At 46.2% G+C, this 137884-nt stretch overlaps 1 protein-coding gene and 1 non-coding gene across 2 annotated transcripts; both read left to right on the forward strand.

The window, feature by feature from the left end:
* Positions 1-6486: 6486 nt before the first annotated feature.
* Positions 6487-95472, forward strand: SLCO2A1 (solute carrier organic anion transporter family member 2A1). Its single transcript, XM_003895093.5, has 14 exons — positions 6487-6623; positions 48314-48451; positions 54094-54256; positions 73016-73243; positions 74437-74535; positions 76552-76688; positions 78903-78981; positions 79527-79691; positions 80778-80967; positions 82952-83117; positions 85451-85614; positions 89709-89773; positions 92310-92433; positions 93339-95472. The coding sequence occupies exons 1-14, from the start codon at positions 6528-6530 to the stop codon at positions 93454-93456; spliced, it is 1932 nt and encodes a 643-aa protein (XP_003895142.1). The 5' UTR covers positions 6487-6527; the 3' UTR covers positions 93457-95472.
* Positions 95473-98831: 3359 nt separating this feature from the next.
* Positions 98832-99876, forward strand: LOC101001712. Its single transcript, XR_004181994.1, has 2 exons — positions 98832-98899; positions 99086-99876. It is a non-coding gene; the product is annotated as an uncharacterized protein C3orf36 (transcript).
* The last annotated feature ends 38008 nt before the right edge of the window (positions 99877-137884 follow it).

A 137884-nucleotide genomic window follows, 5' to 3' on the forward strand; every position in this document is an offset into this window, starting at 1 on the left:
GTGTGCAAGGCAATGCAGGCCACCCGCTCCCTTTCCCAGGTGAGAGAAAAACAGGGTTCAATACGTCTTCCTTGGGCTCTGTGGACAGGGGCTGAGGTGCAGGAAGGCAGGAAATAGGGAGCCTGGGGCCTTTCAATAAATGAGGAAGCCACAGACCTGGGCAAATAAAGAGAGAGGAGAGAAGGGGCCCAAGAAGCAAGACTGAGGAAAGAAGAGATCCCTCCCAGAAGTGAGGCCAGGGCAGGTGGGAGCGTGGGCCCAGACCAGGGGCTGGACCCCGGGCAGGGCACATGAGCCCCAGAGTGATTATACAAGTGATACAGGCATTGTGGAGAATCCAGAAAACAAATAAGGATGTGCAGGGAACCTCCTCATTGCAGCTTCCACGGGCTGCCCCTGCTACGAGCAAGGTGAGGACACAAGGAGAGCACTTCTAACCAGGAAATGCCAAGAGAGCATTAACGAAGCCTGCCTGCCAAGAGTGTGTATGTGTGTGTGTGTATGTGTGTGCATGTGCATGTGTGTGCCTGTGTGTGTGCTCATGTCTGTGTGTGCATGTGTGTGTGCATATGTGTGTGCATGTACATGTGTGTGCATATGTGTGTGCATGTACATGTGTGTGCCTGTGTGTATGTGTGCGTGTGTGTGTGCATGTGTGTGTGCCTGACCAAGTTATTTTACCTCTCTGTGCCTCAGTTTCTAATCTTAATCTTCTCAGTCCTACTAGTTCTTAGGGCCCAGCTTGACAGTCTTCTCCTCCAGGAAGTCTTCCTGCTGCCCAAGGTGAATTAGGGCCCCTCTTCCATGCTGTCATAGCAACTGTGCACAATAGCTTTCTTCCTACATCACAGCCACATTTTCTTTTTGTTTTTCACCCTGAGATCATAGATTTTTTGAGGTCAGGAGATGTTCTTGTGGCTAATTTTTTTTGTTTGTTTTTTGGGTTTTTTTTTTTTTTGTATTTTCTCAGTGCTAGGAAATATTTGCTGAAATTCATGTAAAATGGAACTAATGAAAATAACCTTCCTCATTTGGTGGTTTTGAGGATTAAAAGAATCAACCTTGGCAGGGTGCAGTGGCTCATGCCTGCAATCCCAGCATTTTGAGAGGTCGAGGAGAGCGGAACCCTTGAGGTCAGGAGTTTGAGACTAGCCTGGCCAACATGGTAAAACCCCATCTCTACTAAAAATACAAAAAAATTAGCCGGGTGTGGTGGTGTGCGCCTATAATCCCAGCTACTGGGAGGCTGAGGCAGGAGTATCATTTGAACCTGGTAGGCAGAGTTTCCAGAGAGCCAAGATGGCGCCACTGCACTCCAGCCTGGGCAACAGAGCGAAACTCCATCTCAAAAAAAAAAGAATCAACCTTGTATTAGAACCAGGCACAGCCTGTTGGCACTGTTAAATAAAAATATAAAATAGTGGTCAGGGTGACTTGCAGAGGAACAGCTGCCCCCAGTGACAGTGACAAAGCAGCAGTGAAGCCCTTGCTGCAAACATGGCCTCTGACTCAGGAGAGGCAGTCACTGTTGAGAGTTAACCCATGATCACACTTGGATATCTAAATTGCCAAGGAAGCTTCATCAGCTGCTGCAGGAGTGGGCAATGTGGCCCACCAAGTTCATGACCAGCCACCAGTGAGAAGAGACAAGGCTGAGACCCAGAGACAACCCAGAGGCCTCCAGGGGGCAGAAGGAACAGGGTTTGGGCAGAGAGAACAATGGCATGGAGGTCTAGGAGCAATGAGGCCTTTTCCAGTCACGAGGGCCCTTTTAGAATTCATTTCTGCTTAATAGCACTTAATAAACATTTTTGAGCAACAGGATATGTTAGGTCAAATGGGGGAGATAAAGAGAATTGACACAGAACCTTTGCCCTTGAAGAGCTCACAGCTGAGTTGGAGAAAGATACCTAGAGTGCAGTTTACTAACATCTATACCACCAACCCCCACAGCAACGCAGCTTCCCAGCATTGAGACCTTGCTATGCTCCAGGCACTCCATGCATCATCTCATATGCACTTCGCAACAGTTCATCATGAAGAGAAGGCACCGCAGATCCAATGGGTTAAGCAAGCTATCGAAGGTAGTCAGCGATTTTGTCTGACTACAAGGTCTGTGCGTGACAGGACTGTACCACTGCAAGACATGATTCTACTGTTGTTATGGGGCCCAGAACAGGCAATAATAACATGAACCACTCCTTGAAGAAAGAAGCCAACCATTGCGAGGCAGGCCATGCAGGCAGAGGAACAGCATGAGCAAAAGCCCAGAAGTGGGAATGAATTTAACTGCCCCAGCACCAGGCCAAGACAGCTGGAGACAATTCAGGCAGAGATGAGAGCCCGGAGCTGCTCAGCTGCTCCCTATCTTTCTCCTTCCCTCCGCAACCTTGAGAAAGTAGTTGATGGGTTCTATTTGCATTTTCTCCTTTCCAGTTCCTCCTGCCCACATCACCCGCTGCAGACACTCTTGCCAAGTTCCTCAGTGCCAGCGTTGCCAGCCTGGTGGCCACTCCTCAGGCCTTCTCTCGCCTCCTCAGCAGCCTGGCCATGTGCCTGCCCTCCTCCCTTTTGAAAGAGCACCCTTGCTCTGTCAACATCTCCTCCCCTGGTTTACTTTCCTCCACTCTGGCTCCATCCCTTGAGCCACCTTGACATTGCTGTGGCTCATCCTGAACCTATTTCTTATCAACACAGCCTCTCCAGGAGATTCATCCCTTCTTGAGGCTTAACCATCACCTCCACATGGGATTTCCAAGCCCGTATCAATAGCCCAGTGTCCACCCTGAGTGCTGGAGCCACATACCCATCTGCCTCCTGAAGATTCTTACCTGGGTGTAGTCTGGGAAATTTGAATTCAGAATGCGACCAGGATACTCACTGGCTTCCTTCAATAGCGGCTGCTCCTTCTGGGCCCCCTCTGTCAGGAGTGGGCATCACCAATGCTAGTTGCCCAAGCCAGATCCTGGCAGTCATCACTAACATCTCTCCTCTCACTGATATGTGGGTGCCACCTCCCTTTGACATTTCTTAAGCTTTTCTCTCCTTCTTACCACCATCCCACTGCTGCCATGCAGGCTTTTATCATAGCTCCTGGGGTTCCTTCCACAGACTGCCCAATTCCACTCTGGCTGCCAGAGAGGTCCATGTGAAATGCAAATTAGCGCAGGTCACCATTGGTCAGAAGCCTTTAACAGCTCCCCATTGTGCTGGGGAGACAGCCTAAACTCTCAGCCTCTTTGCTTCATACCCACATACCCACTGCACTTGGTCTTGAGCTCCAGCCAGACTGAAACCATGGAGTAGGTTTATCCTCTTTACCCTAACGCTGTCAATCCTACTAGTTCTTAGGGCTCAGCAAGACAGTCATCTCCTCCCAGAAGTCTTCCTGCTGTCCAAGGTGAATTAGGGCCCCACCTCCATGCTCCCATAGCAGCTGTGCACAATAGCTTTCTTCCTACATCAAAGCCATACTTTCTCTTCTTGTTTCCCACCCTGAGACCATAGAGTCTTTGAGGTCAGGAGATGTTCTTGTGGTTTAGCTTTTATTATTATTATTATTGTTTTATTTTTATTTATCTATCTATTTATTTATTTATTTATTGAGACAGAGTCTCGCTCTGTAGCCCAGGCTGGAGTGCAGTGGCACGACCTTGGCTCACTACAGCCCCTGCCTACCAGGTTCAAGCGATTCTCCTGCTTCAGCCTCCCAAGCAGCTGGGACTACAGACACCTGCCACCTCACCTGGCTAATCTTGTATTTTTAGTAGAGACGGCGTTTCACCATGTTGGCCAGGCTGGTCTCAAACTCCTGACCTCAAGTTATCTGCCCGCCTTGGACTCCTCAAGTGCTGGGATTAGAGGTATGAGCCACCGTGCCCAGCCTGATTTTGTATTTTTTCAGTGCTAGGAAACATTTACCGAAATTTAAGGACAGAAAGCCTGGGATGCATACTCCGGGAGTGCTCTTGAAAGCAAATGGGTTACTCCATGTGCAGGTGTTGAAAATGTAAAACACACTATTATTTTTTCCCTAATAAAACCCCAATTTTGTTCAGAGGACAGCAATAGTGTTAACTATACTTCTTAGCATCCTTTGCAGGGGGTAGCTATGTGACCCAGGTTTGGCCAAGAAGACTTAAGGAAAAGCAGCTGTGCATGCAAGGGAGCGATTTGCTCTCTTGATGTAAGCATGGCCCCTTCCTGTTTCCTGTCTTCCACGTCTTTCCTGGAATTAGGAGAGGAGGCTGGAGATGGAGCAGCCATCTTGTGACAATGAGCCAGCCATGGGGATGGGAACCACAGGCTAAGGAATCTTGAAGGGCCTAGGTTATGACCCCTGGACTACCTACTAGCAGACTTCTTATTATGAGAGACAAATAAATCTCATTTAAGTCATTTTGGTTGGCTCTCCATTACATTTAGCTGAACTCCACCCAGTAAAGGTCAATGAAGGAAGATAAGCATCTGTGAGCATTTCTGAATAGGCTTTTCCTTTGGAGATGATGCTGGCGCTGGCGGGAGGCAGAGGGCCAGATTAACAGAACGGGACTAGGTGAGGGCTGGAGAGGCTGATCCTCCAGGGGTTCTACCAGAGGATCATAGTGAGGTCTCAGGGTTTGAGAAAGAAGCTCCAGCCATGGTAGCCCTAAGGTGCCTGCGACCTTGGCCTGGGGGTTTTCTGGTCCCTGTTTAGTTCATCTTGCAAAATGGGGCTGCTGGACTAGACAACTGATCAGAAAACATAATGCTTCAAGTCTGGGCTTTAGAGTCAGACAAGGCTGAATTCAGGGTCCAGCTCCACCACTTGCTAGCTGTGGCTTTCAGACAGCTTTCTTATTGGACTGCTCTAGCATCCTTGTCTGTGGAGTCCAGACTCTAATAGTACCTATGCCTGTAGGGCTAACGTTGGGGCTTCATGAAATCCTGCATGTGGGTGCTCAGCAGAGGGCCTGGTATGCCCAGCACACACCAAGTGCTCCATGCTAGTATCTGTCCTTGCGTGCCATGTTCTCCCAGTGGATGGGAGCTGGAATTAATGCCTGCCCTGAGGCTGGGGCTGCTACAGAGCTGTGGGAAGCCTGTCTGGATGTACCTTGCTCTATGGCTGAGTGAAGTGGCCAGGGGCTGCCCACTGTTCAACAGCTCTGGAATGCTGCCATGTCCAGGGACCTTGGGTCGCAGGTGGACAGAAGCCCCCAGACCCAGGCCAGGCCAGACCAGGCCCAGAAAGGCATCAGATCTTGGGCAGAAATAAGAAGCCTATGTGGTCCATCTGTCCTGTGGCCTTTGTCTTAGCCAAAGCCTCCTGGATATTGACGGCATCTTTTCCTGGGTTTGGGGTGGGGTTGGAGAGGTTCCCTCTGTACGGGACTACAGGAATGAGGGAGCTGGAAAAATGCCTCCAGAGCTGGATTCCTCACTGCAGCTGCTTTTGGAAGAACCTTGTTATCCTTCCCTTGAGAAGCCTCACTGTCTCTTCTCCGCGCTTGGAATCCTGGTGGTAAAAAATCTTGGGGAAAAAATAAACTCACTATTCATGCCAGCACTGAGAAGGAGGTCAGTGGGGTGAGTCTCGTTTGTCCACACCCTCCCACCCCCTCTACCCCTTCCCCCAGCACCCCAGGCCAGACCCAGCCATGCCGACACTTGACAGCCCCTGCAGTTTACCTTGGCTCAGGTCCAGAGACTTCGGGCCCAGCCCCCACCTTTTCACCTTGTTACCCAGCCCCCTCTCCAGCGCAAAGAGCAGTTTAAATATAAATCAGTCCTCAACACAAACAGAGCTGCAGCGAGTCTCAGAGCCATCACCGGAACTGAGGGCCCAGGTTTTCTGCGAGTGCAAACAAGCAGAGACTGGCTCCGTAAATCTCCCCAAGAGCGTCGGGAGGGGTGCCGGGGCTCCCCTCCACCCCCTGGATCCCGTTGGCCCCTCCAGCGCCCGCCTCGGGCGTCCTCATACCCTAGCCTTCCTGCCCCCCAGCCCTGCCAACCTCTCTCCATCCCCTCCAGTCACCCACCTTCGCTTCACCCACCCTCTCTTCGCCAGTCCCCAGGAGCCTCCACCCCCTTGCAGCCTCCTGCCCCCGCACAGCCCTCACCTCCCCTCCCCGGGCCCGCCACCTCCTTCCCTCCCTCTCCGCCTCCCGGCAGGCGGGATCTTCTCCCGGGCAGTCAAGCCTAGCGGGTCGCTGCGGCGTCACACCTGTCTGAGGGGGCGGCGGCGGCGGAGGGGCGGGGGCTCGCAGCGCCTTTGACACCCGAGTAAAAGAGGGAGGAGGGTTTCAGACAGCTTTCTTATTGGAGCGCGTTTCATCATCGGCGGCTGCCACTTATAAAAACTTCTGGGCGCGCACTCCCTGGCTCAGTCTCTGCTCCGCGAATCTCCTCCGGCCGCCGCCGCCGCGCTCGCCTCTCACCCGCCCAGCCGCTCCAGCCCGAGGCGCCCCGGCCCCCGCGCGCCAGGTCCCTAGCCCCGGGGCCCGTTGCCCCCGCGCTGCTCCGCGCCCGGCCAACCGCCCTCAGCCATGGGGCTCCTGCCCAAGCTCGGCGCGCCCCAGGGCAGCGACGCCTCTTCCAGCCGAGCCGGCCGCTGTGCCCGCTCGGTCTTCGGCAACATTAAGGTGAGCGGAGTACGCGGGGTCGTCCGGGCCGGGGCCGCGCCGGGCGCACCTTCGGCTGGGCACCCGCGTCTGTCTGCCGGAGCCAGGAGGCGCTGCGAAGCCCCAAGCTCCCTCCCGTGCTGCGCTCGGATCTCATCCCCGGGCGACGCGTGCTGGGCGTGTGTGTGCGAGTGTGTGTGTCTGTGCGCACGCTTGTGTGCGTGTGTGTGTGTGTTCACACGCCTTTATCGGAGTAAGTAATGGGACAATGGAAGTACCTGCTTACTGCTTACTGGGACAACTTCAGGCAGAGTTTTAAGCGAGAGAATTGTCCTGCTCGGTGATTGAAAAAGATTATCTCGAGGAACCCTTTTTCGGCCTCCAGCGGGCGGTTACTTCGTCAGTGGGATGGGCTTGGAGGTGCCAGGGGGACACCCGCGCGTTGAGGGACAGACTGTGTCTCGTCCGAGCCCCCTCGTCCTGGGGTGGGTGGCCTAAGGGATGTTCTCCTTCCCCAGGCTTTCTTCTCCCGCCAACGGAGGTGGGGGGCTCTGCTACCTGGCTGTGCTGCTCGCGGTTATGTTGAGAATTCTCTCTCAGCGGGCAGCTTCCCCCAGGCTGGCAACAAACCCGCGTGCTCGGATTGGCTTCCCTGATCTGGAAATGACCCCAGGAAGGCCACGGCTCTCACGGTTCAGTAAGGTCTAAGCAGGTGCCACTCACCAGGCAAGTTATGCGGAGCGGGTGAGAAGATAGGGTGTTGGCAGCTCTTAGGATGAGAGCACCTTTCCCAGGGGTCGGAAATGGCTTTCCACTCCCTCACAGGTCCAGGAGGACCTGGAATGGTTCAATCCACACTCGGGCTCTTTTGCCCATTCTGGCTAGGCAGAAGTAACAATGGAAGATACCTCCTGAGAGGGCAGAGCTGCTGCCGTGAGGGTGTGGGAGACTGCAGAGACTGCATCAAGGCCTCTTCTGGTCAGGGTGGGATTCTGGTGTAGAGAGGTTGTTTCCCACAACCATACAGTCAGATGGGACTGGATAAAGCCTCCAGTGGTGCAATTAAGGGGAAGCCAGATTACACAAAGGGATGATGGTGTCATCCTTTTGTGGAAGGGGTATCGGTGCACTGGTTATATGTGTCCAACAGAAAGGGATCTGGAGGTCAGAGTGGATCTCACCTGCATACTTACTCAGCTGGGATCTCCACTCCTGCTTCTGCTCTTTCTGCACCACAATAAATACAGGCTGAATTGAGTTTGTAGTTGGATGTGGATAAGCAACAGAAATTTTGAGATAGTTTAAAATAATCTCCAAATCTCCTCGTTTTTGGCCAGAGCTGGATGGAAATGTTGTGTGCAGTTTTGGTTCCACCATTTTGGAGAAGTTTCATCAGGGAATTTTGGAACCTTTGGTATTTATAAATTAGGAATTGAGAGGAAAGGGTGGGGACTAGGATTAGATGGTCTAAAGAAAGGGGCCTCTACAGGAACTAGGGTGGAGCAAATACCCTTCATTTTCACCAAGAAGGGCAGGAGGGATGGGTGTCCAGGACAGATTCCTAACAGTGAGGGAAAGGCTGAATGAGATTGATCCATTTAGAACCCATCCTGGTTCCCTAAAATAACTGTTTATGCCAGCAATTTCTTTGGAGATCTATATAAATATGATGATTTCTCATGTGTCGATGATTTATCCACATGTACCTGAGGGCTGGGCTCAGGCCAATTGGCCTCCTAAAGGAGTTAAGTGCTCATGCCAGTTAAGAGTTTTTCTTGACTCTAAAAATGAGATTCTGTTAGTCATCACCTCCTTTGATCCACAGTAATTGTAAGACCAGAGTTTGGAGCGACTTCCACTTAACTCCACTCATCAGTCTGAAACCAGATACAAGGTTGGATAGCTTAGGGTGTCCAAGATAAATCTTGAATCTCAAATTCCACCAGTTAAAGTCACTTGCACCTTTCCTTCCTGGGGCAATAACTGGAAGCTCTGCTATTTGAAGGGATATTTCCTCTCAGTGAGAGTGCTTGTCGTAGCCCTGCCACCTCGCAGTGGGGGATTGGTTGCACATATCTTGGCACATGTATGACATAGTGGGAACAGGGGACACTCGACCAGAGGGTCTGTCATTTGTCTAGATTCCTTGTTGCTGGACAGACTAACCAATCGACTTTGGACATTCCTGCAAATACCCACAAACCATATAGTTTAGGGGAAGTGGATAAAGCCAGAAGACTCAGATCCAAGGTCCCATCCCAGCCACCTACTAATGGGATGATGCAGGGAAGCATTTCTTACCTTTCCAGGGCCTCAGGGTCCTTACCTGAAAAAGCTGGTAATTGACCAATAACCAGCTCATGGGACTCAGTGAGGATTATGTGGAATGAGGCATAGGAAAAGGGCTTTGTAAACCATGCTGTGCTCTCAGGATCAGTACCCATCTGAGATCAATTCTTGCTTCAACAAATAGGATTTGTTCATGTTCAAACATTTAGGAATGATTGTTCCACCAATTCCATGAGGCATAGTTATTAGTTAAGAAAAACTACATTTAATAATAATAATGATTAAAATAATAGTAATAGTGGCTAACAGTATTTGAGCTGTATGAGTGTACCGGGAACTATGGAAATACTTTATCTGTATTTAATCCTCATTACAACCCTGTCGAGTGGATACTATTATTGTCCTCATTAGTAATGAGGAAAACAAGGCATTGTGAAATTGTTCTCATAACCAGAAAGGGGTGAACTATAGAGGAACCAGGTATGTGAGACTTCAGAGTCAAAGACCCAAACCTTGTTAAAGTTGGCCCTCACCATCAACACTATGCTAGTTAACACTGGTTTAGCAGGGGTGTGCTTATTCCCAGTGGCCAGTGATTTATCTGGGCTCTGGTGACACACACATCCCAGCTGTGACCAAGGGGAGCGGCAGTGGCTGCAGGATGGATGCTCTCAATGGCTAACGGGCTGATACGCTTTCCCTCTTCATAACTGTCATCTCCAGAATGTGGCAGCTCTCAGGTGGGTTTTATGTGTCTCCTCTCCTGCGGTAGTAAACCAGATTTAATTTACAGTCTCTGTTGCCTCTGGCTTACAGGATTTTTTTTTTTTTTTTTTTTTTTTTGAGATTGAGTCTCGGTCTGTTGCCCAGGGGGAGTACACTGGCGCCATCTTGGCTCACTGCAACCTCTGTCTCTCAGGTTCCAGCAATTCTCCCACCTCAGCCTCCTGAGTAGCTGGGATTATAGGCGCCCACCACCACATCTGGCTAATTTTTGTATTTTTTTTTTAGTAGAGACGGGGTTTCGCCATTTTGGCCAGGCTGGTCTTGAACTCCTGACCTAAGGTGATCCACCCTCCTCGGCCTCCCAAAGTGCTGGGATTGCAGGAGTGAGCCACTGTGCCCAGTCAGGAATCTTAAGAAGCAAAGATCTGCTCCACAATCACTGTTCAGCATTCGGTGTCCGGAATGCTAAATTAAAAACAGGTTCATTTAGTAATCCTGAGGGTGGGGGTGGGAGGCAGCTTTTGCAGCTGACTTATCCTGGCGGCTTCAGGAAGCTCTGTTTCTCCTTAAAATAAAACTTGCCCTCGGGACCAAACTGAGGTTATCTTATAGAAGGAGTGGTTGGTGACTGCTACCAAATTTCAGGAAATCACACACCCAGAGCTCCAGTGTAGTGAAGTAATGTATATCCAATCAGTGAGGCAATATCCCAGTGGAGACTGAGGGCTGGAGAATAGTGGGAAGAAGGGAAAGGCAAACCTCACAGCTTGGCTTCAGTGGCCCTGGTGACTTCTGGCCTGGGAGGACCAAGAAGTGGGGGAGAATTACTTTGTCTTGGCCTATGTCCATCCCTTCCTGAGGCTTCTGACCCCCAGCGATGGGGAGCCATCTTGGGCTTGCTTAACTAATCAGTTTCCAGAGCAAAGTGCTCTATCCCAGCAACCAGATTCATGCTCAGGAAAACACTCTCAAGACAATCCCCTGAACCCAAGAATTCCTTCCAGTGTGTTAAGATATGCCCACTCCTCCCCAGGGGTGGTGTTCCTCTAACGTTGAGGACAGCATTGTTCTGTTCCTAGGCATCTGCCTCCTGAGAGGCCTGCTTCCCCTGCTTGTAGGGAGAAAGGAAGAACAACTGGAATGGGTAGTCACTCAACCTCCTCTTCCTGGATGATGCTCAAAGCCCTCCTTAGCTCTTTCAGTTTGTCTTCTGGTGGTACTCACACGGAACAAGTGGAACAGTGTTGTATGTTTCGCAATATACATAGCTGATTTCACCTCTTTCTGATCATTGTCTTTTGTTGTGACAGTGACTACCTGTTTTTTCCATTCTGAGAGGTCCAGAAGTGATGTTGGAACATTGAGATGGGCACATGGCTTCCCTTTGCCTTCTTTTGTCTTGCTTGTGTAATAGACCAGGGTGTATGCAGAGGAATGGAGGGAGTCCCCTGGCCTTGCCCCTCTTCATTCTCCCTCTTCTCAACCCCCACTTAGTTTTATCCTGCCCCATGTCTTTAACCAGCCCCAGCACTCACTTCAATCCCCTTTCTGCCTGTGGTGGCGCTGGCTTTCAGACCATTTATGGGCCAGAGCCTGAGAGTCAGTCATGGTGGAACTAAGCAGCCAGGGATGCTCCCAGGGCAAATGAGCCCATCAGGAAGCCTGCACAGGGCCAGGCTAGTTTGGGCCCTGTTCTGAAGTTAGGTTCACTAACACGTGCTTGGCCGTCCCATTCTGTTTCTGTTGAGGAAGGACAGCTGTGTGAATCTGCACCTGTCTGTATCCCAGAGGATCAACACAGATGGTTGTCACTGCAGAACCTGGGGCCTCATGAGCCACCATAGAGAAAGTCAGCTGGGTTCCTAGTGCCAAACAAAATGATTGATTTAGAATTTTTTTAAAAACTTTTTATTTTATAATAATTATAGATTCATAGGAAAAATAGTACTTAGAGGTCCTGTGTAGGCTTTACCTAGTTTCTGCCAGTGGTTGCATCTTATTTGATTTCAGTATAATATCAAAAGCAGAACATTGACATTGCTATCAAGTGTGTGTATAGTTCTGTGCCATTGCATCACATATGAAGATTTGTGTAACCACCACCCCACCACTTCAAGATACAGAACTATTCCATCACCACAAGGATTTCTCCTGTGCTGACCGTTAACAGTCATGTCCCCTCACTTCCGTGACTACCATCTCTAACCCCTGCTGACCACTAATCTGTCCCCTCCACCTGTATAATTTTACCACTTTGAGAATGTTATATAAATGGAGTCATACAATCTGTGACCTTTTGAGATTGACTTTTTTCATTCAGCATTATGCCCGTGAGATCCATCCAAGTTGTTTGGTGTATCAATAGTTTGTTTCTTTTTATTGCTGAGTAGTATTCCATGGTAGGACTGTACCATAATCTGTTTAAACGTTCACTTATTGAAGGACATTTGGATTATTTCCATCTGGGGGCTATTACAAATAAATCTGTTATGAACAATTGTGTAAAGGATTTTGTGTGGACATTTTCATTTCTCTAGCGTAAGTGCTCCAGTGTGTTTGCTGGGTCATATGTTAGTTGCATGGTGAGATACTTTTAAACTGCTGAACTGTTTTCTGGAGTGATCACACCAGTTACATTTTCACCAGCAATATGTGAGAGACCCAGTTGCTGTGACACCTCATCAGTATTTGGTATTGTCACAAATTTTTATTTTAGCAATTCTAACAGGTATGAATAGTGACACCTCATCATGGTCTTGTTTTGCATTTCCCTAATGGCTAGTAATATTGAACATCTTTTCATGTGCTTATTTACCATTTGTATTTCCTCTTCATTGAAATGTTTTTTTCCTATATTTTGCCCATCTTCTAATTGTAATCTTTTTTTTTAACAGTTGAATTTTGAGAGTTCTTTATATATGTTAGACACAAGTCCCTTGTTGGGTATGCAGTCTGAAATGATTTTCTTCTAGACTGTAGCTTATTTTTTCATCCTCTTAACAAGGTATTTTACGGAGAAAAATGTTTAATTTTGATGAATTTTAATTTATCAATTTTCAGTCTTCTGGATCCTGCTTTTGGTGTCATGTCTAAAAACTCTTCTCCAAACCTTAGTTTCCGAATGATTTCTTCTATATTTCATTCTAAAAGTTTTTTTCTCGTTTACATTTAAACTTATTTTCTATTTTGAGTTAATTTTTGAATGGGTGGAAGGTTTAGGTTAAGGTGTTTTGTTTGTTGTTTTACCTATTGCTATCCAGTTGTTTCTCCACCATTTTTTTTGAAAAGACTATCCTTTATTGAATTGCCATTGCACCTTTGTCAAAAATCAGTTGGTTGTACTTGTGTGATCTATTCCGGGTTTTTAATTTTGTTTTGTTGATCTATGTGTATATTTTTCTGCTGATAGCAGTCTGTCTTCATTCCTGAAGCTAAAGGAAGTCTTTTTTTTAGTTGATGAGCCCATCCATCTTTATTTTCTTTAAAAAATTATTATTTTTGATTGACAAGTTTTTGATTGGCATAATTGTATACATTACGGAGTACAATGTGATGTTTTAATATATGTGTGCAATGTGGCATGATTAAATCAAGCTAATTAATGTATCATGACCTTGCTTATCGTTTTTTATGTTGAGACACTGGAAATTTACTCTTTACTATTTTAAAATATATATTACATTATTGTTGACTGTAGTGACTCTGCTATGCAACAGATCTCAAAATCTATTCCTCCCATCTATCTGAAACTTTGTACCTTGAATCAATCACCCCCCATTCCCCCCTTCCCACCCTACCCCCAACCTCTGATAACCATCATTCTACTCTTTACTTCTATGAGTTCAGCTTTATTAGATTCTTCATTTAAGTCAGATCATGAGGTATTTGTCTTTCTGTGCCTGTCTTATTTCACTTAGCGTAATGTCCTCTAGATTTACCCATGTTGCAGTAACTGACAAGATTTTCCCCTTTTTAAAGGCTGAATAATACTCCATGTGTATACATGCCACATTTTTCCTTACCTATTCATCCACTGATGGATGCTGAGGTTGATTCCATATCTTGGCTGTTGTGAGTAATGTAGAGCAAGTCCTGAAGTTGGATAAAAGCTTGGTTTTACTTGGCAATGGTATGTGTTTATCTTCCAGATACCAAATTTTATTACCTGTTCAGTTTCCCTTCTATTCTGGCTTTTAGGAAGATTTAAGGGCAGGTTTAACGCTTGCTTTTGGTAAGTGAGTGGGATCTTATGTATTTATGTGCTCCAGCTTTTCTTCTGCCCTTAGCTGATTGGTATGTTTTTTTTCCCCTTGAAGCTGATTTTCAAGTCTATATTCCTAATTTTTTTCTAATCTTAATGACAGCCCTGCAAGAGAGGTATCAGCATCTCCATGTCACTGTTGAGGAAACCAAGGCTCATCCAAGGCCACATATCCAGTAACTGGCAAATCAGGAATTCCCACCTGGTCATCTCGCTCCTATTCTTCCCATGACTACAGAACGCCTCTCAGCTCTGGATTCTCTCGTCCACCAGCATTTGGGCCTGAGCTCAGTGATCTCTGAGGTCCTTTCAGACTCTTAGATTCTTATCTCATGATTTTAAGTTGCTGATTGAGATGAGACTAGGAGCAGGGCCAGTTAGGTCTGGACTCTTCTAGGAGACCTGTTATGAAACCTGGCAAAAGCACCCAGATTGTCTTTGAGCAATCCCCAGTCCTTTCAAGTTGAGAAGACCTTGATTCCCTGGGTGTGTCTTACTGTTTGGGATGGATTAAATTTGCCCAGGGGTGGAGATGAAGCTGAGGCAGGAAGTCTGAGACTGCACTGAGGGGTTGAAGGATGGGATGATACTCTGCAGCCAGCAGCTCTCTTCCTGAGCCTCTTTCCAGCCTCTTTGCCCCGCTGAAGGGAAAGGCTATGGAGGCTCACAGGGATACACTGGAGGCTCAGACACAGCCAGAGCATTAACCCCAGGACTTGTGACCTTCAGAAACTCAGTCTGGTCAGCATTTGGCACTGTCTCCCACCCCCAAACAGGGCTGACCCCTACCTTCAGAAATGTGGCAAACTACTGGAATCCTGTAGGAAGCTGAGAGTCCTGATGACAAGTTTCATTTTGTTTACCCAAACATCAGTCATACTTGTTTATGTCTAAAAACTGCTCCATCCAACACCCTTGAGAAATGCTGGCCTAGAGCACAGACAGCCTCAGTTAAAATACCTGTGTTATCAGAGAGAGGGCTACCTTGAGCTACTGTTTATCAAACTGCCCCACCAAGAGGCCCTGAATTCTAGAAGGGAATGAAGAAGTTTCCATGTAGGGGTAGGATAAGGTGGGTGAGGGGAGATGTCTGGGGATGTGGCCTGACTCCTGAGTATTACATTTCTTTGATATATTTTTATACTTTATCTTAAAATCAAATGAATGATATATTGTCCTCCACAATCTATGTGTTTCCAAATAATATGTCATATTTCTCTCCAAACCTTGGAGTAACATTGATGCTCTAGGAAGGTGTGTGTGTCTAACTCGGCTCTCCCAGATATGGACTCCCAGGTAGAGTGAATTGAGTTTCGAAAATACAACACAGGCAGACCTTACATTGGAACTAGTTTATGTGGTTGGCTTACCCAGCCAGCTTGTCAGGTGCAGAGGGAACGGTACCTAGACAGTTTAAGTGGGACAGGTGTGTGAGGCGTGGACATCAGAAAATTCCTGGTCCAGGCCCCATGGGACACCACCAGACAGAACCAGCTAGAGAGCACAGCGAGGCCCTGTTGGCCTGGGGCATAGGGACAGCAGTGGAAGGGAAGGGTGAAGTTTTGGAAAGCAGGCTTCTAGAGTCACACTTCTGCTGCTTGTTTGGCTGCCAAAGAGATTGCAGAATAGGATTAAACTGATCTCTTTCTCAGACTGTTTTACAAGTCATTCTTCCCTAGTGCCACAGGCCCTTTTGAAAACTTCCTCCTGTACCTTTGATTTACAGTGTATTTGGGATACGTGTCTGGGAGCTGAGACTGATGTGGAGCCAGGACCTCACTCACTCAGTGAGCATTTATTGAGTGTCTACTGTAAGCATCTATTGAGTGTCTATTTTGTAAGCATTTATTGAGTATCTACTGGGTGAAGCTCATTACTAGGTGTTGCTGTTTATACCTGGCTCCCTGAAAGTCTCCCAGGTTTCCAAGAAAAAATTGCCTGTAAGTTCCCTGCCTTCCAAGATGACCAAATGTCTTCATTTGCCGGGGACTGAGTGGGTTAAGACACGAGACTTTCAGTTTTGAAACTGGGAAAGTTGTGAGCAAATTAGAAGGAGTTGGTCACCTCACTGCCTCCCTTGCTATGACATTTTACAAGAACAAACTCGCACCTTCTAACTGTGGTGCAGGGGAGGTGCCGAGGAGAGTCAGGGATGGTGTCCAAGAATGGAAATGAACCTTAGGGACCTACGGGGAGAAGAAATGGGGAACTTCCAGAGAGCAGGCAAGTGAGAGCCAGGATGGCAGTTGCTGGGCTTCTGCACGGCGGTGGGGCTCAGTGCCCTCTCTGGTTTCTATGTAGAAGTCCTCCCACCTAGCTTCCCACCTTCATTGCTAGTCATGATTTTTATAGTGTTTTTAAACATCTTATTGTATAGAATCTGTATAAATGATGATAAAGCTGAGCTATTGAAAGATGGTGCTTCCTGGCTTATGGAATTATTGAATTTCAGACTAGACAGTGATGAGAAAGCTCATCGGCTCAAAGATGCAGGAATCCTTTTGCTGTCCTTGCCTCTGCTTGCAGAGTTCTGATGGGGAGCTCACTGTAGCACAAGGCAGACCCAGAACATTGTAACACATTTACCAGGTTTCTCTTGTGTGGAGTTAAAATCTTCACCTGCCCGTCCATGTGTGTTCCCCAGAGTGAAACTAGCAGAACTCATTACTCCCGAGTCACTTGATTCACTGTTTCTAGTAGAATACTGTCTCCCCTCTCCCAGAAGCCCCTCTAACTGTGGACTGCTCAGCAGGGTTGAAATAGAAAACCAAGTAGTTAGGGCCACCCTCCTCTGAAAGCCAGACTAAGCTCTGAAGGTGGGCATTGCTGGGACATGGGTGGCCCCCAACGCCTGATGTCCCAGATCACAAAGGTTTCATTGCTGGTTCTGGTCACTGCCAGGAGCCTGGTCACCACTCATGTGAGTGTCTCAGGCTTTGTGGCAGCAGCTGGAAAGTGGCCCGGGACCTGTGGAACCAACAAAGACCCTCCCATGATGCCCCCTGCACTAGACCTTGCAAGTTTGTGATGCTCTCATCAGCCCCCAGATCTGTGCCCACGTCATCTCTCACACTCCTCCTTCTTACCCCCGCCTCCCTCTGTTCTCATACCCCAGCTGTCACTGTTCCCCAACTTTGGGAGCTTTCATGGAGTATCCTAGACAGGTCATTGACTCCACCCTCCAGCCTCTAATGGACAACATCTCTCTGGAGGAAGGAGAAAAGGGGCTCACTGGAGACAACATTCCCTGGCTTCATTGCCAGAGGGCTAACAGACCCCGCACACAGGGCATCTCGCCCAGTGCTAGCAGGAACAGGGCTTCTGGGTCCCAGCCTGTGCTCCAGGGCTGTACCCCACATACACCAGGGTAGTATGTGGCAGGTCCAAGTTAATGAAGAACCAGCCTTGTATATGGCACCTACTTCACCTCTGTAACATGTCCCTGACTTGGAAAGTGAACTCACAGGGCTGTGGTTGTCAATTTCATTTTGAAATTGTGCTTGATATCTGGACGCTGCCTTCTGCACAGCTGAGATCTTCCTGACAGCAGCTCAAGCCTCCTTCTTCAGTCCTCAGAGTCCCAGGACTGCCACATCATGGGCCCACTGAATCCATGTGTAAATTTAATGTGTAGTCCGGGCACGGTGGCTCTCGCCTGTAATTTCAGCACTTTGGGAGACCAAGTGGGCGGATCACAAAGTCTGGAGTTCGAGACCAGCCTAGCCAATATGGTGAAACCCTGTCTCTACTAAAGATACAAAAATTATCCGGGTGTGGTGATGCACACCTGTAATCCCAGCTACTTGGGAGGCTGAGGCAGGAGAACTGCTTGAACCCAGGAGGCGGAGGTTGCAGTGAGCCAAGATCGTGCCATTGCACTCCAGCCTGGGCAATAGCAGAGGGAGACTCCATCTCAAAAAAAAAAAAAAAAAAAGAAGAAGACAAAATTTAATGTGTAAATGTGTAAAATTTATAAAGACTGGGGTTGGGCATTAGTCAAGCCTGTTTTGTTTGCCTTAAAATCACAAATATTTAGAATTCTCACCTGATAATGGTTTGACTCTGTGTCCCCACCCAAATCTCATCATGAATTGTAATCCCCACATATCCGAGGAGGGACCTGGTGGGAGGTGATTGGATCATAGGGGCAGTTTCCCCCATGCTGTTTTTGTGGTAGTGAGTGAGTTCGCAGGAGATCTGGTGCTTTTTATTTATTTATTTATTTGACAGAGTCTCACTCTGTCACCCAGGCTGGAGTGCAGTACAATCTCTGCTCATGGCAACCTCCACCTCCCAGGTTCAAGCAATTCTCCTGCCTCAGCCCCCTGAGTAGCTGGAATAACAGGCTCATGCCACCATGCCCAGCTAATTTTTGTATTTTTTTAGTAGAGACAGGGTTTCACCATGTTGGTCAGGCTGATCTTGAACTCCTGAGCTCGTGATCTGCCCACCTCGCCCTCCCGAAGTGTTGGGATTACAGGCGTGAGCCACCGCGCCCAGCCGAGATCTGATGCTTTTAAGGTGTTTGGCAGTTCCCCCTTTGCACTCTCGCTCTCACTCTCTCTGCCTCTCTCTCTTGCTGCCTTATAAAGATATGCCTTGCTTCCCCTTCACCATCCGCCATGATTGTAAGTTTCCTGAGGCCTCCCCAGTCATGTGGAACTGTGAGTCAATTAAACCCCTTTTGTTTATAAATTACCAAGTCTCAGGTAGTATCTTTATAGCAGTGTGAAGCGGACTAATACACCACCCTTAGCACCAACACATTTTTAGCAGCAATTATAATTTTCTGAGCTACTATCACAAATATGGGCACATTTCCTTAGGACACACATATGGTGAAACATAGGGCAGTGTATGGATATTTAGCTGTGAATGCAAATACACTTGAGGCCTCTTGCTGGGACACCCATTATGTACCAAATTTACAAGATAATATGGACAAGGGTAGGCCCTTTCAGAAGCACTACCTGACTAAACCCTCCCTGCCATACTGTGAGGTATGTATTGCCCACATTTTATAGTGGAGGACATTGGGAGGCAACCCATGGGAATTGCCACATTCCACAGTGACAGAGCTGGAATTGGGACTCTCTGGGAGTCCCCGTCTTAAGATTTTTTCCTCTATGTGCTTCACTGCAAACCACAAACTGTTGAGCCAGAATTTGCTATTTGATTACTTTATACCAGTAGACCCACCAGAACTGCCTATTTATATCTATTGCTGTATTTTTCCAAGCCAAGTTCGTCAATGGTGGTCCTGAAGGTCTTCATTCCTCAGTTTGTTCTTTTGTTGCACATTCCCTGACCCATGGTTGTGAGCCTAGACACACACTCCAGCTGTGTGGCACATGAGCATTTACACCCTGCATGGGTGTGGGGCAATCAAGTGGCTTAAACTCTTGATTTCTAAGTGAAAGAATAAATGGGAACCCAGTCAGCTGCACAGTGCTTTATCATATGACTCACCTTCTCAGAAACTTACAGTGAGGAGGTGACTTGTATATCTAGCAATCAGAGAGTCAATACATAAATCATGGGACATCCATCTATAAAATACATACAAATTGTTTTTTAAAAAGTCTTATGGAGGATAGTTGAAATTTGGGGGAAGAGTTCATTCTCTAATGTTAACTAAAGAAGGCAGGATAGAAAAGCATATGTACAGATGATCCAAATTTGTCAAAATCACAGTATACAGAGCAAGAAGACTTGAAGGGCATGTACCTATACTGTGTGTGAAACCTATACATGGTTTTGTTTTTGTCTTTGTGCATTTCAGTGTTTTCCATTTTCTACAGTAAACATGTCCTGTATTTATACTTAGAAAAATCTCTTAGTTAAAAAACCCTACAGTCTATGGTCACGCCCCAGCTTCCTTTGGCAGGTGTACTAAGACATCTCATTGTAGTATATAAAATATGACGTACGATGGAAGTGGCTCTTCTCCGATTACCTGAGGGTGGACCAAGGATGCAGCTGGGATTGCAGCCAAGAGGATGGGGTTGTCTAGAAGGATTGACCCCTGCAATGCCATCACTGTTCCCACTGCATTTTTCCATCTGTTGTCACATTTGAGTCATGGCTTTCCAGAAATTGAGGCAAAGTCAGATAACAATACTTTAAGTCTTAAAGGGAGGCAAGAATGTGGAGCTTTTTCTTTTCTGGGAAGATCAAGAAGTGATTCTGTCCAGGAATCCGTGATCTCTGCTCTTCTGGTGCCCACTCCCAGGGGCTGACTCAGAGTGTAGGAATTCGCCCTAAGGTTTGGCCAAACATCTTAGAGAAGCAAATGTATCTGATCAGCTCCTTGCCATGTAGGAAGAGTAGGCCTGATGGTGAGGTGGTGAGGACAGAAGCCGGATGGGATCTGCTAGGTGGTAACGAGGGGTCTGGTCCTGAGCCTGGGAGGATGTGGGGAACATTCCTGGGTGAGTTTTCACCCAGTCGTTGGAGAGAGTTTATTGACCATCCACTGTTTGAAAGATAAAACTATACTAGTGTAAACAGCAGGGGTTTCTGAATTCTGAGGCCAAGAGTGGTGTTGGGATGGATGCCAGAGACCTATTTATTCATCCATTTATTCTTATTGACCTTCTGTCATCAACCACTGGAGATCCAATAATGAATAAAACAGAGTGAACTATGCCCATATGAGTGAGATAGACAGTGGACAGATCACAAATAAATACAGTTACAAAGCATATCATATGAGAGAAAAAAGGGTTTGGTTTTGTGAGAGAGAATGGGGTTTGGTTTTTGTGGGAGACATAACTGGATTCTACTTAATGCATCTGGGGTCATGGACTCTGAATTTTAACAAGTCACCTTCATGGTTCTAATATAGAACCTCTGTATGGGGAACATGACTGAATCAGACAAGGTCCCTATCTTCCTTCCAAAGGCTGTGGTTAGGTGGGGTAAGATGACCCATAAGGAGCTATTGTGAATTATGGTTTCCATCAACGTGACAGGTTCATGTGGAATCCCTCCTCCTACAAACACCACATAAAATAGAACAGCCCCAGAGATTTAAATACATGGCAGAACTCGCAAGAAAGAAAGTGAAATCTTTAGGTGAAAGAAATGAAGAATGAATCGAACACAGGAAAAATGAAGACACCAGTTGACCTTGCAGCAAGGAATAAGGAGGAAATGTGTGTGGTGTGATTAGACCAGTAAGGATTCGCTAAAGGAACTCCTAATGGATGCTGGAATTTAGTACTCACACAGGTACCCAACAATGATATGGGGCGTTGAAACTCAGACCCATTCATAAAGCTAGGTGCCTTGGTGAAAAGGGAACTAATAAAACCCTGCCCACTACTCCAGGGTCAGCAGGGGTTTGTCTCTAACAACATTTCTGGGTAAAAAATTCCTCTGAGAAGCTAAAACCCCAAGGCTATATCACATAGAATCAGAAACAGAATTTATGCCATCCACACGGTATAGTGATGCTTACTTTACTCCCTATATAGAAATTAACTTAAAATGAATGAAAGATCTAAATGTAAGAACTAAAACTATAAAACTCTTAGAGGAAAACACAGGGAAAGCTTTATACCATTGGATTTGGCAAGGATTTCTTGGATATGATACTGAAAGTACAGGCAACAAAAGTTAAGATAAATAAATTGTATTACATCAAAATTTAAAAGTTCTGTGCATCAAGTGACACAATCAAGAGAATGAGAAGGCAATCTACAGAATGGGAGAAAATGTTTGCAAATCATATATGTAATGAAAGATGAATATCCAGAATATATAAAAGGTTCTTACATCTCAACAACAAAAACCCAATTAAAAAATTGGCAAAGGACTTGAAAAGACATTTCTCTAAAAATGATACACAAGTGGCCAAAAGGCACGTGAAAAGATGCTCAACCTTGCAAATCATTAGGGAAATACAAATCAAAACCACAATGTGACATCACACCCATTAAGATGGCTACTATAAAAAAACAAAACAAAACAACAGAATATAACAAGTGTTTTCGAGGATGGGGACAAATTGGAACCCTTGTGCACTAGTGGTGGGAATGTAAAATGATGCAGCTGCTGTGGAAAACAGTGTGGCAGTTCCCGAACAAATTAAAAGTAGAGTCATGATATGATCTAGCAGTTTTGCTTCTAGGTATACATCCAAAATAATTGAAAGCAGAGTCTCAAAGAGATATTTGTGCTGTTATGTTTCTAGTGGCATCATTCACAATAGCCAAAAGGTGCAAACAACCCAGATGTACATCATAGATAAATGGAAAAATAAAATGTGTATATACATACAGTGGAATATTATTCAGCCTTAAAAAGAAAGGAAATTCTGACACATGCTACAATACGGATGAAACTTGAGTACATTACTCTAAATGAAATAAGCCAGTCACAGAAAGACAAAATACTATATGTTCCATTTACATGAGACACCTAGAATAGTAAAATTCATAGAGACAGAAAGCAGAATGGTGGTTGCCAGGAGCTAGGGGGAAGTGGAAATGGGGAGTTATTGTTCAAGGGGTATAGAGTCTCAGTTTTGCAAGACGAAAAAAGTTCTAGAGATGGATGATGGTGATGGTCGCACAACATGTGAATGTACTTAATGCCACTGAACTTGAGATGGGCTGGGCACTGGTGGCTCATGCCTGTAATCCCAGCATTTTGGGAGGCTGAGGCAGGAAGATTGCTTAAGCCCAGAATTTGAGACCAGCCTGGGCAACAAAGTGAGACCTCATCTCCGCAAAAAATAAAAAAAAGAAATAAAAAAAATTAACCAGGCATGGTGGGATGTGTCAGCTGTGGTGGGAGGATTGCTTGAGCCTCGGAGGATGCTTTGAGCCATGATTGCACCACTGCACTCCAGCCTAGGCAAGACTCTGTCTCAAAAAATAATAATAAAAAGGTTAATATGGCAAGTTCTATGTTGCACACATTTTGTCACAATTTTTAAAATATATGGGTAATCATTAAGACAAAAGACACTGAATACACCTTCTAAAACAGAAGACAGTAAAGAATAAAGAAACCTAATTAAACAATAAAAGCCTAGGAAAGGAGGGGGGAAATGGTAAAAAATAAAAAAGCCAAAAATAAGCTTCATGGTAAATAGGAACACAATATAAATATAATCAGGTTGATGCAAATCTAGATTTATCAAAAATTATAATACATGAAAATGGACTACTCATTATTTCAAAGCTAGACAATCTCAGATTGGATTAAAATAGAGATAAAATCTAGTTACATGCTCTTTAAAAGAGACACCTAAAACAATATGACACAGAAAGATTGAAAATCAAGGGACAGAAGAAGATATAACAGAAGAATGCTAGCTAAAGAAAGATGATTTATCTACTTTAATAACAGATAAGAGTGTTTAAAGCAAAAAGAATGCCAGAATGTGAGATGTTTGCAGTGTCTAAAACTGACTAGGGATGAATATATAGAATGCACAAGGAAATCTTGATAATCTACAAGAAACCTAATAGGAAATGTGTGAAGGATTTGGACAGTTGGACTGGCATGCCAGTTGGGCTCGCCCTACCCTCTATACTTTTCTCTGAAAGTCATGGTCATTGTTTTCCACTGTAAACCTCTGTCTTCTCCATGGCTGAGTAATGCTTGGCAACTAGAAATTTCTGTTTTCCTTCACTGGAAAGCCCCCAGTTTGACAAATTTGCTGTTAGTCTCCTATTGCTGCTGTAATAAGTTATCATAAACTGAGTGGCTTAAAACAACACAAATTTATTGTCTAATGGTTCTGGAGGTCAGAAGTCCTTGATTTCTTAAGGTGTTTGTAGGGCTGTGTTCCTTCTGGAGGCTTTAGTGGAGGATCTCTGTTTCCTGGCCTTTTTCACTTTCTAGAGTCACCCACATTCCTTGGCTTGTGGCCCCTTCCTCCATCCTCAAAACTAGCATCTTACCATCTGAATTGCTCTCCTTTTCACCTTTTTTTTATTTTTTATTTTTTTGGACTCTTGCCTCCTTATTTTAAGAACCCTTATGGCTGGGCGCGGTAGCAGTGGCTCACATCTGTAATCCCAACATTTTGGGAGGCCGAGGTGGGTGGTTCACGTGAGGTCAGGAGTTCGAGACCAGCCTGGCCAACATGGCGAAACCCTGTCTCTACTAAAAATACAAAATTAGCCAGACATGGTGGTGCATGCCTGTAGTTCCATCTACTCAGGATGCTGAGGCAGGAGAATCACCTGAATCTGGGAGGCGGAGGTGGCAATGAGCTGAGATCATGCCATTGCACTCCAGCCTGGGTGATAAGAGCAAAACTCCGTCTAAAAAAACCAAAAAACAAAAAAACTCTTGTGATTAAATTGAGACCACCCAGCTAATCCAGGATAATTTCCCAATTTAAAATCCTTAATCACGTCTACAAGATCCCTTTTCTCATATAAGGCATTTATTTATAGGTTCTGGGGATTAGGATGTAGACATTTGAGGAGGCCATTATTTTGTCTGACACAAGGTTCAACCAAGCCAGAGACAGTAGAAGATACACACACACACACACACACACACACACACACACACACGAAGAGATTTATTATTTATTACAAAATTTGTCTTACATAATTTGAGGAGCTGGCTAAGCAGATTCAAAATTCACAGGGCAGGCAGTCAGGAAGGGATGATCCCAGGCAGGCTGGAACTTACGAGCGCCAAAGCTGCTGTCCACAGGGGGAATTTCTCTCTGTTTTTTTCCCTCTCTCACCTTCTGTTCGTCTCTCAACCTCTGCTTTAAAGGCCTTCCAACTGATTGAGTCTGGCCCACCCAGATTATCTAGGATAATCTCCGTTACCCAGTGTCAACTGATTATGTATTTTAATTACAGCTGCAAAGTCCCTTCACAGCAACACCCAGACTGGTATTTGAGTAACTGCAGACTGTGGCCTAGCCGAGTTGCCACATCAAAAAGACTGCCATGGGGACCAAGGGCAGTGACACTCAAGACAGGTATAGGACAGAATGTGGCAGCAGCAGGCCGAGGGCTCCAGGAATGGTGAGCATCATTGAGCAATAGGAAACCCCAAAAGGAGGGATGCGGGGAGCCAGAGGTATTTTACTGAAGTCACCGATGGGAGGAGGAAGGCATGCTTGGGGTAAGCTTCTGCAAGGAGACCTGGAACGGGGCATTCTGTCTATGCCTTCCCACAGTTTGAAAATCCCATGAGGGGTCTGCTTCTCTCCTATCCACAAATTCTGCCTAAGCCATAAAGATCAGATACCCAGCATATCACCAGTATGTAGATGTCCCTTCCTTATGTGGCTTACCAGTATGTGTTCTGTGACCCACTGCTAAGGTCACAGGCCCTGGGCTGCAGACATGAATCCACCCGTGTGCTGGAAAGGTAGGTGAGCTCATGTCTGCTGCTCTTAGGACTGCAACTGGTAGGTGTCAAGTATTTGCTTAGCTAATCTTTCCTCATCTAAAGATGCTTATTGATGATTTCATTCAGGACTCTTGAAACATACAGGTAGAAATCCCAGCCAAAACAAACCAGGTGTAGATGATGAAACCACATTCCCTTGCACTTGCCTTTGAGAACTCTAGGTGAGGGAAGCGGAATTTTCAAAGTAGTTGGGAAGTGGATCAGTCCTGGAATGCTCTCAGCCCACACCAACAGTGCTGCCAGACCCTCTGTGTGGAGTTCCCATGCCCAGATGGGCAGATGGCCAAGGGGAGTACAGAAAAATAAAGGAATTGAATCAATTTTACCCCAGAGAAAGGCTTTTTTTTTTTTTAGCTGCCCTGTTTTATACAATAGGTTTGCACAAGAGGTTTAGCCTTGTTTCCGAGAAAGAGTTATCAAGAAGGAAAGATTTAGGTTTCAGCTCAGGAAGACTTACTTGAGTCTAAGGTGGTGGTTCTTAAAGTACGGTGCCTGGACTAGCAGTGTTAGCATCACATGGGGGTTTATTATAAATGCAAATTCTTGGGCCCCATCCCAGACCTACTGAAGGAAAAACTGGAGATGGGGCCCAGAAAACTGTTCCAACAAGCCCTCTAGGTAATTCTAATATACCCTAAAGTTCAAGAACATCTGCTCTGAGGCAAACACATCTCAGGGCAGTGATTCCTACACAGCAGTCACTGAGGTGGCTGTGATATTCTGGTGGCCAAGGTATTCATTAAAGTGATTGGCGGGAAGTAACGGATATTCAACTCAAATGGCTGCCAGGGAACATGAGCTTCTAATGCAGGAGCTATAATTGATGGGAGGAACTTCAGGAGCATCCTAGGTTTGCCAGGGAAGGCCTCCCAGAGCTTTCTGCCGTGGCCTGGGGCAAAAGCTGAGGGCTGTGAACCTCAGTCCCTGAGAACCCCGGGCCAGAAGGCAGGAGGGTGCTGAGGGCGGAGCCTTCTTAGCAAGGAAAGACCACCACATATTGGAATTTGGAGAGTCTGTAGGAGTGCTCATAGGACACGCGCTTGCTGTGCTAGGCTGAGTTCCATTTCTGTCTCTTTTTGCCCCCAGATAGTTTGGAAAAAGCAAATGTTCTGGGAGGCTGAGGTCAGGAGTGTTCTCACTGATGATGTTTATAGGTTCAAGTTAAATACTGTAGGTAAGCAAGGAATTTGAGAAATTGGCTGATGCAGTCCCTTTTGTGGCTACTCTTGCCCTTATTTTCCATGCCTTAACTGAACATTTCATGGTGCAGAGAAGACCTTGATGTCCTGAGTGACTAACCCCTTTCACAAGGGTGGTGATCACTGTGGTCTACTCGCCTTGTTCCCTGGGGTCATGGTGGTGGGGTGGTGGGGTGGTGGGGTGGAAGAGAAGAGGTTCTGGTTGCTATCATCTAAACATGGTTTTCTGATGGGAGAGGAGCAAGCATGCCTTTCTTGACCTCCTGCCTTGACCTTTGCATGTAACAGTTTCCTTTCCTCTCTCACATCAGCGTGGAACCTGGGGGAGCTTTTCTGAGAAGGGATTTGGGTATTTTCTATGGCATTGACTGAAGCCCCCAACTCTCATCTTTCATTCACTTTCTCCCACCTTTCCTTACCCAGACCCTGCAGATGTTTCTCTCCCTCTTTGCCTGTATTTGTTGATCTGAGGAGTAGAGAGAGGGGGAAGGCAGAGGGGAAAGGGAGGAGAAAATGCCTTGGGAGACACAGGGAAAAGTCAAAGAGGTGAGTTCGCAGAAGGAGCAGCCAGCCCTCTATTGAGAAAAGTCCAGTCTTGGTGCAGCCTCCAGAGATAAAGCAGACTCCTCCCATCTAAAGACTAGACAAGGCTGGGTGTGGTGGCTCACATCTGTAATCTGAGCACGTTGGGAGGCTGAGGTGGGTGGATCACCTGAGGCCAGGAGTTTGAGACCAGCCTGGCCAACATGGTGAGACCCCATCTCTGCTAAAAATACAAAACTTAGCTGGGCACAGTGGCATGGGTCTGTAATCCCAGCTACTTGGGAGGCTGAGGCAGGAGAATCCCTTGAACCCGGGAGGCGGAGGTTGCAGTGAGCTGAGATCGTGCCATTGCACTCTAGCCCGGGCGACAGAGTGAGACTCCCTCTCAAAAAAAAAAAAAAAAAAAAAAAAAAACTAGACAAAAGACTCTGTGAACCCACCAACAGCCCCTATGGGGCTCCAGATGCTTGCTCTCTCAGAAGCCAAAGATCAGATGTATTAGAACATACGCCAAGTGATGAGGCCTTTGTCCTCCTGCTTTCTTGCTAATTTAACAAGTGAAGTTCTGTTAGGAACAGGTATCCTTGCAGCTGTGTTTCAGGCAAGCCCTCTGTCTTAGCAAGGGAATTGTGCAGATGTGCAGAGTTTGACAAGGCATGAAGCTCTGGTCTCAGGGAGCAGAAGCAAAAGGTAGCAGACGTAATAAGACAAGACATTTTCCTTAGCTGGCTAAGGAAAGCTCAGGCTCAGGGAGCTCCAACATTGTGTAAAGCCCAAGGGGGGTTTATTTCAAAATCCCAAATGTTGCTACTGGATTGCCATTTTAAATTGGGGATTGGTCTTGGATTCCAGGTGCACCAGACGGGACCTTATCTTTTCTTCCAGGATGTGAGGTTGAATAGTTGGCAGAAGTGAGGTTGCCTTTCCTTAGAGTTAAAGTTAAAGTTTCCCTGGAGTGGAGTTTCCCTAGGCTAAAACCCAGGGATCTATTCCTAATGCTCCTGCCAGTCAGCCCCCTGCACCCCCTTCCCCAGGTGTGTGACTCAAATTGTCACAATCTGTTTACAAGCCTGGAGAGAACTGGTCTTACTGTGCTAGGTGGTCAGAAAGTGCCTAGCCTCTCTCACAACACCTCCCATTGACCCTTTTCCCTTTGCTGTAGTCACCCCTATCCCTACCTCCCTGCCCCCTCTCCTCAGTGACCTCTCTGTGGAATTGAAGAGAGGACCACTCAGACCTGTGTCCCTGGCCTGACTGCATCTGGATCTGCTCCCACACTCCCAGTGCCTCCCTGGACATCTCTACTTGGTCTCCCAGCCCCACGGCCTCAAGCTGCCTCCCCGCACTCGCCCAGCTTCCCCTGGCTTCTTGAGCTCCTTGCTTCCCTGACGTCACCCTCCCTTCTCTTGGACTCAGGTATGCACTCATCATCCCCCACATCTCCTAGTCATCGGCCATTGCCTCCCCTCAGTGTCTCTCCCGCTGCCGTCCCCCTGGCCACTGCCACCGCCTGACTGGAGGGTTTTTTTTTTTTTTTTTTGCCTTGTCCCAAGACCTTACATGGCCTCTCCCCCTCTAGCCTGCTACAGATTTCTCTTTCTGAAATGTTTGATATTCATTATCTCTGCTCAGAAGTCTTTGGTGATGGCCAGATGGAGATAAAACTCGGTAGCTTCTCTCAGGCGCCAACCCTCTTTCTGACTTGGTTTTCTCTTCTCACCTCCCTGGAACTCTTTCAGACTAACTGGATCTTTTCCAGACCTCTCATCACCCTTAGGTTTTTCCCCTCCTCATCTTGTCTCCTAGGACTAGGATGACTCCTTTTTTCCTTTCCACTTTCTGAAATTCTCCTTGTCTTCAAAACCCCAGCTCCAGCCTCACTTCTCCAGGGACCTCTCCTCACCCTCCCGTGTTCTGAGCCCCTCTGGCACCACTACTTGTACCGCTCCTTGGCATCTGCCATATCACCCTGAGAGTAGCTGCCACTATTGTGTGCATGTGCCTCATCTTAGTAATAGTATGCCCCTGGGGGGCTGGGGGAGGCAGCCCTGCTCGGCCCTTGGTCTCCTGTGAATGTGCTTGGTCTAGAATAATAATCAATAAATATTTGCTTACTATATAATCTCAAATGTTCCTTCTGGGCAAAATTAGCAACAATACACCCACCCATACTCACACACAGCCCCTGATAAAATCTGTCCAAGCTGGCAGGCCAGGGGAATTGTAAACTGTCTGCACCATTGCCAGAGGGAAGCACCATTTCAGTCACCACAGGGAGACCCAGCATCCATTTCCTGATAAGTCTTGAACAGTGTGTGTTTTGAACTGCGATCTTCAGGAGTGTATTTCCATGTAAGCCACACCTGGCCTGGAATCGCAGGTGTGATGGTAGAGAGAGGCTCACAGGTCCCTGGGGGAGCCTGTAAGCTGAGGAGTAGCCTAGAGAAGGGATCAGGAAAGGCATCCTGGAGAGGCGATATTCCAACAGAGCTGCCGATGGAGTCAGAGCTAGGCAGGCAAGAAGGCCAGAGAGGGGGCAAGAGAGTGCTCTAGGCAGAGGGATAGAATACACAAGGAGTCAGGATCCAGATATAGAGGTATGGCACAACGTCAGTGTGACAGCTGCCACCACCTTCCTGAGCCGCCATGCGGGGGGAGGATGCCTCTTCCAGGGATTTGTGCTGGGAGGCACAGGTTTAGAGTGAGTCTGGAAAAGCAAATCAATCTGGAGCCTTGTCCTTTATAAGATCTGGAAGAATCGGTGAAGAGGCATTCACTGGTCGGTGGAGAAATGTCTGTAGACCCACTCCGGTGGTTGCAAGGATTTGCCATCAGCAGAGAAGGCAGCGCACCATTCTGTACGACAGCTTCGAGAGGAAGGAGAGGAAAAGGTTTGACTTACAGGGAAAAGGAAGGCCCCCTTCAGTGTGTGTGGGCTTCCTGTAGCTATGTGGCTCACACAGAGGAGAGGTCTGTGCATTTGAGGAAGATGCTCATGGGACATGAACAGCCAGAACCCTCCACGTGTGGACAAAAGGCGAGTGTGGACAGGAGAGCCTGGGAATGAGAAAAGAGGATGCCCAGGCAGGGGAGTGGAGCCCAAAGGCAAGACAGGTCAAGAGGTGGGAGCAGGGAAAGGAAGGACATGGGCGGCAGGCATAGGAGGCCTGACTGTCCCCGCATCTGTCCTCAGCAGACACTAACTGAGTAATAGATGGATTAAGGAAATAGCGGGCAAGTTTGGAGGGACTTGAAGAATATAAAAAAATAAAGTGACTGCTTCCTAAGTCACCTGAAAGCCAGAAAAGGATAAGCAGACTCTCCCCAGAGGTGGAGGAGGAAATGTGTGGTGGGCCTAGGTGAAACGGGAAGTCTGTGCTGGAAGGGACAGGATTCTGCCACGGAACAAGGGGATCCCATGGCGTGTCTCCTGCTGCAGCTGTGCACCTCCTGGAGCCGGCCCGTATAGAGCAGGGAGCAGCTCTTGCTGAAGGCAGGTTTTCTGATGAGCAATCCCTGGCATGAGACAGCCAGCGCCTCCCCGGCACTGTGAGCAAGGCTGTGAGCTAGGGCTTTACAATGTCTCCAAACACTGCTAGACAGCCGCTCATAGTCCCTACTGTTATCACCACCTCACAGGTGAGGATACTGAGGCTTAATATAAGTAGTGTAACTTGCCTGTCATTTTACTGTCTGTAATACTGAGCAAAGTCAAGAATCAAACTCAGGTCTCTCAACAAAGCCCATGCCCTTACCCTCGCCTTCAGGCCAGAGTTCTGGCCTGGATATTCATTTCTTAGAGCTGCCATTTAAAAAATACCACAAACTTGGTGGCTTAAAACAGCAGAGATGGAATCTCTCACAGTTCTAGAGACTAGAAGTGCAAAGGCAAGGTGTTGGTAGAGTTAGTTCCTTCTGATGGGGAACCTATTCCAGCACTCTCTCCTCGCTTCTAGCGGTTGTTTTAAACTCGTGGTGTTCCTTGGCTTGCAGACACCCCACTCCAACTTCTGCCTTGATTGTCAAATGGTATTCTTCCCTGTGTGTCTTTGTATCCAAATTTCCTCTTTTTGTAAGAATGCCAGGCAATGGATTAGAGCCCACTTGATTTCAGCATGGTCTCATGTGAACTTGATTACATCTGTGAAAACCCTATTATTTCCAAATAATGTCACTTTCATGAGTACTGGGGTTAAACCTGCCACATATCTTTATGGGAGGCATGATTTGGCCTGTGATACCCAGCAAGGAGACTAGGGGCAGAGAATGTCCTCAGCATTTTGCCTTGAGTTGCAGAGGCAGAGGGAGTAGGGTGGAGAGAGGTGTGAGACCAGTCGTGGGGATCATAGCAAAGAGTGCTGGGGGCTGCTTTCGGGACTGGAGGTGAGAGGCACTCTGGGGAGGGAAGTGGAGGACCCCAGGGCGTGGTGAGGATGGACATGGACATCTCCAGGAGATGTGGCCCTTCAGGTCTGTATCTTTGGTACTTTGTTCTTGATCATTGGTAAGCCAAGACGGTGGGTTATGTGACCCTCTTATGATCCACAGGAGGTCAAGTGGAATCTGGAATTGTGCTCAGAGCTTAGCACTTAGGGAGGACTTTCTCTGGAAGTATCCCATAGGACAGAGAGATTTGAATCTTGGACAAAGCCTTCTTCTGCTGCCATCCTTCTACCTGCCACCAGAAAAACTGGGAGGAGTGACCACAGAAGTGTGCGATTTTCCTGTGTGGAGGGAACCGACTGTGTTGCACACTGGGTTTTTCTTTTGCTTATTTGACCACTTTATCCTGGCTGCCAAAGACTTGCTGTATACGGGACCCAGTTTTCAGGGGGCTGCTCATCACTTTTGGAATGATGGGGTCTTGGAAGACAGCCTGTGGTCATGAATCCTAGATCTCTCGGCAGGCAGGGGAATGCCAGGGTGACCAGGTTGGGGTGTGGGAATGTTCCCATGCCAGAAGGCGTGTCTGCCAGCAGCAGGCTGGGAGCTGCCGCCTCTGCCAGTGTCCCAGTGTCATGAGGTTCAGCCAGAGGCTAATCTAGCCTGTCTGTAGCATGTGTGACTCTGGAATGCCGTAGCCTCAGGAGCAATTCCACTGTCAGAGCGGAGCACTGGGGAGAGCCGACAGGCGTCCATGCACGTCCGTCCTACCTTCTGCTCTCATGGGGGTGGGCAGCCTGCCCGCCCTGCTTCTAAGCATCTGTTATTTTGGGTCTGATTACAGACTCTCGAAGCTTTGTTCTTAGACCCCCACTGTGGCTTTGAACAGGCCGGGTGTGTTGTGGTTTGTCGGGAGTCTTCTTGGAGCAGCTGCTGCCCCAGGTGATGGGTGGGCCCAGGCCACCCCCGGGCAGAGGTTCCCCCAGATGAGGGCTCCTTCCCTGTCCTGCCAGGGCACTAACTTGTTCTTGATGAAACCTCCTCGGGCTGTTCACCACCAGCCCCAAGGACACCGTCTCCTCCTCACTGCACGGAGGGGTGAGTCTCTAGTCTCTTGTCTGCTACAGAAAAACCTTGAAAAGGCCAAGAGTCAAAACTGGCTCTCATTCTCCAAATGGAGATGGTTGTATTGGGAGCTCTGGTATGGAGCTGGCCCTAAAATATTGACAAGGGCTTGCTGAATAACTTACTATTCCTGCAGAAATTTGGGGGAAGATAAATGGATACAATAGAAGGAAAATGCCTGTTTCTACAATGAATTTACAACCCAATTTGTTAATTTTATATTTACTCACTTACGGCTTATGAGTGCCTACGTAACCAATGGGGTCATTCACTGACATTTATTCTTTTCTTCTGAAATCATTTGTCATTGTTTGTGGAGAGGATTACTCCCTGCTTCTCTGGTCAGTTCCCTCCTCTGCCTTGCTGGCACAACAGGTGTGTCCTGGGTGACAGGATTGCTGTGGGGCCCAAAACACTCATGGTGGTTATAATCGCAATCTGGGCTCAGTGCCCTGAGGGAACAATAGAGACCGGGTAACAGGAGGGACTTTCTTTACCAGCAGGAAGGCGGATAAGTAGAAGCTCACCCCAGGCAGAAGGGATGGCCCCCACCCACAAAGACTCTGAGACAAAACATCACCTGAGGAGGGCCATGCATTTTCCACTCAGCTACAGATTTCTACTGCTTATTTTCAAGCAATGATGTAGGTAGCTTGGTACTGGAGAGGTGGCCATGGTGGTGGGGAGCTCAGCGACATTGGGAGGGCTGGAGGTGCTTTGCCTGAATTTTAATCTGAGGTGGGGGGAATCCACTGTAGGGTTTTTACAGGGCTGTGACAGGCTCTGATCTCCATTTTTGAAGATCATGCCGACTTACTATATGATTCTATTTATATAAAGTACAAAACAGGCAAACTCATCTTTGCTGTTAGAATCAAAAGACGGGCTCCCCTGGAGGTGGAGGTGGAGGTGGGTGGTGACTGAGAGGGGCTCTAGGGGTTTCTGGGAAGCTGATGATCTCTTTCTCGATCTGGATACCAGTCCCTCGGGTGTACCTAGCTTGTGAAATGTTTCAAGCTGTACTCTTATGATGTATGCATTTTTAAAAGATGAGTGTTATATGTCAGTAAAGTTCTTGAAAGATTACTCTGGCTGTTGGTTAAAGAATAGATCAGAAGAAAAGAGTGGGTGTAGGAAACAGGTAGGAAGTCATGATAGTGGGCCAGGTGAGAGCTTACTGGGACCTGGACTGGAGGTGGCCAAGCAGGTGGAGCGTGCAGAATGGACTTGGGACTTGGTTTGGAGTTGGAAGAAGCAGGGCAAGAACTGGAATGGGGCGGAGACAGTGGTTGGGGGCATGGGTTTGAGGAACTGAAGGGGAAATCAGAGTTGAAATGTGTAGGATGAAGTTTGATATGAGGCCTAGCAGACTTCACTGTGAATCCCAGGATCCCCACAAGGGTGCATGAGCAGGGCGCCCATGGGAGGCATGTGGGAAGATGGGCACAGGGCTAACGACAGAACCCAGACACCATCAACATCAGGTGGGGAGAAGGAAGAGGGCTGCCACAAGGATTTCAAAGAAGGAACAGTCAGAGAGAGAGAGAGCTAGAACACAGGGACAGCAAGTGACATCACAAATGGCAAGGGGAACTCTGCAGAAGATAGGTAAAGCCATTGTTGGAGGGCCCACTGGACATGGCACTTAGATAACTGGCAGTCTTGGTAAAAACAATTCAGTTGCACCTTCCTGCTCACCCCAGGCAGCATGGTGGAGCAAGGTGATGGATTTGGCATCAGTAGCCTGCTACTATGTGCCAACTCTGCCCTGAGCCTCAGTGTCCTCATCTGTAAACAAAAGGGATCACATGTACCTCTTAGGGCTGATATGAGGATTAACTTTATTCAGCAAATATTTATTAAACATTTATTATATCCTAGATAGTCAGTCAGACACAGAAACTACAGAGTGACCAAGAGTGACAAGTGGGGAGACAGAAATAAGTAAATCAATGAGTTGATGTGAAGGAAATAAACGCCCCCCATGCTTCCCTGCAGCCATCACCCAACCTTCTTGGACTGTGGGGTCACTCCTTTCCTGACCAGATTCCTTGGGGTCAGCTTCTAACATCCTAGCTCTTCTGATACCACATCCCCAAACTCCACTTTCTCACTCTGAAAAACTAGCTTCTCTTTCCTTGAAGGCAGGAAGAGAAGAGCTTAATCTTCAAACTCTTCCAGGATCCAAGAAAAAATATTGACATCCCATCCTATTATCAGAACAGAGTAGGAAGAATATAAAATAGTGAAGTTTCCATATTGATGTTTGAATAATGTCTAATAGGTCTGAATGTCCTATTCCTGCCATAAATGGATGTAAGGCAGGTTCTTTTCAACCTAACAAATTACTGACAACTTTCCAGAAAGACAAGATGGCACTTGATGAAAATGTTTCTGGCTTAAAAAAAAAAAATCAATTGGAAAATTTCTAAAGAAGAAATTGGACACATATTTACATAAATATCCGTGATAATTATGTTTTGAAGTGTTTCTTTTCTGAGAAACCAGGCTTCCAGCTGACCTGGAAAATTCATCTTGTCTCACATGCTTGTTTCTTCTCTTCCAGAATTTTTTTTCAATCTATGGTATCTAAAGCCCAGACCCCTGGCCCCCTGCCGTGGGGCAATCTTTCACTTGTGAGCTTCCCTTTCACTTTCTTTCACAGACCTCACCACTCCAGCTATCCACATGCTCCATTCCTACTACTGAGCTTTGAATAGGGCACCATTAGGAAAGAAACACAACACAAAACAACTGAAGCAGGATATTTCCCTTACCCCTTCGCGGGCGGGAACTGGAGTGCACGGGCGCTGGACCTAGCTGGTCGCTTCGGCACTGGCAAGGATGACCTCCACTCACTCAAGTCCACTGTGTTCCACTCCTTGTGGATGGGGAGCACAGGTCAGCAGGTGCAACAGCTGGGGCTAGCGCTTTTGGGCTCCAGCAGGAGCAAAACTCCTTGTGGGCCCCATGGCAGCATCTGGAGGTGGGGTGCCCATGACCCCTGAATCCCCAGAAGGAATATTACAGTGCCCTTTTAGCCTGTCCACGGATGGCTTAAGTATTAACAGCTCAGTGGAGGGTCAGTGTGACAGCCTTTTGCACCCACACTCGTGACACCCAAATTCTTGTCTAGTGTCCAAGAGGAATAAGGTTGCACGAACGAATTGAAGATGGTAAATGCGGGGGATTTAACAGCCAATGAAAGTGGCTCAGCTGGAAGGGAAGCTGAAAAGGGAGCAGGAAGGTAATCTTCCCTGGAGTCCAGCTGTCCCTGGACGGACACCTCTCTGAGGGTACATTATCAGACTGTCCCTCTGAAGTCAAGAGGCTTCTCTCTAACATCCAACCATAGTCTCTGATGTCCTGCTGTTTCTCCTCCCTCTGCTGGCAGAGCCTGGGGTTTTTATGGGCTCAGGATGGGGGTGCAGGGCGGGCCATGGGTGGTTGTGGAAAAGGCAACATTCAAGTCGGAAAACAGGAATGTAAGTTCTCACTTTGGGCCACAGTTCCAGGCTTGAGGGTGGGGCCCTCGCCAGGGACCTGCCCTCTTCTGCCTGCATGGAATTTTTCTGCCTCCTGTCCCTATCACAACCACAATACAAAGCTTTTTAGGATGACTGGTGTTATTAGGAGCTAAGAAGTTTGTCTACCTCCCTTTCTTGTGCTCTATCTTCCTTCAAACAAGGCCGCTGTAGTAGAAATCTGTTTCTTTTTCAGATTGTCTTGACCTTTGTCCTTTCAAAGGTCCCCAGGAGCCTCTCTTATCAAAGGCTTTTTTAAGCTCATAATAACACAAGGTGCAAAAATACAAAATAACAATAAAACACTACAAAATTATGCAGATTGGCATTTCCAGTGTCCATTTAAATTGTATCTTATATGATGACCTTCAAGTGAGATTTTGTTGAAGTTGAGTATGCTAACCTAAAAAAGTGGTCAAGAGATCCTGGTCAGGTCCAATTCAGTCAAGACTTTGTTCAGAGAGTTCCCTTAACCAGAGTCCCCCAGACAGTGTTAAAGGTGGAAAGAGAATCCACCTTGCAGTTTGCTTCTCTGTGCCTGTTGTGGTTTCCCGTGGCCTCCACTGAGGACAGATGTGCCAGTCCTCCCAGAGGCTGTTCTCATTAGGCCTCAGAGGGTGCCTTTGCTCAGTCATATTGGGGAACTCTGCCAAACAGTAAGGTCAACTTTGTGGGCAGTAAAGGCTGGTAAGGGGACTCAGGAGAGAAGAAAGGGAAAGAGTTACACTGAGCAGTGAGAGATCTGTTGGAGGCCTGGCTCCTCCAGCCCCCTGCAGCCTCCCCTCCCAGGCAGGGTCTCAGGCCCAGCTCCACAGCCTGGCTACTCCCCTCTTAAGGAACAAGGAAGCTGCGATGGAAATCTATGTGTTTCTTCCTAGATTGTTCTGATTTTTATATCTCCAATGACCCACAGGACCATGTCTTAGCAAAGGCTTTTTCTAATTCATAATAAAATGAATAATACTAAAGATACCTTTTGTCATTGCTATGAGGAATATCACCAACTTTGACCCCAGGCTGACTATTTTAAATCTCTGAACTTTATCTTGTGCAGGCATTCTTCCTGCGTGGGAAAATACTGGATTTCCTGAATCACTTCTTGAAAGAGTCATTCTCCTTTGGGGCATTGGGCCATGGTTTGGATTCACAGCCACACCCTGCAGAAGGGACAGGAGGGGTGAGCAGGCCGACCGCTGATGGAGGGCTTTTATTCTAGAATGCATTGGACTCGTGCTTTGCTTCCTTCATTTTAGGGGCTGGGGGCAGGGAGAAGGATCCTACTCCCTGCTTCAGCTCTGAGGGTCTTTCAGATGCACTTCCAAGAAGCCAACCTAGAAGCCCTTCTCACCTTCAGATGCCTGCAGTTTTTTGTTTGTTTGTTTGTTTGTTTTTGAGGTGGAGTCTTGCTCTGTCACCCAGGAGTGCATTGGTGCAGTGCAGTGGTGCAATCTTGGCTCACTGCAGCCTCTGCCTCCCAGGTTCAGGCGATTCTCATGCCTCAGCTTCCTGAGTAGCTGGTATTACAGGCCCTTGCCACCACACCTGGCTAATTTTTGTATTTTTAGTGGAGATGGGGTTTTACCATGTTGACGAGGCTGTTCTCGAATTCCTGACCTCAGATGATCTGCCCACTGCAGCCTCTCAAAGTGTTGGGATTACAGGCGTGAGCCACTATGCTTGGCCAGATGCCTGCATGTCTGATGACACTGGGAAGTAGCCAGGAGTCACCCTTCTGAGTTCACTTCTTTATCTTTATTGCATTAGGGCCTCTTGAGCCCCAAGCCTCACCTCCCAGGTGAGGAGAACTGCCAGCCAGGACCAAGAATGAGTTGTGTGAATGGAGACAGTGCAATGGAGCAGTGGAGATGGGCATACACCCAGAGCCAGCACCACCCTCAGACCACCTGCCATCTGTTGGAGACACACCAGCCATTTTGGAAGACTTAGTAAAATAAAGGTGGTATCAAGACTCACGAGTGTAGTGGGAGGAGAGGAAGGATTTGGTATATTTTTTGGTTTGACAGCCTAGTCTACTGACAAGCACATATTTCTTAAAGCCTTTCTCTTTCCTATTGAAAAACTGGGGACAAAATGATTTGTCTGCTAGGTTTAGCACCAGGAAATAGATTGGTTTATGATTCAAGATGGCCGACTGAACACATTTGTCTCCCCTCCTCCCTGACACCTTTATTATAATGAAACTAATGAAGAAAAAGGAGAAAAATCAATGACAAAAAACTGAAGAAGGAGAGAGACTATGAATTGATGAAAGATTTCAATAATTTTAGCAGGGTGGACAGTGGTTGGGAAGTGTTGATGGATGAAATAGAATGGAGGAAGACAGGTGGTCAACTGCGTGCACGGGGCCTGCAGAAGTAGGCAGCCCGCGGTAGTAGGGAGCCCGCAGGCTTGGCACAGCCCAGAGAGGCAACAGATTTAGAATTGGCGAATGTGGCAGAAGGAGAAGTGGGATTAAGGGATTAAGATAGAACAGCGCTTTACCCCACGGAAAACACAAGCAACCTTCTCTCCTAGAATTAACGGAACTATCAGACACTGTAAAGGTTTGTGCCCAGGAGGGAAGCCCTTGCTCCTCTGGCTCCCAGTTTGCCTCCCACAAAGTGATCTGATAATAAAGATACTGATAGAACTATTAAAAGTTGGGAGGAGTAGGGAGAAGGGAGCATTGCAAGTATAAGTGTGCTAAATCCTCTTCTATAGTAACAGGCACCATAAAATGGTAAGTCAATCAACTGCAGAACAAGCGTATTATTTTGAGATGTGTGGATGTCATCAACAGAGAAACTAAAAACTAAAAGCAGAGATGGTTGTTCCCAACCTGCAGTACTGGTGGTGGGCTGGCCTGAGTGCAGAGCTGGGCTTTGTCATTCTAAGCTCTTCCACACTACTTGATATTTTAAACATATGCACGTGTTACACTGATTTTAAAAAATTAAAATGTGGAAAGAAATGTAAATTGATTTTAATTCCATAGGTGGGTTCCAGTTAACTGTGGAATGGGAGGACTGGATGCCTGTCCACTGTTGCTCAAATCCAGGGGGGCTGTCAGTGTGGTTGTGCAGTTATGCTTCTTCCCAAGAGAGGTGTCAGTCTCAGAGGGGTGTTACCACTGGAGGGTCTTGACTATGAGTTGTCCAGGTCCTTGGCATTTTGAACAAAGAATTGACCAAAATGCAGAAACAAAGCACCGAAGGAATGAAACGCAGGCATGAAGCAGTGAAAGCAGGAATTTATTAAAACAAGAAAGAACTCCGCAGGGTGGGAGTGGGCCCTAGCAAGTGGCTCAAAGGCCCAGTTATGAAGTTTTCTGGGCTTTAAGTACCCATTTGAGGTTCTTTCCTTTGTCTGGATGAAGGATTTGGCCTGTGACTAATTAAAGGCTGAGGTGAATTGGCATCTTATACAGGTAAAGGGAAGGTCCCTGCTGGGCTTGTCGGCCAATCCAAGGCACTCTCCTTTTCCATCTGAGTTGTGGTGGAAGTGGGAGCGCCGCAAGGAGAGTAGCCTTTGATCCTTTGTTACTCAGAGTAGGGAGATGGGGTTTTCCCTTTTGCTTTAGCTTTAGGAAGTTTGTGTTAATTGGCATTAGACTCCCTGCCCCCAGACCTTGGTGTTTTTTTTTTTTTTTTTTTTTGAGGAAGTTAGCACAAACTAGCCTTAAGTTCCTTGTCTCCAGACTCTGTTCTCCTGTCTCAGGTGTTCCCACCTGTCTGGTATGCTGTCAGCTCGGCCTAGACAGCAGAGGAGCAGAATGTCCCCTGAGGCCAAATTCACTTTCAGAGGTTGGGAGGGACTAAAACCAGCAGCACCTGGATGCCCCTCCCTCTTTCAGAGAACTGCAGCATGGCCCTGAGCACCCCAAACTCTCCCTCCCTGCATCTTGTTGTCAATGAAAAGAGTCAAACTCTGGCTCCAAATACATCGCTTCAAATACTTTACAAATATGAGTGACCATGGCCTGTGACAGAGCCCTCAGTAAGTCCTGAGAACGTGTGCCCAAGGTGGTCGGGGTGCAGCTTGGTTTTGTACATTTTAGGGAGACATGAGACTTCGATCAAATACATTCAAGAAATACATTGGTTTGGTCCAGAAAGGCGGCACAACTTGCAGTGGGGGCTTCCAGCCTATAGTTAGATTCAAAAATTTTCTGATTGACAATTGGTTGAGTTTACCTAAAGACCTGAGACCAATACAAAGGAAAGTCTGGGTAAAGTTAAGATAAAGGATTATGGAGACCCAAGTTCTTATTTGCAGAGGAAGCCTTCAAGTAGTAGGCTTCAGAGGGAATAGGTTGTAAAATGTTTCTTACCAGGCTTAAAGACTGTGTCAATGTCAATGCTGGAGAGAGAGATATAATGAGGCATATCACGTCACCTCATTATACTCTCACTTCCCGTCATGGCCTAAAACAGTCTCTCAGGTTAAGAGTGTCCTGACCAGGAGGAAGTCCATTCAGATGGTTGGGGTGGTGAGGGGGAATACTTAGAATTTTCTTTTTGGTTTATACCTGGTGGGGGTGAGAATAAGGTTTTTCTGTGCTGTTCTTTTCTTCTCCCTTTTCCTTCCTCCTTTCTTCCTTCCTTGGAAGAATTGTTTCATTCAGATTGCCCTGTCAGAGTCCTGTTTGAGAAAGCAGATAGCTGCCATTTAGGGACAGAAGCAGTTGTTTCAAACTGGGAGGTCACCGGCTGTGTATCTCAGTCCAGCCCCGTCTCCTGCCCTGAATGGTTTTCCTCCGACTCCTGGACTCTTTCAGTACATTGAATCACCTCAGAGAAGTCGCATCCTAGTGGATATCGATGAAAAGGGTCAAACTCTGTAAGATATTTGAAGAGATTTATTCTTCAAATATCTTCAAATATGAGTGACCACGGCCCGTGACACAGTCCTCAGGAGGTCCTGAGAACATGTTCCCAAGGTGGTTGAGATGCAGCTTGGTTTTATACATTTTAGGAAGACATGAGACTTCAATCAAATACATTTAAGAAATACATTGGTTTGGTCCAGAAAGGCGGGACAACTCGAGGTGGCAGTGGGTGGGGAGGGGGGGAAGCTTTCCAGTTTATAGGTAGATTTAAAATTTTCTGATTGACATTGGTTGAGTTTATCTAAAGACCTGGGAACAATAGAAAGGAAATGTCTGGGTTGCGATAAGAGGCTGTGGAAACTAGAGTTTTGTCAGCCAGATGAAGCCTCCAGGTAGCCGGCTGGCTTCAGAGAGAATAGATTCTACATGTTTCTTATCAGACTTCAGGTCTGTGTTAATGTTAATGCCAGAGAGGTGTAATGAGGCCTGTCTGACCCCCACATCCTGTTGAGACCTGAACCAGTCTTTCAGGTTAAATTTTAAGAGTACTCTGGCTGAGGAGGAAGTCCATTCACAATGGAGATGGGTGGGGGTTTACATGGGCATGAGACATCATTTGAATTTTCTAGTTTTCCTTCCCTGGGGTTTGTGTGGAAAACATCGGAGTGGGTTGACAGCACAGTCAGTCATTAAATAGGTAATAACCCTATGGGGATCACACTTCAGACCTTCTGCGGGTGTCGCTATAACCCCGGTTAGATGCCACTGTGACCTAAAAATGGTTAGATCATAGTTCCGATGTTTAGTTTGGAAAAGAGAGGCATGAACATGTAGATCAAAAAAGCCATGTCTAGACTGTCCTTTGATGCTTTCTCCTTCCTCCTGAGCTATGGGAGCCTCCCTCCTTGTCCTGTGGCTTATCTGCCATGGTCATCTCACTTACATCACTGAAGCATGGCTTGGGCCAAGTCCCCCACACCCCCAACTTTACCTTGCATCTCAGTAGCTTTTTAGCCTTTCTTAGCTTTTTGACACAGGTGGTAAAAAGTTCTCTCTTTATTAAAGATCTTCATGGCCACTCCAGTTTCTGCGCTTCCTTCCTCTTTATTTTTGTTAGGATCGGAGAATGAATGAGGCTGTCTTGAGTATGGCCGTGACAGTTAGAAGCCTGAGTGCCTCCTGCCCTCCCTGCCCTGCAAGAATGTTGCTCGTCCTCCGTGGGGTTTCTCTGCCAGCTTCCTTCTATAAGATGTGTCTCAAGTGATGTGTTTACCTTAACACACACACACAGCCCTTGTCAACCTAGATGTTTAGGTTAGCACACACACGCAAACCTAGATATTTACCTGGGTTTTGAACCTGTCAAAATAGGCCTCTTGAATAAACAAAGGTATTCCAATGACATTGCCAATGCTCATAATTAAAAAAACCAAAACAAAAACAAAAAAACACAAAAAACTGTCGAATTTCCTTCAAAGCCCCAGAACATTATTTTGAATACCTCATGGTTGCAAATTTTTTTTCAAATGAATTTCTTCTTTAGCCAACTTGATTGAGGTATCTAGTTTACATATAATAAAATGCACACACTTTAAATGTTTGTTGAGTTTTGACAAATGTATAAACCTGTATAAATACCACCACAAAATTAAAATGTAGAATGTTTCCATCACAGTGGAAAGTCCCTTCATACATGACTGCAAATCTTATTTTAGTTTGGGTTTAGCCAAGTGAGTAAGTAGGGCAGCTGAACTGACAAATGCTGTTTTGTGCCTTGTAAATTGTATGGCTTGTAGACTGATCAAAAGCAGCACCAAAGGAGCAATGTATAAATGATTGAAGACAGACCATGGGAACAAATCTGCAGCCTCCCAGAATGGCTACTGTGGTGGATGTATATTCTGGAGCTTGGGCTTATCACTTAGAGTGCTTTACAGACATATTGTTCATTTGACAACAATTGAGCTCCAGTTACGAACTGGGCATCATTTCATGCACTGTGGATTTGTTCTAAAAAACACACATTGTATTTCCACCATGAAGTCTCTATTCTGGTGGGAGAAAATGTCAATAAATGAGAAATAAAATGCATGATGTAATTTGGGGAAGCAATACCTGCCGAGTAAAGAAAAAAGGTGGAGTGAGGAGATAGAAAATGATGGTATATACCATTTTAAAGAAGATGACGCAGCCCATGTAATCCATCTTTATTTTCTTTTCCTTTTGTGAAGAAATTGCAAGACTCAAATTCTACCAAAGGTGTTTTCTAAAAGGCACATGTTATCTTTCCATAAAATGTATTCTGGAGAGTGTTAGCATCTATTATAAAGTAGTGGTGATGTGTGTGTGTGGATGGGGAGTTACATAGTTAAAGGCGCATGGAAAAGTTGGCTTAAACAACATTAACTAGGTCTTTACTATGGAACTCAGAACCTTTAATATGCTAATGTGATTGCACATATTCATGAGGGAGGACTGTAGCATGTTATGTTTTCCAATTTTTTTTCTCCAGGGAGTTGTTTTGGCCTAGAGCATCTTAAGCAAGTGATGTTCTGTGTAACACATTGTGAGAAATTCTATTCTAGGGTTCTCAGACTATAGGAGAACTGAAAGCAACCGGGAAGTTAAATTACTCGGAGGGCAAGAAGAGGGAGTGGAGGAAGCCTCAAATTACTGAATATCCCTCCAGGATGTGGAGCACTCACCAGGCAGGGTGTGTGCCGGGCAGGTGACAGGGGCCTGCAACATTCTGTGGTGCAAGCCTCGCAACGCAACTCAGGTGTTATCATAATTTCCGTTTGCTAATAGGAAAACCTGCTGCTCAAGGAGACCCAGTTGGTAGCCAAAGGTCACACTGTGGCTTACAAAGTCAAGACCTGAACCTAGACCTGTGTGACTCCAAAACTCAAATAATCAAAAACTGTAAAACTGTATTGCCTAAATAATGGGGAAGGGTAGGTTGCAACCCAACTAGCAAACCTTTTCCTACTCCCACCAATGCATCCCCATATACTCTTGAACCCGTGTCCTCCTCGAGGGATAAACTTTTGTTTTATCTGCACGGTGTCGAGTGTTCCTTGCTGTGTCTCATGCTGGCCATGTAGGAGGTATATGGTAAGTCTGAGCAGCCAAGGTCATGCTCCCATCACATAAGCTCAGTATATGCGGCCAGATGGTTGTGACCCTGATAGAATCATCCATCAACTTACTTCCCTTTTCCCTGCCTTTTCTCCCTGCCCTTTTCTACCTTGCAGCCATCAGTCTGATCCCTCTCCATATCCACTGGAACTGAGGGGCCCAGATATATACAAACACCTCTGCCAGGGACCCCATGAGGCACCCAGACCTGACAGGGCTTGCAGGGGCCAACAGCTGGTGGCCAGATTGGCTCTGTGAGGGGGTGGGGGATGTGGAAAGGAGCCAGCTCTGGCTGGAGTCTTTCACCCCGTAGCTGGGGGGAGAAAGTGGGGGAGTTTCTGTACTTAGAGGCATGTGTTTCAGGAAAAGATCTGAGACAAATTTCCTCTCCCACCATCCCTATCTTCCTCTCATGAGACAGCTGGGGAAGTTGGTGGTGATTAGTCACTCCTGTTAATTCATTACTAATTTGGATGGGGGAGACTGGTCTTTTCTAAGCCTCATGATCAGAAACTCAAGTGCTCCAAAACTGAACTCATGGTCCTTGATCCCTTGATCTGCTTATACGCTCCTCCTTCTGGACACTGCCCCCATCCTCCCGCTCCCGTTTCCATGCATGCGTGGCTTTGCCCTCTTCCTGGCCCTGAGGCTGGAAACATAGCCCCTTCTCTTCTTCATGCTGAATCAGTGACAGCCGTGTCAACTCAGCCTTTGCGAGAGCCTCTAATTTGGTGCCTCTCCACAGCCCACTACCCCAGTCAGCCCTCGTCTCTCCCACAGTTGTTATGACAGCCCTCACTCCTCTGCTAGATGCTACTCTTGCCACCAGCCATGTGCCAAGCCTTCAGATGCTTCTGTACAGGAGTTAGCACAGGGTGCTGGGATTTTTAGAAGCCACCTTGAACTAGACACACAACTGAGCCCCATGCTGGGCCCCACGCTGCTCCTGAAGGGCAGAGGAAGTTATTCAGTCAAAGAAGGGGAAGATTGTGAGCAAAGGCACTGACACAGTGCCTCTGGGGAACTCCGAGAGTGTGACCTTGATGTGTTTGAAGGGCAAGGTGGCAGCAGGTGCTACAGCTGTCTAGTGCTGCATACCAGAACGATCCAAAACTTAGTGCTTAAAACAATGGCCACATTTAGGTTGCTGACGAATCTGACAAATCTGCAATCTGTACAGGGCTCTTTGGGGATAGCTCATTTCTGCTTTGCTTGGCATCGAGGGCTGGGGCTGGAATCATCTGAAGGCTGGCACAGTAACATGTCTGGCGGTTGACACTGGCTGAAGACCAAAATCTGAACCGGAGTTATCAGTGAAACATTAACATGTGACCTCACCATGAGCAAGGAAGACTGGGCTTCCCTACAGTGTAATGTCAGGGTACTCAGGGTCCCAGGGGAGAAAGAGCCAGCCAGATTCTTTGTCCACTTTTAGGACCAGCCTCGGAAGTCACATAGCATCACTTCTCTTCATTAGAAGCAAGAGGCTAAGATTGGCCCATATTCAGAGGGAGAGAACACAGACCCCACCCCTCAAGGGAGTGTCACTGTAAGAGGTGTATGTGGATGGCAGAGATTGGTATGGCCATCTTGGCAAAATACGATCAGTCTCAGCAGAAAATATGGAGGCAGGCTGGGTCCAGGACTGTAGCATCTTGGCTATCACTCCTAGAGTGTTGGTGTTTACCTTACAGAAAGTGGGGCGCCAGTGAGAGAGGCTAATTCAGGCGTGACCTGCTAAAGTTTGTGCTGGAGAAAGCTCCCTCTGGGGTGGTGTGGTGGAAGATTTGAGAGGGGTAGGCAGGGGACCTGTGAGAGGCTGTTGCGGTGATCTGAGGAGGGATGGTGAGGGCTTGAGTCAAGGCTTACACCTGGAGAAGAGGCAGGGCTCCAACGTGGGAGACACCAAGAAGAGACCACGGGGCTCAGGGAGGGGGCAAACGCCAGAGGGTGAGGAGGAGGGACATCAAGAAGGAGTATTGGTTTCTGGCTTGGGAAACTGAGTGAAGGTGATGGGGAATGAAGGAAAAAGGGGAGCAGTTTATGGGGGAAGATGATGAGTCCTATTTGGGAAATGATTGGTTTGAGGGACCTACAAGTGTCCAGGTGGATACATCCATACATCCAGCAGACAGTGGGGTGGACCTGCATGTAAAACTCTGGGGAAAGTTCTGGGTGAAGACCTGAGACTGGAGGCCATCATCCTATGGCAAATGGGATTGCCTATGAACGGGTGCAGAATGGATTGTGTCCAGAGAAGGGGTCTAGAGGCAGGCTTTGGGGGCATTACTCTTTAGGGAGTGGTTAGAGGAGGAGGATCTGGCAAGGCATCTGAAGTCAAATTGTCTCTTTCCTAGGTCTGGCCTGGACCAGGGAACAATCTGGGTTCGAGTGAGCTTTGGTGCCCTGTTTCCATGGAAAATGACAGGATGTTGACACATCCCATCCCCATCACTGTCACTGTCTTGTGCTGCTTTCCTATAACTTATAACCTATATTGTGGCTCTTGTCTTTCCTTCAACCTTATAGTGGCAATTCCTATGGATTAGGGAATTTCTATGATTGTTTTTCTTTTTTTTTTTTTCTTTTTTTTTTGGGACGGAGTCTCGCTGTGTCGCCCAGGATGGAGTGCAGTGGCACAATCTCAGCTCACTGCAACATCCACCTCCAGGGTTCAAGAGATTCTCCTGCCTCAGCCTCCTGAGTAGCTGGGATTACAAGCATGTGCCACCACACCTGGTTAATTTTTGTATTTTTAGTAGTGACGGGGTTTCACCATGTTGGTCAGGCTGGTCTTCAACTCCTGACCTCATAATCTGCCCGCTTCGGCCTCCCAAATTGCTGGGATTACAGGTGTGAGCCACCATGCCCGGCCTTGCTTTTCTTTTTCTAATCTTTCACATCTTACTCTTTACACAGATGGTCAGAGCCAGAAAGAGTCCTCTAGCCCACTGCCTGGAAACCATGTTGCCCCCCAGACTCTGCTGGTAGAAGTTTCCCAAATAACGCATTTGTGGCTTCACTCCTGGTGATTTTGATTCAGTAGGTCTGAGCTTGGGCCTAGCCTCTGTATTTCCAAGGCACTCCCACCTCCTCATCTATGTGATTTTGAATCAAAGCTGAGTTATGAACCATTGACTTAGCCCAGTTACCTCACGGTTGGGAAAACCCAGGGCACAGAAGGGGGAAAAGCACACCCAAGCCCAAATTGTTCCCTGGTCCAGGTCAGAGCTAGGAAAGAGGCAATTTGACCTCTGATGCCTCTCCAGATCCTCCTCCTCTGACCATTCCCTAAAGACTAATGCCCTCCAAACTCTGTCTCTAGACAGAGACAAGACCCTTTCTGGCTAAGCTTTCTCTGTTGAGTGAGAGGCAGATCCAGACCTGGTCCACACTAAGCATCAGGTGACTAGCATAACAGCTGAGAACCTGGGGGAGCCCAGAGCTCAGCCTGCAGCCAAATGGGGACATCATGAAACCCTTCTCCTACCCTCCCTGATGTGTTATCTGTCCCCATCCACCATGGAACTCACATTTACTCAGTACCCCGGGACCAGGTATGAGGCCAGGTGAGATACGGAGATAAATGGCCTCGGTCCCTTCCTTGGGGCCTTGATCATCCATTGAGCAGGCAGCAAGCACAATCAGTCACAGACATTCCTGATGAGAGGCCAAGATAGTCCTGATAAGAGATGATGACGTGGACGGGGACATTCATTCAAACCAGGTGCTTTGGGGATTGTGTTATGGTGCCTTACTGGAGGCATTAGAGGTGGGCCTTGGAGGACAGGTGTCGGGAATGGAAGACAAGTCAAGAGAGATGGATCCACATGACTCAGGCTTGTTCATCTCCCAAGAGCAGTCTGAATTGGGTGGGGAGTGGCCTTCAGACCTCACAGGGCACAGGAGGAGGGCAGACGTGCAGCCTGGGGAGCACTGTGGTACTGTTGGGGAATAATCCAAGATGCTCAGCTGAGCAGTTAGGCCCTTCCCTTGGGGATGAGTCCCCAACCCTGTCATATCTTCAACACCCTGTGGTTTCACTGGGCCACATATCACAACAGTGATGAGAATGCAGTAATAACAGGAATGGCTAGCACTTTTGGAATGCTTCCTGCAGGGTGCAACACAATGTTGCAATGGTGACATTTCATCCTGGAGACCCTGGGAAGTGAGTGCTCCTAGATAACAGGCGAGGAAACAGAGGTCAGCCTGCTGGGGCCCCTAACAGATAGCTGGGAGGGCACCAGGGCTTGTCGTCCAGAGACCTCATGTGCCCATCACTCTTCCCCCAGGTGTTTGTGCTCTGCCAAGGCCTCCTGCAGCTCTGCCAACTCCTGTACAGCGCCTACTTCAAGAGCAGCCTTACCACCATTGAGAAGCGCTTTGGGCTCTCCAGTTCTTCATCGGGTCTCATTTCCAGCCTGAATGAGGTAAGCAGGAGGTTCTGGTCCATCAGACCCCACTTGTGTGCCACTCTGACCGCAGGATCCAGGAGAAGCAGAGGAACAGGGGACTGAGATGTGCACATAGGTGCAATGTCTCTTTCTGCCGGGTAACAGCAAATGAAACAGCAAAGATCCAGTGGGTGCAGTAAGAGCAGCCAGATTTCCTGAGGCCTGACTTGTGCCAGGTACTGAGCTGAGAGCCTCCCACGCCCGACCTGGGGGCCTCTTCATGGCAGCCTTGCCAGCAGGTATTTTGTTCAGATAAGGATACTGAGGCTCAGGAGTACAAGTGGCTTGCTCCAGGTGTGCAGGGCTGTCTGCCCTCAAACTGTACTTCTAACTGAGTTCTGTGCACTCTGCCAGCCTGTGGGGCCCCTGCTCCATATGTAGTCCAGGGAGAATAAGCTCCAGGCATTCAGGTGGGTCAGCACCCCTGGGCCCAGGCGTCTCCTCTCTTATGAGGGCCACAAGAGCCACAGCTCTTAATGGCCTTGACTCCCAGATGAGATCAGAGCTCTATGGCCTCCTAGCATTTCCCGCCATCCCTCAGTGACTGCATATTAAAGTTAGAGGAAGACAGAGTGGGCCGAGAAGCCAGAGGAGGTAAGAGGTCAGAGGGCAGGGCCTGCCAGAAGCCACTGGAAGCTGGGGAGAGAGAGTGAGTGGAGGCAGCAGAACCCCTTCATCCTGTCTCCACAGCCTAGAGACAGGGCTCCTGGGCTGTCTTCCATCTTCTCCCCAGGGCCACTCTTCCTGGATGGAGGCAGGCAGTGGTCCCTTCCCCAGAGCCGGTTGCTCCTCTGGAGCGTCATGAGGTCTTCCCTTGACTTAGTGAAATTCAAGTCGTTGCCGTCACTTAGAGCCTGCGCCTCTGTCCCGTGGCAGCTTCTGGCCGAAACAGAACTGTAAAAGAAGGCAGATATCTCCTCTCCCCAGCCTTCTCCTGCTGGAACAAGGCTTTCTCTTTCACCCTTCCCCGTTCCTTGATGGTTCACATAGCAGTGACCCCAGGACCACTTTCCTGTGCCAGTCCCTTCTACAGTCCTAGCAGGGAGGTGCTCTTCACAGTCACGTTTCTCAGACAAGGAACCCTGCTTCAGAAAGCCTGAGTATTCCACCCAGATCAGCCCCGTCATGTGCGTGGTGCAGCCAGGGTCTGAGCCCAGGGCTGTCTGAGGGCTGCATGCTAAGGCCTCCTCTGTGAATCCCTGTCTTCTCTACCGCACCTCCAGTCTCTTGCTCACAAGCACTGCTCCAGCCAGTCTCAACCTCCACACACGTTGCTGGAATCTTCACTGGTGTCCCTCACTTCATGGCCCCCCCCACCATGGGCTCTTTCCTCACACATATGACATGCATGCACATATACACGCACAGTCCTGCAGCCTGTCTAAGTCATCCCTGCTGGCCTGAGACCTCCTCCTCTGAGCTTCCAGGCCCATATGTGTGCCTTCCCTGCTTTCTGTGCCAGGTGTGTGTCTGTGTACCAGTCTGTGTGTGGGCCTGTGTCTCTGTCTGTCTGCTTGTATTGCTATCCTGAGCTTCTTAGTGATGCCTGGTGACTAGGTCTGCCTGACTATGTGGTTGCCTCCTCCTCCAGGACAGCACCCTGGTGTCCCTGCCCTGCGTTCACACAGAATGACCCTCATCAATGTTGATCTGTGACTTTGGCAATGCCCCTGGCACATGTTGTCCTCACTCATGATGGACATCAGGAAAAACAAATGTCTGACATTTGCGTCACTACGGTGCTGTTCCGTGGCCCTGGCAGGCATCACTAATTACCCATGTCCCTTTCCTGCTGAGTTCATGCACAGCCTCAGAATCCTTCTCAACACAGTATTCTGAGTCCTGCTACTAATCAGAGTCAGAGCTGGCATATGAGGCGAATATTCGCTTTCACCTCAGCCCAGGTGGTAGCCAAATCTGTGATCTCCCATGGTTAAAATTTTCGTTAAATGTTGACCCTATGCTTGGAACAAAAATGTGGGCCCAGAAACAACTGGATTCCTCAATGGGCTGGGAGTAGCTAGCTAGGACTTGTAGCAGGATCTGCTTAAGACAGGAGGTTGATTAGGCAATGAAAGAGCTTGCTATTTTCCCAGGGATGGAGTTCAATCAAAAAATAAAAATAATTCACCCATTAACATCTTTCCGAGTCTCAGATGAACTTTTCAAGAATCTGACTTCAGCTCATGCCTGTGGGCGTGATTTGAAGCAAATATCATCAGATAGTTCATTCCTCTGACCTTATAACCCTCTGTGTGTGTGTGTGTATCTGTGTCTGTGTATGTTTGAGTATTTGTGTGCAACTCTGTATGTGTCTGCCTGTGTACAGTATATGCGTGAAGCCTGGGGGGATGTGAGAAGAGAGCCCCGCCTGGTGCAAGGGGAGGGTGAGGCTATCTGGGTCATGGAGTGTGCAGCGAACCTCCAGGAAGCATGAATCTGCAGTCTGCAGCTCCCAGTCTCAGAGAGCCTTCTGTGGGCCCAGGAGTTGATGTGAAGCCTTTGACGGGCTGGGCGTAGAAGGCTAGCAGCAGGAGGAGGAACTTAGTTAACAAGAGAAGACATGGAGCAACTTGGCTTGAAGCAGCAGCTTCTCTTGCCCACTACGAAAGGCCAGGGCTGAGCCCTAGAGGCTCCCTACCCTTCATGCCGCCCACCAGTGGCCCCTACTCCCCTTTGGTTTGAGACGTTGAAGGGCAGGGGCATGTCACAATGGGCGTTGTAATAGCTTTCAAAGAGTCTCACAGCAAGTCCATGGTAGTATTTCAGGGGCTGCTCCAGGGCTGAGGAGACTGAGGCCTTGAGGCCCTCTTCTCAGCCAGAACAGCTGCATTTGGGGGGGTTGTTTTATATTAGGGAAAAACAGTTTTTTCAAAGGGACTCTGTGGCTGAAGAAAAGTTTGAGAACAAGGTCTTAAGCCGGCATTAGCCATAACACCTGTGGAGGTTCAGCTTCCCACAGAGAAACAAGTGCAGGCCCCTAGAGAGTGCGGAAGAGCTTCTCCTCTGTCCCTCCTCCCTGAGAGCCCCTTTGGGGTCCTCCACCCACCCTCACCCAAGCCTTCCAAAGTCAGCCACAGTCAGCATAGCTGATATGATCTGGCATTTACAATCATTTTATGAAAAGCAATAGGGAAATAAGAAGGAAATAAACAAAATCTAGGAAGCAGAAGAATCAAACTCTCTTTCCAGGTGTGGGCTTCAGGATGTCCTAGATCCACCTTTGGCAGGGGCTGCCCCTCACACACCTTCACACCCCCTTTCTCTGTAGATCATAAACCATCTCACTCTTGGCCATGCCGGACGGGTCTCCCGGGCAACTATGTCCTCCTCCCGAAAATGTCTACCATTTACTCATTCATTCATTTCTTCAACAATATTTAACGAGCACCAAGTATGTGTTAGGCACTGTTAGGTGCTGGGGAAACAGGAATGAACAGACAAAAATCTCTGCTCATATATCATTCTAAGGATAAATATAATATTTATGGAAATAAAACATACTGTTGATCAGGTTATGATGAGTGCAATGAAGACAGAGAAAGTCACGGATGGGAAAAGGTACACGGTGCCACAGTGGTGGGGATGTGGGTGTATTTTAAATGAAGAGGTCAAAGAAGGTCCTTCATGAGATGATTCAATCTGACCAGAGGCCTGAATCTGGTTGATAAGAACTGAGTCCTAAGGACCTAAAGTCAGAAGGAGCAGCAATAACCAAAGGGGGCTGGGGGAATGCCTTTGTTCTTTGGTGTGGCCAAAGAACAGCTGGGGGCAGTGTGGCTGGATGGAGGGAGGGAGAGGAGCAGAAGAGCGCAGACCTGAGAGGTGACTGGGGACAGGCTGTGTAGGGCTCAGGAGGCTCTGGGACAGCCTTTGCCTTTTAACACTGGAGGGTTTGAGCTGAGGGAACATGGTCCGATACTTCAGCAGGACCCCTCTGGCTGCTGGGTGGAGAATGAACAGTAGCAGGACATGGATGGAGGCAGGGTCCCATTAGGAGGCTGCCATAGTAATTCAGACAGGATTGGAGGTTGAGGAGTCACTGGTTTCCAGGTGGCTATGGAAGGTCCTGCCAAGGGGATTTGCTGATGGATTACATATGAGTGTGAGAGAAGTCAAGATGATGTTCGAGTGTTTTGTGTGAGCCACTGGGAGGATGGAGGTGCCATTTACTGAGACAAGGAGGACGAGGACAGGGGACTGGAGTTTTAGAGGGAGGAAGAGGAGTGAGAGTTTAGATGAACTGAGATATGGGACTTAGAAGCACACACAGAGCATAAATAGACATGGAACTGGACACACTTAGGGGCAGAGCTCTGGGCCCAATGTTGAGAGTCCAGGCAGATAAAGAGGAATAAGCCAAGAAGACCGAGAAGGAGCAGACAGGAGAAGGGAAGCAGGAGAGGATGGGGTCATGGGAACTCTGAAGGAAGTGTTTCAGGAAAAAAGAAATGGTCAACTGAGTCAAATGGAACTGAGCATTGACTAGTACATTTGCCAATGAGGCCACTGGCGACCTTAGTGACAGCCGTGTTCTGAGGCTCTAGCCTCTGTTTCCTGACACAGCAGCACTTGTTTCTCCAGCCAGGAGGAAACTGGGGTGTAACAAGACAGGGCTATGGCTGCAGATTTACAGAGCTCCTCCAGTCCAGGTGAACTGTGCTCTGAGGAGAGGACCATCTTTGGTGGAGACGTGGTCAGAAGGCCTGGCAACATCCCCTTACCATTGAAGACCTTACTCCCCATGCTGGAGCCTTCAGTTCCCTTTCCTGGTTCTGGGTGGGGCTCAGAGAGCACATCTTCCAGGGAGCACCAGAAGCATGGAGTTACCCATATTTCCAGCTGGAAGGGCCTTGGGGTGCTCTAGTTCTTATCCTTCATTTCACAGAATTGAAAACAAACCAAGGCAGGGGAAGGGGCAGGATAGTAGCAGAGCTGCTTGGGCAGAAACCCTGTTCTCCAAGAGGTGACAGACAACTCTAGTTAAGCCTTGGTGTTTTAGAGTCAGGCAAGACTGGTTCAAGCCACTCCCTAACCTCATGGTCATGGGCATGTTACTTAATATTCTGAGTCCCAGTTTTGTCAGGTAAAATGAGAATTGTTTCATGATTAAATGAGATAAGCATGTTGCTCGCTTGTTATTCTGGCCACCAAGCCAGGGTCCTTGGGTCCTTTAATCTGTACCTAATTAAACTTGGGATTTTGCACTAAACTTTAGGTACAAACTCTCAAGTTTAATTAGGGGACATGTTTTATTCCTAGGAGCCAGGCAGGATTGGAGGTTTCTTTGGCTTTTTCCCAAAAAGGTTTGATTCTAAGATGGTTAAAGTTTAGGTTTTGAGCTTTTCATAATCTTCAGATACTTCTTTTGGTCTGGTCTAGAAGATGGAGACCCAGAAGGGTTTCTGATAACAGAGGGAAAACCAAAATTGCTTATGCTTGCCCGCTTGTGAAGCTCTCTGGGAAAAGCTGACATTGTAACTCTGCCTGGGCCCCAGCTGACACTGGGCAGCCCCCTCCCTCTCCAGTTTTCCTGGATAAGATATGGTCAGGTCTTCTCTGTGGGTGGGTGAGGACAGGGCCTCTTGTGTCACTCAGCCTTTCTGCTCTCTTCTCAGATCAGCAATGCCATCCTCATCATCTTTGTCAGCTACTTTGGCAGCCGGGTGCACCGTCCACGTCTGATTGGCATCGGGGGTCTCTTCCTGGCTGCAGGTGCCTTCATCCTCACCCTCCCACACTTCCTCTCGGAGCCCTACCAGTACACCTTGGCCAGCACTGGTGAGTGGCCTCCAACCCCTGCCTCAAGGGAGTAAGGAATGGGTGAACATCTCACAAAATTAGTGGGGATACTCCTAGGGCAGTGGATACCACTCCAGGAAGAGGACATATGAAGCTCAGAATATACTGAAGTATGTAGAGCTATGGAGCAGCTGAACTCTGGTTTGTGTAGGAAAGTGTGCAGTGCATGGCTCACCTCCTGCTGTGATTCCCTGTGCTTTATGCCGGGAGTGACCCAAGCTCTACCTCCCCGGGGACACTGTGAGCAGTTTCTGCAATGGGGCTTGGCAGGAGGAGGGTCAAAGCATTAATCATTATGAAGTCTGTGGATTTTGTCTACTTTTAATTGTAGCACTTTGTGACATTTGTACATTCTTCTGTCCTTAGGTGACAGTGCACTTGTACAATGATCTCATTTGATCATATTTACTATGTTGAGTTTGCCAATCCATGAACATAGGGTGCCCACTATTACCCTTATATTTAACATTGACGTATGATATAAAAACCACTAAAGTTCATGAATGTCTCTATTCTCCAAGAGCGCAAAATAAGGATCCTAGATGCTTTTTTGCCCACCATCCTCTCTCATTTTCCACTTATCATTGACCCATATTTTTGTTCTACCTGTCTTTAACCTCCCCACAGTGGTCATTATTATAAATTGTTACTATTCTGTTATTTATAAATAAGTGAGTGGTTATTTATGTACTTACAAGTTTACTGGTTTCTTTGTTCACCATTGATTGCTTCTTGCATTTCACCCAAGCTGCTGATTATTTTTTTTTCTTGAAGGATATCCTTTAGTGTTACTTTCAGTAGGCCTATGAGTAAGAAAATCTCTAAGTCTTTGTCTAAAAATACCTCTATTTTACCCTTGCTCTTGAATTACAGTTTAGCTACAAACAAGATTTTAAATCAATAGTTATTTCTTCTCAACACTTTGAAGGTACCATGGCTCTTTCTTCTGGTGTTGGGACTTTTCCATTAGTCTAATTGTCATAACTTCTTAGGTATCCTGTTTTTTCTCTAGTTCTATTTAATGTTTGTTCTTTTCTTTTCTTTGTTGTTCTGTATGTCTACCATAAGGTATCTGAGTATGGCTTAATTTTCACTTATCTGTTAGAAAGTTTGAAATGCTATTTCTTTTGAAAATTAGAGTTTTTCTTTAATTTTGAAAAATTTTCAGCCAAAAACATTCCTGATATTGCACACCCCTATTTTCTTCATCCTTTTTTCTAGAACTCCTTTTACATATGGCTTCACGTTTTCATTTCTGGCCTCCTTGTCTCTTAACCTGTCTTTCATAGTTTTCAGGGCTTTATGCTGCATCCTGGGTGATTTCCTTGAAGTACAACTTTCTGTTTACTTAGTCTCTCTCCAGCTTTGTTCATTGGTGTCAGACCCATTTTTGACATTATAAATTTTAATGGCACTACATATTTTGCTAATTCCTAAAGTTCTTGTAATAGATGTTCAAATCTCTCTGCCCTATTGACACAGTCTATTGGTGTTTCCTTATGATTTCTTTTGTATTGTTATTGATATCTTCAATTATTTTAAATATATTTATATTATACTCTTTTTCAGATCATTCTGTTAGCTCAAGTTTTAAGAATGTTAATTCTCCCATTGTTTTATGTCTGCTTGCTCTTTTTCATGGTGGATTACCTCCTTATGTTTGACCATGAGCCATTTGCAGGGGCTTTTTTTCCCTGTAGAAATTGTATGTGGACTAGGGTTAGGAAATAGCCCTACAGAGTGGTTTGGCATTTACATTTACTCAGCACCCAGGACAATCACTGCTTTGGAACTAATTTTATGTTAATGTGTTGACTTAGGATGAATTTACACTTGTTTTAAGGACTGTGGAAAGTGGCTGTGGTTTTGTGATGCACATTGGTGAGAGGACTAGTTCATATATGCTCACCCTTAGTCCACTGTATTGGAGTTGAAGTTAAATGAGCCACTCAGGGAGGTGCTCAGGGAATAATTGATTCTGGTTTGCTTAGAAAACAGGCTATTTTTTTCAATCAGATATGTAGACCAGGTTCAAGAGATGAACCACTTAGAATAATAGAGGGCATCCCTTAAGATTGTGAGGCCAATGATGGAGAGAACGAAGTGCCTGGGACAGGAAAAGAATAGGGCAAGAACGGGGGTGTCTAATGATGAAATGTCTCCTGGGTTCTAGTCATGGGACTCTTTCCCCCACCTCTTTATAAATCGCCAGTGAACTGGTCATTTCTCATAAATGTATGGACTCCGTGGGGCTGAATCCTGCTTCAAGTGGGCAGAGGATGAGGACAGATCTGAGCCCCAGAGTCCTGCCATACACTTTCTCCCCCTTGGTCTAATGAGAGCTTGAGACCAGCTCTGAAGCGAGTCAGGAGTTGCTGGCCATCTTCTTGGAGAGCAGTGTGGCCAGGCTGGCTGCACTGTCTTCTTTCCAGAGCCACAGTCCCTGCCCTTCCTCATCACGTGAAGACTGGGATAATGAAATCAGCAAGGGAGCCTGGGGCACTGGGGCCAGGCTGAGGGGAGGGCCTCCTGCCAGGCGCCACACATCGTGGCATGCTCAGCCTGGCAAGTCGGCTCCCGCAGCCTGGGCCCACATCCCAGTGGCATTTGCCTCACACTGAGCAGCCACGGGAGACTGGTTAGGATGGCTTCATTCTGCTCCTTGTTAGGAATAATCAGTGAGTTTGGGTTCAACCCACCATGACCCTCTCAGCTCAGAAGGAAACACTGTGCCGTTCCAGCCTTGACCTCAGTGCTCTAAGCCAAAATCTTCTGATAGAGGACAGAAGTGCTCTGAAAAGACTACAGCTTGCCTCTCAGAGCTTCAGGGGGGCACCATAGGCCAGAAGAGTGGGCTATTTTGTAGTTTTTGTTCATTGGTACAAATTCTAATTGCAACAATAGGGCACAGCAGTCTCCCTCAGTCTGGCTGGGATAGAAGCAGATGCTGGAAGTACTCAGAGCTGAGCTACCTTCAGGCATCTTCTTGGTGCCAGGGGGTGGGATGAGGAGGACTTTGGCCCAGGAACCTCATCCATGCGATCTAGCTGGGACTGCACACTGGGTACCAGCGCACCACGTGAGTGTGCTATGCTAATGTGTGCAAATAAAAATATTTATAAAGTCTTACTTCATGGGAATAGCTTAAAATGTGACTCCTACTTCAAATGTATTCTTAGGGGAATTTTAGTTTTGAATCATGCAAGGTCATCAGGAACAAATGCATTTCATTAAATGTACCACTCTGAGTGGGGGTGTGAATCTGAATGGTCTACTGGAACCAGGCAGTCCTCAGTCTGAATCTGGGCTTTGGGACTCCCAAGTGGGCTCGAGCCACTTTCTCCCTGCTCTGAGTTTCAGTTCATCCCTGAGTGTCTATTTTATAGCCCTCGTAGGGCTGCAGGGGCTGAGAAGATGCATGTTCACAATTTAGCCCGTTGGCTGTCACATGCAGTAATCACTGAGTGGTGGCTCTTGTCCCTACGGTGGTAGGGACAATACATATGTGATGTTGTATAAACTAGTAGACTCTCTGGATCCCAAAGGAGAAAGCACCTTACTTCCTGTGAAGAGTGTGATCCTTATGGGCTGGGTGGCCTGGGGGCATCTGAAGGCAGCTCCTTTCTGGTCTACATCATAGGTCCTTTGCTCTGTTCCGGAGCAGGGCGCCTCCCTTTGCACAGTCCCTGCTGCATCCTCACATGTGAGTCCTTAGGATTTCTGTTGGTGGAAGCTTACGTTGCTGTTGTGCTCTCTTCCCAGATCCTCGTGTTGGTGCCGCCTGGTGTGATGGGTGGACATGTCCCCCACCCCACCTCCATATGGACTTCAACATTTGAATCCTAGCTCAGTCACTTACCTGCCAAGTCTTCTTAGGCAAGCTCCCTCACCTTTCTGAACTTTAGTTTCCTTACCTATAAAATGGGAGCAAGAATACCTTGACTTTCAGTGTGTTCTGAGAGTAAAATTAAAATGAAATAAGCCAGGTATGCTGTAATCCCATCACTTCTAGAGGCTGAGTCAGGAAGATTGCTTGAGACCAAGAGTTCGAGACCAGACTGGGCAACACAGTGAGACCCCATCTCTACCAAAAGAAAAAGAAAAAGTTAGCTAGGCATGATGGCACATGCCTGTAGTCCCAGCTACTTGGGAGGCTGGAGTGGGAGGATCACTTGAGCCCAGAAGTTTGAGGCTGTAATGAGTTATGATCATGCTACTCCACTCCAGCCTGGACAGCAATCAAGGCTCTGTCACCAGGCTGGAGTGAAGTGGTATGATCTCGGCTCACTGCAATCTCTGCCTCCAAGCTCAAGCGATTCCCCTGCCTCAGCCTCCCAAGTAGCTGGGACTGCAGGTGTGCACCACCAGGTCCAGCTAATTTTTTATATTTTAGTAGAGACAGGATTTCACTGTGTTGGCCAGGTTGATCTCCAACTCCTGACCTTGTGATCCACCCGCCTCGGCCTCCCAAAGTGCTGGGATTATAGGCATGAGCCACTGCGCCCGGCCTGCTCAGCATATTTCTAATTGCCTGCCCTCGTTGTGGCATTTGAAATCTGTTACTCAGACCTATTACTTGTGTTGATTACTGATTCCTTCCTCTTGGAGTAAAGCTGCTCCAGAAATGAACATGGGAAATGAAGAGTAGCAATGTGTTTTAGGAAAAAAAAGTTAAAGAAAGGCTAAACATTTTGGGAATCACAGAGACCTTTAACAACTAATTGCTAATTCTTTTAAAGGCCATGAAGACATTTTTGGATATTTAGATTTTCTAAATGTCAGTGGGGTCCGGAAATGTGCCCTGGCGCCTTTAGAGAAAAGACGAGCTATCCAGCCAAAGCCTCTAAGACCATGTCTGGAAGGCGCAGAGAGGTTTTCCTCTATGGGAAACAGGCCAGCGTGAGACCAGTCCTCCCAGGAGATAAGAGAAGGGGCTTCGGAAACCAGTGTCTGGTAGGACTAGGTGTAACCTGTGAACGATCCTTCAGCCAAGTCCAGAGGGAAGTCTGCCCACATGCAGACAATGGATGCCGCAGGCAGGAAGCTTCCTGGAGGTTAGGAGGGGCGGGGGATGACTGTATTTTTGGAGCAGGCAAGAAAAAGAAAAAGAAGAGTCACTTTCCAGTCCTTTATTCATGAACTTGCCTTCCCCAACCTGGGCTTGCACATCCCAAGAGGTGGTATCGGGGAAATGTGTGGAGGTGGGGTGGGGTGCCTGTGATGGGGAAACGTGTGTGCATGTGTGGGAGTATGCAGGTGGCATGGGGTGCCTGTGATGGGGAAGTATGTGTTCACGTGTGTGGGAGGGTATGGAGGTGGGGCTGGAGGATATGTGAAGGGGAAGGTGTGATTTGGGCAGCCTGAGTGTGTTTGTGGGTGATTGTGTATAGGTGTGTATGTGAGGGTGGGGTGCCTGTGATGGGGAAACGTGTGTGCATGTGTGAGGAGGTATGCAGGGGGCAGAGGGGACGTAGGCGTATGTGGAGATGTTGGGGGTGTGTGGGGAGTATGGAGGTGGGGTGGGTGCCTGTGAGGGTGAAGCGTGTGTTCATGTGTGTGGGGGGTATGGAGGTAGGGTTGGGTGCCTGTGAGGGGGAAGCATGTGTTCATGTGTGTGGGGGGTATGGAGGTGGGGTGGGTGCCTGTGAGGGGGAAGCAAGTGGGGTGGTAGGTGGTTGGAGGGTGGGGATGGGCAGATGTGCGAGGAAGGAGGAGAAAGGGTGTATATGTTGGTGGAGGGCAGGGTGGACCATCCTAGTGGGAGTTGCACAACCTGGCCAGTGGATCTATTTAACTCAAAAAGAAAGATAAAATAAACAACAGAGAAAATCACAAAACACATGGGTGTTATTAATTCGACTGAGAGAAATAGAGCCCTGAATGGATGAGCAGAACAAAACTTAATGCGATTTGATGTGGAACATTTTTTAAATACGTGGTGTAGGAAAGAATAGAAATAAACATGGAGAAATGATAGAAAACACTAGACTGTGTGGAGAAGGCCCGGGAAAGAGCGAGGCTGGAAACTGGCGGGAGAGCTCTGCGCTCCATGGTGATGGCGCGGCAGCCTCTCTGAAGGCCTGAGCCTGAGCCGTGACATAAAAGTAGCTGACTCTGTCAGGCTTTTCTGTCATCTGTTTTTATGGGCAAGGCACAACTCCCCTTGGCTCGCCTGGAAACTGGACCCTTTGTTCTGCGTCTCTAGCACAGGCCTGGTGGAGACCTGAGTGTGGCCCCTCAGGCATGCCTGGTCATTTCCCTTGCTCAGGAACAAAGCTGAGTGACAGGTCTGCTTGGGGGAAGGGTCCCGGAGGCAAGCTGCAGCCTGCTCCACCGAGAGTCGCTTCTCTGGGAAGGCCGGCAGACCGTGTCTTGGGCCCACCTACAGCAGGAGGATGACCTCGACCATGTCTTGGGCCCACCTACAGCAGGAGGATGACCTCCTTGGGAGTTAGTATCCAGGGTAAAAAGGAAAGCTGGCTACTGTTCCAGTGGCTTTGGGCATCCTGGGAACAATGCTGAGAATGAGGGAAAGCCCCACAGAAACGGGGAAATGTGGTTCAAAGAAACCATTGATCCTCCCTGCAAGATGCCTTGAGCTCCCCAAGCATCCCCAAAGGAGACAGGGAGGACCTTTCTGCTCTTCCTGCCACACTTAGTAGAGCTGTAGAGCTGGGACGCTGACTGTGTGCACAGGCACCTCCTGTGGCCCTGAAGCCTTGAAATGGGGACCACTGGGCCCGACTGGGCAGCGTACTACCCACCAGGAGGTTGGAAACAACAAGGAGAGTTTCTTTCTTTCAGGAACAAAAGGACTTCTCAGGATTGAGAGCTTGGACTGGACACAGTCAGAGAGGATGTGAGGCTCAGAAATCTAAAAGAGGAAAACAGCAAAGAGAAGTTAGCGTGACAGAGGACTGACGCACAAACCAGGACCCTAAGGGGGCTGTCTGGTGTTCTGGAATGTTCTGGAGAGCCCCTTCCTGGCCTCTTCTTGGCCTGGGGCTGGAGTGTGGAGAGGTGTGAGCAGGGGACTCCTTACTCCCCTCTCGTCGTTTTGTCTTGGTGACACCTGCTTTTGTCTGTCTCATTCATTGTGCTTCTCCAGAAGCATTGGTTGCAGAAAGATTTGGTGGTTGATGCGTTTGAACACCATGGGACTAGACCAGGGGTCAACAGACATTTTCTGTAAAAGGCCAGGTAGTGAATATGTCAGACTTGTGAACCATGAGGTCTGTGCTGAAATTATTCAACTTTGCTGTAACAGCACGAAAGTTCCCCTTCACAATAGATAAGCAGTGGGCATGGCTGTGTCCACATAAAACTTATTGATAGACACAGGCTGGGAACTAAACGCAGCCCACAGGTTGTGGTTTGCCAATCTCTGGACCAGACAGTTCCCTCTGCTAGGCCCACTACTGCCCTCAGGCCTCTGGAGCTGAAGCCCAAGGATGGGGACTGCAAGGCTGCCTGGATGTGGACAGTCATGGCCCCTCCCTCTCTCCCATGTCACTCATTTTCCTAGATTTCCCTGAATTCTGTCTTCCTATACTCTACTCCATCAGGCCCAGGTCAGTCTTCTGGAACCATGCAGAACCAGCCCATCAGTTCACAGTGGTGGAAACAGCCATCGCATAGCCCAGAGCCTTTGCGTCCTGAGCTGCTGACCTTCACTCTTCCCCACAAAATAAGGCTTCCAGCCTTCTGGGTGCCCAAGCTGCCTGGGCCCAGTGTGGTGCTGTCAGGGTGGTCTCCCTGGGAAGAAGACAGAGGGAGGCTCACATCTGAATCTGAGGGTCCTCCTCTCAGGCTGGAATTGTGAACTTGTGGTCAAAACACCAGGGACTTGTCCCCATACATTGTGCCAAGCCAGGTATCACCCTTCCAACTGCTGACTAGCTGAATTCCTTGCAGCTATGGTCCAGTTTCATATTTTCTCCCCATAGGAATCATTCTCCTTGGTTGGAGTCCCTCCTTATAGCCGTGGGTCTAATTTTGAGTTATCAGCCTTTGGACTGTCTAATCCTCCCAGCTTCGTGTCATCCACGTCATTCACACATTTGTAAGCAGTTTCCTTCTTTCTCCAAAGTCCGTGACGAGTGTTGAGTGGCATGCACTTAGAGCAGCTTCTTTCTGGGTGACGCTGGCACATGGGCACCCGAGCCAGGCATGCTTTGAGCCAGTTTTCCCTGAGGACTCCCCAGCCACGTGTCCCTGTCTTGTCTAGCAGGATATCATGACAGGCTTTGTCAAAAGTCTTCTTCCAGTCAAGTAACACCATGTTATGGCTTCCTGTTGGGTCAGGAGCCCCATTAACAAAGGAAATGAGGTTGGTTTGGCAAGACTGGCTTTTGATGAGCTCATGTTGGCTCCGCTAACGTTTTGGTTTTTGTTTTTTTCCCTTCAAAGAGCTTCTCATCAGCTTACTGAATAAATCTGTGAACAATAAATTCTGCCTCACACCCGTGGGGGTGGGGGAGTACTAATTAAGCTCACATTTCTTTGAATGTTAAAATTAAATGGCTCTGAGCTGCATCCTGCTCCCTCAGGTATGTCTTCCTTCCCTTCATCCACTAAAGAACCAGCTCTGATGATGAGCTGAGCCAGGTGCTGGTGCCAGACCGTGCACTGGGCCAGGGTGTGGGGATGTGGGCAGTGGAAGAGAAAGCCCCTGGCCAGCAATATAGCGCCCTGCCTTGTTGGGCATGCACAGTGAGCCTACCACCTTGTGCCCAGCTCATTCATGGCACAACCTCCTCTATACAAGTAGGCATTTTCCCTAGGGCCCCCTCTAGTGCCAAGGTGGCAGTATGGGAAGGGACATCCAGCCTCAGTCTCAGAACTAGTCTTGGAAACCCAGTCTTGAGAGAGGAGCAGAGCAGTTCCTCCTTCCACTACCCTGAGCTCCTTTTTCTCCACAGATGTGAACCTCTCCAAGCACACTCACTTGCCCTGTAACTACCTTATTATAATCCATCCATTGCTGGTGACCAGCATTGATCTTACTGGTATCTAGTTTCTGGACCCAGTTTCCAAGTTCTTAAAGGCCTGGGCAACATTGCCTGTCTCCAAGTTTCTCCCATTTCTCTTATCTATTTGAGTTTCTCACAGTTACTCATCTCTTTGGATAAAAATCGATCTCATCGCATTATCACTATGTCCCAGGTTATAATAAACTCATTATTTTTAATTCTCATAAGAATATTGTAAGATAGGTATTCTATCTGTTTTGAAGATGAGGACACTGAGGTTCATTCTGACAGGCCTCTGACTATCAAGTAGTAGAGCCAAGATTGGAACCTGCTCTGTCTGGCTTCAAGGTGCGAATTTCTTCCATTGCCCCACAATGTGCCCCAGACTGTCAATGTCAACTCTTTTTTTTCCACTGGGGCAGAAGACTATGTTCTCCTAGTTTTCCAAGATGAAACTGAGTGCATTTGCCCATAGGAATTATTTTATAAATGGAGGCTTAGTTTAGCTGGAAGAGAACATATGTTATTACTGGAGCATTATGGATTAATTAGGCTTTGTGAACTACACTGGAAACCCAATCATTTCTGATTTGCAAACAACCCAATTTACAATCGACTTTGAGATCTCAGATCATGAGTAAGTTTGGGACAGCCTGTTCCAAGCCTGCTGGTAGGTGTTGCCAGAGTTTCGGGAGGAACTGTAGAGTAGCTGAATTTAGGAGATGAGGAAATAAGTCCTTCGGAGTGGAACATTCTGAATGAGGTTCCAGGAGTTGTGCTGATAGCTTAAGGGCTTGGCACCTTGGCCATGCTTCCAGATAACTCTCTGGAAACACGCCTGCCTTTCTCTGTTGTTCTCTTGCGGATTGCTTCTGAAGTTTGGGACTTGCTAACCTCTTCCCCATTTGACCCTATTCACCCACACACTCCCAGATGACAGCCATGTCTCCTTCTGAGCAGGGAGTGGATGGGTGGCTCTTAAGAGCCGTGGCTTGAAGGAGCCCTCCTCTTTGCTGGCAGAAGTCGCTTCTGTTTGCTTTACTAGAATGATGAGAATGACTAGTCAAAGGAAAGCCCCATTTGCCATGGCCTTCTCGTGTTGCTTGGTCCTTCTAGGGTCCTCTCCCTACCCCCGCTCTAGACCTTGGTGCAAAGCCTCTTACTATTCCCTTGACAGCTGGAAGGCTGGCCTCAGCCTGGCCATTCCGAGGGGTGGGACGGAGTGCTGAAACATGTGGCCTCGAACAGGGGAATGGCTAGACCTTGGCCTGCCCCAGATCTGCCCCATCTCTGGAGGTCCCTTTCGAGGGAAGTAGACCTTCCTGACAGAGACTCCTACGTTTCTAAAACTGCTGAGGGTCCAGAATTTAGAACTGAAATTCTGCATATTTAAATGGTGGAGTGAGTCAGAGGGTTGACTCACGTGCTGGTGGGGTGGGGCTGGGGGAGCTGAAGGAGGGGAGAGGTCCGGCCTGTTTCTAGTTAACGTTTCACAGCCCTGTGAAAACTAGACTGGCAAAGCCGGGCCTCTGGTGTCCTACAGGAAAAAATGTGCTCTGATGAACTTGAGCCTTCCAGAAGGTTGCCTGGGGGAAGATGAGAAACAGACCGATACCTGGCTAAGAAAAAGACTCCCCTCCCTCCTCCAGACCCCTCCAAGATAGGGGCAGGTGGCTGTGTTTGGGCAGGCAGTCTCTGGAGGCTGCGGTGGCTGGAAAAGACAGGCAAGTTCCTGACCTTACCACAGGATTCGACATGGTGGAAAGGTCAGAGTTTGCAACCTCTAACCTGCTATGCTGCTATAAGTTAAATGGAGTAGCTGTGTTCCAGCCTTTGCTAGAGTGCTTGTGAAGCAGTGAGAGGTTGCTGCTTCTTCCCTAATGTGCACCCGAGTTCCTGAAAAAGGTTGGAGCTTTTGCTCTAGGGAGGAGAGGGGTGGAGTGATGCAAAGAGAGCCAAGTCCTGCGTTCTGTCTGCCAGGGACTGTCCATCAATGTCACTAGATCAGAGGCTGCCCATGGGGATGATCCTCATACAAGGTCTTTTCTTTCCCTTCTTCCTGCCCCTTGAACTCCTATCCCTGTCCTCCTATTTTATTTATTTTTTTAAATTTGTGTCCTCTTATTTTTATAAGGGAAGAGCTTAATGTTCTAAATTCTAGAAGACTTGGCCGGGTGTGGTGGCTCATGCCTCTAATCCCAGCACTTTGGGAGGCCGAGGAAGGTGGATCACCTGAGGTCAGGAGTTTGAGACCAGCCTCACCAACATGGTGAAACACCGTCTCTACTAAAAATACAAAAATTTGTGGGTGTGGTAGCATGTGCCTGTAATCTCAGCTACTTGGGAGGCTGAGGCAGGAGAATCGCTTGAACCCGGGAGGCAGACGTTTCAGTGAGCCAAGATCACGCCACTGCATTCCAGTCTGGGCGACAGAGCGAGACTCCCTCTTAAAAATACAATACAATAAAATAAAAATAAATTCTAGAAGACTCTATTCTGACCAGAATGTGCCAGCCAGGGCCACCCGCTGCCAAGGGTGTCTCAGGCTTGATTGTCTAGGAAGCCCATACTATGTCTGTCTCTGACATAAACACCTGTCCCCCCATAAAGCCAGTTCTGTTAGTGGGTCACTGCTTCTCTGACAGCACTGACCTCGGGGGTTGCATTTAACTGCTGTTCCCTTTTTACATGTGTCAGAACTTGATCTGGGATATGGGATGGGTTTGGGCCCTATTCAGAGCTGGCATAAAGAAGAAAGTTCTTTGCAAGATCTTGAATCAGTTTGGAATGTAGAATAGGCCAAGAGGAACTCAGTAGACTTGGATGTAATTGGGGCCAATTGATTATTTTTAAATACGTATTTTAATAAAGGCAGTTTCTGACATGTAATCCAACATTTTTAAAGTTAGTGGTAACAGTTAAACAACCCCCAGAAAGTTTCATCTCCTGAACACCGCATGAGATGAACTTCATGAGGATTTTTGTGGCCTTGGTGCAGCAGGCAACATGCCGTATGAAGACTTAATAAGTCCTTCAATGTGTTTACCATCTTTGATGACCATTAAATATCTTGCAAAAAATGATTTTGCTAGTCAAGTCAGCAACAATGTTCAAATAAATCTGTATTAAGTAAATTAATGAGAATCAGTAGAATCAAGAACTAGCATTCAAAAAACCCACACATTCTCTGGCCCTTTCTTTCCCCGGTGATGTTTCTCACGTCACGCCCCTGTTCTCCTACAGCAGCCTGGCCTTGTCTGTCTACGCACACACCCTCTGGACTATGCATTCATCATCCTCGCAGCCACTAAGCCCTGCCTCTCATACTATGCACAGCTGCTTCTTGATGGAATCAACCCCCGTCCTTATCTGTCTCAGTTGACAGGGCCTTGCACATTACTCCTAAGCCCTCTGGTGTGTTCATTGCACTGCCCCCTCATAATCTTCACCCTTCTGGCATTTTCCTTAGGATACAATCCAGGCCCCTTCCCATCATGCACAAGCTCTCCAAGGGCAGCCAGGCCTCACCTTGGAGGGCTTGTATTTGAGCGCCAGCCTCACTGAACTTTATTCATGTTGTGGAATGTACCACCCCCACCTCTGAGCCCTTCCACACACTCTTTCTCTCCTCCATACCTCCCTGATCCCTACCCTTATCTTCTATCTATGCCCGTCGATTCTTCTCAGTTCAGAGGCCACTTTCTCCAGAAACCTTTTCTAGAATGTTCTCTCCTACAACACTGGGTCTGCTGCCTCTCTCTTATGCTCCCTGGCACTCTGTCCCAGCTTCACATGTCCTGGGCAATATTTTTAAATTGTGGCAAAATATATATACCATAAAGATTATTGTTTAACCACTTTTAAGTGTATAGTTCAGTGGCATTAAGTACATTCACAATGCTGTGCAACTATCATCATCATCCCCCCCTAGAACTTTTTCATCTTCTCAAACTGAAATTCTGTATCTGTTACACACTAACTCTTCATTCCCTTCTCCCCCAGTCCCTGGCAACCACCATTCTACTTTCTGTTTCTATGAATTTGACTTCTTAGATCCCTCATCTCAGTGAAATCACACAGCATTTGTCGTTCTGTGTCTGGTGTATTTCACTTAGCATTAATGTCCTCAAAGCTCATCTGTGCTGTAGTACGTGTCAGGATTCTCTTCCTTTTTACAGCTGTATAATATTCCATTGCATATACAACATTTTGTTTACCCATTCATCTGTTGATGCATATTTGGGCTGTTTCTACCTTTTAGCTATCAGGAATATAGTGCTCTGAATATGGGGGTACAAATATCTCTTTCAGTCCTTGCTTTCAATGTTTGGGGGTATATATTCAGAAGTAGAATTGCCAGATCATATGATGATTCTATTTTTACTAATATTTATTTTTTTTGAGACAAGGTCTCACTCTGTCACCCAGGCAGTGGCACGATCTCAGCTCACTGCAGCCTCTGCCTCCTGGGTTGAAGCCAACCTCTCACCTCAGCCTCCCAAGTAGCTAGGACTACAGGCACACACCACCATGCCCAGCTAATTTTTTGTATTTTTAGTAGAGACAGGGTTTTGCCATGTTACCCAGGCTGGTCTCGAACTCCTGGGCTTAAGCAATCTTCCCCCTTGGCTCCCAAAGTGTTGGGATTACAGGTGTGAGCCACCACGCCCAGCGTTGATGATTCTGTTTTTAAGTTTTTGAGGAACCACCCTTCTGCTTCCCACGTTGGCTACACCATTTTACATTCTCACTAGCAATACACAGGGTTCTAATTGCTGCACACCCTTGCCAACACTTGTTTGGTTTTTTTTTTTTTTTTTTTTTTTTTTTTTTTTTGGTAATAGCCATCCTGATGGGTATGAAGTGATACCTCATTGTAGTTTTGATTTGATAAAGCAACAGTATGGTTGCTTTTTTGATGCTCTGGGTGCCACAGTGGACCAAAGGGTTTGTTAGGGCAGTGCCTGTGCCTCTCAGTCATACCCACATCTCCCACCCAAGCAGAGTGCCCACCCACCACTATCAACCAAATAACTGAGTGACTGAAGAATGAATGAAACTGGGTCCAGGTCCTTTTTAGGACTCCACGTTCTCCTTTTCCCCTGTGACGCGGGTATCACACTGCTGCTGAGGGGACAGCCGCTCAGACCTAGGCATCTAGGCATGGTCCTTCAGTGGCTGAACTGGGAACAGAGGCTGATTCTTTCCATGTCTTTCCAGGTATTGTGATTGGCTTTAAACCGTGCTCCCATATAACTTAGACTTGGTCCTGCCACCCCGAAGCCTATGAGACAATGTGCCACAGAGAGCCACTGTCACACCGAGGGGAATGGCTCAGCCCAGCACACTTGTGAATGACAACAGCCTGAGGTTTTAGGGAATCCAGACTTTGTTCATTTCTCCATACACAGTGTACCCAAGATTTGTTTGAATCTTCAGAAACAAATACCCACTTGGAAATGTGGCAGCAGCCCTTTTATTTATGGATGCAAAGTATATGTTGGTCCTTCAGAAATGCATCAGTTTGGTCAAAGTTGGCACAGAGAAGTTAGCAGAGAAGTGTGCATGTTGATTTCTTTGAGTGACTGCACAGCCGTGTTGAGTCAGTTGGCCATGCCAAGTAAGATGGGTTTGTAAAAGTGCTTGAACACTTCCCAAGCTGAGCAGCTGGCTTAGCTGTCTTTCTCCTACTTGCCTATTTGGTCTTGAGAAGAGCATGGAGCCATGTTACCTGTCCCTCACTCCTTCCAAAGGCCAGCATAGCCTGTGCATGTAAACCCTTATCCACCTGGGGCAGCAGCCCCAGGTGTCCTGTCTGGCTGCTGCCCTGGGAGAGTGACCAGTGAGCCTAACACTCTGCCCACTAGATCCACCAGCGGCCTTTCACCCTCTGCTGTGCTTGGTCCCTCCCTGGAATCCTCTGAGATCTTTCAAAGTCAAAATCACCACATAGAGAGCCACGAATTCAGGGTCAGAGGAATCTGGGTCCCAGACTCCCAGTCCAGGCTTTCCAACATCTATTAGCCTTACCCACTCAGCGCCACCCTGACCTCACCCTGGGATTCGCAGGAGTCGGCCAGCGCCACACCCAGTTCTGGGTGTTGGAAATAGTCCATCTGATACAAGGATTCCTGAGTGGGAGGGTGGGCCAGACAGCCCCTGTGGTCTTTCAGCAGGAGCATTTTACAATTCTGTGCTTCAGGACCCTTGCAGCATCACTGAGCTGCACAAGCCTTCTTTCAAAATGGCAGACACAGCCACTAGACCTGCTGTGGGACTGGCAGGGTCTGACTCCTCATGCTTGGGTCTCTTTTTGGAACCATAGTCTTCTACCTCTTTAATGACACAGACAATCTTTCTATCTAGCCACTACGCCATGGGAAACTAAGCCTCAGAGAAATTTAGAAACTTGCTCAAGAATACATAGGGATAAAACCAATTTTTATCTTACCTAGGGATAAAGCCAATTTCTTAACTCCCTGTACTGTGTTTATTTCATCTTATTGTCCCAGATTCTAGCACACATCCCAGCAGCCAGCCCGTTTCCTGACAGGAAGTAGGTGTAAGATCCCAGCCACCTACAGAGGTCAGAGAGCTCCTATGTCTGAAGGTGGCTAGGGATGGAGGACATCTTCCCATGCCGTGTTCTTCCATCCCTGAAAAATGTGTGTTCTGTATTGCCATCAGACTTGATTTCAGTTTGGACTTTGAGTCAGACATATGCAGGTTTGGATCCCAGCTTTACCCCCAAACCAGCCGCTTAGGTATGGTCTAATGTAGTCTCCTGCTCACAATAACCCCTGTGGGCAGGAGACCACATACATCACAACCTTGGCACAGGGCCTGGCCCAGTAGTACATGGGGCTTTGACATCTCTGGTGCTTGGACTTGGGTCTCTACCGTAGAGCCTGTCAATCAGAGAGAGGCCCAACACTCCACAGGGGAGAGGTGGTGGTGGGGTGTGGTGGGACTTAGGCTCACCTAGCTCAGGGCAGCACAAGTGAGAATTAAACTGAATGTCATCAGTGTTAAGTGAGTGAGACTGGTGACGTCAGCGGTGGGTTGTAGTTGGTGGGGGTGGGCAGAGACTCAGCTCCACTGTTGCAGGCCTAGAGCCTAGAGCAGAAAGAAGGGCAATGGGAATGGGACAAAGAAGAAATGGGAGAGACGTTGTTAAGCTTTGGACATATTTATTTACAAAAACTTTGAATTTCAAAAGTATCATGTGTTCATTTCAGACAAATTACAAAATAAATGATGAAGGGGTGGCCTACCCCTCCACACCTGTGGGCGTTTCTCGTTAGGTGGAACGAGAGACTTGAGAAAAGAAATGAGACACAGAGACAAAGTATAGAGAAAGAAAAAGTGGGCCCAGGGGACCGGCGCTCACCATACAGAGGACCCACGCCAGCACCGGTCTCTGAGTTCCCTTAGTATTTATTGATAATTATCTTTACCATCTTAAAGATAAGGGAGTGGCAGGACAATAGGATCATCGAAGGGAGAAAATTAGCAGTAAGACATATGGATAAAGATCTCTGTGATATGAATAAGTTCAAAGGAAAATGCTGTGCCTTGATATGCATATGCAAACATCTCCATAAACCTTTTAGCAGCATTGCGCCAGCAAGTCCCGCCAGCAAGTCCCACCTTATGCCGTAAGGCGGTTTTCTCCTATCTCAGTAAACAGAGCGTACAATCGGGTTTTACACCAAGATGTTCCATTGCCCAGGGACGGGCAGGATTTTTAACCAGCAAGCTGCCTTCAGGCACTTGTTTAACAAAGCACATCCTGCAGAGCCCAAAATCCATTAAGCCTTGAGTCACCACTGCACATGTCTCTTGCAAGGACAAGGTTGGGGGTAGGGTCACAGATTAACAGCATCTCAAATACAGAACAAAATGGAGTCTCTTATGTCTACTTCTTTCTATATAGACACTGTAACAGGCTGATCTCTCTTTCTTTTCCCCACAAAATGAGGCAAATAAAAAAAGATCAGCACAGTCTCGTTACCCAGAGAAAGCCGATCAGCACAGTCTCATTACCCAAAGAAAGCCAATCAGGACAGTCTCGTTACCCAGAGAAAGCCTTCGTCTTCCAGAGGTTTTCTCTGCATATTCAAGTAGTCCACAAACGTTTTATAAATTAGGGAACATATTCTTCTCCAAACTACTAGTTACTATTTTTTTATTCTAATAAGCAGTTCCAGCTGTCTTTCCATGTAAAAAAAAAAAAGGCTATATTTTCACCCTAATTCTAAAAGGTTGCATATTATGTCATCATGTGGTCGGGCCACTCTATTTGAATTCTGCCATTGAAAGGCAGGATAATGAACATGGAGTGGGAAGAGGGAGGTACAGAGGGACCCTGACCACAGTCCCTGGCTGCTTGCCTGGATGCTTCCTTCCATGAACACAGCTCTTGAAGGTCTAGATGACCCTGACCAAACAGACGCCTTGGTTTCCTTTCCTTTTCCTGGGACAGGCTTCCCTGACTGATGGGGGAGCTCCCATGACAGCAACTTTCAAATGTGTCCTGCATAGACACCATGTAGAGGGCAGACAACAGTGGGGCCAGGCTGGGCGAGGGGTGTGCGACTGGGGAGAGGGGAAAGGGCAATGAAGAGCACAGACCCCTCTCCCCAGCCCCACCATCCAGGGCAGCCCTGAGCCCAACAGCACTGGCACAGTCCAGTGTGAGGAGCAGGGCTAGTCTATGGCGCTCGGTTTTCCTCTCTGTGGGACTTAGGCTCACCTAGCTCAGGGCAGCACAAGTGAGAATTAAACAGAATCCCATGAGTGTTAAGTGAGTGAGATCAGTGATGTCAGCGGTTTCCATTAGCCTGAATGAGAGAGGAAAAGGGGATCTCGTGGAGAGGAGCCCTCAAGAACCCCTAAGGCTTTGGAGAGCTGACAATGCTAATCGCTTGGTGTGGGCCAAATTAAAAACAGACGCGTGGAAGCGGCAGCCCAGCCTGGCAAGGGCCACAGCCACAGGAACCACAGTGCCCACAGGCCTCACCCAGGGTGTCTGGGACCCTCACAGAAGGGCTTCAAGAAGCAGCCTCACCTTCCCCACCTGTAATATGAGAGGTTGAACTAGAGGGTCTTAAAGCCCCTCCAGCATCAGAAGTTCCGGGAGCTTCCCCAGAATGGCAAGGATATTAAATGTCTTTGGCAGTAGGTCTTCCAGTGTGACTTGGTGCTGGGTTCACTAAGAAGTAAAGGCTCTGGGAGTCACAACCAGGGATGCAACCCAGGTTATAGGTGACACCAACCCGGTGCAACAGCATAACCTCTGTCCTGCTGAAAACCTCTGTCCTGCTGAAAAGAACCCTGGAGGCCCAGAGCCCCAGGGCTGAACACAGGGTGCTGGAGGCCCACGGTCCTGGGCTTTGACCCTGGAACCCCCTTTTCCAGCTGGGTGCCCCTTTCCTCCATGGATGAAGGTACTGGCCTCTCCGTGCTCGCTGCCCACCAGTGCCCATGGAGGAGAAGGCATGGACATTCACGAGAACAAGATTCCTCTCCACCTGAGAAACAGCAGCTCCTGGTGCCGGGGAGCCCACATTCTACCTCTCTCTCACCTTAGTTTCTAGAGTCCCTCCTGCTGGCCAGACAGAAGGACGTGATCCTTAGGGGCCATGTCCTGTTTGCTAGCACAGCCTCTGGCCAGAGTTGGTCCTTCCCCAAGGGGCCTGGGAGAAAGGCCAGGTTTAGAGGCCAGCCGATGGAACCTGGAGACCAGCAAGCACTCTCGTTGCAGGAAACAACAGCCACTTGCAGGCTGAGCTCTGCCAGAAGCATTGGCAGGACCTGCCTCCCAGTAAGTGCCACAGCACCACCCAGAACCCCCAGAAGGAGACCAGCAGCATGTGGGGCCTGATGGTGGTTGCCCAGCTGCTGGCTGGCATCGGGACAGTGCCTATTCAGCCATTTGGGATCTCCTATGTGGACGACTTCTCAGAGCCCAGCAACTCGCCCCTGTACATCTGTGAGTCACCGGTTTGAAGAGGGCTTTGGGGAGGGGTGAGGTCCTGATATAGTACTTGATGAGGCCCTGGGGGACTAAACTGAGGTCCCACCCTCTTTGCTTACAACCAGCAAATGAATTCAAAGGCCTGGAGATCAGACAGATTTGGTTTGAATGTCAGCTCTATTACCTCCCAGCTATGTGATCTGAGGCAAGTGGCTGAACCCCAGGGCCCCAGGTTTCTCACCTCTAGAATGAAGCTGATATTATCCATGCACTGGATGACTGTGGGATACATGAGATGGCGTATGTAACCACTTAGCTGGTGTTGGGCACTGGACAGACCCTAAACCAACAGCAGCTACTGTTGCTGTCTAGTCCTCCAGGCACAGGCCAGGACACACATGTCTTCTCTGAGACATCCACTTAGGGGAAGGTTGGCCTCAAAGAAGCCCATGCAAAGCAGATAGCAGATGACCATGTGAATGCCCAAATCCTTCCCTTAGAACAAGCCACTTTGGGCTGGAAATGGTGGCTCACGCCTCTAATCCCAGCACTTTGGGAGGCCGAGGCAGGTGGATTACCTGAGGCCGGGAGTTCGAGACCAGCCTGATCAACATGGAGAAACCCGTCTCTAGTTAAAATACAAAATTAGCTGGGCATGGTGGCACACACCTGTGATCCCAGCTACTTGGGATGCTGAGGCAGGAGAATCACTTGAACCCTGGAGGCAGAGGTTGCAGTGAGCCAAGATTGTACCATTGCACTCCAGCCTGGGCAACAAGAGTGAAACTCCACCTAAAAAAAAAAAAATAAAATAAATAGAAAAAGCCACTTTGAGCATCCTCAGGGCCTATACTCCAGACGAGACAGACCACCTCCACAGGCTCTGTGGCACCATAAGCTCATCCGAGGGCCCCCAGCATTGTACCCACAGGGAGCATCACCTGGTATTTTTAAATGCCTTGGAGCCTGTTTCCTTCCGGGCAAGCAGGTCTCTTTGGAAGTTGGCTGGAGGTAGAAATAGCCTTGGTTCTATATGTCTTGGAATCTTGAGTGTTCTGGCCTTGCTGGTGGGAGATGCCATAGGTGTGGGCTTATCAGGCTTGGGGACAGATGGAGTGACATCTCAAGGCTCTCCCTCAGCTTGGGAGCTCCCACGGCCAGACTCTCTCCATTTCTCTCAGTCTCCTTCCCCTTACTTCCATTTTCAGCCATCTTATTTGCCATCTCTGTATTTGGACCGGCTTTCGGGTACCTGCTGGGCTCTGTCATGCTGCAGATCTATGTGGACTACGGCAGAGTCAACACAGGTGAGTGTGTGCAGAGGATACCCACTCCCATCCCCAGCTCAATAAAGCAGCTCCTGGCCCCCTCATTCAATCAGAACAGAGAATGAAGCTTCAGATCCAGATGTGCTCTGCCACGTCCTCATTCATCCCTGCAGTCCCTCGGACAGCTAGGAGCAGACAGTGTGCGCCTCCTCTCAGGGCCCACGCTGGCTACTGTGGGGAACAACCTGCTGAAGCGAACTCACTTTCTGTCCTTAAGAAGTTTGGAGACCTAGGGCAGGACCTCAGGTGTTGCCACCACAGCGCCCATGTTGGTGGTGGCGTTAAAAATATTCCTATGGTTCTTTGATTCTAGGATATTGCTGGTTATTTTTTTAAAAAGAAACAAGATTTAATAAGAGCTCTTTTGAGGAAAAAAAGAAACACCATATAAAATATACACATGGATGATGACTCACATCCAGAGGGTATAACATGGTGTTTGACTGTGTGGGTGCTGGAATGGGACTGCCTGGGTCTCAGCCTGGTTCCATCTCCTACTAGCCAAGTGATCTTAGGCAAGTGACTTTGTCTTTCTGTGCCTCAGCTTCCTCATCTGTAAAATGGAGCTAATAAGTAAAATAAAGTTGTAAAGATCAGAACAAGCCTGAGGTATATTAAGAAGTCAACAGTATGAGTTTGTATTCTTCAACAAGTGGTATGGATGAGAAGATATAGTCCCTAGACACTGGCATAAGTTCTGCGATAACCATTCAGGGAGCCAGCCCCAGGATGAATCAAGCAAGGGCTTCCTGCCTTTGTGAGCATGTCCCACACTACCCAGTCTCCCACAAGACGGGGAAGGTCAGCACCATAACAGAGGGACAGGCAAAGTGCTGTAGGGTGGAGAGTGTGGCGAGTGTGTGGGTGGGATACAAAGTTCCAGCTCAGCTGGAGCCATGGCTGAAAGGCAGGACTGAGCCAGACTCCAGGAAGAGCACCCACACCAGTGCCCTGCACACAGGTCAGGTCACAGATATCTGGCAGGTGCTAGTTGCAACCATGCTGCCGGAGCCTAGACTCCCATCCCTAGGACTGTCAGACCACAGTGCCATCTGCAGGGTGTCATTTGGCTGTACTTCAAATGAAAGTGGAAAGCCAGGGGGGTGTCTTATATCTCAGAATCAAGCCATCTCTGTCCTTTTGCTGGCACTTCCCGAATTGGTTCCTGGCTCTTGGTTGTCCAAAGAGACCAGCTACTGAGCGCCCAGTCCACTCAGGGCAGTGCCCAGGGATGCTTGTCATGATTTGACTGAACCGTTCTGCCACCTTCTCCTTCCGTTTATGCCTGGATAGTTTCTTTACCCAGAGAAACACAATGGCAGACTTTTACACGTGTGCAAGAGAATTGCCAAGAGAAAGCTGCTCCTTTGGAAGCCAGGCAGCTCACACAGTTGATGGCTGTTTCTTTAGGCTTCTAAGGATTATGGGGCCTCCTTTGTTAGGGATCCATAAAGTTGGGAGGCAGTAGTTTAATGGTTAAGAGGGCAGGTTTGCGTATCAGGAAGACATAGGTTTGAAATTGACCAATGAAATGGCACATACTAGCCTTAACCTGAGGCAAGGGACTTAACCCCTTCTATCCTCAGTTTCTTGACTGGTGAGAAGTGGGCAGACTTGCTAGAAGAACCCAGTGGAAAACAGATGGAAAGCACGTGGTCTAGGGTCTGGCCCATGGTGTGCCCTTGTGAGTGAGAGTCAGCTCCCTTCTTCACTACTCCTACCACGGGCTGGGAGTTGAATAAGGAGGTGAAGGTACTGCTCCCTCCTGCCCAGGGATTTTCTGATGCTCTGCTTCATGTGCAGTGGCCCTGGTCCTCTGGGAAGACCAATAGCTGGGAGAGGGAATGCTGTTTTGACCAAGAATCTAGCTCATGGCTTGCCTCTTCTCCATCCTGGGAAGAAAATCAGTAAAACTCCCTCTGATCAGAGGTTCTGTTTCCAGTAAGGTGAGATCACGCATTCAACAAACACTTGCACCCTTTGGTTTCTCTTCAGCTGCAGTTAACTTGGTCCCGGGCGACCCCCGATGGATTGGAGCCTGGTGGCTAGGCCTGCTTATTTCTTCAGTCTTCTTGGTTCTCACGTCTTTCCCCTTTTTTTTCTTCCCTCGAGTAATGCCCCTAGGAGCAAAGGTAAGGTTCCAAGAGCCCATGACTCTACCTATTGGAGTTTAAGAAAGGGATGTGGGGGTAGAAAATAAACAGAGCTAAAAAGCTACAGCATGTTAAGCAAATCCAGGGTGAAATCTAAACAAATTTCATGATGCAGGACTTCCCAGAGGCTTTGAGAGGTGAGGGTGTTGGTGAATTTCCAAAAGGTGGTATCTCCTCCATGTTCCCTTACCATGTTAGCATCTCGAGGGTCAGGAGACCTCCAGGGAACAGTTTGGGAAACACTGAGCTTATCTAAATTGAGCTAAAGAATTAAGAGCCAATAATAGCCAAGTCTGCGACCTGGTATAGTCAACTTTTACATTTAATAGGGCCTATCAGTGTTTGAACCTGAAAAACTGAGGGATTTCTAGCATTGAAGAGTATGAGGGTGGCTGAGATTGGAGCATATTTTGAGCAGGGGACCTTCTGAGCATCTTCGTCATACCTACTGGGGAAAGGAATGAGGGCAGGATGAGAATGGAGAGCAAGGAAGAGAAGTCTGGGTAGGGGCTTGATGTCAAGCTGAAGGGTCTAAAGATTGTTCTAATTTCATGAAGTTCTGGGGCACTGCAGTGACTGGGTGGCTACTTGGGTGGCAATATGGCAGCTAGGTTGAGTTTAGAGGGTAGGGAAGGAATGGAGGCTGGAGATCTGAAGAGGCCAGTGCAGAGACCAGGTGAGAGATGGGGAATGCAGCAATGGTTGTCGGAGAGCTGGGACAGGGCAAGGATAAGGATAGACATTCCTAGGGTGGATGCCCAGAAGGGCTCAGCAGTAAGCTGGCTTGGAGGAGAAGAAGGAGCTAAAGTTTATGCCCAGGCTTCAAGCCCCCAAATAGAGCTCAATGTTTGACAATGAGGTATATAAAATCTAGGCCCAGCCGGGGGAAGAGGGGCAGGGGTGGGAGGACCTCAGCTTATCTTAGGGAAGAATTTCAGAGGTTGGCTGCACATCATGCAGGTGCTGGGGTCAGGCAGGGTTTGAATGCAGCTCTTCTACTTATAAACCAGCTGAGTTGGCCAGGTGTGTAATCTCACACTTTAGGAGGCCAAGGCAGGAGGATTGCTTGAGCCCAGGTTGAGATTGGTGGGTAGGGAAGGAATGAAGTTCAAGACCACCCTGGGCAACATAGCAAGACCCCATCTCTACAAAAAAAAAATTATTTAAAAAACTTAGCTGGGCATGGTGTTGAGTGCATGTAGTCCCACCTACTTGGGAGGCTGAGGTGGGAGAATCACTTGAGCCCAGGAGTTCAAGACTGCAGTGAGCTATGACTGCACCACTGCACACCAGCCTGGGTGACAGAGTGAGACCCTGCCTCTAAAAAACTAATTAAAAAAATTAAAAAGCAATAAACTAGCTGAGTCATCTTTGCCAAGTTTCTTTGTTCCTAAGCTTCCTCTTCTTTACAGTGCTCCAGCTAATTAGAGTAGCGATATGGGAAGGAGTTGTGAGGAATGAGACAAAGCTTGTGAATACTGGGCACGGGCCCAGCAGGGAGTAAGCGCTCAGTGAATGGGAGAGCCTATTCCTGGCGATGAGTTCCCGCAGGATCCTAATGCTGTCAGAGCCCAGGGGCCTCACATCTGAAAGGTAGTTCAGAGCTGCAGGGCCTTAAGCTGGAGCTGACAAGGTCAGAAGAGGTACGAAGGTTCCCTGGGGTAGTATACCCAAGAAAGTGCAGGTAAAGGTTTAGGACAGAGCCTTGAGCAGCACTCACCTTTAGGCTCAGGAGGAAGCAAGAATCCCAGAGAGGAGATAGAAAGTGGGAGGAGGGTGGGACTGGAAACAGATGGCATTCTAGACCAGAGTATCCCAGAAGCCAGTATCCCCTGGAATCTGAGCGTAGGGGAGAAGTGTAGCCATGACAGATGGGGGCGAGGAGTGGGGTCCAGGAAGACACCTTTGGCAACAGTCATGGGAAAGTTAGATATGAAATAATATGCCCACAGGTATCGTGGGAGGCATTGACATAGATGTGTTTTGATTGTCGGCCAAAACACCGGGCTCACGGAAATGCAGGTGTTGTTTGCTTCAAGAGAGCATTCTCTGGATGCCCTCCCATGCACACACGCCTGGGGCGGCTCACCTCCGCCCAGCCTTGAGCCTCTAAGGCCAGAGACTCAAGGGCCCAGGGAAGGGTAGCTGCAGTGAGCCTGAGCCATGAACATTCACCCCTTTTATTGCCTTCAGAGGAATCCTGCCACAGCAGATGAAGCAAGGAAGTTGGAGGAGGCCAAGTCAAGAGGCTCCCTGGTGGATTTCATTAAACGTAACTGACCCTGCAGCCCTGGGTGGGCTGGCACAGTGCAAGGGAGAGGATAATGGCCAGGGGACCCCAGCCCCTGTGGTATTGTATGTAGTAAGGGGCAGTAGGAGCAGATGGCCTGTAACTGGCCCATCCCCTAGGTGTGCCTGCAGCCCAGGAGTTCTGCCAGGGATCCTGGTGACCACTGCTTTGCAGGGACCAGGAGACCCAAACTGCACTGGATCAGTCACGTGGCCACCCCGCGGTCTGGTCCCATGTTCTTCTCCCACTTCCCCTCTTGCCTTCTTGTGGGGTGGCAGGCATGTGAGGAGACTGTTTCCAGTGTTAGTCCTATTTCTATCTGCCTGCCACCTGGTTTCTTTTAGGCACTATGAGCATGTGGAGAGGGGGCTCGAGTGGCTGTATGCCCCTAGACTGGTCACAGAACATCCTGGTGCTCAGATTCTGCCCCTTCCTAGAAAAGAGAGTTGCTCAGAAGGAGGGGGCAGGAAGGGGTGCCCCATGCTGGCTGCCACAGAAGCCGGCTCTTGACGACGGTCTGTTCACAGAGTTTCCCCGCATCTTTCTGAGGCTCCTGATGAACCCACTCTTCGTGCTGGTGGTCCTGGCCCAGTGCACCTTCTCCTCCGTCATTGCTGGCCTCTCCACCTTCCTCAATAAGTTCCTGGAGAAGCAGTATGGCACCTCAGCGGCCTACGCCAACTTCCTCATTGGTGAGTCCAGAGGGTGCTGTAGGAGCCACAGGGCTTGCCTGGGCCAGGAGGCAGGCACTCCAGCCATCCATTCAGGGATGGGTGCAGGCCAGACCGGACACAGGCAGGGGCCAGAGGAGGACTGCCCAGGAGAAAGAATTTTAAGGACAGTTTTCCTGGTTGGCAATCTAGAAAGTTCTTGGCAGATTTCTGACTCCTATCCTTCCAGTCAGGAGTGGGTGGAGGCCGGGGGCTGCCTTCCTCCCTGTAAAGGGGCTGGAAGTCTGACAGCTTCCCAAAGGCCCTGACACCATCAGGGACAACACAGGAAAAGAGGGAAGGTTGAATTTGAGGTTAGACAAAATGCCTCCTGGGTTTTCTCTTCTTCTCCAGGGACCTGAATATATTTGCTTTGGTTAGAGAGTACATGGTTTAGTGATTCTCAACCGAGGCTGCACCAGAGGCTCCTCTGGAGAGCTTTACAAAACACAGATGCCCAGCCCTACCCCAGGCTAATGAAACCAGAATCTCTGGAGGTGGGGCCCAGCATTAGTATTTTTTCAACTGTGTTGAGAACTACAGATGTGGTCCCACCAAGTACCCTAGGAAATCACTGGGCCCAACTCACAGGTGAGTTTAACCATATGGAGTTGGCAAGGTGATCAGTGCATGAGATTTGAGGGTGACTCCCGTGTACCCCCTGGCTGGTCCTTGGCTGTGACTTTACCCCTCAGGCCTTCCATCTCTGACTGGTACATAGGGGTCATCACTCTCGTGTTGCTAACCTCATGTGGTCCCATGCAAAGAGGCCCCAAGGAATGAAAGGTGCTTAAGAAATGCATATTCAACCCACATCTCTTAAGCTACAAGAACCCCACTTCTATATTCTTTGTATAGGCAAGGCAATCCTGTCTCAAGATATTTCTCTAGGTGTGCCTGGCAAGCAGTAGATGCTCAATTAATGTCAGCTATTTATATTACAATTTAACATACCAAATGTTCCTTCCTGAAACCATGCTTCCTTCTCAGTGATCCGGCTCACTATTTGTAGCCCACATGCAGTCCCAGGCCTGTGCACCTGGATCACCTGCTTCTTTTCACTTATAGGTGCTGTGAACCTACCTGCTGCAGCCTTGGGGATGCTGTTTGGAGGAATCCTCATGAAGCGCTTTGTTTTCTCTCTGCAAACCATTCCCCGCGTAGCTACCACCATCATCACCATCTCCATGATCCTTTGTGTTCCTCTGTTCTTCATGGGATGCTCCACCCCAACTGTGGCCGAAGTCTACCCCCCTAGGTAATGGGAATAAGGGGCACAGAGATCCCCTTTGCTAAGGCCAGGGCCTAGATCTGGCTGTTATACATCTTCCTTCCTGCTTCCTCAACTCTCTTCTCTGCTGTACACATTTTTTTTTTTTTTTTTTTTTTTAGACAGATTCTGGTCTTGCTCCATCACCCAGACTGGAGTGCAGTGGCGTGATCACTGCAAACTCCACCTCCCAGGTTCAAGTGTTTCTCCCAGGTTCAAGCAGTTCTCATGCCTCAGCCTCTCAAGTAGCTGGCCTTACAGGTGTGTACCAGCACACCCGGCTAATGTTTGTATTTTTAGTTGAGGTGGGGTTTCACCATGTTGGCCACGCTGGTCATAAACTCCTGACCTCAAGTGATCTGCCTGCCACAGCCTCCCAAAGTGCTGAAATTACAGGCGTGAGCCACCCCACCCTGCCCACTTTTGATCTGATCTCTCACGTGGCAACTTAGAAAATCAGGTCTTGAATGGTATGCTCCATTATGAGAAGAGATCAAAGGCTCTTACTGGGCCACCAGCAATCAGGGTTAGAGTTCTGTTTTCTTAAGAAGCACCAAAAACTAATTTGTTTGATTTCAGGATGAATTTGTAGGGCTGTGAGCCACAGGAACCAGGAAATAAGCTATGTTTAGCATCAGCTCTGTGCTGGCTAGAATTTCAGTTTCATTGAGCTGCTGAAGAGAGATGAAAGGAGACTTGAAAAGATCTGGAGAATAATAATGAGAGTGATGGCAGACTTGAAAACTTAGGGCAGGTGAGGAGGAGGGCAGGTAAAGTCTGCCTGTGGGTTTGCAGACAGCGATATGAGTCACAGTGTTAACTTGGGGTTTATGTTCAGGAAGAGCTTCAGAGCCCTGTGAGGGGGACGAAGCCAAGCAAGGGGCATTTTATTATTATTTTTCCCGGGTGCCACCTGTCAACAAGCTTTTTTTTAGACTTTGCCTAATAAAGTTGCAACATTTGGAGATGCTGTACCTTTTAGCCCTGGTATTTTCTCTATTTTTTTTTTCTTTGAAATGACCTCCTCTGTCTTTGGTGGGTGAAGGAGAGAAGGGGTTTGAGGGAAGGGAGGGTTGCTTGGGGTAGGGAGCTCACCCCTGGTCTGTACGGCACTTCTGCAGGCTGACTGTGGACTGAGAAAAGTCGAGAAGCCTTTGGGCCTTTTGGCAGCGTCCACTGGGAGTTTAGCACACGGCTTTGTCCTCAGACAGGCCTGGACTCTATGCCAGTGCTCCTTACTAGTTGGGGGAGTTACTTACCTTCTCTAAGCTTTGGTTTTCTAATCCACAGAGGGCGAGTAATTCACTGTAGACTCATTGTGATGATTATGCATGTGCCTCCGGGCACAGCGTCTGGCACATGAGATGAACTCTCATTTGTACAGTTATACTAGTGAAATATCTGGACAGTGGTTTGTCAGCCCCTTTCCCAACCCTCCCTGAAGAAGGTCATGAATGTCAGATACCGGGGAACAGTGAGATCAACCAGTGAAAGCGCTGGTTGAAGCTCAAGGGGATACAGTAACCTAGGCAAGGTCTACATTAAGCCAGGAGACAGAGAGCTAACTAAATCCTGGATTGCCTCAGTGGTCCCAGCCACTGTTTTTCAGGCTGAAGAAGAGGGAAGGCAAATATTGTCTGTGACCTGCCCACTGCAGCTGCCCTTTCTGGTTGGTTGGTTGTCTTGACCCCTACTGTGGCAGGGGATTCACCACTCAGGCCTTCCCAGCGCATAATTAGTGGATTTGGGCTCCTAGTGGCAGAAGAAATGGAGAGATGCCGTGACCACTAAACAGTGGCAAATTCACTGTTGGCTCCACCAGGCATAATCCACATCCCAGGGTGGCACTGGCCCAAAATAAATAAAGATGCACAGACACACTCATCAGGCCAGGAACTCACACTGGGCTGGAGGGTAGGGTTTTTCTTTGGTCTTGCTTTGTTTGACTCCCCATTTCCTCTTTTGCTGGCAGCACATCAAGTTCTATACATCCGCAGCCTCCTGCCTGCCGCAGGGACTGCTCGTGCCCAGATTCTATCTTCCACCCGGTCTGTGGGGACAATGGAATTGAGTACCTCTCCCCTTGCCACGCTGGCTGCAGAAACATCAACATGAGCTCTGCAACCTCCAAGCAATTGGTAAGGGCAGCCAGGGTCCAGAGGCAAGAGGAGCCCCACAGGATCTCGGAGCTCAGTGCATGCCCTCAAAGACTGTTTCTCGGCTCCAGGATAGGCGGGGCTCCACACACACACTCATTACCAGCATCCTGGCCTCCTCTGAGCCACATCCAGCCTCTCTCTACCTCCCTACCCCTGAGGTCATGACCAGATGCCAACAGCCCACAGTCAATTAAAGACTGGCCGACATCCAACAAATTCACATTCTTGAGGCCTAACTGCTCAGAGCAGAAACCAGTCAAAGCACTCCTTCAGCTGAGGCCTTGGAGCCCCATCCTGAGGGATCCTCACGGGCATCTCTGGGTCCTGCAGGCTGGCCGTGGCCCAGATAAATTGAGGGCATTAGCCTTCTGTGACATGGACCTGGAAGGGTAGAGCCAGAAGCAGTAGCTGAGGGCATTTGGTTCAACCCCTCAACTCCCAGGTGTGGCCACATGGCTGGCCTGAAGTCATGCAGCTATTTCGGGCTGACCTGGGACTTGAACGCAGGGCTCTGCCTCAGTTTGGGGCACTTCTATTCAAAGCCATTTATCTTCTGGCCACCAGCCTTCCACTTGGGCAGCCTCCATTCACTGGACTCGCTTGGCAAAGTTCAGTCCATTTTTCTGTGGCTCCACACCTCCTAGGATCAGCCAGCAGCAAACTGACTTGAGTCATTTGTTTAGTTATTCAATAAACAGAACACTGGGCACAGCCGTGAGTGCTGAGGATGTGATAGTGAACCCATCAGACAAGGTCCCTGTTCTCATGGAGTGTGCATTCTATCAAATAAACACACAGGGTAATTCTAGAAAGTAACCCATGCCATGGAAGGACTTAATAGGATGGAGAGTTCCCAGGGGCCTCCCGGAGGGGGTGACATTAGAACTGAACAATCAGAACAGAATTCTATGCACACCAGGAGCAGTGCATTCCAGCTAAAGGGAGCAGCAAGTACAAGTCCCATGGGCATGAATGTACTGGGCACGCTGTAGGAAAGAAGAGAAAAGGCCAGGCTTGGTGCTGCAGGAGGAGTGTCACGCCCAGCTGGCCAGGGAGCAGGCAGGAGCCAGAGCCAGGCGGGCCAGGCTTAGGAACTGCTGAGCAATGAGAAGACTGTGCAGTTAACGTAAGCTAGGAACATGCCTTATTCCCTTAAGCCTGTATGGAGGAGATGCGCAAGGCTAGTGCCTAGTTACCAACCTCCTCTGAAAGGACAGGGCAAGGCTGCTGCCACTGCCACCTCCGTGGGCAAAGGAGCATGGCTCCCAGGCAGAGGAAGGACAAGGAACTTGGACAAGATGCTCTTTGAGTTGCCTTCCAGTTGTGTTGGCTTCTGTGGTTTTCTTATCTTTGTTAACTTACATCTGAGTCACCTACTTCCAGAAATAATCTTGGCAAGTTTCCCATAACAGCATACGTACCTCAAGACAAAAATCCATTAGCAAAATATCAAGAAAAAAACCAGTAAATTAGAAAGAAAAAAGTCTCTATTTAAAAAATCTAGACTGAAGAGAGTAATAGCCATATTGTATATAACTAACTTTGGAGTTTCCTAGGGGCCAAGTGAAGAGGGTGCATAGTTACCACTGTTGGCAGAAGGAAACATACTAGTCCATTAGTTCCAATATTAGTCCTGTAACTGCTTGGACGCTGAAATTGTCACAGGCTGGGCCATCTGACAAGAGCAGCGAAGGAAGGTGAAGACCACCAGACAAGGGCAGTGGCCACTAAAGTGAGTTGGACAACAGTATTGAGCCATATGGACTTGCAGACTTGAGACAGGGGCCTCCTCAGGAGTCCCTTCTAGGCAGAAGGAGTTTCTTTCAGGCAGGGAGCTCCAGCAAAGGCCTGACAGCATCAGAACTCAGGGAATTCCACTGTGTTCCCGTTGCCCTCCTACTGGTTATGCCTCCCTCTGCAATAAACACACAAACAGCAAAAACAACAATCTGCAAAACCGCCACTGCTGGGCACAGGAGGCCTGGCCCAAAGGAGAGCCCTCCTGGGCCCCTGGCTCCAAGCTGGGGGTGGGGGGCCTAGCCTGGCAGTGTTCCCGGGGAATCCAGAGGCAGATGTGACTTCTGGAGGAGCCCAGTCCATCCCAGAAGATGGTTTCTGTTGCCCAAAACTCTGGGCCAGCTTGAAATCCTCACCTGGCCTCCTCAGCCTCACCCAGCTTCCCTGGGAACCAGATCCAGAGAACACAAGGGTTGAAAGTTAAGTCTCCAGGAAGAGCTGGTGCAGACCTCTGAAGTGTGTGAAAGTGAAATAATCACAAAGTTTCCCCTTTTCCCCTCCTCTTCTTCTTCAAGATCTATTTGAACTGCAGCTGTGTGACTGGGGGATCCGCTTCAGCAAAGACAGGATCGTGCCCTGTCCCCTGTGCCCACTTCCTGCTCCCGGCCATCTTCCTCATCTCCTTCGTGTCCCTGATAGCCTGCATCTCCCACAACCCCCTCTACATGATGGTTCTGCGGTGAGTGGCAAACCTCTGGGGGTCTGGGGCGTGGCTTCTCCTTCCCCACAACTCCCTTTGACTTTGCGCCTAGTTGCCTATTTCTCATTTCTCCCCTCTTTCCTGGCCCTCAGAGTCCTTTGAATGACAATGTGCAATGTTCTTTTGCTGAGGGGAAATAATAATAATGGCAACAATGCTGGGAGCCCTGCCCTGGGGGGCGCTGTGCTGAGCTCCTCATTGCAGGGCCTCATTCAGTCCCACAGCGTCCGTGTGACACAGGCCCTGTTGGTGCCTCCACTCTGAACATTGGAGGTTAAATCACAAGCCTAGGCTGGGTGCGGTGGCTCATGCCTGTAACCCCAGCACTTTGGGAGGCCGAGGCAGGCGGATCATCTGAGGTCAGGAGTTCAAGACCAGCCTGGCCAACATGGCAAAACCCCATCTCTACTAAAAATACAAAAATTAGCTGGGTGTGGTGGCCGGTGCCTGTAATCCCAGCTTCTTGGGAGGCTGAGGCAGAAGAATCACTTGAACCTGGGAGGCAGAGGTTGCGGTGAGCCAAGATTATGCCACTGCACTCCAGCCTGTGTGACAGAGTGAGCCTCCGTCTCAAAAAATAATAATAATTAAAAAAAAAATCACTAGTGTAGTATGGCAGAGCCAGTGAATGGCTGAGCCACTTATTGAAGCCAGGCTGCCTGGCTCCACACCTTGGAAACGCCTGTAGGTTTGCTTATTTTTAAATTCTAAAAGACATGAGAAGAGCAAAGAGAATTTAGTTGGATGCATAAAAGCAAGGCAGGAAAATGTGGAAAGTTTCAGAGTCAGAGTGAGGGCTATGGAAAAGGATGAAAATGAGAAAATCCCGGTATGATTGGCTCCAGGACCAAGTCCTCAGGTCAGGAAGGGAGTGGCTGGCCAGAGCTGGAGGGGAGGAGCAGGGCGTCCCGTTACGGCTGGCAGCTGGCAATGAATGCCTCTGAGCTTTTCACTGGGAATGACCCGCTCTTCACCTCACTGGCTGCAAGGAGAAAACAACAGTTGTACCAAATTCACCTAACCCACCCCTGCTTCCCTCCCTCCTGTCCTCACTCACCTCGCAAGTAGAGAGGGCAAAAACACAGGATTTGGACTCCCGGTGCCAGGATCAAAGTCCCTGCTCTGCCACATACTGGCTGTGTTAGGGTGTTGCCTAGCCTCATTGAGCCTCAGTCTCCTCATTCATGAAATGATGATAATGATATCGACCTCAAAGGGTTGCTGTCAGGATTACATGGTAAATTGCTTTGCAAATATAAGGTGTTCTATATATTGGTTAATTATCACTATTAATCAAATAACAATAATAATAATAATAATTAACAGCCAGCTAGGTGTCTATGACCTATTTTCCCTAGAAGGCTCAGAGAAAAGAAAGGAGCAGATGCAGCCACTTGTTGGGATCTGGGATTTTACCGTATTTATAAGTGAGCTATCAAGTTAGCTTGAAAGCTATCAAATCAAATACTATTTCAAGGATGCTGGCAGAAGATGTGAGACTCCTGGGTCAAAGACAAAATACTTTATGACAGCACAGAAAGCACAAAACTTAGGGTGTGTCAGTTATCCTTGCCCCCCAAATCCTACAGGGGTGACACAGAGAGGCCCAGGTGCACACTTTGTAAGAACACTGAGCATAGAAGAGCCGCCACTTCTACGGTGACCAGTGAGCAATGCTGCTCCTGGTCTTGGAGGAAATGTTAACTCATGCCTCAGGGTTGCTCATTGCAACTACAACTCTGAGAAACGGTGCAGGAAAACAGCAGTCAGGACCTTGCATTTTGAGCTTATTCAGCAAGAAGGTGCAAGGATGCTTGGAACCCACAGCGTGCTGCCTTCCCTGACACCACAGTCACTCCCTTCTCTGCTGCTCCCCATCCTGCACATTCAAAGCACTGACACCTTCACCAGAGACTCTTCAGCAGGCTTCCCTTCTTGCACCTTGGGTCAGATGGACCACAGTGGACCCTCTAGCCCTGACATAAAACTACACAAGGCCATGATGAGGAGATGGGACAGGGTAAGAAAATCTCCCTGGCAAGTCCCTGTGCAGCAGGGAAAAGGGCAATCCCTGTCAAATCTCCTCCCAGAGGACTCCTGTCAAATCCCAGGGACGAGGAAGTCAGGAAGAACAGAGCATCATTTCAACCACAAGATGGGCTTCTCTAGAAAAAGCTCTCCTTTCTAGGTCGAGTAGGGGTAGGAGGTGGAGAGGAGGCCCCCGGATCCCACAACGATTTAAAGATAAATCCCACTGGGAAACATGACAGAATTGATGCTATTTAGTGTGAAGAAGGAGAGGCTTAAAGATGACTTCGTAGGCCGGGTGTGGTGGCTCACACCTGTAATCCCAGCACTTTGGGAGGCCGAGGTGGGTGGACCACTTGAGGTCAGGTGTTGAAGACCAGCCTGGGCAACATGGCAAAACCTTGTCTCTACTAAAAATACAAAAGCTAGCCGGGCGTGGTGGCGGGTGCCTGTAGTCCCAGCTACTCGGGAGGCTGAGGCAGGAGAATTGCTTGAACCTGGGAAGCAGAGGTTGCAGTGAGCTAAGACTGAGCCACTGCACTCCAGTCTGGGTGACACAATGAGACTCTGTCTCAGAAGAAAAAAAATGACTTTGTAGGTGACCCAAGCATTATTTGTATGAGCCCTGGCCCCCAGTTAGCCATGGGAACACAAGCTGGAAGTGAAGGCTAGCTGAAAATGTGGAAGGAGAAAGAGAGGTCAGAAAGCCAGCTTTCATTCAGGGCCACATGGGACAGAGACTAGAAGGGGCCCAGGACCTCAATCAAAAGCCAAATTGGGGTGGCCAAGTCCCATTTCATTGAGAATGAGTGGGCCCAGGGCAAGGGCCAAGACAAGGCAGGCATCTATTATGAACCGGACCACTGGAGGGATCTGTAGGCACAACAGGATTTGAGACACTTTATACTGGGGGGCCCCAAGGGGTGCCTCTTCCCCTGCCCCAGTGAGTATTTCTCTCACCGGACCATCCCTCAGGGGCTGGGCAAAGGTCACTTTCCAGTTTGCTAGTGGAACTGTGATGGTGGTGGTGAAACAAACCATAGGTAGAGGCCTGGGGATTACTTCTGAGCTCCCTTCCTCACTGTCCCCTAGTACTGAAAGCTCTTCCCAACAAGCACCCACTGGGAGTGTGTGTGCCCAGAGCACAGAGAGTCCTGGAGTAAAGTCACTCATCAGGTGCTCTGCTGGCCAGCTGCTGGCTCCCCACCTTGTGGTGGGGGTGTCCTCTCCCTCTCTCCACTCCCCAGCTGGGACGGCAGGGCTGTCTCCCGCTCTCTCTGAATCTCCTTCCTTAGCCAAACACATTTTCCTCTCTTGAAGGAAGATGATTAGGGGCAGGACCAGCTACCTAATTCGTAGGACCTATTACAAATGAAAATGTAAAGCCCCTGGCTCAAAAATTAAGAATTTCCAGACAGCTGCAGCAGAGCATTAAGCCAAACATGGGACCTTTCTGAGGGTGGAGTTGTATGCACACACCCAGAGCTAGCCCGGGGTAGGGAATTCTTTTAGCTGTGCACAGAAGCCTGCAGCCCAAGGGCTCTAATTACACTTTGCAGCAGGGCTGTCTTTTACTGGTATAAGACATTCTGTGGGAGTTGTTCAGACCTGCTGCTATCAACACACCCACAGCATCCTTCTCTCCACTCCTAGCCTCTACTGCCCTCTGCTTCTTGAAGGGGGCTCTGGGCAGCCCTGAAAATCACACAGACCAGTGGTTTTCGGTGGTACATCAGAATCTCCTGGAGGTAAAATACAGATTGCTGGGCCCCATCCCCAGACTTTCTGACTCAGTAAGTCCAGGGTGGGCCTGAAAATCTGCATATCTAACAAGCTCCCAGGGGATGCTGATGATCCAGGGACCACGCTTTGAGACCACTGATGTAAAGAACTACAGCATTCAGCCCAGGTGAACCCAATCACCAGAGGGCTTGTCAGGCCGCATGAGGGTTGGTTCTGACCCGCTCTGAGGCTGGCTGTCCCTTACCCAAGGGATCGTGCAGCCCTGAATCCTCCCACTGCTGATTTGCTGTCTGTCTTTTCAGTGTGGTGAACCAGGAGGAAAAGTCATTTGCCATCGGGGTGCAGTTCTTGTTGATGCGCTTGCTGGGTAAGTGTCTAAGACCCCTCTTCCCAAAAGTGGCCGCAGGCGATGGGGCATCCGAGGGCTATGGGTGCAAGGTAGCGATGGAGGAAGCACCATCTCATCTCCATGGCAAAGAGAAGCTGTGCATAATCAACAGCAGATGCCAAAATCCATGTGGACGGTTTCCCAGATTGCTTGAGGTTAGGAAAGACTCCATCTATGGCATTCATTCCTAACTAAGTTATGTAAGAAAAATTAAAAGTGAACACAGCTGAGAATACCTAATAGAGTGTTAAAGGCAGGTATTTTTAAATCTTTCTCCCAAAACTCACTGTAGGAGCAAAACTTTGCATTCCTGCCAAGTCAGAGCAGCAGCTGAGCCCAGCCCTGGCTTCCTTTCCATTTACAAAATTCACTCCTGCTAAAACTATTCAGCAAAATTTCTTCCACGTGGGGCCCTCTGCTGGTGAGTCCTGCCTGCCCTCAAGCAGTCCAGAGCCCACCAGAGGAATGGCGCTGTGCACAAGTGATCAACAGTGCCCCGCGGGAGGGCGAGCTGTTTGAGGCAGCAGGGGTGCTCAAGCTGCCTCAAGCAGGGGTGCCTGGGCGGAGGGCTGGGGGCACAATGCAGGCCCGTTCCTGGACTGCTCACACTGGCTGTTCCTTCTTGACACATCCGTACACTAGATTTAACACAAGGCAGTAATAGAGGGATCCTTGTAATGTCAGGCACACAGAAGTAAAGGGACCTAATTGAACTGAGGATGTATTAATTAAGGGTGCAAACTACAGAGGGGAATGTGGAGACTCCAGCAAGAGGAACTTCAGTTACTATAAGGTGTCATTTCTGACCATAAATGCTGAAATGATGTATAGCCCACTGTGCCTCAGTCAACACCGCACCCTGCGGTGAGAGCAGCAGCTTCCATCCCCATTTTGAGATGTGCTGGTGATGTTCCTACTGGGGCCAGGTGAGCGGGAGCCCTTGCTGGGCCCAATCCAACCCCAGGTTGGGAGAAGTGTTTGGATGATGGGAATGAACCAGCTTTTTCAGTGGGATTTCTTGTTCCTCTAGTCCCTGCAGAGCCTCTTTAGACCCTGCTCTTGCTGCCTGCATTATAAACAGAGGAAGCAGGGGGGCAGGATCTACCTGTCCTCCCAGCAGAGGCTCTGTTGTCATCAGAGCTCCTTATTTTCATTTATAACTTAACTTTCTCTAAAACTTCTGCTGGGAAGGAGACCTCACATTCCTCTCAGCCCACCCAGCAACTAGGACAGGCTCTAAAGAGCCCTTTCCTGCTTCCTCCAGCAACCTCGAAAATGGCCTTGAAAACAAGGACTCTCTCGACTCTATCGCACTGCTCGAAGCACTTGCTGCTTTTGTTTTTCCATTTGAGCTCAGATAACTCAATGTGGGACCACAGTGAGAAAACCCAGGCCTGGAGGGGTTCCATGTATCACCCAAGAACACAATCCACTCTTGGGTAGATAAAAGGACTTCCTATGACAGGTTTTTAATTACCCATTGGGATTGGGTCGACAATGTTTCTGGACTTTGTTTCTACGCAGGGAAGTGTCATATGTCACTCTGCCTGGCCAGTTTTCATCCCTCTGTTCACCTGGAGACTTGGGAGTGAGCAGGATTTGAGTGGAGAGGCTTCTTCTTGTAGTTTCCCACTTGTGGGCAGTGCCACAAGTGGAATATTGTCTGTATTTCTTCTGGAAGCAGTTGCTCACAGGGCCCTAAACAAAGTCTGGGAGGTTATTCTTAGCACCCTGGTTCTGAGAATGGGATGGGCCAGCCTTGGTGTAAATCCTGGACAAGTCCCTCCCCAGTCCAGTAACTGCCTAGAGCTGTAGCTAGTGGTACACTACCCACGCATAGTGTAGGCGTCCAGAATATTTAACAGCCAGGAAGGCACAGCCCCTGCCGAGCCAAATCTTAGCACTCAGCTGCTGGGAAGTTCAGGGGCCCAGAGAAGAAGCTCTGAGAAGCCAGGTATTGGGAGGTCTGCAGAGGGGTACTGTCTAATCCAATAGGGCAGCTTGGTGTGGTGGAAGTGCATGGGATTCGAACCTCCATAAACCAGGGTTCAAAGTCCTGCCTTGACTTCTCTTGGCTATGTTACAGTGTCCCAGCCAAGAACCCCTTCCTCTTCACTAAAAAGTGGGCACCCACACCTCAGGGCCAGTGTGAGGACCTGAGAAGTCGATGCCTGGAGAGCCTCCTGCCACACAGTGGAGGCCCATGTAGCTCCACTCTGAGCTGACCTCAGGAGAACTATGTTGGATGTCTGAGCTGGCATCAAGGTGATCCCTGTGACTTACTCTGCCTTGAAAGAATGGCCCAGGTCCCTTTTCTCCTCTAAGCCTTCTGGTGAAAGAGAAATTCAGGCTTCACTGAAAGCTATTCTGCTTTCCAGAGTCACTGTGAGTCCTATGGGTGCAGCAGAGCCATTCTCATATATGTGAACCAGGCAGGGGACTTGGCTCCCACATCCCTGCTGGGCACCTCTGCCTGCAGTTCCATCTGACCAGGGCTTTCTGAACCCTCTTCCAGCCTGGCTGCCATCTCCAGCCCTCTATGGCCTCACCATTGACCACTCCTGCATCCGGTGGAACTCGCTGTGCTTGGGGAGGCGAGGGGCCTGCGCCTACTATGACAACGATGCTCTCCGAGACAGGTGAGGGCCCAACACGCATGTGTGTCCCAGAGCCAGGCCCTGGGCTTGAGATGACAGTAGTCATATGCCCAGTGGCTACTGTGGGGGCTGTCAGGCTTCCGAAGAAGAGAACATGAAGGGCCAGCTCTGCGGCCCTGCCATGGACAGGGAGCAGGGGCTACTATAACAGGCTTTTCAGGGCTCACAGGGAGATGTCCAGGGACTTCCATGACCCGAAAGCGTTTGGAAGGGGCAGCAGCAGAAAGAAAGGGTGGGGATGGCTGCAGCCCAGGGAAGAGGCCATGGCTGTGGAACAATGTGGAACAATGGGGGCAGCCTCCTGCTGCTCAGAGACAGAGGGGCTGTATCATGGCTCCTGGCAGAGGTCCAGGGCAGGCGGACCAACCTGCCTCAATGGGCCATGCCCAGCTGCAGTGCCATTGGGTTCTGCACCCCTTCCAGCCACCTCACCTGCTGCCATTGTCATATGGCCCAGAAACCACAGGAAGGTGGGCTTCAGGGGACTGGGCAGGGGCTGGAAATGGTATGGGAGTGGCAGAGAAAGCCGCAAAAGGGACAGGTCAAGAGGGCAATGAGAAGAGGCCCCTCTCCTTCTGGCTCTGCTTGGTTGACAGGACCCTCCAGGGCTGGCTGGGGCAGCTGGGTCACCTCTGGTCCTCTGGAAAGAGCCGGTGGAGGGATGACGAGCCCCGGATTAGGAGTCCCATGCCTACTCCCTGCCTGCTTCCCTGCAGCTTTGTTCCCTTTTGGGTCAAAGAAATGAGGAAAGTGATCCACACCTGGATGGTGCCCACACCCTTCGTGGGCCAGCATGGGAATGACGTGGCTCTTCCCGGTGGTCCTGGCCCTGGGATGTGGGCTGCAGAGCCCCCTCCCTCACCAGTCCTGCCTCCTTTTGCCCACAGGTACCTGGGCCTGCAGATGGGCTACAAGGCGCTGGGCATGCTGCTGCTTTGCTTCATCAGCTGGAGGGTGAAGAAGAACAAGGAGTACAACGTGCAGAAGGCGGCAGGCCTCATCTGACCCCCGCCCGGGCCACTGCCCTGCTCCAGAGAGCGGACCGTGCCTCTTCCACACCTGCCTATATTCACTAATGTTAACACGTCATTTCCTTTTTGTATTTTTAAACAAGAAAGAAAACCCCAGTCCTCATTTGCCTTCCCTACCTCGTCCTCCCAGAGTCCTCCCCACAGTTCCTAAGGGCCACTGTGCACCTGGGCTGCATGGGCCAGAGTTGGGGGGCTGAGTCTTCCCTGGCCCCTTGGAAGGGGCCTCCAGATGCCCAGGCTCACTTCAGTGCTGAGTTCTTCATCGAGAATGCCCACTGAGGCAGCCAGGCCCCTCACCAGCCCTGGGGGGAATCCTAAACAGAGAGGGAAAAGGGTATGTGCCCTTCTTGCCAGGCAGCTCCACTCTCCCGTTGACTGCCCACACCCTGCAGAGTGGCAGGGGTGAGAGGAAGAAGGAAGTGGCTGAGTTATTAATAGCCAGAGCCACTGGGAGACTGGGGAGCCTGGCTGTAGCCCCCTTTGCACCTGGGTTTGGCATCAGCACAGACTATGGGAGGGGCTGGCTCCCTCCCCCTCAGATCCTCACTTCCTATACCTAGAGGCCATTCTGGATGCTGCCATGTTGGGAAGTACAGGCTCTGCCCATTACCTGCACACAGGCACCAGAGCAGGGACTGAGAAACACCAAGGATGGGTCATCTAAGTGCTGTCCATATGAACCTTGGACTTTCTGTCCTTAGATCCTCACATTTTATCCCTGTCTTTCTGGGGTACATTTCAAACTGAGAAAGCTACAACATAGTGAAGACCCAAGGAAGGCCTATGAAATGGTCCTGATGCCCAACCTCCCACCCCTTCAATGTGGGGACGCGACCCCCTCATCTCAGAGTAATGGGAAGAACCTCCCACATCTCCCTGGCAGCAGATGAGGTGGCTTCACATGCTCTTCCCTGTCTGGACTTCAGCCTGTATTCCGAGGAGTAGAGAGGCAGAAGAGATGTCAGCAAAGCAAGTGACGAAGCAGAGTGGATGTCCACTGCCACCAAGCTGGAGGGCAAGCTGCGGCCCACAAAACAGAGCCAGTCAAGGGTGGCTTTCCTGGTTTCAAATGTGCTCACACCATCACCATTTTCTCAGCCTCTTCTCACTGCCTCCAGAGAGGTGGGTGCCTGGGCTGACAGACACCGCTGCTATGTGATAGAGGTCGAGAGATAGAAGCCAACAAAGGAGGCCATTCTTCAACAAATATATTTATCAGAGACCGACTTTGTGCAAAGCAGTGCTAATACAGGGTTCTCCAAGGAGCTTCCCTCAGCTTTTACCTCACCTCCCTCCATTTACATTAGGGCCTCCTCCCAGGGTGTGCTCGGTGGGCAGTGTGGGACTGGGGGCATGGGAGTTGGTGAGAGCAGGAGGAGAGGTGGGGACAGCAAGCAGCCACAGATTGGCATGAAGGATCCTGACCTCACTATCCATGCCATCCATGGCCCCCAGACTGACTCTGCACCTGGCCCTTTGCCAGACAGCTCTGTCTCACCGTGTCCTCTGGAACAACTGGGCATGGGTCATGGCCATACATGACCCTTAAGTGCCACTCTTCTTGGAAGACCCCTCCAGAAGCATACTAGAAGCCACCTCTGGAAAGGCCTCATATGGTGATATGCCAAAACATTCATGTCAGTGTCCAAACAATATCCAATGCCATGAGACTGACGTCTTTGTGGAAACCACTGTTACAGACAGGCTTATTTCCAAAGCCACCTCATCTCCAAACATCTCACTCAGGAAGGGAGGCTCAATATAACCTCAGGGGCCAGTTTTAGCATTTGAAATGGTTCTGCTTGGAAAATGATTCCCTGCAACTAACCCTGGTCTTTCCCACAGCAATCTAACCAAATTTGGAAGGCACTGCCTTCAGCTGAGTTTATGAACAATGAATGCCAACCTTCAGGTTCTAGAAGATTATGGTTGCCCTCCCAAACCTTTATTCTATTATATTACTATTAAAATATTCTAATTTTGCTATTGAGGTAACTTGGTCCTGAATTTATGTTGTCATATACATCTGTCAGAGAACAGAGAGTACCTGCACTTTATTTTATTTTTATTTTATTTTTGAGATGGAGTCTTGCTCTGTCACCCAGGCTGGAGTGCAGTGGCACAATCTTGGCTCACTGCAACCTCTGCCACCTGGGTTCAAGAGATTCTCCTGCCTCAGCCTCCAGAGTAGCTGGGATTATAGGCCTGCGCCACCACACCTGGCTAATGTTTGTATTTTTAGTAGAGACAAGGTTTCACCATGTTGGCCAGGCTGATCTCAAACTCCTGACCTCAAGTGATCCTCCCACCTCGGACTCCCAAAGTGTTGGGATTACAGGCGCGAGCCACTGCGCCCTGCCAGCACCTGCATCTTGTAAACAGAGAAAGTGCTTATGACATAGACCCCAGGAGCCCACGGCCATGAGGATTAGAGGTAATGCAACTGTCAACCCATTAGCCTGGTATCAGGCAGGTACCAGACACTGCTTATCCCTTCAGTGTAGTTCTGCTGGGCTCTGAGGAGGCCAGATCTCTGCTCTTGGGTTTATATCCAGAAGGGGAGTTGGACGCAAACAGCTAAGTCCATGGCACAAAACAGAATTAATATCATAATCATAATTGATCACATGGTCACAACCAGTACTACTACTCCCCAGAAAATCTTTCTTCTCAGCTGTCAGCAGGGAGTATAATAGTGTCACTTTCATTTCACTTCTAGAGCAAAGCTTAACTTTCTTGAGTGTGTGACACTCATAGAGGATGTTGTTAAAATGCAAATTCCCAAAACCTTCCACCCAGCCCCAGAGTCTACTTCTGTGGGTCTGAGAGGGACCCAGGAATGGCACTTTTAATGGCCCCTCATGAGATTGATGTGGGTGGTTCCCAAACCCTGTGAGGTGGACTGTCAGTGCAGTGGAGCCTGGGGGATGCCCATTTGTGCTTAGGCCACTGAGAAATGTAGAGGCTCGATAGGCCTTTGGTATATTCAAAGGTGAGTGAAGGATAACAAGGTGAAGAGATGCCTGTGAAGAGATGCCTGTGAATCTGATTTTTTGGATGACTGCAACCAAGAGTGAGTGGGCATGAAAAACAATCCAAGAGCTCACATTTATATGAGGCTCTTATCAGTACTGAGACAGACATTCTCATTTCACAAACTTGGATGTGCAAAAAGAAAAAAAAATTACTTATTTCTTTAAATCAGTTATTGATTTCAAACCCCCCATCCTGCTGTCTGGCTGGAAATTCAGTATCAACCATGCTTGGTTCTGACTCCTAGTGCCATCTGAAGGTCCTTGGATGCCACTTACCCTTGAATCAAGGGTGCCATCGTGAGTCTTTGGTCCCTTTCCCATTTGAGGCTGTTTAATGGCCCTGCTTCTCACCTGAGCCTGGAAATCCTAGAAAACCTAGACCCCAGGGTTAGGCCCACCTCCCTATGCACACTCGCAGCCATGCCCTCTCCCAGCCCGTCCTAGGAAGCCCACTCCTCTGCACCACTCCCTCTCCTCACCCAATCCAGCCCCTCAAGGGCTGAACAAAAAAGCCAGAAAAGGAAGAGTGTGCAGGAACCTTTTATAGTCCATCCTTCTTTGACGCTTCTTGGAAAAAGTACAAATACAGTGATAACTAAATACCATATCTCTATCAATTACCCTTTGGCCCAAAGCCCTCTGGGGTGATCCTCCATGATGGATGTCCCATTTAAAGGTGAGGAATCTGATTCTGAGGAAGCAACCGTTGTGGACAGCTTCACATAATAGCTGGCCAGGCCCAGACTCAAACCAGGCTGTCCACCTCTCTCTGGTCCAGCCCAATCTCCCCAGCTGAGTCATTCTGAAGAGTCAGCGTGGACTAAAATGGTGGAGAGGCCCCTCTTTTCCCACTGATGTTCACTGGCCCATGGGACGGAAGTGGGGGAATCTCTTGAGGGCCAATTAAAGTGGGTAAAGGAGGCAGGAGAACCAGGTAACAGTTCATGTACTTACCTTCTCTTCAACAACTATTCATTAAACAGGGCAATTTATCCCTATAGCACCATGAGTTAAAGGAGAGTTGTGGAGAAAAGAGACAAAGAGGGAAGGGTTTTGAGAAGAAAAGGCCCTGAGAATCCTGCACACAGGCCTTCAAGGGAACAGCCCCATCTGGTGACTGCTTAGCAGATTCTTGCTCAAGAAACAAAGCCATGTGATTTTCTTCAACCACTCTCAAAGATGGAGAGATACAGTTAAGCTGGAGTCTGAAGCCAGTCAGTATCAAATCGATATTAAAATATTATATTATAGCAAATCCAGGAGAAATACATCCTATCTTTCACAACCACAGGAATTAAATACCGGGAAGAAAGGTCCATCTTCTGTCAGTAGCACCAGATACCAGACTCATTATAACCTTTCATCAGAGATTAAATATGGAAACAGATCCTGGGCAAGCCCTTGGCAAATCATAAATGAGAGGGGTTTTTCTCCATGACATACCCTGGCCATTCCTCCACTCTCCCAGCCACATCACGTCTCCAGCCCTGCTACAACTTGACAGCAATAATAATAACTAAATGTGCACAGATCTTTACAGTTTACCAAGCCATTAACCCATTTAGAACACTTCTTTAATCGGTAAATCAGTGGGGAAGGGCTTGGCTATGCTGTAGTAACAGACCTCTCTAAGTCACTTGACACAACAAAAGATATCTCACCCACAGAACCTGCGGTGATCTGGGTGACTCTCAGGTCAGTGGCTCAGTAGTGCCCCTCTGCCTGCTCAGGGCCTGGACATATGGCCTCAGAGCCCGCCCCCCCACAGCCAGTGTCTCAGTAACCCAGACTGTTTGGAACCTGAGGTACCTCCATTTCATAATAAGCTGCTATGATCGATGGGGTAGGGGAAGAAAGTCCTGGAAGATCCCGCACTGCTAAGCAATGCTTTGTCCCAAAGTAACACTCTTCACTCTGCTCCCAGTCTAGCTGCCACAAGAGCAGGACAGAATATTCTGTGTGCTCAGAAGGAGGAAAGAGCAGATATGGTTGAGCACTAAAACCCTCTACTGTGGGTAGTGAACCTAGGTGGACACAGTTGCTCACCAGGACACTTAAACCAGCTTTGCGGGACTGTCGGGGTTGGGAAACACAGTCTGGAAAGATTTCCCAATGGAGGAAGCACCAACTGTGGGTCCCCAAAGCTGAGGAGATGATGCTCAGGCAAGGCCGAGGCAGTCTGCAGAGGGCTGGGGAGGTGGGAAAGACGATTTGCTCAGAGGAGGCAGAGATGGGGTGGTGGCTGAGAGAGATGCAGGGTCAAGAAAAGGATGGCTTCAGAGGGAAGAGATTTGCTGGGGCAGGGGGCCACAGGATGGGGAGGTTGCAGAGTCCAACAGGACAGCTGACGGAGCAAGACTCTGTGGGCGAGGAGGAGATGGGGTGACTCTGATTGCAGAATGGCACCAGAGTTCCCACCAGCCCTGTGGGGCCGCTATGACTAGTCCCATCCTGCACATGAAGAAAACAAGGCCCCTTCCAGTTGTCCCTCACGCCTCCCTTCATTTGTGTAGTACCTGATGTGTATAAGGACAAGAGGTGACAAACACATGGCCCCTACCCTTCAAGGACATATAATCCAGAGCTAGGACAAGACCTTGACACAGGGCAAAGTACCAGTGCTCTGAGTTCATCTGATGAGCGATGGGAGAAGGGGCTTGATACTAGCCATGTGGGAGAGACTGGGTTTCAAGAGAGTCAAGTGTGCTGGGAAAGACTTTCTGGGCAAAAGGAACAAGCAAAGGTGTGCAAAGGTAAGGAAGCAGGAAAACCTGTGCACATCCTGAGAACTTGCCGGCCAGAGGCCTGTGAAGGAGCACAGTGGTCAGGCAGGAGAGGCAGTCGGATCCAGGCTGAGACCATCCTGGAGGGTCTGGAGGCTGGCTTACCCCAGGCTGTGAGTAGTGGGCTCAGCCTAGTCCTGGCTCCTGGGTTAGTGCTCACCTGCCCCTCTGCCCACTCAGGGCCTGAAGGAACGGCCTCAGAGGCCCCACCAACCAGGCTCAGGAAGGCATTCCTAGCTCACAGTACCCTCCTGGAGTCTCCTGAGCCCCTAGAGAAGGGGCTCCTGAGTGCGTCGCGCCACACCCCGAGGAGCAGAGGCGCAGTCCTTCCGCGTGCTCCCAGCACACTCCACCCCTGCCCAGCATACCCATGGGGCCCCCACCTTGCCCACCTGGGGAGAACCACCCACTCTGCCCCCGCTCAGGGAGAGTTGGTGGCCACTGCTCTATCCCCTCCCTCCCTCCCTTCCTTCCTCTTCTACCTTCTCTCTCTTCTCATCTGGGCGCTGGAACCCAAGCGTGAAAGTGAGAGTCAGAAAGTCTCAGTCTCAAGGCAGAGCGGGGCAGCTAATTTAAAACGGCTTCTACTCCGGCCCCCAGTGTGACTAATCTCCTTCTCTTCGCTCTACAGGTCTATAAATGGGCCACACAGCAGGCACCCCTTTTTAAATCTGTCAAATCCCCAAATCCATTAAAAGTGACTTCAGAGGTCCCAGATAGGGACCAATATTTGTTTAAACCTTTGTCCTCATTACATTTCATGACCGCCAGCTTACAAAAGAGAGCCTGGGGGGTCTGGATGAGACACACGCTTTCCCTTGAGTCCACACTGGAAAGGACAGAGGCAGGTGTCACACCGTTCCTCTTTGACCCGAGCCGCTTGAATCCCAGAGTTTCAACAGCTCAAAGGCTCACAATGTACCAGACATCCGAAGCGCTTTACATACATTTGCTCCTTGAATCTTCACGACAGCCCTGTGAGATGCAATTATCATGCCATCCCACAGACAAGGAAACGGGTCCAGGGGACTGCGGTCTCGGCTCCTTTCCCCTGGCTTCCTCAGAGAAGGCGCGAGGTCCCCGCCCGGTGGGCGAGGCGGGGTGGGCGGCCCCTCGCGCCCTGGAGTCTCATTCGGCCACCAGGGGGCGCCGCCCCCCGCCCCGCCCCGGTGCGGCCCGGGGAAGCCAACCGCGGAGGCTCCACGCCCAGCCCGCCACGGGACGCCCCTGCCGCCCCACAGCGAGCCAGGCGGTACTCCCACCACCCAGCTCGCCTCGGACAGTCCGCTTCCCCACCGGGGCGCCCTCCGGCCCGCTGGGCTCCCCGCGCCCACCGCACGCAGGCCTCCCCCTACTCGGGCCACCCCGGAGCCCGGAGACTGAGCCCACTGGCGCCTGCTCACGGGACACGGCCTCGAGGAAACTTCCTGTCTGCCTCCCCGGGGTAAAGCACCGTTTAGTCTGTTTATATTTTCAGCACAAAAGTGTATTAAACACGTTAGAGAACAAGGGGAGTAGAGGGTAAGGTGCCACGAGCCACCGAGAGGGCCCGCAGGCACACGCGGCTTCCTTAGGCTCTCTGACCGGCCGTGGGCAGGGTGGTCCCCGGCCGCACTGTGGGGCCATTCGCACCCAGAAGCTGTCAGCCTCCCCACTGCGTCACTGGCACCATCTGGGACCCATTATTCAGCCACTGCAGGGGGCTCAGTAGCCTCTGCTTCCTCCTCCTTCCAAATCCAAAAACCTTCACCAGAGCACCTCCTGGGGGCCTGGCCCTGAGATAGGCGTGCATGTCAGAAAGAAACTTATGTCAGCATTCCGGGCACTGTCTACCCCGGGAAAGACAGGTACCCATCCCATCACAGACTCAGGCACCCGAGCAAGCTGGGCACCAGGCCTAAAGGCGTGAACAAGACAAACAGAAGGCAGATAGACAACCAAGAAAGCATCCAAACTGTGGCTGCAATTGGCCGATCAATTACAGGTGCAATAGTGCCATGAAGGAGAAGTGCAAACAGACAGATGCCTGCACGGAAATGCAGGGGGAAGCGGGTGTATGTGGTGGATTAACAAAGGTGAAAGAGGCCCATTCCCTAGGGGATTGGAGATCTGGAGCAGAGGTGAACTCTAACTGTGTCTTGAAGGATACGATAAGTTTGTTGACAGGGGCCTTAGAGAAGGTGTTCTGGGCGGAGGGGACTACAGGAGTGAAGACTCAGAGGTGAGAAAGCTGGACCAGAGTTTGCCTGGAGGGCAGGGTGTAAGTAGTGCCCCCAGTTGCAAGGTGCCTCAGGCAGAGCGTGGTGGAAGGTGGATTCTAGAGGGAGAGTGTATCATGCACATCTCCTTTAGTAACTAACAGTGGATGATGGGGCATCACTGACAGACTTTTAACAGCAGCAAGATACAACCAGATTTCAGGGTGTAAAAGGCCACTGGGGCTACATGTGTACTTGGAAGAGGAAACCTGGCTGGCAAAAGTCCTTAGGAGGGAGGCCTCCTTGTCATTATGGCCACTGGGATACTAGAGTGGGAGACGTCAGAGCCAAGGGCAGGACCAGCAAGCAGCAGGAGCATCCCAGGCACCCACAGGCTCCTGGCAGCCAGGCTGAGCCAGTGCAGAATGCGGGGTTAGCAAAAGGCCACGCTGGAGCCCATCCTAGCACCAGAACTTGCCTTGTTATAAAACAGGCATTGGAAACTGGCTGAGCCTGGGCCCAGCACAAGGGTTCTAGTTGGCTTACAAGATATTTACATGTCTTTAAGTTAGCTCCAAACACCAGGAGAGTTTGACTCGAGTTTTCTCTTGAAAAACCCTGGTGCAGCACTCCAGCCCAAAAACAATGGATTGGAGCTGAGTAGAGGGCAGTCCTTCAGATGGACCCTGTCCTCTTGGGGTAGCTGCGGTTCCCACATCATCTGCCTGGTGCTTGTAGGTATTTAAAACTTACATACACACACCCTTAAAGAGTCAAGTTAAAACACCAGAAATCCAGGTGGATGTTGGAACAGACAAGCCCAGAAGGAAAGAAAGGCTGTTTGAGAAATAATGACCAGGGAAGACTGGCCGTGCTTGAGGATGGATGGGCAGAAGATGTGAGGAACAAGGGTGATCGCCAGGTGACCGCTTGTGGCCTGCTAGAGAATCAAGTCCAACACTGAGCTCCTCGTCCTCCCCAAACCTCCTTTCACTGACTTTCCTGTCTTTCCTGTCTCAGTTAATGGCATTCCAACCTTAGTTGATTAGACCAAAAACTTGGAGGCAATAGAAAATAAGCTTTAAAAAGACTTTTTAAAATCTACTTTACTGACATATAATTTATGAACAATGAAAAGCATTAATTTTAAGCCTACTTACTGTTCAATGAGTTTTGACAAATGTATACAACAATACAACCACCATTTTAATCGAGATATAGAACATTTCCATGACCACCAGAAAATTTCTTGATACCTCTTTCCAGACAATACTATCCCTACCTCCTCACTCCATCCTCCTTCCTTGTGCAAGCAACCAATGATAAGTCTTATTTCACTATAGATTAACTTAACCTGTTCTAGAATCTCATATAATCGGGGTCATATAATACATTCTGTATCTGGTTTCTCTTGTTTTGCATGTTTTTGAGATTCATTTGTGTGGCTATGTGTACAAGTAGTTCAAATCCTTGTCATTGCTGGGCAGTAGTTCCTTGGATAAATAGATCATCATTTGTTTTTCTGTTCATTTATTTTTTGGCATTTAGGCAAAACATGTTTTTCTGTTCATTTGTTTTTTGGCATTTTAGTTGTTTATAATGTTTTTACTATTATGAATAAAACTACTTAAAAATTAAGCAGTACACATTTGTGCACAAGTCTTTCTGTGGGCCTATGTTTTCTTTTCTCTTGGGGAAATACTTAGAAGCAAAACTTGCCGGATCACAGGTTATGTGTACATTTAACTTTATAAGAAACTCCCTATTTCCAAAGTCATGCCATTTAATGCTTCCCACTGGTGTGGGAGAAGTCAGTTGCTCTGTATCATTTTGAAAACTTGGCATCATTAGTGCTTTTTAATCAATCATCTTGAGGTTTAATTTACATGCAATAGTATCCATATATTTTTATTTTTATTTATTTATTTATTTATTTATTTTTTTGAGACAGAGTCTCGCTCTGTTGCTCAGGCTGGAGTGCAATGGTGCAATCTCAGCTCACTGAAACCTCAGCCTCCTGGATTCAAGCAATTCTCATGCCTCAGCCTCCCGAGTAGCTGGGATTACAGATGCACACCACCACACCCGGCTCGTTTTTATATTTTTAGTAGAGATGGGATTTTGCCACGTTGGCCAGGCTGGTCTTGAGCTCCTGACCTCAAGTGATCCACCTACCTCGGCCTCCCAAAGTGCTGGGATTACAGGTGTGAGTCCACCGTGCCCAGCCAATATATTTTTAGAATGAGGTCAATTTATTCTGATAAATGTGACATCCATGTGACTTCCATATCCAAATTAAGATATAGAACATTTCCATCTCCCAAATAAGTTCTGTCCTGCTCCTTTATGGTCTCCTCATTACCATACACTTCTCCGCAGGGAACCACTGATCTGCTGTCTATCACGGTAGATTAGTTTTTCCTGTTCTAGAATTTAATGTAAGTGGAATCTTAAGTATGTCCTCTCACCAGAATGCTTTTGAGTGAGATCCATCCATGGTGTTGTATGAATCAGTAGTTGATTCCTTACCCCACATGCAAAATGAATTTTAACTTTAAAAATCATTTTTGGCCAGGCGCGGTGGCTCACGCCTGTAATCCCAGCACTTTGGGAGGCCAAGGCGGGCGAATCACGAGGTCAGAAGATTGAGACCATCCTGGCTAACACGGTGAAACCCTGTCTCTACTAAAAATACAAAAATTAGCTGAGCGTGGTGGTGGGCGCCTGTAGTCCCAGCTACTCGGAAGGCTGAGGCAGGAGAATGGCGTGAACCTGGGGGGTGGAGCTTGCAGTGAGCCAAGATCGCGCCACTGCACTCCAGCCTGGGTGACAGAGTGAGACTCTGTCTCAAAAAAAAAAAAAAAAAATCGTTTTTAAATCTTTACATTATGAACATCTTTAATAGTCATGAAATCATTATTTCGAATGGCCTAAGCCCATCAGTTTGTGTTTCAAATGATTTTACTACATCTTAAATATCTAATAAAATAGGTAGTTTTAAAAGTCACATATTTGTAGAATGAACCTAGTAAAGGCTTATCATGAAGACTGCCTGTTGAATATTCTTGTTTTCCATTATATCCATAGGTAGTCTCTTAAGTAGGATCAGATTATGACAATCAGATCATCTAAGTTTCTATGAAGGCAAAAATTTAGTGTCTGCTTTTTCAGTTTTCACATAAAAATGCTGATAAGACTATCTGAAAAAGTGAAAATACTATCTTAACTATCCTATGCTTCGTTAATTTTCCACAAGATATTTGTAATGGCCGGGCATGGTGGTTCACACCTGTAATCCCAGCACTTTGGGAGGCCAAGGTTGGTGGTTCACCTGAGGTCAGGAGTTTGAGGCCAGCCTGGCTAACATGGTGAAAGCCTGTCTCTACTAAAATACAAAAATTAGCTGGGTGTGGTGGCAGGCACCTGTAATCCCAGCTACTTGGGAGGCTGAGGCAAGAGAATCGCTTGAACCGGAGAAGGCGGAGGTTGCAGTGAGCCAAGATCGCACCACTGCACTACTCTAGCCTGGGCGACAAGAGCAAGACTCAATCTCAAAATAATAATAATAATAATAATACAGAGAGATCCCTTGTATACTTTGCTTAATTATCCCCAATTGTAACATTTTACAACACTATAACATTGCAGCCAGAATATCGACATTGATGCAATCCATTTATTTTAGATTTCTTCAGCTTTACTTGTACTCATTGGTGTGTGCATATATGTGTGTGTGCCTGTAGCTCTACACAATTCTATCACCTGTGTAGCTGCATGTATCCACCACCACAGTGGAGATACTGAACAGTTCCATCACCATAAGAATCTCTCCTGTTGCCTTTTTTTTTTTTTTTTTTTGAGACAGAGTTTCACTCTGTTGCCCAGGCTGGAGTGCAGTGGCTTGATCACAGCTCACTGCAACTTCTGCCCCCCAGGGTCAATTCTCCTGCCTCAGCCTCTCGAGTTGCTGGGATTACAGGCGCCCACCACCGCACCTGGCTAATGTTTGTGTTTTTGGTAGAGACAGGGTTTCACCATGTTGGCCAGGCTTCACCTCAGCTTTCCAAAGTGCTGGGATTATAGGCATGAGCCACTGTGCCCAGCCTCCTGTTGCCCTTTTATAAACACACTCACCTCCCTTCCTCTTGCCCCCTTCCACCCCATCTCTAGCCCCTGGCAATCACACTAATCTATCCTTCGTTTCTAAAATGTAACTAACCTATCCTTCATTTCTAAAATCTGTCCTTTTTTTCTAAAATTCCTTTCTAGAAGGTACATTCTAGAATGTATACACACACAGACACACACACACACACACACACACAAAACATGGATGAATCTCACCCAGAAGGCTTAAGGTGAGAGGACATACTTAAGATTCCACTTACATTAAATTCTAGAACAGGCAAAACTAATCTACAGTGATAGACATCAGATCAGTGGTTCCCTGGGGAGAAGATGTATGGTAATGAGGAGACCATATAGTATATATAATGGTATACATAATAGATGGTATATATAATCATATGGTATGTATTTTTTTTACTCAATATCAAAATAATTCACTGGACAGTCATTCAAGTTGTTGCATGTATCAGTAGTTTGTTCTTTTTTATTACTGAGTAGTATTCTATGGTATGGATGTACCACAGTTTGTTTAACCATTCACTTCTTTTTTTATATATATACTTTAAGTTCTGGGGTACATGTGCAGAACATGGAGGTTTCTTACATGTGCCATGGTGGTTTGCTGCACCCATCAACCCATCATCTACTTTAGGTATTTCTCCTAATGCTATCCCTTCCCTAACCCTCGTATTCCCTGACAGGCCCCGGAGTGTGATGATCCCCTCCCTGTGTCCATGTGTTCTCATTGTTCAATTCCCACTTATGAGTGAGAACATGCAGTGTTTGGTTTTCTGTTCTTACATTAGTTTGCTGAGAATTATGTTAACCATTCTCTTCTTGAAGGACATCTGGCTGATTCGAGTTTGGGGCTAATAATGAATAAAACAGACTACTTGTATGTAGGTATTTGTGGGAAGAAAAGTTTTTATTTCTTAGGGATAAATATCCAAGAGTGTAACTGCTGAGTCATATGATAATTGCATGTTTAATATTTTAAGGAATTGCTAGTGTTTTCCAGAGTGGCAATACCAGTTTACATTCTCACCAGTAATGCATGAGTGATCCAGTTTCTCTGTATTCTTGCCATCATTTGATATTGTTACCCTTTTAGTTTAGTGATTCTGATAGATATGTAGTAACATTTCATTGTGGTTTTAATTTGCATTGCCCTGATGGTGTTGAGCATCTTTCATGTGCTTATTTACCATCTGTATATCCTCTTTGGTAAAATGTCTGTTCACATCTTTTGCCCATTTTCTAATTACATTGTTTTTTAACTGTTGTGTTTTGAGAGTTCTTTATGCTCTGTAAATATTAGTCCTTTGTTAGATATGTGATTGGCAAATTATTTCGCCCAGTCTATAGTTCATTTTTTCATCCTCTTCACCTGAACTTTCACAAAGCAAAAAGTTTCATTTTTATGAGATCCAATTTATTAATTTTTCCTCTTATGAATTCTGTTTTTGGTGCCAAGTTCATTTTACTCAGTAGTTTTCCATTGTATAAATACCATATATCTACATGTTTCGACCTTTGACTTGCTGATGGACATTGGGTTGCTTCCAGTTTGGGGGCCATTATGAACATTTGTGTTAGTGTCCTTTTAAAGACATGTTCTCATTCCTCTTGGGTAAATACCTAGATGTGGAATTGCTGGATCATATGGTGAGTATATATTTGACTTTAAAAGAAATATTAAACTATTTACCAAAGTTACTAAACTTAGAGTTGGATTACTACTTCCCACTTTTGGCCTTCTTCATTACTTTCCATAGATCCAAGTTTCTACCTGGAATCCTTTATCTTTAGCCTGAAGAACATCCCTTAGAATTTCTTGTACCACAGTTCTCATGGTGACAAATTGTCTCAGCTTTTGTTAACCTGAAAATGACTTAACTTATTTTTGACAGATGTTGTTTACTGGATATAAATATAAAGATCTGGGTTGGCAGCTTTTCTCCTTTGCACTTTAAAAATGTCATTCCATTATTTATGCTAAGAAGTTAGCAGTCCATTTATGTCACTGATCTCTGTATGCAATGTGTCTTGTTATCTTTTGTTTTCTAGCAGCTTTCAGTATTTTCTCTTTATCTTTGATTTCCAACAGTTTGACATGATGTCCCTAAGTGTGCTTTTATTTATATTCTCTTATATTTATCTTTTATTTATGTTTATCTCTATGTATTTATTTATATTTATAGTTCACTGGGCTATTTTATCTTGCTTGGGATTCACTGTTATTTTTCAGTTGAGAAAATTTCAGCCTTATATCTTGAAATATTTTTTTCTAGCCCGTATTTAGTCTCATCTCCTTCTAGAACTGTGATTAACCATATTGGACCATTTGATACATTCCACAGGTCTTGTTCATTTTCCTTCATTCTTTTTCCTCTGTGGTCCTCAGACTGGATAATTTCTATTGCTCTGTCATCTTCTGTTAACCCGCTCTTATGACTATCCAGTGATTTTTTAAATTTCAGTTTTCATATTTTTCACTTACAGAAATACAATTTGATCCTTTTTTAATAACTTCCATTTCACTGCTGAGATTCCTGAACTATTCACTCATTAAAATAATATTCTCATTTAGTTGTTTGAATATATTTTCCTTTAATTCTTTATTTTTAATTTATAATTCCTTATTTATAATAGCTACTTTAAATTTTCTGTCTGCTAAATCCAACATCTGGGCCATCTCATGGTCAATTTCACTTGATTACTTTTATTTCTGGACTTTGGGTCACATTTTCCTTTTCCTTTGCTATTCTAGTTATTTTTTAGTGTCTGTTGGATATTATGAATGTTATCCTGTAGAGACTCCAGATTCTGCTATCATCATCTAAAGAATGGTGATTTTTGTTCTAGTAGGTGGTTCACTTATTAGCTGACTACCTTGAACCTATGTAGGCTTGGTTTTATATACTTTGTCAGGAAAAATCTATAAAAATCCCAGATATTTGTCAAGTCCTTCTAATTTATTGGGTCTCAACCTCCAAATTCTGTTCCCTCTAAGCATCTCATTAGGGCTTGATTTTAGGCATTTACGAGGCAGGTCTAGAGCGTGCTTTGTTCTAGGACATGTTCCTACTCCTCCTCTAATAGCACAGGGGTGTGAAGGCTTGCTGCCCCATCCCAACGTTTTCAGGCTTTTGGTTTGTATAAGATAGGAGATGAGGGGAATAGCTGGTGTTTCAGCCATAGCCAATCACCTTCTGCATGTCTGCACCACCCAAGGGAGGCTTCTCTGATCTCTTGTTCTGCCACATCTTTCTAATGAGCACCCAGGGAAGAACCATGGAGAATCTTATGAGTGTGTGCAAATTCGTATCTGGAACTCTCAGTTATTCCCGACTGATATGTTAGACCAAACTCAGCTTTTAGGAATTTATGAAAATATTAGCTGATTTCCTTTTACCCACTTAGATGGTGGCCTCCTCTTCTTCCTGTGTTTCGCTAAAGGTAAAATAGTTTGTGTGTTTCTGGGTTGCCATGCAACCTCAACTCTCTGATGGATTTATGAAAAGTTATGCCTTTGCAGGCTGCCTGAGCTTGTTGTTGTTGTTTTAAGAATGGGAACAACATTCACCTGCAGCTTTCTACCTCCCAGACAGAAGTGGAAGACCTCAGTAGTGTCCTCTTATAGAAAGACATTACATAGTACAAGTAGCCCTAACCATAAAAAAAATTGATAAATTAAACTACATTAAAAGTAAGTACTTATTTTCATTGAAAACGCCATTGAAAGAGTGAAACAGCAAGCCATGGAGAAGAAAATAAATTACCAACTTATACAGCAGACAAAAGATTTGTACCAAAATATGTACACAAAACTTCTACATGTAAACAATAAATAGATACACCCAATAGAGAAATGGGCAAAAGACTTAAACAGATACTTCACAGAAGAGGATATCTCCAGCAAATATATTAAAATGTACTTAATCTCATTAGTCATCAAGGCAATGAAAATTAAAGCTACAACATGATTCTACAATACCCTCACCAAAATGACTAAAGTTAAAAAGACTGATGATACTAAGTATTGGCCAGAATATGGAACAATAGAAGCTCTCATATATTGCTGGTGGAAGTGTAAACTTGTGTATTCATTTTGAAGATATTTTGGCATTTGTGTATTCATTTTGAAGATATATTGACATACTAAAGTTGAATACCTGCATATCATCTAACCCAGAAATTACACTCCTAGGCACATACTCAACAGAAATGCACTGCACACGTGCACCGAGAAACATGTTTAAGATGTGTCCTAACAGCATTATTCATAGTAGTCCCAAACTGGAAACAATACCACACATATATACAAACACATCCAATATACATACACCAATAAACATAAATGAACCATAGTAACCACAACATCATGGATGAACAGTACAAACATTTCATTGAGTGAAAAACTAAAACGCAAAAGAACATATAACCAATAATTTCAAAAACAGGCAAAACTAGACTATCATATTGTGAGTTATAAAAGTGGTTAAATTTGGGAAGGAGAGAAATTTTAGTAATGGGGAGGGGCGTGAGGGAGGTTTCTATGACTGTGGCAATGTTCTACTTCTTGAATTCATGGTGGGTAGATTGTTTTGTCATAATTCATTGAATTGTACATTTATACTTAATATACTTATGTGTATAATATTCTACAGTATAAAATGTTAGGGGCGGTTCCAAGATGGCTGAATAGGAACAGCTCCAGCCTCCAGCTCCCAGCGTGAGTGATACAGAAAACAGGTGATTTCTGCATTTCTAACTGAGGTACTGGGTTCATCTAACTGGGGCGTGTTGGACAGTGGGTGCAGTACAGTGGGTGCCGCCCACTGAGTGAGAGCCGAAGCAGGGCGAGGCATTGCCTCACCCGGGAAGTGCAAAGGGGAAGGGAAGTACAAAGGGGAAGGGCAAAGGGGAAGTGCAAAGGCCAAGGGAAACCGTGACACACAACACCTGGAAAATTGGGTCACTCTCACCCTAATACTGCACTTTACCAAGGGTCTTAGCAAACGGCACACCAGGAGATTATATCCCGTGCCTGGATCGGAGGGTTCCACGCCCACGAAGCCTCCATCATTGCTAGCACTGCAGTCTGAGATCTAACTGCAAGGCGGCAGAGAGGCTGGGGGAGGGGCGCCCGCCATTGCTGAAGCTTAAGTAGGTAAACAAAGCAGCCAGGAAGCTGCCCACCGCAGCTCAAGGAGGCGGCCGCCTGCCTCTGTAGACTCCACTTCTGCAGACAGGGCATAGCCAAACAAACAGCAGCAGAAACCTCTGCAGATTTAAATGTCCCTGTCTGACAGCTTTGAAGAGAGTAGTGGTTCTCCCAGCACAGAGTTTGAGATCTCAGAACGGATAGACTGCCTGCTCAAGTGGGTCCCTTACCCCCGAGTAGCCTAACTGGGAGACACCCCCCACTAGGGGCAGACTGACACCTCACACCTCACATGGCCAGGTACCCCTCTGAGACAAAGCTTCCAGAGGAACGATCAGGCAGCAACAATTGCTGTTCAGCATATTCACTCTTCTGCAGCCTCCGCTGCTGATACCCAGGCAAACAGGGTCTGGAGTGGACCTCAAGCAAACTCCAGCAGACCTGCAGCTGAGGGTCCTGTTAGAAGGAAAACTAACAAATAGAAAGGACATCCACACCAAAATCCCATCTGTATGTCACCATCATCAAAGACCAAAGGTAGAGAAAACCACAAAGATGGGGAAAAAGCAGTGCAGAAAAGCTGAAAATTCTAAAAATCATAGCACCTCTCCCTGTCCAAAGGAACGCAGCTCCTCGCCAGCAATGGAACAAAGCTGGACAGAGAATGACTTTGACGAGTTGAGAAGAGAAGACTTCAGACGATCAAACTTCTCCAAGCTAAAGGAGGAAGTTCGAACCCATCACAAAGAAGCTAAAAACCTTGAAAAAAAGATTTGACGAATGGCTAACTAGAATAACCAATGTAGAGAAGCCCTTAAATGACCTGATAGAGCTGAAAACCATGACACGAGAACTACGTGACAAATGCACAAGCTTCAGTAACCCACTCAATCAACTGGAAGAAAGGGTATCAGTCATTGAAGATCAAATGAATGAAATGAAGCGAGAAGAGAAGTTTAGAGAAAAAAGAGTAAAAAGAAATTAATAAAGCCTCCAAGAAATATGGGATTATGTGAAAAGACCAAATCTACGTCTCATTGGTGTACCTGAAAGTGACGGGGAGAATGGAACCAAGTTGGAAAACGCTCTGCAGGATATTATCCAGGAGAACTTCCCCAACCTAGCAAGGCAGGCCAACATTCAAATTCAGGAAATACAGAGAACGCCACAAAGATACTCCTCGAGAAGAGCAACTCCAAGACACATCATTGTCAGATTCACCGAAGTTGAAATGAAGGAAAAAATATTAAGGGCAGCCAGAGAGGAAGGTCGGATAACCAAAAAGGGAAGACCATTAGACTAACAGCGGATCTCTCGGCAGAAATTCTACAAACCAGAAGAGAGTGGGGGCCAATATTCAACATTCTTAAAGAAAAGAATTTTCAACCCGGAATTTCATATCCAGGCAAACTAAGTATCATAAGTGAAGGAGAAATAAAATCCTTTACAGACAAGCAAATGCTGAGAGATTTTGTCACCACCAGGCTTGCCCTACAAGAGCTCCTGAAGGAAGCACTAAACATGGAAAGGAGCAACCGGTACCAGCCACTGCAAAAACATGCCAAAATGTAAAGACCATCGATGCTAAGAAGAAACTGCATCAACTAACAAGCAAAATAACCAGCTAACATCATAATGACAGGATCAAGTTCACACATAACAATATTAACCTTAAATGTAAATGGGCTAAATGCTCCAATTAAAAGACACAGACTGGCAAATTGGTTAAAGAGTCAAGACCCATCAGTTTCTGTATTCAGGAGACCCATCTCACATGCAGAGACACACATAGGCTCAAAATAAAGGGATGGAGGAAGATTTACCAAGCAAATGGAAAACAAAAAAAGGCAGAGATTGCAATCCTAGTCACTGATAAAACACACTTTAAACCAACAAAAATCAAAAGAGTTTGAAGGCCATTACATAATGGTAAAGGGATCAATTCAACAAGAAGAGCTAACGATCCTAAATATATATGCACCCAGTACAGGAGCATCGAGATTCATAAAGCAAGTCCTTAGAGACTTACAAAGAGACTTAGACTCCCACACAATAATAATGGGAGACTTTAACACCCCACTGTCAACATTAGACACCTCAACGAGACAGAAAGTTAACAAGGATATCCAGGAATTGAACTCAGCTCTGCACCAAGTGGACCTAAAAGACATCTACAGAACTCTCCACCCCAAATCAACAGAATATACATTCTTCTCAGCACCACGTCGCACTTATTCCAAAATTGACCACATAGTTGGAAGTAAAGCATTCCTCAGCAAATGTAAAAGAACAGAAATTATAACAAACTGTCTCTCAGACCACAGTGCAATCAAACTAGAACTCAGGATTAAGAAACTCAATCAAAACCAGTCAACTACCTGGAAACTGAACAACCTGCTCCTGAATGACTACTGGGTACATAACGAAATGAAGGCAGAAACAAAGATGTTCTTTGAAACCAATGAGAACAAAGATACAACATACCAGAATCTCTGGGACACATTTAAAGCAGTGTGTACAGGGAAATTTATAGCACTAAATGCCCACAAGAGAAAACAGGAAAGATCTAAAATTGACTCCCTAACATCACAATTAAAAGAACTAGAGAAGCAAGAGCAAACACATTCAAAAGCTAGCAGAAGGCAAGAAATAACTAAGATCAGAGCAGAACTGAACAAGATAGAGACACAAAAAACCCTTAAAAAAATCAATGAATCCAGGAGCTGGTTTTTTGAAAAGATCAACAAAATTGATAGACCACTAGCAAGACTAATAAAGAAGAAAAGAGAGAAGAATCAAATAGACACAATAAAAAATGATAAAGGGGATATCACTGCTGACCCCACAGAAACAGAAACTACCATCAGAGAATACTATAAACACCTCTACGCAAATAAACTAGAAAATCTAGAAGAAATGGATAATTTCCTGGACACTTACACTCTTCCAAGACTAAACCAGGAAGAAGTTGAATCCCTGAATAGACCAATAGCAGGCTCTGAAATTGAGGCAATAATTAATAGCCTACCAACGAAAAAAAGTCCAGGGCCAGATGGATTCACAGCAGAATTCTACCAGGGATACAAGGAGGAGCTGGTACCATTCCTTCTGAAACTATTCCAATCAATAGAAAAAGAGAGAATCCTCCCTAAGTCATTTTATGAGGCCAACATCATCCTGATACCAAAGCCTGGCAGAGACACAACAAAAAAAGAGAATTTTAGACCAATATCCCTGATGAACATCGATGCAAAAATCCTCAGTAAAATACTGGCAAACCGGATTCAGCAGCACATCAAAAAGCTTATCCACCATGATCAAGTGGGCTTCATCCCTGGGATGCAAGGCTGGTTCAACATTCGCAAATCAATAAACATAATCCAGCATATAAACAGAACCAAAGACAAGAACCACATGATTATCTCAATAGATGCAGAAAAGGCTTTTGACAAAATTCAACAGCCCTTCATGCTAAAAACGCTCAATAAATTCGGTATTGATGGAACGTACCTCAAAATAATAAGAACCATTTATGACAAACCCACAGCCAATATCATACTGAATGGGCAAAAACTGGAAAAATTCCCTTTGAAAACTGGCACAAGACAGGGATGCCCTCTCTCACCACTCCTATTCAACATAGTGTTGGAAGTTGTGGCTAGGGCAATCAGGCAAGAGAAAGAAATCAAGGGTATTCAGTTAGGAAAAGAAGAAGTCAAATTGTCCCTCTTTGCAGATGATATGATTGTATATTTAGAAAACCCATTTCTCAGCCTAAAATCTCCTTAAGCTGGTAAGCAACTTCAGCAAAGTCTCAGGATACAAAATCAATGTGCAAAAATCACAGGCATTCTTATACACCAGTAACAGACAAACAGAGAGCCAAATCATGAGTGAACTCCTACTCACAATTGCTTCAAAGAGAAGAAAATACCTAGGAATCCATCTTACAAGGGATGTGAAGGACCTCTTCAAGGAGAACTACAAACCACTGCTCAGTGAAATAAAAGAGGACACAAACAAACGGAAGAACATTCCATGCTCATGGATAGGAAGAATCAATATTGTGAAAATGGCCATACTGCCCAAGGTAATTTATAGATTCAATGCCATGCCAATTAAGCTACCAATGACTTTCTTCACAGAATTGGAAAAAACTACTTTAAAGTTCATATGGAAACAAAAAAGAGCTCACATAGCCAAGACAATCCTACGCAAAAAGAAGAAAGCTGGAGGCATCATGCTACCTGACTTCAAACTATACTACAAGGTTACAGTAAACAAAACAGCACAGTACTGGTACCAAAACAGAGACATAGACCAATGGAACAGAACAGAGCCCTCAGAAATAATACCACACATCTACAACCATCTGATCTTTGACAAACCTGACAAAAACAAGAAATGGGGAAAGGATTCCCTATTTAATAAATGGTGCTGGGAAAACTGGCTAGCCATAAGTAGAAAGCTGAAACTGGATCCCTTCCTTACACCATATACAAAAATTATTTCAAGATGGATTAGAGGCTTAAATGTTAGACCTAAAACCATAAGAACCCTAGAAGAAAACCTAAGCAATACCATTCAGGACATAGGCATGGGCAAGGACTTCATGTCTAAAACACCAAAAGCAATGGCAACAAAAGCTAAAATTGACAAATGAGATCTAATTAAACTAAAGAGCTTCTGCACAGCAAAAAGAAGCACCATCAGAGTGAACAGGCAACCTACAGAATGGGAGAAAATTTTTGCAATGTACTCATCTGACAAAGGGCTAATAACCAGAACCTACAAAGAACTCAAACAAATTTACAAGAAAAAAACAAACCACCCCATCAAAAAGTGGGCAAAGGATATGAACAGACACTTCTCAAAAGAAGACATTTATGCAGCCAACAGACACATGAAAAAATGCTCATCATCACTAGCCATCAGAGAAATGCAAATTAAAACCACAATGAGATACCATCTCACACCAGTGAGAATGGCAATCATTAAAAAGTCTGAAAACAACAGGTGCTGGAGAGGATGTGGAGAAACAGGAACACTTTTACACTGTTGGTGGGACTCTAAACTAGTTCAACCATTGTGGAGGACAGTGTGGCGATTCCTCAGGGATCTAGAACTAGAGATACCATTTGACCCAGCCATCCCATTACTGGGTATATACCCAAAGGATTATAAATCATGCTGCTATAAAGACACATGCACACGTATGTTTATTGAGGCACTATTCACAATAGCAAAGACTCAGAACCAGCCCAAATGTTCATCAATGACAGAGTAGATTAAGAAAATGTGGCACATATACACCATGGAATACTATGCAGCCATAAAAAAGGATGAGTTCATGTCCTTTGTAGAGACATGGATGCAGCTGGAAATCATCATTCTCAGCTGCAAGAACAGAAAATCTCAACTATCACAAGAACAGAAAACCAAACACCGGATGTTCTCACTCATAGGTGGGAACTGAACAATGAGAACACTTGGACACAGGAAGGGGAACATCACACACCAGGGCCTGTTGTGGGGTGGAGGGAGGGGGAGGGATAGGATTAGGATACCTAATGTAAATGAGGAGTTAATGGGTGCAGCACACCAACATGGCAAATGTATACATATGTAACAAACCTGCACGTTGTGCCCATGTACCCTAGAACATAAAGTATAATATATATATATATAAAAACATTTAGTTGCTGAGGCTGTAATTCATTTTTTAAAATAGATTTTCCCTTCTATTTTTTTTCCTATGTAAAAGCATCTGCCCTTTTGACTGAAAAAAAAAAAAAAAAGAAAGAAAGAAAGAAAAAAGAAAAAAAAATGTTATAGGCCGGGTGCGACGGCTTATGCCTGTAATCCCAGCACTTTGGGAGGCCGAGGTAGTTGGATCACCTGTGGTCGGGATTTCGAGACCAGCGTGACCAATATGGTGAAACCCCATTTCTACTAAATATACAAAAAAAATTAGCCAGGCATGGTGGTGCGCACCTGTAGTCCCATCTCTTCAGGAGGCTGAGACAGGAGAATCGCTTGAACCTGAGAGGCAGAGGTTGCAGTGAGCCGAGATCACAGCACTGCACTCCAGCCTAGGTGAGAGAATGAGACTCCATCTCAAATAATAATAATAATAATAATAATAAATATAATGTTACAATGACATGCACATATTTCAGTTGGGCACTATTACAATTACACCGTCATCCCAGGGATAAAACATAGAATCATTCTTAAAGTAAAACTCACACCTAATATTTGATTTTTCTAAAGGTTGATTTAATTAGAGCTTTTGGGTAAATTTTAGACTAAAATCAATACTCACGGTTTAATTATACAATCGCATGCTACTACCTTTTTAAATAAATAGTTTTGTATTAAAGTGTCCTCAAATAGAAAACATTTCCAATTGTCAAACTTTTACTAATTTACCTTTACATTTCTGAAGTTGTTTTGAATGATGTCTGAGATTATCATATTAAGGTAAGATATTATCATGCAAGTAAGAAATTACCTGCCCTGGAACTTATTTTAGCCAGAGATGGCTTCAAGCCAAAAGTCTGATTTTTTTTAATTTAAAAAAGAGAAGTGACTTTCTCAGTCTGCACTGTCTGATAGGATAGAAAACAAGTTATGTGGGAAAAAATGATCAGTTTAAACACTTAACATAAATTGTAAGAACACTTTAGTCTTTACTGTGAAATTCATCTGGAACTAAATATGCTATAATTAATAGCTTTTTACCCCCAAAATATCTTCAAATGTTTGTTTTCTCTTATCAGAGCACAATATTTACTTTTTTTTCTTTCTGAGACAGAGTTTTGCTCTTGTTGCCCAGGCTGGAGTGCAATGGCACAATCTCAGCCCACTGCAACCTCCGCCTCCCAGGGTTCAAGTGATTCTCCTGCCTCAGCCTCCTGAGTAACTGGGATTACAGGCATGGGCCACCACACCAGCTAATTTTGTATTTTTAGCAGAGACGGGTTTTTCCATATTGGTCAGGCTGGTCTCGAACTCCTGACTTCAGGTGATCCACCCACCTCGGCCTCCCAAAGTGCTCGGATTACAGGCATGAGCCACTGCGCCTGGCCTCTTGCTTGTTAAATGAAAGCTTAATTATTAAGCCACAGTTTAATTTTATACTCACAAGGTACCTATTTCGAAGAATAAAGTTTTTGTGTTTTTGATCAAGTCCAGTCCTCAATCCATGATTTTCTTAAAGAAACTCATTTAATATGCTTACATACATTTCAGAGTTTAAAAGCCACAGTTTCACTCAGCATTCTATGAGATGACAAAGATCAGCCCGTTAGAACTACAGGAACACATGGAGGGCAGGGGAAGGAACAAAATGTTTACCAGCCCCAGCTGTTAAGGCAATGTGTCAGGAATCTACAAATAACTTAACTGCTTATCTGAACATCCCTGTAATATTATTCCACGTCTTTGTATTGACAACCTCCTATGGCCATGATTCATGTGTGCTGAGCAGGAGGGAATTCCTAGGGACACACCCTCCCTTCTCCTCCTACCTCACTGCACTTGGGTGTCCAAGAGGAACATCATTCACCCTTCAACAATGGAACAGAGGGACCCAACCCCAGTGCAGCCGGAGAGGCCAGGAGGCCCTCTCTACTCATCCAGTGCTGCCAGGACTGGTCAAGTAGGGGGAGTTTCTGGGATGCGAAGCAGAAAGCACACATCTAAACAGAGGGCTCTACATGCCTACATACTCACACACAGCAAGCACCCACTTTTTGTCCAGGTGCTATTTCAATATGAATGACATTCCACATGAATGCCCCATGTGCAGTGAGGAAAAGACATGACACTTTGGTGAGAACTGACTCCTAGTGAAGCAGGTAGAAGCCAGAAGCATGAAAGCCCCACATGGGTTGGGTGGATCAGAACACCCACTTCTGCCTGCCTGGCCTCTCCCAAGGTCCAAGAGAGCAAACACACTCAGACTAGCCAGCGTGGGTGTATTCTCCAACTGAAGCTTTACCCTCTGGCCACAGAGACCTTCAGGAGGGAGGTGAGGGCGCCTGGATAGCTCCGGGGAGAGCTGGAGCCTCTGCCTTGGTCTGCAACAGTGATGGAAACCTCTTTCTCAGGCAGGGGCTGCACAATCCAGGGTAGGGCAAATGCACACATCCTCATCTTTTAGATTGAAATGTGAATTTCTATGATGTGAAACAGCTGCCTCTGGAGGAGACAGAAATGTGTCTAGCTCTTTCTTAATCCTACCATCTTACTGCTGTGGTAGGGTAAATCATGGGCCCTGAGGATATGACCACCTTCTAATCCCAGAACCTGTGAATATTACTTTATATGGCAAACACTTTGCAGATGTAATTAAGTTGAGGATCTTAAAATAAGGAGATTATCCTGGATTACCTGGGTAGGCCCTAAATACAATCACAAGTGTCCTCCCAAGAGGGAAGCGGAGGGAGATGAGACAGGAATACCTGGAGAAGGGGAAGGGACGGTGGAGGCAGAGACGGAAGCGGTGGAGGCAGAAATGGAAGCGATGCAGGCACAGACAAGGAAGGCCAGCAGGATCTGAGTGGGCAAGGAGCAGTTCCCCGCCAGGGCCTCCAGAGGGCACATGGCCCTGCCGACACCTTAATCTCAGCCAGTGATACTAATTTCAAATTTCTGGCCTCCAGAACTGTGAGAGAATACATTTCTGTTAAGCTACAGAATTTGTTACAACAACCATAAGAAATTAATATACCACCTCTCAGCTAGAACACCTCCTCACTGACAGGGTTTCTAACGCCTTAGGTTCCAACCTAACTGGCCTGCAGGTGGGCGTTTCCTTTCCATATATCATTTAGGGATTACAAAACAAAATCGGCTTCCGGCTAGCTTTGAACTCGCAGGGCAGTTTGCCGGGATCCCGGCACACCTTCAGATAAAGTCCCGAGCCTGGCAGGCTGTGCACCCCGTCTCCCCACTCCCCAGTCTGATCTGACTCACAACTCTTTAACTGCTATAAAGATTCTGTGTTGTTTTAGAAATAAATCTGCTATAAATTCTTCCAAAAATCCTTCTTAAGGAAGAAAGCTTATCATTAAATTTCTTATTCACAAAGACTCTACTTAGTTTGTAAACTCTCAGATTAATTATAGCAAGACCAGAGGGGACATAGCCAGGGATTACTTGTCAAGTGAAGGATGAACACATTCAATTTCCTACCACAAATATAGTTTGCAACTCTAAGTGAACAGTCACAATCTTTTATAACAAGCATCTTAATAACTCCACTTTTCTCCAACAAATATAAAAAATAAAACAAGCATTGTAGTCTCCACGGCCTTCAGATTAAGGGTTACATTCCATAGGGAATTAACAATAAAGCCTAGAGTTAAACTGTACAAGGTTACCAGAGCATTTTTGCAAATAAACTACTTAAGGTTATGATGACAAGACTAGAATAAACAGAGCATTAATTTTTTTTTTTTTTTTTTTGAGACGGAGTCTCGCGCTGTGTCACCCAGGCTGGAGTGCAGTGGCGCGATCTCGGCTCACTGCAAGCTCCGCCTCCCAGGTTCACGCCATTCTCCTGCCTCAGCCTCCGAGTAGCTGGGACTACAGGCGCCCGCCACCACGCCCGGCTAGTTTTTTGTATTTTTAGTAGAGACGGGGTTTCACCATGTTAGCCAGGATGGTCTCGATCTCCTGACCTCGTGATCCACCCGCCTCGGCCTCCCAAAGTGCTGGGATTACAGGCTTGAGCCACCGCGCCCGGCGCATTAATTTTTTTAAGTTTTCCTTTTTATGTAAAGAAAAATCAAGATGGGCTTTGTAAAAATAATGCATGCTTATTATAAATTATTCAAGCACTGCATAGAGGATAAAAAATTCAAATGCCTCTACTCATAAATAATTAGCATTTACATTAGCAGAGTATCACTCTAGACATCTTTTTAGTTCATATGTTCCAGAAACTCTAAATAGATATATTAAAATATTTTTATAAATATGTGATTGTTTTATATATGTTATTTATCGTAAGTTATCAGATTTAATTTTATTTGTATTTAAAACTTGAAAAAGAAACCAAAAGGAATTTGAAAAAATTATAAAATTTCAAATAAATGTTTATTCACCTTGAGAGTTTTTACAAAATAATCTTCTATATTTACAAAAAGGGATTTGGGGAGAAAAACCATGGAGAGTGATCATTTTTACATTCCATACTTCAATTTAGGTATTATCTTTTGATTCCCTGCTATGAAAGATAAGGACATTAGATACAAAGCATCCTTCCTTCTCTTCCCCCATCTTCACATATTGTCATATTAACATTTTACACAAGCAGCATTTATATTTTATTTTGTAACTATAATTTGCAAAATGTTTTGCATTAATTAATTTATTATTTTTTTAATACGAAGTCTCATTCTGTTGCCCAGGCTGGAGTGCAATGGCACGATCTTGGCTCACTGCAACCTCTGCCTTTGTCTCCCGGGTTGGAGTGATTCTCCTGCCTCAGTCTCCCAAGTAGCTGGGATTACAGGCATAAGCCACCAAGCCCGGCTAATTTTTGTATTTTTAGTAGAGATGGGGTTTCACCATATTGTCCAGGCTGGTCTCAAACACCTGACCTCAAGAGATCTGACTGCCTCAGACTCCCAGAGTGCTGGGATTACAGATGTGAGCTATCGTTCCCGGACTGTATTAATATTATTTTACAGTTAGATGTTTCCAAGTCTTACCACTAGACATTAGAACACAGCTCTCAACTTTTAAAATTTTTATTTATAAAAATTTAATTTCAAATAAGCCCTGAACCACTCTCAGCTAATGATATTTATTCTTCAATGTTTTTATTCTGACAAGTAGTTATTTTAACCAATATTTTCCCTTTAGAGTTTTCACTGTGAATTGTGGCTATTTTCTTGAATATTTAATTTTTCCCCAAGGTTTAGAGAAATTAAAAGATCATACCCAAAGTCACACAGCTGATATCCAAAGTCAGGATGCAAATACAGGTTGAATTTCTGAGTTCATTCTGTTATCATCTATCCCATTATCCACTGACACCACTCAGTTACGCAATTGCTCATTATCCAGAATCCCCACGTGTCTAGTTCTGTAGCTATCCATCTGTTACATCCATCCATCCATCCATCCATCCAACATCCAGGGACCTACTTCTTCATTACTCCATTCACACATAGGATGCAAACTTACATATACTTACATGTAGCCATTAATCTATCCAGACATTTCAATATGGCATCTATCAATCCATCGATCATCCTTCTATCCACCTATCTATCCATTTATCTACATTAATTTACTCCATCCACCATTTATACATGCATACATAGATACATCCGCTGATCCAAACATTCATCTATTCATCTACCCACCTATCAATTCACCCATTCACAGGTCACTCCATTCCATCTCCGATCCATCATCTATCCTTTCTATTAATTCATCTATTCATCCAATCAGTTCATCAAATTATCTGATAACTCTGAAACCCAGATGTTTCATAGAATAGGGAATGGTTTCCGTCTATGTCTCTTCAGCTCTCGTGCCATTTTCCAGCTATCAAGGGAAGACCACAGCATCTCATTAGCATCATAAGCAGTCTGTGAACTCACATCCTAATTGTCTCTTACCTAAATAAAACTTCTTGCAACAGAGTGTGGATCTTATGGTATCCTATTAAACAGTGGGCCCTCTGTTAACAATCTCTCCAATAACTGGATTTTCTAATCTTACAGTAACCAATTCCCTCTTCATTGAAGAGTAATCAGCAGAGATTATGACCTCACACTATGAAGCAGAAACATTGCCCATATTTGGACTCATGTAGACCTCCTCCCACATTGGTCTCTTGATTTTATTGGGGGCACAACCTTCCATCAATCCACCCACTACAACGCTCTCTGGCCATCCAGCCAGCACTGAATGTGACTTGCCAAATTGCATATAGTTGTGTGTGTTTGTTTGTTTGAGACAGGGTCTCGCTTGCCACCCAGGCTGGAGTGCAGTGGCCTGATCACTGCTCATGCAGCCTTGACCTCCTGGGCTCAAGCGATCCTCCAGATTCAGCCTCCCAAATAGCTGGGACTATAGGTGCACACCACCATGCCTGAGTAATTTTTGTATTTTTTGTAGATAGCAGGTTTTGCAATGTAGCCCAGGCTGGTCTCCAACTCCTGGGCTCAAGAGATCCACCCACTTCAGCCTCCCAAAGTACTGGGATTACAGGCATGAGTCGCCGTGCCCAACCTGCATATAGTTTTAAATCTTCTCTCCCCACCCTCTCTGTAGGTTAAGCAGCCTGAAAGCACCACTGAAGTGGACATCGGTAACAACTGGAGGTGAGAAAAGCTCAGTTTCTCACTCAGATGAGTGAATCACAGCCACAGTGACCGAATCAAGGCTATTTATGAAAAATACAAGTCAAAACAAATCAAGAGGAAAGTATACAGAAATAAACAAACTTTAAAAACTCTCTTGTAGATTAATTTGCAAAGTAGGAACACAGAAACTGTAATGAAACCTAGAGTTGAAAAAAAAAGAAAGGAGAAAGAGGAAGAAGAGGAGACTAGGAATAAGAAGAATAAGAAGGAGTTGAAGAGCCAAAAGAAAGTAGCAGAAAGAGGTATACCAGTGCCTCACAAGATAGTGAACTAACCTTGTCTTCTAGTTGTCTCCCAAAAATTCAATGATAGAGAAATTATGGAAGTAAGATGGAGGAACTAATATAAAACTGTGACTAACCCTTGGAGAGACTAAAGCTGGGATGAACTAACGTGAAAAATTAACAGTCTGGGCCGGGCGTGGTGGCTCACGCCTGTAATCCCAGCACTTTGGGAGGCCGAGGCGGGCGGATCACGAGGTCATGAGATCGAGACCATCCTGGCTAATACGGTGAAACCCCATCTCTACTAAAAATACAAAAAAAATTAGCTGGGTGGGGTGGCAGGCGCCTGTAGTCCCAGCTACTCCAGAGGCTGAGGCAGGAGAATGGCGTGGACCCAGGAGGTGGAGCTTGCAGTGAGCCGAGATTGCGCCACTGCATTACAGCCTCGGCGACAGAGCGAGACTCCGTCTCAAAAAAAAAAAAAAAAAAATTAACAGTCTGAGAGGTAGGAAGAAAGGATGGTGTAGATATTTTAAGTTCTGCTCATTCTTCTCTCCCATATTTTCCAGGGAAGGTCACTAGTGGCCTCTGATACTATAAGAAAGAAATCAGCAGCAAGAACTCATGCTGCTCAGGAATTCCACGGTAATATCGGAGCCATGCTGGATTGAGATTCTGAGAAAAGCAAATGCAAGCTGACCAAGTGTCACAGGACATTGACTCTTCCATCCTATTCTCCTCTAAACCTCCAAGGATAGTGGATGAGTATCTCAGGGACAGTGGATGACCTTCTCATGTGTATTAGTCTGTTTTCACGCTGCTGATAAAGACATAGCCGAGCATGGGCAATTTACAAAAGAAAGAGGGCTATTGGACTTACAGTTCCACATGGCTGGGGAGGCAGGGGGCAGCAAGTCACATCCTACACGGATGGCAGCAGGCAGAGAGGGCTTGTGCAGGGGAACTCCCATTTTTAAAATCATCAGATCTCATGAGACCCATTCCCTATCATGAGAACAGCAGGGGAAAGACCCGCCCCCATGATTCAATCATCTCCCACCAGGTCCTTCCCATAACATGCGGGAATTATGGGAGTTACATGATGGGATTTAGGTGTGGACACAGCCAAACCATGTCATCATGTATGGCAGCTGACCATTCCAGAGATTTCTGTCTCCTCTCGGTGCTACATTTTTCAAAAAATTTAAAGAGGAATCCCTGACTAAAGAAATTTCCCTGTGAAATGAAAACAAAAGGAATGTGGAGCAGCAGCTCTGCAATACCTGAGGCTCTCCATCCTGGGGCTCATCCCCATGCCTCTCTTCATATTCACCAGGAGGGGCAGACTTTAGTCACATCCCTTATCCATGATCAGACTGAGAATCTCATAATCACCAGGGAAACACAATTTCACAAGCCAAAATCAGTAGACACCTGAGGAGCTATAGAAGCTATACAACAAACTGAATACAGTGTTTATCACAGACAGGCCAACAGTGGAATATAAGCACAATAAATATTAGAAATACCTTCAAGGATGTAAAAGAGAATATCAGTAAAATGAAGAAGGAACAAGAAGGCATAAAAAAGAACCCTGTGCCTTTTTTGAAAGAAGAATAGGTCATTCATTCAGGATATCAGGAAAAACTAGGAACAGTTTTTAACAATACATACTTGAAAATACTAGATAAATAACAAGGTAGTAAATAATTAGTGGGCCTGTAGCTTCAAAAATAAAAAAGTAAAAAAGGAATCCGAAAAGGCGAGCTCCACATTTGGACTCCTTCTACCTTGGGAACATTTATTAATTCCGGAGGAGTTAGTGGAGAGCCTGATCTGTGTGTTAGACAATCTCAAAGGAGTGGGGTAAAAAGTCAGAGTCTAGGACTCATCAAGGGAAACAGCCTAGCATTGGGATGAGAACCCAAATAATCGCAGCATAGTAATAAGATTGGACTGCAACAGACCAGTTCTCACAGAGATTTCAGCCTCAAATCAGCTCAGTCTCTGGAATTGGATTAAAGCAATACCAGTTTGCCAGGATTCCCTGGTGCCTGGCATAAACAAATGGAAATCCTCCCTAGAGAAGGAAAACATTTCCTAGGCCTCAAGTTATTTCTACACAAACAATTTTTCAAATACAATGTTCCTCAGATAATAAAAATAATCAGACACTTGAGGAAACAGGACAACATAAATGAAAAGGAGGAAAAAACACCCCCAAAACAAAAACCCCAAACCAACCCACAAAGGAAACAGACCAATAAGGATTCCAGATAGTAAAGGTACTGGATACACACTTTAAAATAATGCTTGCTAAATTTAATGAGGTTAAAAAACATAAGTTAGAAAATTTTTGAGATAAGAGAAAACCATTAAAAAGGATATATTTTTAAGAGAATATAGTAGACTTAAAAACAAATATACAGACATACTAGACCTTAAAAATACATCAACTAGGAGCTCATTGGATGAATTTTTAAAAGATTAAACATAGCTAAAGAAAAAAATTAGTAAATTGGAAGGTTAATCAGAAGAAAATATTCATAATGGAGCATAAAATCACAAAAGAATGGAAAATAAGAGATACATGGAATACAGTAAGGTCTAACATATCTGTAATTGTAGTCCCAGAAAGAAAGAAGGGAGAGAGTGGTAAGGAAGAAATAGTTTAAAAGATAATGTCTGATGGCTGGATGTGGTGACTCACACCTGTAATCCCAGTGCTTTGGGAAGCCAAGCAGGGCGGATCACCTGAGGTCAGGAGTTCAAGACCAGCCTGGCCAACATGGTGAAACCCCATCTCTATTAAAAATACAACAATTAGCTGGGCGTGGTGGCAGGCACCTGTAATTCCAGCTCACGGGGAGACTGAGGCAGGAAAATCACTTGAACCTGGAAGGCGGAGGTTGCAATGAGCCAAGATCGCACCACTGCACTCCAGCCTGGGTGACAGAGTGAGACTCTGTCTCCAGAAAAAAAAAAAAAAAAAAAAAAGATAACGTCTGAGAATTTTCCAACACTGATGAAAAATAGCAAGCCATATATTCAAGAAGCTCTAAGAACTCTAACCAGGGAAACTGAAAGAAAAACATACCAAAGCACATCAAATTTCCTTAACCAAGGTAAAGAGAAAATCTTTAGCAGCCAGAGAACAAAAGACAGATTCCCCCTTAAAGGAACAACAGTTAGACCAAAGGCTGACTTCTCAACAAAAACAATGGAAGTCAGAAAACAATGAAATATTTACAAAGCATTGAAAGAAAATAACTGCAACTTTGAATTTTATGCCCAGCAATATCTTTCAAAATTAAAACCAAAATAAAGATTTTTTTTTTTAACTGAGAAAATTCACCAGTGACAACTCCATAGTAACACTTAAAGACCTTATTAGGCAAAATGAAATTGGTCCCAGAAGAAAGAAGGAGATGCAGGAAAGAAGGTAGAACAACAAATTGGTAACTATGTAAGTAAACCTAAATGAATTTTGACTCTACAGAATGGCATAATGTGAACCAGGTATGCAATTTTACACTTTTTAGTAGTCACATTAGAAAGAGTAAAAGAAGCAGGTGAAATTAATTTTAATAATGTATTTCATTTAACCCAATAAAACTAAATTATTATTTTTTCAATATGTAACAAATATATAAGAAATTACTAAAGAGGCATTTTACAGTTTTTTTAATATGAAGTCTTAGAAATCCAGTGTGTAGTTTTACATTTATAGCACATTTCAATTTGGATGCAATATTTTCATAGAATTTATAGATAAGAGTAGACTCACATATTTAAATTGTTTCAAATATACATTAAAGTGTTTTAATAACTGAATTCAGTACTAAAATATTTTCCTTCAATATTATACTTTTTCTTTAATATTTGCATTCATACTGACAAAACCAGTTCATCTTTTTTCAGAAGAATTAATTTGACTTTAAAGCAAAAGCATATTGGTTTCAAAATTAGATCTAAATTAAGAAAATTCAATAACCTATATCAACTCAGTATTATTAAATCACATCAAAGGAGTATTACATAAATTAAAAGGCAATTCCAAATTTATCAACATTAAAAAGTATTCCTCGAAATTTTCTTATAGTCTTTGCAGCCAGTTTACATAATGGTAACAATTACAATTAAAATCTTGTGCATACTGATTCATTTTAGAAAAATGTGTCAAATCGCTATTATTATTTTGTACATATTATGAAAGATTGCACTTTCAAAATAAATTCTTGAAAATTAGCAGGGCGTGGTGGCACATGCCTGTAAACCCAGCTATTTGGGAGGCTGAGGCAGGAGAATCGCTTGAATCTGGGAAGTGGAAGTTGCAGTGTGCTGAGATGGTGCAACTGCACTCCAGCCTGGGCAACAGAGTGAGACTCTGCCTCAAAAAAAAAAGAAAAAAAAAAGAAAAGAAAAAGAAAAAATAAATTCTTGAACCTATCTTACTTCTAACCTTACTTAGAAGTAAGCTAGAAGATCTTACTTCTAGCTAGGTCATAAGTAAGCTTTATTCTTTCCTTGACATTTCAAATTAAGATGATTCACATGCAGTGTAATACCAGTAAGAAAACTTAAATCCCACTGACATTTTTATCTTTGATTATTGAATATCTGACTAACATTTGTTTAAAAAAATCTTGAAATATCAGTCTCTAGTTTTAAACTTCAAGTATAGATTATTTACTTAACACTGCTGCAGCAGCTTCCATTGTTAGAAACTAATTTTATGCGTATCTAGCTGAAATTATTTTTTGATAAATGTAAAATATTGAAAATATTCTGATCACAAATTCAATTTAATCTTTTAGACCACAAACTGACAATATTATTAGTATATTTATATGATTAGCTTCATATGGTATTTTAGGTAAATACAAAACTTGAGATCACTGCAACAGCAACAGAGGTAGCTATGAAATTATTACAGCAGTACAGCATGTACTACAATAATTACACACAGTTATGATTTAATATTGTAACTTTACATTTGTTTACATTTCTCTCATGAACCAAATGTATACTGTTGGAAGGATCTTGTACTATAGGTAAAGTGGTATGATAGTATATGAAGATAGGCTATGCTAAATCAAAGATGCAAACTATAAACCCTATTGTAACCCCCAAAATAACACCACAAAGAGTTATAGCTAACAAGCCAACAAAGGAGATAAAACAGAATCATAAAAAAAATGCTCAATCCAATAGAAGGTAGAAATTGAGGAAGAAAGGAACAAAGAACAGATTAGACAAATGGGAAAAAAATAGCAATTGATAAATTTAATTAAAGCCAATACTATCAGTAATCACATTAAATGTAAATTTTTTTTTTTTTTTTTTTTTGAGATGAAGTCTCGCTCTGTAGCCCAGGCTGGAGTGCAGTGGCCGGATCTCAGCTCACTGCAAGCTCCGCCTCCCGGGTTCACGCCATTCTCCGGCCTCAGCCTCCCGAGTAGCTGGGACTACAGGCGCCCGCCACCTCGCCCGGCTAGTTTTTTGTATTTCTTAGTAGAGACGGGGTTTCACCGTGTTAGCCAGGATGGTCTCGATCTCCTGACCTCGTGATCCACCCGTCTCGGCCTCCCAAAGTGCTGGGATTACAGGCTTGAGCCACCGCGCCCGGCCAAATGTAAATTTTTTAACCACTCTAATTGAAGGCAGATATTGTCTGTTTAGACAAAAAAGCAAGACCCAAATATTCATATATACCACCTGCAAGAAACACGCTTTCAGGAAAAATATATAAATAGCTTAAAAAGGGAAAGATTGGAAAATATACTATACTAAAACTATAAAAAGTTAACTGTAGTGACTATATTTATATCAAAATGAAATTTTAAGGAAATAACATTACCAGAGATAAGAAGGGTCATTTTATAAGGATATTGGGGTCAATTTTAGGTATGAAGTGGGACTCAACTTCAGAGGGCTCAACACCGGACCAGATTGAGGACTAGCTAAAACACAACCCCGGTTAAAGCAGCTTTCAATCAGACCCACCCACCAATGTGCCATGTCAATTTACTGTTGCCATGGCAACACCCGGGCGTTACCACCCCTTTCCATGGCACCCAATGATTCAAAAGTTACTACCCCTTCCCTGCATAAACCACCTCTTAATCTGCATCAATTTGAAATGGGTATAAATATGACTGCAAAACTGCCCTGAGCTGCTACTCTGCCTTTGGGACAGCACTGTTCTGCAGGAGCAGTCATGGAGCTCTAACACCACTGGAGCTGTATCACTGCCTGTTCATCAAAGCTGTTTTCTTCTACCTTTGGCTTGCCCTTGAATTCTTTCCTGGGCAAAGCCAAGAACCCTCACGGGCTAAGCTCGCCTTTGGGGCTCTTCTGCCCTGCATCAAATTTATCAAGAGAGCATAAAAGTTCTATACCTTTATGCAACTAATACCAAAGTTTCAAAGCACACAAAGCCAAAATTGATAGAACGGCAAGGAGAAATAGGCAAGTCCACAACGGTAACTGGTGATTTCCAAATCCCTCTCTCAGTAAGTAATAGAAGTGGAAAATCAGTCAGAATATACAAGACTTGAACGATACAGTCAGCCAACTTGATCTAATTTATATTTGTATAACATTTCACCTAACAGCAGCAGAATATACAGTCTATTCAAATGTACACAGAATATTTACCAAGATGGACCATATTCAGGGATATAAAACAAGCCTGAATAAATTTAAGGGATATAAATCACAAACTGTGGTGTCTGATCACAATGAAATAAAATCAGAATAACGAACTATTTCTTAACCATCTCCAAATACTTGTAAAATAAATAATACTGTTCTAAAAAGTAACCACCATAGATAGAAGAATAAATCAAAGTGAAAATTAGAAAAGATTGTGAACTGAATTAAAATGAAAACACAACATAATAAAACTGGTGAGATGCAGCTAAGACTTGGAATGCAATTTAGAGCAATAAATGTGTATATCAGAAAAGAAGGAAATTTTAAATCAATAAATCAGCCTCCACTATAAGAAAGTAGGAAAAGAAGAACAAATTAGACCCAGAGTAAAGAGAATAAAGGAAATAATAAAAACAAGAACAGAAATCAATAAAAGAGAAAATAATAGAGAAAATCAATAAAACCAAAAGTTTATTCTTTGAGATAATCAGTAAAATCAGTAAACTTTTAGACAGAATGTTGAGGGAAAAAAAGAACAAATACACAACTTACCAATATCTGGAACAAGAGAAGTGATATCACTATAGGTTCTAGACATATTAAAATGATAATAAGGTAATATTTGAACAGCTATACATCAATAAATTATACAGCTTAAATAGACAAATCCCTTGATAGACACAAACTGCCAAGCGTACCTTAAGAAAATAATAGATAACCTAAAGAGTCTAATATCTTTTGAAGAAATTTAACATATTTTTAAAAACCTTCCCACAAAGAAAAGAACCAAATAGCTTCCTTGGTCAATCCTACCAAACCTTTAGAAACAGTAATGCCAATTCTACACACTGTTTCAGAAAACTGGTGAAACCATAACACTTCCCCGAAATGATTTGTGAGCAGAATATATTAAAGAATTCTCAGCTGGGCACAGTGAGTGGCTCACGCCTGTAATCCCAGCCCTTTGGGAGGCTGAGGTGGGCAGATGGCTGGAGCCCAGGAGTTTGAGACCAGTCTGGGCAACATAGTGAGATGCTGTCTCTACAAAAAATGTAAAAATTACCTCAGCATGGTGGCATGCACCTATAGTCCCAGCTAGTTGGGAGGTTGAGGTGGGGGGATCACTTGAGCCTGGGAGGCAAAGGCTGCAGTGAGCCCAGATTGCACCACTGCGCTCCAGCTGGGTGACAAAGTGAGCTAGAAAAAAGCTCAAAAAAAAAAAAAAAAAAAAAGAATTTTCAAAACCAAACCATAAGAAAACAAATAACTAAAAAAGAATTTGCAAATGTTTAAACTGTAACTACAATCAAATAAGATATATAGATAGCTAATAAATATATGAAAAGATGCTTAATACCATTACTCCATTGGGAAAATGTAATTTAAAAATCACAATAAGATACCACTATACGGCCGGGCGCGGTGGCTCAAGCCTGTAATCCCAGCACTTTGGGAGGCCGAGATGGGCGGATCACGAGGTCAGGAGATCGTGACCACCCTGGCTAACACGGTGAAACCCCGTCTCTACTAAAAAATACAAAAAACTAGCCGGGCGAGGTGGCGGGCGCCTGTAGTCCCAGCTACTCGGGAGGCTGAGACAGGAGAATGGCGGGAACCCGGGAGGCGGAGCTTGCAGTGAGCTGAGATCCGGCCACAGCACTCCAGCCTGGGCAACAGAGCGAGACTCCCTCTCAAAAAAAAAAAAAAAAAAAAAAGATACCACTATACATCTATTAGAATGACTAAAATTTTTTAAACTGATCATATGACATTATTGTATATGTAGAAAATCCAAAAGGAATCTATAGATAACCTACTATAATACATAAGTGAATTTAACATGATACTGGATAAGATCAATAAGATCAATCCATGATAAGGCCTCTACATAAAATTACAAAACATTATTAAAGATACAAATAAGTGGAAGCAAATACTGTGTTCATGGGTTGAGAAACTCAATATTGTAAAGATGTCAACTTTCCCCAATCTGATCCCTAGATTCCATGAAATTTCAATCAAAACCCTCTCAGAGAGTCTGTAGTATGTGTGTATGTGTGTGACTTTGGAAATTGAGACTCTGTTTCACAAATGTATTTGGAAAATATAAAAAAGAAACAAGACAATTTTCGAAGATTAATTTACACTACTTACAACATAGCTATAGTAATTTAGAGAGTGTGGTGTTGGCCCAATGAAAGTGAAACAGACTTAACGGAAAAGAAGTCCGGAAACAGACCACTTATAGTCACTTGGTTTATGAAAAAGGTACGATTGCAGTACCTTTTGCAGAAAAGGACAATAAAAAGTTGATAAATGTCGCTGCATCAAGTAGATATCCTTATGGTAAAAAGTGGATCAATTTCAGGTGTTCTGTAACCTGAATATGAAAGGTAATACAATGTAACTTCTACTAAATGAAGTATAATATTTGCATGATCTTGGAGTGGGCAAAAGTTTTTTAAACAGGACACAAAAAGTCCTAACAATAAAGAAAACAATACATTTGACTACATTTAAAAAAGGATCTGTTCATGAAAAGATATCATTAAGAAAGTAAAAAGGCAATCCAGATTTAAAAAAGATTCTTGTCATACATATTATTAAAAATACCAGAAAACATAATGTACTCTGCATGCCAATAAGAAAAGACCAGAAAACCCAATAGAAAAATGGGAAAATACTTGAACAAACACTTCCTTACGAGAATATCTAAATGGATAATAAACATAAGATAAGGTGCTCAACACTACTAGTTGTCAGAGATATGCAGATAAGACTACTGTGAGATATCACTACAAATCTATCAAAATATCTAAAATTAAAAGACTGATAAAATAGCAAGTGTTGGGAAGGATATGAAACACTGGAACTCTTACATATAACTAATGCTTTATACGACCACTTTGGAAAGCTGGAAATACCTACTAAATCCGAAAAAATACATGCTTCAGCAACCCCACACTTAGGTGTACCCAGAAGAAACATGTACGTATGCTCACCAAAAACATGTATAAGATTTTCATAACAGCAAAATTTGTAATAACCAAACACTGGAAACAACCTAAATATTTTTCCACAGTAGAATGGACAAATAAACCGTGATGTATTCATACAATACAACACTATGCAGCAGTGAAAATGAATTTATTTTGGCTACATGCAATACTATGGCTGAATCTTACAAACCCAATACTGAACGAAAGAGATTCCAAAGAGAGTACATATTGTTTGACTCAACTCATCTAAAATTCAAATATGGGCAAAACCAATCTATGCTGATGTATCTGAAAAGTTATTTCCTTTGTGGAAAATGCAGTGTAATGACTGGGAGGGGTATGATGTGGAAAATGCAGTGTAATGACTGGGAGGGGTATGATGTGGAAAATGCAGTGTAATGACTGGGAGGGGTATGATGTGGAAAATGCAGTGTAATGACTGGGAGGGGTATTCTGGGGTATGGGTAACATTCTTTTTCTTGACGGGAGCAGTGGTTACAAGGATATGTTCGTTCATTCTATTGAAATTCATTAAGCTGTACGCTTGTGATTTGTTGACTTCTATGCCTGTATGTTATGTTTAAATGTAAGTTTATATATAAATGTGCACATGGAAAGATGAAGTAGGGATACTCTTCTCTATTCCTCCTGTTAGGTATAACTGAGTACTCTGGATATTGTGAATAAAACAAACATAAGAAAACTCTGAAAGGTGGAGGAAAGAAGGAAGAACCAGTTAGAGACCCTGGGTCCCAAGGGATGAAGCAGTGATGAGCTTTTTGGGTTTTCTTTTTACTTCATATATATTTGGGTCTTGGAGCTGAAGAAGGTGGCAACCCAGACACATCAATAAGCACAGGCCCAAATCAAGCCCCAATAAAATTTTGATCTCTCTAGTCAAAGGACCAGGAAGGGTTTGTTTTACTCCAGCCAAACACTACAGAAAAAACTGCGCTGTTCCCACCCCACACCTACCTAGTGAGCAAAGTCTAAGTGATGAATATAGACTTCTAGCATCACCAGACTATATCAAGATGCCCCAGCTCTTTGGCTGGGATGGGGGTATCACAGACAGTCAAGATGGGAGCCAGGACTTTTGCCTCCAGTGGGCAGTACCAAGGCCTCCCACCTGCAATGTCAGCGTAGACCATGTGGGGCGGTTGGACTTCCACCATCACCCCACAGTAATGATGACCAAAAAATTTTTGACGAAGGTGCAAGAGAAATTCAATACAGAAAATAGAATCTTTTCAACAAATGGTGCTGTAGCAACTGGACATCCATGGGCAAAAACCCGAAAACAGACAACCAAAAAACCCTCCAGCCTAAGTCTTACACCTCATACAAATTTAACTCAAAATGGACCATGAACATAAATGGAAGACATAAAATTATTTTTAAATTTTTTTTCAAAAAACATAGGAACATATCTTTGGGACTTAGGGCTTAGTAAAGAGTTCTTAGACATGACACCAAAAGGCACAATTCATAAAAGAAAATACCATAAATTAGACTTCATCAAACTCAAAAACTTTTGCTTTGAAAGAGACCTTGTTAAATTGCTCAGAGTGGTGGCTCATGCCTGTAATCCCAGCACTTTGGGAGGCTGAGGTGATAGGGTTGCTTGAGGCCAGGAGTTCAAGACCAGCCTGGGTAACATAGCAAGACCTTGTCTTCATAAAAACAAAATTTAAAAATTAGCTGGGTGTGCTGGCGCACCTCTGTAGTCATAGCTACTTAAGAGGCTGAGGCAGGAGGATCACTTGAGCCTGTGAGTTTGAGGTTGCAGGGAGCCATGATTGTGCCACTGCACTCCAGCAGAGTAGGAAAAAATATTTGTAAATCACATATCTGACAAAGAACTAGTATCTAGAATACATAAAGAACTCTCAAAACTTAACAGTAAAGAAAACAATCTAATTTAAAAATGGACAAAAGACATGAACAGACATTTCATTAAGAGGATATACAGATGGCAATTAAGCACATGAAAAGATGTTGAACATCATCAGTCATTGGAAATGACAGTGAGATATTATTACATTCCTCTCAGAAAGGCTTAAAATATTGACAACAGTAAATGCTGGTGAGGGTGAGAAGAGGCTGGATCACTCATCCATTGCTGGCGGGGAGTGGAAAGCGGTAGAGTCACTCTGGAAAAGTCTGGCAGTTCCTTTAAAAAACACACATGCATAGGACCCAGCAAATGCACTCCTGGGCATTTATCCTGGAGAAATAAAAACTTCCTTTCACACAAAAATCTCTACATAATAGTCCATAACAGCTTTATCTGTAATGGCCCCAAACTGGAAATAATTCAGATGCCTTTCCACAGGTGAGTGGTTAAACAAACTGTACATCCATACTATGGAATGCCATTCAGCAGTAAAAGGGAGCTAACTACTGCTACAAACAATAACCTGGGTGAATCTCCATAGAATTATGTGAAAAAAATAGGACAGGCAGTGGAATAGTAACCAGCAGGGAAAATGAAAGAACTGCTGCTATGTGAATCAACAGATGGATCTCAGGAACATAATGTTAAGAAAAATGCAAGTCATAGGACAGAATATACAGTTTGAGACATTATATAAAATTCAAAAGATGTAAAACAAAAAAGTATTGTTGGAGGACACATCCAAATGTGATTAAAAAAACTCAAAAAAAAGCCACGGTTCTGTATTTCCAAGCTGGGGAGAGCGGGAGGGGCAGAAACACCTGAGGGCCTCAAAAGTACCGTAATATTTGAGTGCTCCTGCCAGGTGGAGTGAAAAAAATCACTCCCAAAGGGTGATATACTGTGTAATGCCACTTATATAAGATTCTCAAAATAACACATTTATTGAAATGAAGAGCAGATTAGTGGTTGCCAGAGGTTAGGAAGGGGTTGAGGGTGGGAGGAAAGTGGGCGTGGCTATAAAAGGGGAACATGAGGGCTCTTTGTATGTCAAGGCACAGAACAGAAATGTTCTGTACCTTGACTGTCTTAATGCCAGTATCCAGATTATGATATTGTAGTATATAGTTCTGCAAGATCTTACTCTTGGGGAAAACTAGATAAAGGATACACAGATCTGTCTTTTTTTTTTTTTTTTTCCTGTTGGTGAATCTACAACGATCTCAAAAAGTTTAATTAAAAAAAAAAAAAATATATATATATATATATAACAGCAAAGGGCTGAGGAAAACCAAGATCTTGAAGAAAATGAAAAATATAGATGATGCTGTAGTGCTATATGATCTGACGAATATCTTTGAAAAATAGTTTTGCACAAAATTAAACGTACACTTCTTTTTATACCACAATTTACCTGCTGACACATATCTTAGAAAAACTTCACAGGGGCATCAAGAAACATGGAAAGAATGTTGATAGCAGCATTGTTTGTTAATAGCAGAAACAAAACTGAGTGCATTTTCCAATGTTAATTTCCTGGTTTTACTAATTAATACGGTTATGTAAGATGTTATCACTGGGGTAGCTTGGTGCAGGATACATAGAAACTCCCTGTAGTGCTTTTTATAATCTCTATGTGAGATTATAAAAATTATTAAATACAATTATTTAAAATAAAAATTTTTTAAAAGGCCAGGCGTGGTGGCTCACACCTATAATCCCAGCACTTTGGGAGGCTGATGTGGGCAGATCATGAGGTTAAGAGATTGAGACTATCCTGGCCAACATGGTGAAACCTTGGCTCTACTAAAAATACAAAAATTAGCTGGACATGGTGGTGCATGGCTGTAGTACCAGCTACTCGGGAGGCTGAGGCAGGTGAATCGCTTGAACCCGGGAGGCAAAGGTTGCAGTGAGCCAAGATGGTGCCACTACACTCCAGCCTGGTGACAGATCAACACTCCATCTCAAAAATAATAACAACACTAATAAAATAAAATAAAAAATTTAAATGACACATTTTACTGAAAATCATTTAAAAATTGGGGCATAAGTAGAATACTAACCAGCAGTGAAAATGAAAGAACTGCTGCTACATGAATTAACAAATGGATCTCAGAAACATGATGTTAATAAACATGCAAGTCAGGACAGAATACACAGTTTGATACCTTACATAAGATTCAAAAGATGCAAAACAAAACAAAGCATTGTGAAGCGCACATCCAAATGTGATAAAACTCAAAGAAAAGCCAAGATTCTGGATTTCCAAGTTGGGGAAGAGGAAGGAGAAGAAAACACCTGGGGACCTGAAAAGTACTGTAATATTTGAGCCTCCAGCTGTGTAGCGGGTAAATGGGCACTCATAGTGATGGGTTTTCTTTGTAACTTACATATACACAGCACATACTAAATAGGAAGATTTAAAGATTTTTTTAAAATGGAACACACAGATGCTATTTGGAAGAAACTCTTTCTAGTGAGGTTGCCAAGCTGAGGTTCAGTGGCAACATCTTCCACCTGGAGAAAGCCTGTCTGCTCTAGGGCAGGTTAAGGACAAGACCCAAAATCAAGAGAGACAATCAATGATAGTTGGAGGAGAGAGACTTGGAGCAGAGCAAACTTGGAGTCTCTACGGCTCTCATTTCCACAGCATGATGACTGCATTCTGAGACAATGCCATTATCTGCTCCAGCTACATAAGCCAGCCCAGTAGTCGGAGCCGGGTTTTTGTCATTTGAACTGGCAGATTATGACAGAGTCCCCCAAGGTAAGCTGGACCATAGTTAGCCCAGCTGGACCTGGTAAGCATATGGGATGACTTGGAGGCTTAGAGGTGCCCAGAGGGGCCCTGCCCCAAACCTCCCTCCCCTACTGCCATACCACCTTACCTATGCAGGACCAGATGATCAGAGGAGGTAC

Source organism: Papio anubis, chromosome 2 (genome assembly GCF_008728515.1).
Source record: "Papio anubis isolate 15944 chromosome 2, Panubis1.0, whole genome shotgun sequence".
Classification (NCBI taxonomy): domain Eukaryota; kingdom Metazoa; phylum Chordata; class Mammalia; order Primates; family Cercopithecidae; genus Papio; species Papio anubis.

What these genes read in the sequence shown, in the direction of transcription:
- SLCO2A1 (XM_003895093.5), top strand. Translation starts at nt 6,528, where the DNA reads ATGGGGCTCCTGCCCAAGCTCGGCGCGCCCCAGGGCAGCGACGCCTCT. An exon ending in TAATGCCCCTAGGAGCAAAG is followed by an intron (nt 76,689 to 78,902) that starts GTAAGGTTCCAA and finishes TATTGCCTTCAG; the next exon opens with AGGAATCCTGCCACAGCAGA. An exon ending in CCTGGTGGATTTCATTAAAC is followed by an intron (nt 78,982 to 79,526) that starts GTAACTGACCCT and finishes GTCTGTTCACAG; the next exon opens with AGTTTCCCCGCATCTTTCTG.